The sequence below is a fragment of the Columba livia genome, chromosome 1, assembly GCF_036013475.1.
Source record: "Columba livia isolate bColLiv1 breed racing homer chromosome 1, bColLiv1.pat.W.v2, whole genome shotgun sequence".
NCBI lineage: Eukaryota > Metazoa > Chordata > Aves > Columbiformes > Columbidae > Columba > Columba livia.
The window spans coordinates 22,943,613-23,086,816 of NC_088602.1; the positions used below are offsets into that span (position 1 = coordinate 22,943,613).

General features: G+C 42.4%; 5 protein-coding genes and 2 non-coding genes across 11 annotated transcripts; 5 read left to right on the plus strand and 2 right to left on the minus strand.

Moving 5' to 3' along the window:
- Positions 1-1,106: 1,106 nt before the first annotated feature.
- USP12 (ubiquitin specific peptidase 12) lies at positions 1,107-39,907 on the minus strand. Its single transcript, XM_065050673.1, has 9 exons — positions 39,636-39,907; positions 26,949-27,029; positions 20,842-21,055; positions 17,345-17,571; positions 11,801-11,877; positions 11,505-11,588; positions 8,828-9,025; positions 5,808-5,886; positions 1,107-3,786 (listed from the first exon to the last, which is right to left on the minus strand). Exons 1-9 carry the CDS (start codon positions 39,681-39,683, stop codon positions 3,685-3,687), a joined length of 1,110 nt encoding a protein of 369 aa, XP_064906745.1. The 5' UTR covers positions 39,684-39,907; the 3' UTR covers positions 1,107-3,684.
- Positions 39,908-40,142: 235 nt separating this feature from the next.
- RPL21 (ribosomal protein L21) lies at positions 40,143-60,769 on the plus strand. 4 transcript variants are annotated; one of them, XM_065050691.1, is made up of 6 exons: positions 40,143-40,403; positions 56,758-56,836; positions 57,445-57,506; positions 58,571-58,683; positions 59,328-59,478; positions 60,633-60,769. In XM_065050691.1, exons 2-6 carry the CDS (start codon positions 56,770-56,772, stop codon positions 60,720-60,722), a joined length of 483 nt encoding a protein of 160 aa, XP_064906763.1. In that variant the 5' UTR covers positions 40,143-40,403; positions 56,758-56,769; the 3' UTR covers positions 60,723-60,769. The 4 variants fall into 4 exon arrangements, with proteins under 4 accessions (XP_064906763.1, XP_064906760.1, XP_064906778.1 ...); XM_065050688.1 differs by lacking the exon at positions 40,143-40,403 and adding an exon at positions 55,503-55,657; XM_065050706.1 differs by lacking the exon at positions 40,143-40,403 and adding an exon at positions 55,656-55,741.
- Positions 58,293-58,367, plus strand: LOC135578357 (small nucleolar RNA SNORD102). The gene has a single exon (XR_010469871.1). It is a non-coding gene; the product is annotated as a small nucleolar RNA SNORD102 (small nucleolar RNA).
- Positions 58,743-58,875, plus strand: LOC135578369 (small nucleolar RNA SNORA27). Its single transcript, XR_010469883.1, has one exon. It is a non-coding gene; the product is annotated as a small nucleolar RNA SNORA27 (small nucleolar RNA).
- A 7,207-nt stretch (positions 60,770-67,976) lies between the features above and the next one.
- Positions 67,977-70,206, plus strand: RASL11A (RAS like family 11 member A). The gene is made up of 4 exons (XM_005501432.3): positions 67,977-68,206; positions 68,366-68,422; positions 68,493-68,572; positions 68,773-70,206. The coding sequence occupies exons 1-4, from the start codon at positions 68,086-68,088 to the stop codon at positions 69,223-69,225; spliced, it is 711 nt and encodes a 236-aa protein (XP_005501489.1). The 5' UTR covers positions 67,977-68,085; the 3' UTR covers positions 69,226-70,206.
- A 60,065-nt stretch (positions 70,207-130,271) lies between these two features.
- On the plus strand, positions 130,272-135,937 carry GTF3A (general transcription factor IIIA). 2 transcript variants are annotated; one of them, XM_065050717.1, is made up of 9 exons: positions 130,272-130,488; positions 130,786-130,886; positions 131,424-131,520; positions 131,712-131,800; positions 132,727-132,800; positions 133,659-133,742; positions 134,155-134,384; positions 134,491-134,550; positions 134,801-135,937. In XM_065050717.1, the coding sequence occupies exons 1-9, from the start codon at positions 130,336-130,338 to the stop codon at positions 134,960-134,962; spliced, it is 1,050 nt and encodes a 349-aa protein (XP_064906789.1). In that variant the 5' UTR covers positions 130,272-130,335; the 3' UTR covers positions 134,963-135,937. The 2 variants fall into 2 exon arrangements, with proteins under 2 accessions (XP_064906789.1, XP_064906797.1); XM_065050725.1 differs by lacking the exon at positions 134,491-134,550 and having other exon boundaries at positions 130,294-130,488.
- MTIF3 (mitochondrial translational initiation factor 3) lies at positions 135,002-141,218 on the minus strand. Its single transcript, XM_065050735.1, has 4 exons — positions 141,065-141,218; positions 137,825-138,288; positions 136,445-136,590; positions 135,002-135,296 (listed from the first exon to the last, which is right to left on the minus strand). Exons 2-4 carry the CDS (start codon positions 138,285-138,287, stop codon positions 135,084-135,086), a joined length of 822 nt encoding a protein of 273 aa, XP_064906807.1. The 5' UTR covers position 138,288; positions 141,065-141,218; the 3' UTR covers positions 135,002-135,083.
- Between the last annotated feature and the right edge of the window lie 1,986 nt (positions 141,219-143,204).

Below are 143,204 nucleotides of genomic sequence, written 5' to 3' on the forward strand. Positions count from 1 at the left end.
ATACATGATCATCTTACACCTACAGCTGAGAGACTGGACCAAATAGCACAAGATAAAGTTCTTAAATTTTAATACGTGAATTATGAAAGCAACTAGAGGCCTCAGATACTTCAGGTTTTAAACTTTACAAACATCACCATAAAAAAAGTAACCAAGTAATACAGATGTTCATCTGTATGTGCTCCAAATAAAGCATATGCAACAGTGCTTGTGGAAACACCAGGATAGAGACATGGGAACAAGCCAGGACGTCCAGAAGGATGCACATCTGTGGATCTTGTGTTGTACATGCCCGTCCTATGTAAAGGTTGACAGGTGTGGCAGAAGATCTGAAATCAAATCCCCATGTGCTAACATCCAAATGCCATTTTAAGATGTGCATCTCATCTATGACTAACTTCTGAAAACACAACTAGATTTTAACACTCATACAAGTACCCGAACACTTAAAAGTCACCATTTCCAGGCAGCGAAAGGCTGTGGATATGGGTGTCATAACTACAAACATGGCAGGGTATGAGCTGCTTGTAAAACCATGAGCACATATATTTATTACAAATAGTAGCAAACACTCCAAGTGAAGAATGACTTGATGCCAGATCATACCTGGATATCATAACCAGCTCCATCTTTTTCTTCTGATGCTGGATTCCTGTTCTTTGGTCAGTCTCTCATATATTAGTACTGTAATCATTCATATTTTTCTTTTTTTTGTTTCCCCTCCCACAAGGTGGTAATCCAAGAAATCCTTTAGATAACTTGGGTGCATATTTTATAGCAAGGTACAGACTTTTTTTGAGGAAATGGAAGTCCAGGAAGAACAGCTTTTCAAAACACTTCCTTCTCCTTTACCTCAGAAACCAAAAACTTACTTAAAAACTAATTCCACAGAAGTACACCACTAAAACCATGGCTACCATCGAACTATTTTCATAACAACACACCTAGAAAGATATACAGTGCAGTGTAATTAAGCAAACTTGTCCCTCCACAGCTCAGAGCAGTTAGTTTAATACGGGAAATTCCAGATACTTTTAGGTTTGAAAACACAGAAAAGCACAAAAGGCAGCTGACTGACCATTTGGGCTCCACAAAGGATACAGTACTTAACTTTAGAGAACATACTTTATTTAATAGAAGTTTTTTGCTCCAATATACAAAATAGGGGACTGTGGTCCCAATTAACATTTACATAGTTACACAGCAAATAATTTCCACCATTTACAACAACTGACAACTCTCCCACACTCTCCACTGTATTACAGCCAAGAAAAATATCCTACAATGTTTTACATAGCAATCAATTATATTTTGTACTTCCCTGCTTCTTTTCTTTTTTTTTTTTTCTTTTTAAGTTGCAGTTTCTGATATCAATTTAATTAAGAACTTAAAATTATTTCAGCTGCACTAAAAGAAAAATGAAATATACAATTTGGAGTACTACCTCAAAAACCCGATACAAAATAAAAGTCAGTATCTTATAAAAATACATTGCAGGAGTAAAACCAGTGAAACAACAAAAATGTTTTAAATTTTGTTAGGGTATAAAAGATTTAGCAACTAGTCTCAGCTTTTAACTACACCAAGAAGAAAAAAAAATGACCAAACATTTTAAATTAGCAAAAAGTAACATGACAGTTCTTTTACAATACTGTACCTTTAGTATGCAAAGGACTTCATCCTTCTAACATGCACCATTATACAACTTATTCACCCATCAATCCTTTTCCCACTGAAAGATGAAAAAGGTTTTAAATTATTTGAATTCTTTAAGAAGAATCCAATAATATTTTGTGCACCTTCCACAATATTTAAGCTTTGCTTTACAATGCTGGTAGTTTAAACAGAACACATTATTTTATATAAAATAATCCTAGCCAAACCAAGTCTTTAGAAATTTTGCATTTTACAAAAGCAATTTGTTAGAGTATGACAGTTGCTAAATAGCCCGATTTATTTAATGACCCTGTTAAAGATTTGTTCAACTGAGTGAATAGGTGAAGTCATTTCCTGAGCTAAAAGATACAGGTAAGTAAATAGTCACTTATAGCAGCAGACAGGAGACATTCTTTTTAAAAGTTGTAACAGTATCAATAAAATAACCTCAGAAAACTACAAGAATGTAAAAATCGCTAGCTGAAGTGGGAGTGACAAGGACATCCAAGACCTGATTGCCATAATCTGGAATGCACATCCCATGACTTTCCAGAAATTACATTCAGCTACTGTCAGATAACATACTGGTAAATTGAAGAACGTCAAATCAATAGTTCACATTTATTACAGATCAGGTGTTTTGTCAAGATTTAATTCTTAAAGCTGTTTCATTAACCTAAAACAAGGTAAACGGCCTGGTTTTAGAAATTTTCACTCTACAGGACTTAAGTATGATTCATTTTAAACAGTGTAGTATCTTTAGTCTCATGAAGTTCCAAGCCTCTTTCTTCTTATTACTCAGACATAATTTATACTTGAGACCTCGAGTGGTTTCTGAGATAGTCACCCATGCTATTGGGAACAGAAGTGGATCTATGTTTAGAAGAGGGAATACTAGTCTTAAAATGGTTTACCTCAACACAAATCATTCTAATTTGCTTAGTGTGTGAACCATTAACAAATTATTAAAGACTTACAAGGACCAGTATACCGCCACTGCACCATCATCTTCTTATGATATGCATTCTTACAGTCTTCTATGTAATAGCTTGATCACTGCTTTTTTCATCCATTAATGGAAAGAGGATATTCTAATTTAATTAAAGTACCTCACTTAGATACCAGTTCCTCCAGAAGCAAATCTCTCTTTTGTGTTATTCATTTTTTACAGATACTGTAGGCATTGATTTTAGAATTTATATTGGCTCTTCTTTAACATTTAAACATAATCAGCTTTAATTCAAATTAATATATAAAATTTCCAATACTTGTTAGAATATAGGACAATACACAAGATCCTAAGTTACAATAATTTATAAATAAAAATAAAACTATTACAAACCAAATCTTTCCCCATACGGAGATTAAAAGCCATAATCTTGACTGATTGTTCCCGGTCATACATTATAAATAACATAAGCTTCTTCAGAGAAGCAAAACATATTTGCCTCCCTGACATCAGTTTATATCTTCAGTTAAACTACTACCATCAAGAAGGCAATTGTGTTGGGCCCAGATATATCTTCTTGCTTACATGTTAACCCTCCCAACCTCATTCTTTTAAACTTAAGCACAGGAAACTAAGTTCACAAAGAGTCCTTTACCTTTTATATATAAAGTCTGTATAAAATACAGATTTCTAATGCTCCTATTGCACTAATCTAGCAGTGCAGTTAGAACCTGATTCGAATTTTACTGAAGTCCATGAAAGGTTCTCCAGTGACCTTAATGGGCTTTAAATTAGGACCACAGAAATAGTATTACCTAAAGGAAAGCTCCTGCAAGAGTGGCTGGTATCTCTCTTTTGCTTATGAGATGCAGTGGAGATGCGTACTCAGCACATTACCTGAGCAAATAAAATGAAAACGACACAAAGGTTTTAAGAATCCCAAACTCTTTGTTTAGTTGTGTGTGCAAACTGTGCTACTGCCCCTGGAGCTCCCTGCTTTCCTTTTTTTCCAGTGCTTGCTCCATTCCAAGATAGAGAATATGCGAGACATAAAAATCTCTCTTCACTACAGTTCCCCCTCAATCCCGAGACTGATAGAAGAGGATGTAACCAGACTCAGAGTTCTTTGAGATGTCTGATGTCAACCCGTAGAATTCTTCAATAGCTTGTGCATCAATTTTCTGTATGTAAAAACCCAAAAATTTAAAGTAAGAATACCTTGCATGACACATATATAACATTAAGTTCCACTCTAAAAACTACTGCCAAACAAAAATAACTTTCACATAATTATATAAAGTAATAAAATCTAAATCTTAAACTTGTGATGTTCTGTTTTCCCCTCTGCCATCACCTGCACAGAGGATAGCAGCTATATATGTTTTATATATACACTTTTAAGTATTATGTGAGTGCAATCTGATGTACAACTTTCACACAGAAAAGTTTTAAAGACAAGGATATACTTCACATCAATCTGAAGAATGCAAGTACAAACTCTCTTTCTAACTCTAAGCGGTATAAGTCAATCAAATGCAGAGGAGAATAAGGAGAAGGCAAAGAATGAAGGCTAACTTTTTATATGTTTATCACACAGAATCTTTGCTTGTGATCCTGTTAGCTTAGAAAGCCTCCAAGATTTTTGGGAAAAGATGCAAAACTTGTGTTAGGAAGGTGAAGAGTATTGTTCCGTTTTCATTTTCATGATTTTTGGCTACAAAAGAAACTGAAAGTAAGCTCTCTCACCACATTTTAAAATAAAGGCAATTAGGCTACAAACAACAAAGGTGGAAAGATATTTCTTCCTTCACTTAGGCAGATTTAATTTAATCTTACTCCCATGACGCGGAATAAAAACTCTCTCAGGAAGGAGTGAGCCATGGGCCTAAATCTCAATTAGATGTTTCAGATTTAAGAACAAAAAGTTCCTTATTTTTTCTTTAGAAGGGTTAAGAGAACAAAAATACATTACTGCCAGGTGTTGCTGCTTTGGAATTGGAGAGATTGTCCCTGATGTTTGTGAAATGATGTGAGATCTGCTACAGCTCTCACTGTTTTCCCTGGAGGTAAGTGAACTTTTGACCCTACCAAGACATTTCAATTTACTGTGTATCTTGATAAGACACAGAAGAAAACCTTTCACTTTCCCATCAGCTCTGTATTTCCATGTTTGTCATTTCCTCTGTGAAAAACCGTCCATAATGTGGCTTGGAGAGAAGAACTCTTCAATACCCTTGACCTGTCCTGCCAATTAAAAACGTAAGTCCAATACCTATCTCACTCATTTTTCTTCTTTTTAATTACGCAGTTTTTGTGTATTGCAAGGAAAATATAAACTATTCATTTTATAGATGTAATTAATTCAAATAAAGTCAGGAAAAGGACTTGGACAGCACAATCATCTTCTGTTCATGCATAAGCACAAAGGAAAAAAAAAAGGAAGATGACAGAACAAGCAAAAAACCTGAGATGATACAATATACGGACACCAGCAGTTTCTGCTCTTTCTCTAAATAAAGAACAAAAGCTAACTGATGAGACAGATGACAAAGTCAAAACTGGTAAAGGGAATTCTGCTGTTCCAAGAAAAGAATTAGAAACCTTTTATTTTTATTTTTTTTTAATAATAAGAATTCCTGGAAGCATGACTAATACTAGCAAGAATACCACCAGGAGCAAAAGGCTCCTGTTTCAGGGATTAACTTTAAGGCGAAATCTCAAAAATCTGAAGTTTCTTCCTATTTTTATATTTGTTACACCTTTGTCTGAAACAATCCAGGATACTCGATAAAACAGACTACCAGACTTATCCATTCCATTAAATCATAAGCTCCTAGAAAATATGAACAAATGGCTCGCTCCAACAAATTGCCCTTGGAAAAGAATTGCAGTGAAACCAATATATCTATATTGTTATTTGCCATGTCTTCTGGTCATAGGAAAAGCTTATTAAACAAAGGTGAAAGGCAGTGGCCATAAACAAAGCAGCTTCTTTTAAGAAGTATAAAAACCAAAACACAATTCAAAGCATTGTACAGTCATATTAGTAAGGTGCAGCTCTGCACTCACAGTTATTTGCTCATTTAGACTGGAGTTGAACCCTCTTTTCATTAGCACACCAGTCTTTTTAATTTAAGTTATCGTATATGCAAGGGGAGTGCATGCGCTCTGAGAAAAAAGTCCAGGGTTACATAGAGCTTACCTCAACAATGTCATCATCAAAAAGCAACCAAAAATCATGACTCTTCACTATTGCAATATAATGTCCTCTGTTAGGGCCACTGTAAAATAAAATTAGAAAAGAACACAGACAATAACACACGTATGTACAAATGTATTCCATTAAATTGTTGTGTTTTGTTGTTTTTGTTTTGTTTTGTTTTTCCTTGCAGAAAAGCAATACTTAACAGTGATTAATATAGCTACCAGTACAATTTCTGTTTGGACATTTATTTTCTTTTTTACCCTCCACTTATCTTCAAAATGAGGTCTCACTTATCTATACATTTAATATTGTACGAAATATATACATATATATGGTTTCAAATGAGGAATAACTGGCACATGTATCAAAAATATAAGTGAAATTAAAAAAAAAAAAAGAAAAAAGAAAAAAAAAAGGGAGACAGAGAAGTGTAATCAAGAAAACATTCTGATGTCTGGAGGAACAGAACAGATCCCAAACTATTTCTGATCGATCTTCAGAAAGAAAAAGCTGTAGAGCTGATGTTCCTTTACAGTCTCAATGAGGAACCTCTTTATCTGGTCCACTGTAAATAAAAACTTAATTAAAATGACAATTTAGAAGACTGAAGAATCCTCACAGCAATGAGAAGGGCTTCCAAACATATTGAAACTGTTACAATGCACAGCTCTTCAGTTTATGGCAGACAAGAAATTTCTCCATAACTACAACAGAAAAAAAAAAATAACAGCACATCTTTAGAAGTGTCCTATTTCTAATCAGATTTCAAGTAAAGAAATAAAACACTTTCTGAAGCAGCTGAACCTTAAAACTGAAAGTGGACAATTAGTTAAAGAGATTCCGGAGCTGTCTGAACCAGCTAACAAGTTTCAAGCTAATAAGTTTCAAAGAATGTAGCTTGAATGACAGAGAAAGAAAAGGCCAGGATTGGACAAAATGGTTAGAAATGGACAAGTTCTGTTTTCCCTAAAATCCAGAAAAAAAGTGTCCCAGAAGACTATGGCACAAAGACTTATTTTCCAAAACTGTCCTGGCAACTTGAGGGATCTTATCTGTACTCTAATCCTAGGTCTATTTAGGGGGGAATAGGGGTGGAGGTGCCAGCAGCTGGCAACCAGAGGGCAGGTCTGCCATTTTGAGGGACTTTAAAAAATTGGAAGAATGGGCTGATAAGAACCTCATGAAGTTTAACAAGCATGAATGGGAAGTCTTGTGCCAGACTAACTCTATCCAACAGAACCAGCTGGCCCAGGGGGTCAACAAGATGAGCTGTTAGCCAGCAGTGGATCATTTTGGTGGCAGGGATGAGCACACGTGGGGCTGCACTGTAAGAGCAGGGCCAGCAGTGAAATTATAACCCCCATCACTCTGCATTCTGGGACCCAGAACTGGACACAACCTTTCCAGTATAAGGGAGACACTGATAAACTGGAGGAAGTCCAGTGGCAGAGGGCTACATCACCAGATGGAGGAAGAGAGGCTGAGGGAGCTGGCTTTATTCAGCCTGGAGAAGTATAAATGAGGAATCCAACTGCTGCCTTCCACTAACCAGAACAGAAGAGTTATACAGGAATCAGAGGCAAGCTCTTCTCAGAAAGGCATAGTGAAGAACAGTGTGGCCAGCAGGACTAGGGCAGTGATCATTCCACTGTACTCAGTGCTGGTGGGGCCGCACTTCAAATCCTGTGTTCGGTTTTGGGCCCTTCACTACAGGAAAGATATTGAGGTGCTAGAGAGAGTTCAGAGAAGGGCAACAAAGCTGGTGAGGGGCCTGGAGCACAAGTCTGATGAGGAGCAGCTGAGGGAACTGGGGCTGTTTAGCCTGGAGAAAAGGAGGCTGAGGGGAGACCTTATCGCTGTCTACAACTACCTGAACAGAGGTTGTAGCATGGAGGGTGTTGGTCTCTTCTCCCAAGTAAAAAGTGATATGACGAGAGGAAATGGCCTCAAATTGCATCAGGGAAGGTTCAGACTGGGTATGAAGAAAAATTTCTTCACAGAAAGGATTGTCGGGCATTGGAAGAGGCTGCCCAGGGAAGTGGTTGAATCACTATCCCTGCAGGTGTTTAGAAGATATATAGATGAGGTTCTTAGGGACATGGTTTAGTGCTAGATTTATGTTATGGCTGGACTCGATGTTAAGGGTCTCTTCCAAACAAAATGATTCTATGACAAGAGGCAGCAGTTGCAAACTGAAGCAAGGAAAATTCTGACTGGATATAGGAAAAAGAAAAAAAAATCACTGTGAGAACACTGATGGACTGGAACAAATTGCCCAAAAAGGCAATGAAATCAGCATTCCTAGGCATGAAACTCAGCCCAGCGCAACCTAATCTAACGTCAAAGTTAGCCCTGCTTTGAGCTTTTAACAGTTGACCTTGCAATGTAAATTATTCTGTGATTCCAGATGTTAAATAATAATTTTTCACTTCAGGGCTTTTATATACTCAATCAGCAGTTTGTAGAGCAGCCCTGATTTTAAGACATGAAACCATAAGAACATTTGCCTAATATAGCAAAATCAAATCCAAATCTAACAGTCATTTTTGAAAGCAAGGAAACAAAGTAATCAACAAAACTCATAATTTATGGATATATTTCAGAAAATGTTGCTCAAGCCTACAAAAAACCCCCCATCCTAAAGGAAATACTTTTTAAAGGAATCTGTTCTATAATGCTTTTCTTTCTTAGAAACTTTAATAAAATGATCTTTAAGTATTATTCTAGTTACATGATACTGTGTGTATCATGTTTGGTTTTTTAAACATAGTTAAGTTCATACAAAGATCTGTCATGTGAAATATAGTGTTATCACTTTCCACAAAGAACCATCATGGCATGAAAGTCCTATGTTTTGTCAGGATTGGTAGCACATCCCTGCAATGTTTTCTTTCCTAAGAAATTTTTCTTTTAAAAGGTCTTTAAATGCTATTAGAGTTATATGATATTGGGTGTTTTGTTTTTTTAAACATAGTTAAGCTTATACAAAAATCCCTTGTGTAAAATAGAGTTATTACCTTCCACAATGAACTACCACAGCAACAAGGTCATACATTCTATCAGGATTGGTGGCATCTCCTGAGGTGTTAAATAAACGAAGCTCTAAAGGAAAAACTACTCTATAAGAGAGTTTTGTGTATCGATGCAGCTGATCCATATATTTAAATCTCTTCAAATGGAGAGCTAGAATCATAGGCAGCTTTTTTACTTTCATCCTGAAAAAACAAATAAACCAAACAAAAACAAACCAACAGTGTATCCAATAGCCAGCCAAAACATTCAGTTAATATCAACAAACAAGAAACCTGTCAAGTCTCTAAAAATTTTTGCAAGTATTAAAAGCTAAAATAATCAGCCGTTTAACAAATATTGAACATGTTCTGTATTGCTAAACCAAAGGTGGATTTAAAATAAATAAAGGTGGATTTAAAATAATAAGCTATAATACATAATAATGATAATGGCCATGCTGAACCCACGGAATAATTTAGACACAATGAATGCATAGAACTTAATTGAATTTTTAAACGTGCCTCCCCATAGCTTTCCTGAGTTCCCAAAAGCAAAACCTAGAGCCCGTTTGGTATACAGTGAAGGTATTGCAACAAAATTGTTCCACAGATCCTGTTCTAGATGAATTTTTCAGTAAACTAGCCAAGTCAAACAAGCTTTTTAAAATAAGTTTTGTTACGATACATATATACATATTTATTACTCCAAGTTTTCCCATCAAGCCATTCATTCAACATGGCCAAAAGACACAAATAGCTCACTGTTACTCACCTTACCACATGCTACTCAAACAAGATGATGCTGTGCTTTAGCAAAATAATTTTGCACAAATGCTGCAGCAGTATTTTATGGCAATCAACACCAGCAAGTGATAATCTAGTTTTACTCAGGGCCCCTTTCCCTAGTTTGAGATACTGAGATCTCGCATCAGTGCCTATAAATCCTCATGAGCCGTCCACAGCTGGGCTGGCCACAAACACTGACCTTCCCTCTCCAGGCAATAAATTTGCCCATACTAAGAAAACAACCACACAGAGAGCTCTGCTGCTTGGCACAGCTAATTGCCTTAGATCAGCACCATGCTGAATTTTTCAAACTGCCTTCAGCCCAAACAGTAGCTCAACAGCCTCAACAATACAGCCCAGGTTTCAAACATGTCTATTAAGACCATATTGTCAGAATGTCAGGAAATACATTTGTACAAGACAACCTTATTTTCAAAAGGGAGGGAGATGGCGACAGAATACTTGAAGACTCACCTTCCTTCCCTTTTTCTCACTAAACTTAGACTAATAGTAACTTGTGGGAAACCCTGCTAGACTCAGATTTTCCCCATGGCCCGCAAGGGAACTAGGGGAAGTTGGGGAATGGCAGAAAGACGACAGAAGCAGCTATTTCTAGGGAGAGATACTTTTTTATTCTGTTACTGAGACACAGATATAATTTCTGCTCTATTTTTTTTTTTTTCCAAATGAAAGTCCCTCTTCTTATAATGCAATTCTGTTTGATAATAGAAACTCTTTCACTGGTGAAGAAATTCAGTACACCACCTTTGCTAGTTGAGTAGACACTATCATAGATAAGCTTCATGTTAGAGACAGAGGAAAATTATTACTGTAGTGAAACTGAACTTAAGCCCTGCATGAAAAGCAAACTATAGACAATAAAAGCTGTGCTTTGCCAATATGGTAGTGCCTACAGTACAGGTTTATGTCAACACAGCTTATGTTGGTCAGGGATCATATTACCTCCACCAAAGAAAATGAGCTAAGGCAACAGAAAACAACAGGACAGATGTGGCTTCACAACCCTCTAATACACACCAATTAGTAAGCTTAGGCAACGTTTGGAGGCAGACTTTGCAGATGAGATATGCCAAAAGCCATGTGCTAAATCTATGGTAAACCAAATAACCAGAATCAGTGGTATAACCTGTAGAGCATGTCAGTGTTCCCACCCCTTCAACACATCTGCAAGCAGCAAAATACTTTCTCAGATAATAAATACCACAAAGTACACAAAATCATAGCATTTGCAAAGCTGTAAACAAGACTTTAAGAATTATTAGGCAGACAAGAATTATTTTTAAACATAATGAATTTCAGGCTTCCACAGAGCTTTTGATGCTTTTCAGGAGCACTGTGAAGCAGAAGTTTAGCTTAACTAATGCACTTTTAAGAAACCAGAAACTTAGTTAACAACAAAAGTTACAAGCCTCATTCTGTCTGAATCAGAAAAAAAAAAAAAAAAAAAGTTATATCAAAGTGATTCTTACAGAAATTGGAAAAATTGTTTTATTGTCGAGACAAAACCAAGTCTAAAAAGTCACATGAAATCAATTACTTTTCATCATTACCCATAACTGTTGATTAGTCACTGACAGTTTGTTTTAACAGGTCTTTTTAACTTCTTTTTGGTCCTAAGACCATTCTTTTTCTTGTTCCTAAAATAAATAACAATCAAAGGACTCCCCCAAATGCTTTACATGGACTCTCATCCCTCATGGCAAGTAGGCTGATTGAATTTAAGCAAGAGGAATGCAACCAAGTTACTCTTAAGTGGAAGACGAGTGAGAAAAACTAAGGATAAGGAACCTTCTCCCCCTGTCTCATACACACACACACACACACAAAAGGAAATACAGGAGTATTTTCATGAAATGCATGTTTTCATCCAATGTACCTTTTATGTGCTTCTTGTTTACTGCGACACTCTTCACAGTAATATTTGTATTCACTGCACAGAGTTTCTGTATTGCTGAAACCCCTGAATAAAAAAAAAAAAAAAAAGAAATACTATAGATCATGGAATACTAGTTTCTTATCTGAGATATACATATAAACATGTACAATATAAACATAACTTTATAGTCTTTACCTAAGATAAAATTTACTAAGCTTGTGAGCTTTCAGTTTTACTTCCCGCTTTCTAGGTACAGATACAAGACAAATTATGAAAATTCAGATATTTGCATCTACCTTAAACAATGAGTGATTGAAGTATTTTGCTCCACGTCAACTGAAAGGTCTAAGAAGTCTTCATCTTTGCTGCTTATCTGCAGGAGAAAAGAACCAATAGATTATAGTTAAAACTAGTTATACTAATTCACCTGTTTTCAGTACCATTTTCTATTGACAAAATGCATCTTTTGCCTTATAACAGCCTTTTAAAAATTTTTACAAATGGCCTTTTTATTTCAGAGATTTGCTAGATCTCTGTTTCTGATTTTGTTCAGGAGAAGGAAGAGGGAAGTGCATTTGTGTCTGTGGAGGTATATAATACCAGTTGTCATTATGCTGATTACAGCTTAACAATATTAATGCCAAGTTCCTTCAACACCTCACTCTTTTCAAAAGAATACAATCACTGGGATTCTTCTATTTAGTCCTCCCACCTCTGTTCTTCCGCTAAGATTCCCTCCAACTGAAAGTTACGTATTTGCATATCATAGTGTCCCTAAAAAAGAGCACAACTATTTTGAATCCTCTTCCTAGCTAGATTAACACTCTTAAATGAACAGCAGATAGTTAATTTGTCAGTAAATGAGAGCTTGGGACTTTGTCTGACAGAAGCAAAATAGTGCATAGCCATTTCTTACAAAAATGCAAAAAAAGCAATTGAAGTAAAAAAGAAAATCCTAGAAGCACAGAATAAATTCCATCACAAATACTGAAAAATGGTGGTGGATGAAATCCAATAGCTGCCTTAAAAACCAACTATGTTATAAAAATGTTTAGGAAATGGCAATATGCAACCTTAACTTTTGTCTGCTAGTGTTTCCTCTCTGTATTTAGACATAATCAGAGCCACTGATGAGAATGTCCTCTGCCTTTTATGACTCCTAGGTACAAAAATAAATGCTTTTAGAAAAGATGACTAGCTGCAGTTTGTTGATGAAAGCAGGAAAAGTTAAAAAGCTATGGGAAAACTAATGTAAGTTGACCTTTAAAACATGAGATTTATGTTCCATTTTCAACCCAGAATGAAAATAAATTTGGAAAGTTGTTCTCTGATTATCAAGAGATAAGAAACACACAGTTCCTAGGGGCAGCATACATGAGGAATAAAAAGAAAAATACAGGTGGTGAAGACAACTATTTTTGAGAATACTATTTGGCAAATCCAAAAACTTAGGAAATTGAGTTAACAGCTTCTGATAATATCTGTGAGAGGACTGGGCAAAGATTCCTCCCACTCTTCTGTAGCTAATCTTGCCAAGAGTAAGTGTACATGTACAAAAAATATGTCACTGTGCCAGTACACATCACATCTATTACACCATTCAGATACTGAAGTGTAATGTTTATACTTTCAAAGGGATCACAGAACATATACAGAACACTTCCAAGCTGTTTTTAGAATGGAAAAAAAAAAGGCCACCTGCATCTTCAGTGTGCTGCACACTTCTTTTCTTCAGGGATGTACTATAGTTTAGGTGTATGCACAATTGTCCAAAATATCCCATTGCAAAACACTTGGAATTATCAAACTTGAGTTTGTAACATGATGAACTCTTTAGCCTGAGGATTAAGAATCATTCAGAAAAAAAAAACCAAACAGTTCTAGAAAATACTCTGCTGCACTCTTTAGCTAGGACAGCTGGAATTGAGTCATATGATCAGTGTTATTCGGACACAAAATTAGATAATTCTTCCTCTCTTGGTCTAATCAAAGAAAATTCCATGAAACAATAAAGATTTAATAGCCAGCTTTATCCCATGCAAAAGCTGTAAGGGCAGGGAGGAGATGGAGAAGAGGAAAGGGATGTGGTGTACTTGATTAAAAGCGATTGATACTGAAACCAGAAGTTCACAAAAGGAATTCTTTTATTCTTAAGTGATAACGCTGACAGTACTGCTTTAAAGAACCTCTCTCAGGTTAGCACTTAAGATCATGAGGAACCATTAAAGGCTTTATTGAAAGAATAGCTAAATGGATTTTTTTCCATCTATGTTGATAATTTAAAAATTGCTATTCTTAATTTTCAAGGTTTTTTTAGCATTTGAACAGTACCTTTTTCCAACATTAACTCATTTTTAATTAAAAAAAAAAAGTTTAGAAGTCAGCCTCCCCTCTAACCAGGACCCCCCTCTTCCATAGTGATGTTTAGTTGAAACAGAATGTCTAAGTTCCTTAGACTGAAGTCACCAAAGCAACGTATTTCAATCACCTATAGAATGAAAAAAAGATTAACATGGTCAGAAAACCCTGTCACATGCAGAATCAAGCACTGACGTGTTCAAGAAACCACCTGAGTTTTCCTAATAGAAGCACCTGAGCAATAGTGAAGAACTGGGGTGTACCTCAGTTCAAAAAGGACAGGGAACTGCTGGAGAGGGTCCAATGCAGGGCAATGAAGATGATTAAGGGAGTGGAACATCTTCCTTATGAGGAAAGGCTGAGGGAGCTGGGTCTCTTTAGCTTGGAGGAGACTGAGGGGTGACCTTATTAATGTTTACAAATATATAAAGGGTGAGTGTCACGAGGATGGAGCCAGGCTCTTCTGGGTGACAACCAATGATAGGACAAGGGGTAATGGGTACAAATTGGAACACAAGAGGTTCTGCTTAAATTTGAGAAGAAATTTCTTCTCAGTGAGGGTAACAGAGCACTGGAACAGGCTGCCCAGGGGGATTGTGGAGTCCTCTTCTCTGGAGACATTCAAAACCCGCCTGGATGCCTTCCTGTGTAACAATCACCTAGGTGTTCCTGCTCCAGCGGGAAGATTGGACTAGATGATCTTTCAAGGCCCCTTCCAATCCCTAACATTCTGTGATCCCATGATTCTGTGATTCCAGTATTCTGGCTAAAAGTGGATGGTATGTTGTTCTCACATCAAAGACACAATCTGCATGCAAACCAGCTTAGCTGTACTGATGACTAATGCCACACAGAACAGAAAACTTGGAAGGCTAACACTCATGGAATCTCTCTTTCTTTCACTTTGGAATTTTACTAGCAATATGAATCAGCTCACTGACAAAAGAACTTTTGCAACTGTACGTGCTAAGACAGAAATTATTTTTAAATGAAGCTGAAACAAATGGTATGATTTATCTTGGTTTAAAAAAAAAAAGAAAAGAAAAAAAATTAGGCCATAGTTAAGGCTTTTATAGTACCCCTGTAAGAAAGATCACTGAGCTTTTCCTGAGTTTTTTTTCTATGTAGAAGTACTGCCCATTTTTAGGTGTTTCAAATTTAACCTTAATTACATTATCTTCTGGTTTACTGTTCATAGAATCATAGAACTGTTATTCTTTCATTAAATTGTGAGAGAAATCTGTAAAACCACTTAATGTCTAGACCATTTTTATTAATTAGCCACAAAAAATATAATATTTACTTCATCATACTGCCTCTATCAAGGAAGGGGGAAACAAGAAATTACACTACAGGTATGCAAAGTCCGGTTTGTAACTTAGTTATTTTATAGTGTGGCTTGACCCATGACAGAAATCTTTGTTAAATAATCATATCTATGTTCCTTATGTTCCATTGTCCATACTTAAAATGAGGATAAATCTTTAGTCAGTTCATTTTTTATCTTAAGATGGGCTAATGAGACAGCATATCCTGGAAAGAAGCTTTTTTCAGGCAGGACAATTGAAATTAGAATAAAATCTTGCCATGCTGATTTTAAGAACTTTGAGTAGGTTTGGCCAGTTAGAAGAGAATAATCTTCACTTAAAGCAGGTATATTAGGCTTTATATTCAAGTATATATTAAATTCCAAATTTAAATAAAAAATATACTAAGGTTATTTTGTTATCATTAGTAAGCACTAATTCATCCTCTATTGCTGTGTCATCTTCGAGTTATATCCAAGCACTCCTGACATTTTAAGTTATATTTCTAAAAACAGAAAGACTCTATAAATGCCAACAGCTTCCAAAAACCACTAAATCAATGATGTAGGCTCACTAAATTTGAAAATAAGACACTATTCACAGTAATTCTACCTATTTAATGGGTCTAAATGTGTTTCTAAGTGCCTACTTTCAGGTGACTGTACTTTAACTACACACAAGCTTATATATTGAATAGATGGAAGCTGATAAAATAGCTTCCAGATTATTAGGGCCTGGTAAACAAAGGTTCTAATGTACCAAAAAAAGTGTAATAGAACACAGAATTTAAAATTTGACTGGCCAAGGAGACACAGTGGCAGACATGGCATATCCTGTTCAGCGACAGCCAACAGAAAAATAAACTGACCAATATTAGTAAAACTCTCAAAATTGTGAGAGGTCTGGTAACTAATAAAATATGCTGGGAAACAGCACATCGGCATTTAAAAACTTTTTTAAGGACTGTACCTAGGTCAAAATCCTGACAATGGTGAATCACTATGCCATAGTGAGGAAAGGTAATGATGTCAGTCATGTTAAGAGACTACGCTAAGCTCACATTTCAAGAAGAAAAAAAAAATCAGTTCCAGAACTAAAAGAGAAGCAATTGACAGGTGCCATGAAATAGTTATTAGGGAAGGGAAATCTACCAGAAAAGAAAATATGGTAGCTGTAAATGAGGACCTAAATTACTCAGCTCCACGATCTACCGAAGTCTGCAGTTACATTACATATGGCATTAGGAAGCTATTTTCTTTGACATAAAAGAAAGGTGGGTATTTCTAGAAGACAGAGAAAAATACATGTGAAATATACAGATTTAATGTGATTAATTCCTCCTTTCCAATGTCATGCTGAAATATGTGCATAACCTAATTAAGGAAAATAGGTATGAGGAGTCATACATAAAAATAGTCATTCAGCTTTTTACAATATCTAAAGCATAGACCATGACAGAATTACTGTAATTTTCAAAATATGCTGCTATTTCTCCTTCTCAAGCAGGTAAAATTCAATTACAAGTTTTTCTGAAGTATATGCTTTCTCTTATTGTAGACCTATTCTCAAAGAAAATTTTAGCATAGCTTACTCAAAGAGGGAGTTTATTTCTCAGCGTCTAATACTAGAAGAATTCCTGTGGACAGACATTTAGGAAAGGATTACTGTTCCTGCACATTGTTATGTTCTTTGAGAATCCCAGTTTACTGTCTCAGTGCCAAAAGCCAACCACAGTATCTAGATTTCAATGGCTTTAAATTTAAAAACTAGAAACCAGCGGAAACTGATTCAGAATACTTATTTATGGAATGCATGACATGAAGTTACTAAGACATTGAATTTGACAAGAACTCCACATCCCCAAGTAGCAGGCTTCTTTTCTCTAAGGAATACATACATTTAGAATTTCCTAACATAAATTTTGAAGCTGATCACACTGACAAAATTTCAGCTGGGCATTTTCCTAATAGTAATCAAAAGCCTTTTCCTACAATTCATGCATCAGTTGCTGAAATTTTCTCAGTAACAAATTTAAAATGCAAATCGCTATATAAAAGTAAGATTTCTAAAGAAAGAAAGTAATCTAGTATGTCAGTCTGTTGAGAAAAATTAATCATGAAACATGAATTTCTGAAACATGGAAGAATTCATCTTACAAAGTATATACACACTTACGGTTTCACATGTAAGACATCTAGTTTCATTAGTTAATGTTCCCTGAAAGATTTCATGAACCCAGGTTGGGTCTGGCGGGCTTTTATTTTCATTGTCAATGTTGCCATTAGGCAGGCGACCATTTTGTTTCTCTTGTTTTCTTTCCTCTTGCAAGATATCCGCAATTGTATTTAATAGATAGTTTAAGAACTCATGTGCATCCTGCTGCATGTAGTTATCAAAAAGTTCTACAAGATAAAACAACAGAAGATTTTTTAATTAATCAGTTAGTGCTATACAACAAAAAAGTTTTTAAAAGAAGTCAAATTTCAAGACCAGTCTTTATTTCACATCATGAATCACTCGTGACAATACAAGATCAACCCAAAATGCGTACTTCATCAATTAAACCAAAAACATAGCGGCTGGGAAGAGGGGAGGGCAAGTCAGCTTACATTCAAAGAAATCTCTCAGCTGATCAAAACTAACAGAAGCATGAACTATTCTGCAGGAAAACTAAGGCATGATTCAACTATCTGCATACAGGCGTACATATAGTACCACCCGAAATGTTACAGCTTATCCTGTCCAGTCTCCAGATGCCAGTCCACAATGATGTGGATCTCTGCCAGGGGCTATGCTAACTCTGCCAAGCTTAGGCCAATGTCTTGGATAACACAGGGCATCCCAAATGGCATCAGATGTTGATATTTTCCAGAAATGAACTGAGAATCTATGAAAGGAAATGTCTCATTGTCTCTATGTTCTGTTACAGGAAGAACATGAACAATAAATGGTCAAAGCATTGGTTTATTTACTTTCATCTTTAGGGTTTTAAGTCCACTGCTGCTCTGTCATAAGCACGTGTTATCAGACTAAAAACTTTATCAGATACTGATATTTTAAACAACTATTTTATTTCTCAAAGCTCTTCAAGTATGGCAGTATTTGTAGAAGCCACATCAAATTAGACTGGAGTTCTAGCCACAGCAAGAGTAAACAGGTTTCAAATTGGGACTTCAAGTAGATCTGTCTTTCAAGATCTGAAATATTGCTTCTGGAGATGGGTGTATGTGGTACCTTTTGGATAGATAATAACAGATTCACTGTGCTTTCCACTTCACATCCTCAGATTGTCAACATTTCTAAGCACAACAGTTTTAAGATTAATTCAGTAGAAGGGGAATAGTTTCACTGGCACATACTTGGGATGTACAGCAATGATACAGATTAAAGCATAAAGTTGAACTCTCTTTCTTGGAAGTCTGCTCTCTTGTCTATGTTCAAACTGGCACTAGCTGAAAACATTGTTTATTGGAGTCTCCTGGGATATCAACGTGAGAAATCCTCTGCTGCCACAAATCCTCACATTAGGAACAGGACTAAGAAAACCATAAAGGCATGGAATCACATTTAGTAATAACTACTACTTCTCTCACTGACCAGGAATTATTACAAGGAAGTTTACCTGCCAATTTAAAAAGCATTCTGTATCACTGGCTACTAAAAGAAAAGTCTTTTAATGTGCAATTACTTTAATTATAATTTGCAATTTGCTTGTAGCCCAAGAACATGCTAAGAGAGTGGCCTTCAGTGGAGGGATAGTTCCCAGGACTGGAAAGATTAATGAAAAATATACTTAGTGAAGCTGAAGTTTTGAAGTGCATACAGGGACCACATGGAAGCTTTACTGTCATTCACTTGATGACATCCAGGAGTAAACATCAAACAGAAGAAAAAATCCTCAGTTATTACCAAAGTAGGGAGAATTTGATGCTAACCTAGATCAGTTGGAGAGGTTAAGTAGTGCAATAGGTCAGGCAAGAGTATGACACAAGTTTATTTAAGGAACTACTACACTATTCTTGAAGAATAAGTTCAACTCTGAATCTAGCCAATTCTAGGATGGTTTTTTAATCAAGCAAGCCGAGGTAAAACAAGAGCTACAAGGCTCTTGAGGTAAAACACTTCAAAGATTCTTCACAGTGTTCCATCATGGATCTCTCAGGGCCGTGGGCCCAGTCAGTAAACTAGCATTAAGTATAACAGAATGAAAGTTACATACTGTTCATTTTATTATTAGAAGAAATTTAAGCAAACATAACAGTATACCTTCAGCTGACTCTTTTTTAAAGCTCAAAATTATATACCTCTACAGTAAGCACTTAATAGCATATATGATGTCCATGTAATTGCTGCCTGACAATTCAGCCATTTATTTGTAAAAAAGGTGAGAGTATCATCATTAAAAGAGACCTCAAAAGCCAACAAGAACTGAACTTTCACATCTGATTTCTCTAATGAAGATTTTCCAATTGCCTTCTCCTGTTTAGAATTTCAGTGTCACAACATAATTAAGGATTAAAAAGAACACTTTCTAAAAAGAACTTAATGGCTCTTGTGGTTTACTTTCTGCTTTCCATTTGAATCATTTTTGAACCACGTTTGTCCGAGTTAGTCAACGTTCATCGACGTAATGAACTATTTCTGTAAATGCATCCAACACACAAGCACACTTTCTCAAGTATACTTACTGAAGAATTGAATGACAGTTTTCTATTCTGCATACGCAGGAGATTGTACATCACCTGAGAGGTTTTTTTAACAATATTATTACAACTCATGGTGTGTATTTGCTAGAGGGGTCACTTCACATTAGAAATATCACTATAATATTTTAAAACATTTTCTTTCTTGTTTTTACTACAGAGATGGTCATAATAACATTTAAACACTTTTTAGTTGCATATACAGTCTTTGAGAGATTACAACAGTATGAACATGTCTGTTGCAGCAGTGTTAAATATGGTACCTCATACAATTTATTTAAATCTAGTGGTTATTTTTTAGAAAAAATTATATTTTTATAAAAGTGTATCCAGATTGAGCAGTAGTTTACAAGGTTCCATTTATGCTTGAACATTGAATGGTTTTCTAAAACATTTTGACCAGTTAGCTTGCAGATAAGAAACACAAAATGTTAAGAATCTCTTGAAATTTAGGACACCAATTGCACTAAAAAGTTAGCCAAAACTATTTAGTGATTTTAAAATTAATTAACCTTTTAAAAAGTAGGTCAAACTAAATTTTGCATAAATTCTAAATGAATGTAAAATGTATGGGTTTTTAAGCTGTATTCTTACAGGGAAGTCTTAATGTCCTTTCCACACACTCAGTTTGGTAGACGGATTCCTGCATTCAAAGAGCAATGTTTTTTTAAACAGAACAAAAGCTTTACAGTGAATTTGAATTATAAAAATACAATGCAGAGAGAGGCAAAACTAGCATGCAATTTCAAAAGCAGCCACTGACAATACACTCAGCTGTACAGGAAGAGAGAGACAACGATTCTCTTTCAAAACAGCTTTGGGGTTACACCTTTATTCTAGGGTCACTTAGTCATTATACTGCAGGACCAAGAACACTTTCCATGCATAACAAATATGGAGGTATTCAATCAAGTCAACTTCAGAATTAAATCATAATTGCTATGATTATTCCACAAGAAAAAAAGTTACCATTTTCTTTTCGTAATCTTGTTATAAATTTCTTGGGAGGTATTACTCCAACTTTTTTCTTTTGGGTGGCTATACTGTGGAAGAGATCGGCTAAGCATGTCAGGAGATTCTCTTTTTTTCGTGGTTGACTCTTGTACGCTAAGACTTTGTCTCGAAATGGTCGACAAAAATAAAGTGCCTGAAGAACTGAATTGCAGTAGCATGTATTTCCGAACTACAAAACAAGAGAGAGATTTATTAGCTTGCATTGTATTACTGTAGTGAGGCAAAATTAAATCCAAAGTATAAGAGAATGCATAAGCAGAGGTAAATTTTCTGCAAGTCACTTCTTCTTAACTTTCAGATAGTAAAGCATACTTCTGTTTCACAAAGGATCACCAAGCACCCTGTAAGTAAATGCAAGCAAAACCTAGGTAAATTTGAACAACACTAAGTGATTTTGTCTCACTTTGAAATATAATTTATTAGTGATATTTTGCATTTACTTGGGTCAAAATGTTCAAATACCACCAACTTCACAGCTCCCAAAATATGCCGAGGTAAAAATATCTATCAATCTAACGCAAGTCAGCCACGACAGTAAAGAACAGGCACAGCATGACCTTGTAGTGTGAAGAAATTAAGCTGTAAATTGAGAGCTTCTCAGACACTTCAGAAATTGGATACTCCAAATCTTACTAGTTGTGATCAAAGTCTGAAATAACAGCTTTAACCTGTTCCTACATTTTCAGGTCTCATTTTAGGGTGACATGATTGGCATTTATCAGTTTTCTTAAAAGATTACAACACGGCTTGTTTAGGATTCAAAGCTATGGCACAGGTGGGCGTTTAGAATAGAGACCGAAAGGAAAAAAATGCACAATTTGCACATGCATATTTTGAAGGAAGTGGGCCACTGACTTGGAATAGGGCAGCAGGAAAGCATCTATAACCCCTTGCACCAGGACGCTCCAGACATCCCTCTTCCCCAGACCCTTCTAGCCATTGGGCACTTGAGTCTTGCGATCATTGATGCTGTCTCCAGCTCACTCCAACACTGCAAACTTCCCCATCACCTCTAAGAAGGCACCAAGGGCTGTCAGTGAATAGAACCACTCTCATTTTACGCTGCCCACCCTCAGTGAAACCTATTATCTAACACTGAAAGTGTGAGAAAAATCTTTATAAGGCCCTCAGCAAGTAATCCAACCTTTCTGCTGCGGTCACTCAACCTGCAAATTGAAGTCCACACCTGCTACACACATTCTGTTAAATGTGAAAATAATGTTCATGTTTATGTTTTATATAACGACAGTAGCATATACAGGTAGCAAATTCTAAGAGTATGTCGTGATAGGGACAGTGTTATATAGCAAACAGAGTGCATTTATATTTTAAAAGCAGGTTCTTTCAACAGAGAAAAATGACTAAAAGCTTTTACATCTTAGGAATCACAGGGAAGTAACTGCTTTTTGCTCTCTCCCAATAAAGAAAATGACAAACAAAAACACCAACCAATTTAAACAGAAAACTGGAAAGAAAATTGTTTTCCCTTATTTTAAATTAATGAAATATGAAGAATTACTTTCTAAATACCCAAGACAAAGATACACTCAAAAAATGAGTAAGAAGTGTATTTTAAAAAAAATATATTAGTAAGTCTTAAGATCTCCATATTAAAAGGTGAGGAAATTAATGCCCATTATTTCTTTAAGTTGGGGAAAAATCTTTATACTAGTTTCCTTGTGGTCCAAATTTGCACTCACGTAAGTCAATGAACTTAACTGGGGCTTTTTTTCCTTAAAGGAAACAGATGAAATCACACAGTAGTTCATGACAAAACATTTAGTATTGTAAGCTAACTATTTATGAGTTTACAATTAAAAATACTCACAAAAAAGAAAACTACATTAAAAGGTTGAAAAAACATCATGAAATTAAATAGGAAAAGTGCTAAAATTTCTACAGCAAGTGTCAAAAGATGAAAAAGTAGCAAATTAGAAATTTCATAACATTCCAATTTAAAAAAAGAACAGTCTGATGATAAGTTAATTAGAATGGCAAACACACAGTGAGGGATGACCAAAACGTGAAACAGGGAACTCAGAACACTGAACAAAATTCAGATTAATTAAATATAAATGTATGTTAACCTACATGCCTGTGGGTAGGAAATAAAAGCAAGCAGATTAATTCATGAATGGTTTTCTTCAACCAAATTCAGAAAGACAGTAGGCAATAGAAGATCATTTGAAAACAACCTCCGGAAGAAAATTGAATTAGTTCACACTTGTTTTATATCTAAAGCATCAGTCTTCATCGCTTCAAATCTTAAAATCTTTTTAAAACAAAAGCTTCTCATCATTAAGAAATTATAATGGCACCTGTACTAAACAGTAAGGGGGAAAAGGTGGGGAGGTTTCTAGACTAAGCAAATATTTGTTACACAAATAAATGCTGGTTTTACCTCTACTATTATTGTTCCCATCTTTGACCCCTACACAAAAGCACACCTACCATTTAGAAAACACCCAAGACCTTGATCCAGTCTCTGCATCCTCCCACCTCACACTGGACACCTATTTTTCGCCTCCTAATTCTGCTTTTTCAGCACTCAGCTCTGCTGCTAACGTGCCAATGCCACCTTCCTTCTCCCCCGACTTTGCAGCTGGTGCTGCCTCAGAAGCACAAGACTTGTAAGAAAATGTGCAAGTACTGCACTGTATAATAAGAAGTTTGCAACCATAATCTGAATGTTTTGTAGTGACAGTGTAAACACTCCAACACCAATCTGAAATATGAAAAGGCACAGCACTGGAAGCCCATCAGGCTATTCAAAACAATAAGGATGTTTAGCTAGCTATAGAAATTAGCAGGCTTTATTCAAAATATAACTGTAGGAATATTAAACACTTGTGAAGTCTGCCTCAGAATAAAAATAGAAAATTCTAAGACAGATCATCATTGTAATTTATATCTTAAACTGCCAGGCTGTACTGTTGAAACTCCTCTCTCTCATTCATGGGAAGGTAATGAGACTATATGGAGTTATTTTAATCTATGTTTTCAACTGGTTTATTGCTTGCCACATTGTTTCTGTGAGGACCACCTTAAGATGTATGTATCTAGAAAAAACAAAAAACGAAAATTTATCTTTTTTTTTTCTTCAGTTCATATTGTTCTTCTCTTCTAAATTCTGAGAAATCAGATTACTTCCTTTCACAAAAATACTGCACTCTGTATGTTTCCCACACACATCTCCTGTTGGTTTTTTTTCCTTCCAAAATCAAAGTTACAACATTCAAACCTACATGGAAATAAAATAAAACTTCGGGAAAGTTGCAGTAAAACCACCACACACTCACTAAGGCCTATCACCTTGTAGTTTACTCTTGAGATGCAAGAAAAAACTGCAAAGAAACTCAGTTGTTGAACAACAAAGATTTACAAAAACAAACAAGAGATCTACAAGAACTTAGATCTGCTTAGAACACTGTCTTCGTGCAGCACTAGGGTTCCTCCCAGCTCTGATGCACTGGTGGCTGTGACAAATTTTAGTTGTTGCAATGAGCCACGCCAGTAAATAGGATTTATCCAAAACACACAGATCCATTGCAATAGACTGAAAAACCAAACTTCCTGCTCTAGAAGTCTGCTGAACTGCTGAAGAGCTATAAGAATAGCTCTTATGAGACTAAAAATGTTTGTTATTTCATACTCATTGGATAAAATAATCAATTTAATTTGTGAAGCACATAGATTTGAATAGCTTGCATCACTGCACTGTAGAGGGAAAGAAGAATGACAGGCAGGTTTGATGTTCCTGATTCTCCATGTACATGAGACATCCTACTAATAACATTTTCATCTTACTATGTATTTTAACTATTTCCTGCTGATTTAGTGAATGGTATTGTCCTTTCAAGCGTAAGCGGAATTTTCCATTTAGAGTTTTCATTGACAGAATCAAGCATCCCATCAGCCATCTGGTCTTCCATATGCTTCCCATAATTGTCCTTTCTTAATTCTTCTTTTACCTCTCAAATTGTTCATTCAGACATCCTCTGAATAATCCCTAGATTCCACCACAAAGCTGAAGAGAAGGTAAGATAGTGCTTCTCTCTTATCTTCTTTTACACCACCTCTGGAAAAATGCTACATTTACCATTGACGGATCTCTATTTTGGAATTACCATCTTTATCTAAAATCCTGCTCTGCCTTCAAGACATCTCAAATGGCTCATTATCACACAGCTAGAAGAGAACTATTGATTTTCTCATTATATCCATTTTTCCATTACTCTGGACAAAGTTAGGACAAACAAAATCGATAAACAAATTAGAAAACTTCAGTAGTAAATGCTGATGAACCTCAAAGAGCTTCACTTCTCGTAATTGCTATAAAACAATTAGAGAAATCGATGAAGGCAAAAACTGTGATTTCTATAATTCTCAATAGTACTTTTGATTTACTATCTAATATTTCTTTTAATTATCACTAGCTCTGCCATTCTTTCTGAATGGCCATTGGCCATAGTTTGCCAATGAAAAAGGTCACTACTTTTCTTTTTCCTCAGAGATTTTAATTCTGCAAGCTTATTATATGTTTATGGAATATATATGCTGTGTTACTAGACACAGTCTGTATAACAGATCTGTAAACCATCCAAACAACAATATGACTGAATTTCTTTAGCCTACCATGGTACCTGGAAAACATGGCATCGTTGTGCCATAGATGTAACGGAATCCCATTTTACTATTTGTTACAATTCAGATAATTATGGTCAATTAAACTTTACTGTCTGAAGCTAAAATAAGCAACATTCCTGTCCTATACACAAAGTAAAGAGCACTCTGAGATATCTTAGCTGCATGCCTCTTATTTATATGGTTGAGGGCAATGACATAAAGACAGATGTCCCCTCAAATTTCCTGCTCTCTTCAAACTACAGAAAGCCAGAATTTTATGTTTATTATATATTAGTAAGATTGCCCTTTATGGAAGCTTTTCTTAAGGGTACAAAATACGTAAAACTTCAAGATTAGGCACACAATACAATTTTATTGTTAACTTTTAAATCCTCTCTGGACTTAGACAAGAAATTAGGAAAACAGGTTATCTGTCAACAGAATAACAGATTTGAGAAAAGACAAGAACAGCTTTGATGGAAAGCTTAAGCTCTGCTACAGAAGTAACAAGTATTAACAGCTGAACTACTGTATGTCCTCTTTTCAAAGAAACAATGCGTCATTTTGAAGGTATTTCAACTTTCATGAGAAAGGAAAAAAAACACTGATCTAAGTCATGGCATTTGAGATCCATGTAAATCAGCTTATCACTAAGAGTGTTTACTGACTGCACAGTGTCTATTGGGATTGCAGACTCTTGAACCATGTTAGTGATAAGAACCTAAAGGTAGAAACATATGTTAGAGTAGGAGGACAGCTTTAGAAGTAATTAGTTTCACTAAGAAAAGCAAGAAGATAGCTCTTGTTAAATCAGGCTGGTTTCAATATGTACTCTGAAGCCTCAATAAAGAAAAGAATTTAATATTTCATTTCAGAATAATGCAATTTCTAGCAAGATATACTTTTCAAGGGTAATTCCAGAAACCAAAATTTAAATTATTCCTTAAAACTCACAAATGAATCAACCAATTCAGTATTTTTTTCCACCATTGCTTTCATCTTCAGGCTCAGGGTTTTTTTAAATCTTAATGCAAATAGCAGATGCGAACGCTTCATATCATCAGTCTTTCATAGATTTTTTTTTTTCTCTCACTGTATTCACTCACTTAGATCGATATATTATGAACTAGAAGCTACATACTTTATAAACAGGTTTTTTTAAAGATTTATACATTTTAATAGTAAGAAAGTGATTTTAAAAATACCCTACAATTAATAAAAGGAAATAAAGGACTAAATACACTGTCTACTTTCAGCAATTATTTCAGTAGCATATTTCAACAAGTACACTGAATATTGAAACACATTTCAACAGGTGTGTATATTCAATGACTATTATCTTTCAGTGTTTTAATTATGCACTCAGTCACAGCTCTGTAATTGAACAAAACCACTCATAGAATTTCAAAGCAATGAAGTTGTGGACTGAAACTTACATTAACCAAACCAAAATAGTGCTCATTGACTGGAAATTGTTCCGGACCAATCTCTTTCTCCAAAGCTGAGGCATTGGCGCCCTAGAAAATCAAAAGCAATAAAATATTACTGTTGCAACTACATACACAGTGAATGTAACTCGTTGAGAAAAAATTAAAAAAAAAAAAAAAAATTGGCAAGGATAACTGACTTGTCTCTAAAAACTCTAAAATGAGTAACTACAGCCATGGGTGGCAGCTCATACATGTCACAAGCATCTAAAACACAGTTGCAACTATGAAGTCTGGCCACAGCAAATACCTGGGGCAATGAGCTGTATTTCACAAATAAGAAATATTTTATACCATTCGCACTGAAATGCAGTAATGATTTTAACATTTGTATGTCAATCCTGATTCTTACATTTGCATACTGTCCAGTAACTCAGTCAAATATTTTTACCTCCCAACACTTGTTTGATTTACCTACAGGAAAAACAAAACCAAACCACACCTTGGTCACAACTACAGACCTTGCTAACACCAAACCAGTATCTTCAGGATCTCAATCAGTGAGACTTAAGGTTTACTAAACTCACTTACACTGAAGCCGTTTCTAGTTATCAGGGAGGAAAACAAAAATAAATGAAAGACTAAATATTGAAAACAGATTAAACCCTTCCTATCTGTACCCTGAAAGGGGGGAGAAAGTGGAGTTTGTGACCCAGCTCAACAATCATACATGGCAAATGAACCAAACTTGTTTAGGTAGTCTATTGCTTAATGCAAAGACAAGCTTGTAGGCAGGATAATATTAGCAATGAATGTGGAAAAATCAGTCCTTTGAGATCAATTCACACTCTCAGGTTGTTTAGATTGTCCATTAAATCATTTCACGCAGGTCTTAAAGCAGACAGCAAGTCTTCTGTGCCATAACTTCATATTTACATACTTATAATAAGGAACCTAACACTCTTCCACCACCAGAAAATTATTTCAACATAATCCATAATACCTTAGAGATACACATTTCCCAGTACATCATTTTCAAAAACATCTCAAAGTTCTATCATTTTCATGTATTATCATGCATACTATTTTGATGTACTGTATTTATTATTTTCAGAGTGATCTTCTTTAATAACAATTGCATTAATATAGTATTGCAAAGCAGGCGATACCAGATGAAATGATGTGCGCCGCTTAACAAGTGTAATTCTCATACTGTGTAGCACATTTCAGAAAAATTTTTTAAAATGCAGATTATTCATAGGAAGCAAAGAAACCAGTCTGTCTTTCTTACACTGATAATACAAAATGTTCAAAGTGCTTTGGTAAATACCTTCAATTTTGTAATATTAAAAGACAGCACAGTACAGCTAGTGTCGGCGTGCATTATAAATGCTGCAGCCTTTGTCCAACAAATCTGTTGAGTCTGATCCTCAAAAAGAAGTGAGAGAAGACAACTTTGGTTACTCTGTGGTTCCAGCCAATGACTGTTGACAGAACTGGTGAAATAGCCACTGAGTTTCAAAGGAAGAGAGGCTTTTTACTTAGATACAGAAAATCCGCTACTATGGAAAATTCAGAGAACAAAAAAACCTCAACTTGCTTTCTATTAGCTCTTACGCTGACTGCTTTTAGAGAAAAGCAAACATTATCTGTCCCTAAATCCCTTTTGCTGGATACAACACCACTGAGATATATATATATATATATATACACATATATGTATATACACATATATGTATATACACATATATGTATATACACATATATGTATACATCCACTATTAAACTAAAAACACAAGCATTAATATTCCAGTCTAAAGTCAGGCCTAACTGAACCTAAAATAGGACATAGTATACAGCAAAGAATCTTAAAAACAGATGTGACTCCTTCCCAACAACTTTTTTCCTTATGCAAAAGACGTAGCAAATAGCTCTGGACATTACAACAATAAAATTAAATCAAAATCACAAACTGCACTAAAAACAGCACACAAGATTTCACAGATTAATTACAGATATAGGGAAGTGGGATAGAAATAAAATTAGGACTGTATCAAAATGTATAAAATTAAAATGAAACTATTATGTGATATCTGTCATGCCATGATTGTGGCACTGCAGAACTTAGCGCAGTTACACAATCTAGCTTAGTAGTTCTGAAACTGGAAACACATGGTCAAAGGCCCATTAGGAGGTAACAACATTAATTAGAATAGAGCAAAAGATAGGACAACTCCACACTTGGGTACAGATCTGCTCCATTCACAACACAGCCCCAGCTGTTTATTCATCAGTCATATCCCCTGCAATTATCCAGTATGATAAAGCTTCTCCTTTACTGGGGATTTGACTGCAGGGCTTACTACTTTAGAAGCTGTTCTCACATAGTGATGATGGTGGTACAAAAAAGGGATATAAAGCCTCATTTAAGATAAAAGCAATCCACAAATTCTGAATGTTTAGTTTTGCAGCATTATTGAAATACATCCACAAATTCTGGCAAAGCGGACATTATTTACAAATAAATTAGGAAAAAAAAAAAAAGAGGAACCACGGAGGCCTTGTTAAAATCTCTACTTCTTTAAATAATAAATAAATCCAAGAGCAGGCTTTTAGGAAATTCCTTCTCTTTCCACAGCTAGGGTGGAGCAGCTGCTTTGTTCTATCTTTGGAAGGAAGAATATTATGGTATAAACTTTGATGTTTCTCTTTTGTACAGACCTGAATACTCTATTTAGTTTTCTAGCACAATAAATATCCTGACTTGGCAATAAAAAGACACGCTAAGATACCCCAACATTGTTATAGTTTTCTGATTATTCAAGGCTGTTTCACTTGAGGCGTAGAGTTTCACATGATTTCAAAGCATAGCATTGCCTATGTTTGAATGCTGTTGTTTATGACTGTTTTCTTACTACAAACCAGCATAAATGTTTTACACCAATATAAAACCCATCAAGCTACTTAGGCTTCCCTCTACAGTTCTCTTTTTGTTTGTCATAAAGGATGTTATTCCTCCTCCCAAAATATCATTTATACAGTGCACAATGTGTTGATTGCATGGAACGAAAACACAGTATGCAGCAGCGGCTTGAAAGAGTATGCTAAAATGTTGTGTTCACATCTGACCCATAAAAGCTCCTTTTAAAGCTAGCTATCCCTCACTACAAAATCCCATTCAACATTACAGTACACATTATCAGTCCCAGTTGACTCTACAATTATGCAAATACAGACACAAAGGGGAAGCACTGCGACACCACCAACTATTATGATATCTTCTGATCTTTCAGACCAGGAGCCTGCAGAGCTTTAAGGCAGAAGTGGAGTCTATCTCTTTTCATCAGCAGAGATGGACTTACTGGGCTTGGGAACTAGACTTCAGAGATTTCAGTCTGTGATCTATGCTGCAGAGTATAGAATTTTTTCCCTTGCCACTTAACTGGGATGTGGGAAGATTCCAAAACGAACCTCACTTTTTTGGGGCATTCTGCACGAAACATACAATAAGCGCCCAGTCCCCACACAGGAACTTGCCTTTGACATTGTGCAGAGGACAGAAAGGAACATCATCACCTTCAGTCAGCACACCCACCTTCAGTTTCCCTACCCTCCTGAGCAGCAGTACACAAGGTCATCATCCAGCAGGAACAGAGGTACAACAGAAATACCAAAAAAGCTAACATTGCAATAGTACCAGCAGTTAATAGTTTTTGCATCATATCAGTATAAAACTTATACACCAACAAGCATTGCCTTACATTACATGCCTTCCAGCACAGAGATAATTCGGCAGGCACATAGAAGACATACTTGTCATAGTTAAGGCAATGCAGCTTTGTAAAGTGGAAAGTTCAGCAACTAAGGTGTGTATACAAGAACACAATATGAAATCAAGATTTGCATAACATTTACTTGTTATTGAAAATGATCCTGGAAACAATGTTAAGATATCAATTCTTATAAAAGAGTGTTCTCACACATAATGAAAGTTAGGTGTAAAGCTGAACTACTACTATACACTTCATTCTGTGTTTAACTTCAAACTGATATGAGGTAAATCATGAGTAATCTTAGTTTCACCATGTTCAAATCAGTTTATTGTTTATCTCCTCCACCAAGTTAAAAAAAAAGGCCGTATTATTTGATTAATCAAAGATCCCCTTAGATGCTTAATGAAGGAATAAGAATACTTGTTTACCATGGAAGGCCTTCAAATAAGTTTTTCGACCTTTATTTTCAAAAGAGCTCAAGGTTTCTACAAATTAACACATTTAATATTAACCAAATTAGTGTTTTATTTCAGTTTAGTGGAATCAAAGCCCAGAAAACACAGTGCGAGAGGGAAATGTAGTAGCTTTTAATTAAGTACAGTTGAATTTTCCTGATTTTCAAGTTTACAAAAAACTCTGACATTGTACCTTTCAATGGAAAAGGGAAAAAATATAAAATGCAGACATATGAAAGGGGCTTTTGTTTGTTTGTTTAGTTTTTCATTTGCTAAAGCAATAATATCATTTGCTATTTCTACTTTTATTACTGCCTTTTCTCACTACCTCAGAGAACAGACTATTGTGGTGCTACATGTCAAACTAGTACTCCTGAGGCACATTAACAGCTAACATATGGATAAACTAATTAGAGCCAATATGTGAAGCAAATCAGTTGGTGCTTATGATCTGACATAGACACTTTGGGTTTCAGAGGTGTTTTGCCAGCTTAGTTCTAGGCTGTCTCTGAGACTGAACACCAAGGTGCAGCTAACATTACTTGATTTAGTTTCCTCCAATAGGAATCTAATTTGTGCACTCCAAGACGCAACCCAAAATATGGTCAATTGGGATGCCTGGGAGAATCACTTCAGAATTGCACATGCCTTACCTGAAGTAAAACACTAAGATAAATGCACTCAGCACTTGCCTAAAGAAATAAAGAAGAGCCACCCTCTATTAAAAATACTGTCTAAAAACATGTCAGCAAGCAGGAAAACAACTGAAGTGTTAGTGTCCTACCTTGTTGTTATCATCCAGTCTAATAGGAGGCATTTTCCTTACAAAGACTTGATTCATAACCAGCCTACCGTGCTTTGAAGATTACACTGGTGTTACTGGGGTGGGGTAAGAGGGTTTGATCTATCCTTTTCTAGAATAAATATCAGTTGATAACTTGGTGGGTCATCTTTTCAGTAGTTTGCTATAACAGGTTTATCCTCTAGTTTTAATGAGTTGCAAATTTCCCAAGTAAAACAAAAAATTTCACCTTTAAAATAAATTTCTTATCTCAAAACTCACATTTGTTGTCAAAATTCTGAAGATCAATTTCATCCTTCACACATGCACTATGCTACATCCTTTCCTACAATGTGATCCACCTCCCTCAAGAAGCAAGGAACAACAAAGATAAAGGTGACTCACATAACCAAACTATGTTGCATAGGAATATGTAAGCCATTTTTTTTTTAAATTAGCTTGGCTATAGGTAAGTTAACAACAATAAAAAACCCCCATGAAACAGAACTTTTATTGTTCCTAGAGACAGAAGGGCATTACAAGTAAAAAGGAAACTCAGTAACCAGGAATAGCAATGTTTTCCTGAACAAGAAAAAATCATTACAAGTGTAAAATTAATTTAACTGTTTATAAATTGCAAAAATAACTCTCAGTATAGAAGCACTCATTTACTAGTGCTTTCACCTTTTTTTGCCATGTATTAGAAGACTCTTCCTTGTCAGTGCTACCAGTGAAGGTATACAGCATTTCATAGTCTACACTAACTAATGCACTGTGACTGAAGGAATTTTCTGTTAAAGAAGAAATACATACTGCTACTCTTCCAGTTATGTTTTATCAGAATATGTGAATTCCTACATTTCCATGTATTTATATGAAGCAGGATTAAGAGCAAACAGAATAGCTACATTAAATTAGTTTGTATCTACTATTAGAACTGCCAGCCAAAATGCAACACATTCCTTTTGATACTGTGTCTAGCCCAGGAAGCAGAAGTGAATACACTGAGTGGGATTCAGTAATCCTTGTGCTCCATTTATTTGCAAAAAAAACATGACGTAGTAATGCACAACTTTATAATCTATGAAATATTTTGATTGTTTAAGTTAATATTTTAATATACTTAGAAATAGTGATATTTTCTAATTAGTTAAAGACATAGTCCTGTATATTCTAGTCATGTGCGAAGACAAAAGGATTTTTTTAATTGAGTCCAAAGTAAAACCATCTCTGCCTGGGCAAGGAAAATGATAGCAGAGCACAAAATTACCTCCTCTTCACAATTGGAATGTCTACCACACCCATCTTTTTGAGCCCCACTGAGCACACACAACGTATTTTCCTTCACAGTAACCAGATATAGTCATACTTCCTTCTGCTTTGAATACTGAAGTCAAAGATCAGTTACTCTCACACACAAAGCTAAGACTTTGAGAATTAGGGTTCTGGGCTTGGCTCTTTTATGGAATGGATCTTCAAAACATGAAAAGATGTTATGAAGCTTCTACAATTCTTCCCCAATTGCTGCCAGACTTAATCTAATCTACTACCCCCAATTCAGAATGAAATCATAGTGATAAAAATTAAAATACTGACAAGTTAAGTCGTATTTCTACTGTATAATTCCAGAAAATTCCTGAGGTAACACTGTTTATGGTATCAGGCGCCTTTGCTTCAGTTTCTTCCGATCAGATTGGATTTTCAATAGCATCCATGCAACATATCTTATAATGACACCTATTAAGTGGAGTCCCAAAAGATCAAAGCTATTACCTTCAAAGACTTTTAGTTAAAGTTGGAATTACTCTAGCAGACAAGATAGGAAGTTTGCAAGATGTATTTAACAGGGGACCTGATGGTGACCTTGGAAATCTTTCACTACATAAAAAGTACAGGCAGTTATAAGACTTACATTCATCTTCTAGAACAATTAGACTTATCTAATCACCCAAAATGCAGAAGGGGAGGGAAAAAAAAAAAAAAAGAGAGAACATATTTGCTCAACTATTTCTGTTGATAAACTGCACACTGTGGTATGTTTCACATGCTTTTTTAACCCACATAATTCCTGTTTCATAAAAACAAATATGTTGCTTTTGTAATTTCACATTTTAATGGAATTATAAAAAGAATTTGAGTTTATAAAAACTCGTAAAAATGTTTTTCAGTTTGGCCTACTTGTGTTAATACAGCATTCTGGTTTTACAATACAAAAAGATCTAGATTTTTTTTTTAAACTGAAAGATCAGATAGACTTTATTGAAATAAATAATTTCTTAGAAGCATTTCAGTTTAGCAAACTTCCCAAGGTAGGAAAACAAAAGTTATCCCAAATAGGGCTTTTATACACTTCTTTCCTTCAAGAAATTTGAAAGAGGAAAGTAGACAAAACAAATTAATGGACAGACATAATTTTACCACATTTTTACAGAATAATTCCTAGAAGTTTTAATGCAAATTAGTTGCTTCAGTAGTTTAAAAAGGAAATACAGACTATACAAATGACCAACCTAAATATTCAAGCTTTGTCTAGCAATAGAATCAGTTATTCTCACTGACACAGCTAAAAATTCTGTCAGCAAGACTAGAGTCCAAGTTTGTATTTCATTGTTTCTCTGTGCTTAGAACTTGCAAGATGAATATATGCATGCATACAGGTAAACAGAAAAAGGAACATTTATATATAAATGTAGGAGTAGTTACATTTATACAGTCCTACAATTACATTCGGCCCTTTGAGGGCAACCGCGAGACTGATGTGGCCCCCAGCAAAAATAAGTTTGACACCCCTGATTTATATAATTGAAATCACCCAACTAAGTCATATGTCAACTAAATAATTCTCTGTGCTGGCAGAAATATTGCTTTACAGCTACACAACTTCATGATTTTTTTCTTCGTGTCTCATATTTGATTTTTAAAATATTAATTTAGAGTCAAATTCACATTTTGATGCAAATTTTTAAACAAATTTGCACATTACACCTAGGTACCTACACCTACAAAAAAGAATATGACAAATAACATGGCTAGAGTCTTAGTGACATATTTATAATGAAATATTATCCTGATAAAAATGCTAACAGATGGGTGAACCTCCTTACTGTGGTTTAAGTTCTTACCCCAACTGCCTAGCAAATACTCCAAAATTCAATGTGCTTGCAACAGAATCACCACAAGAGAACATGTGCCTGAACACTCCAGACCACTGATCAAGGTGGATTCAGGTCACGATGCCAGAATGAAATGCGGTGGCTGAGACACAGCACATGTTCCTTCTTGCCAGCCCTGCTACATAAGCCAGTCAGACAGCTGCATCAAGCAACATCATAACACCGATATTTCCTCTGTGTTACTTTAGTCCTGTCCTCTGCTTTCTTCTCTATCACCTCCTCACTTTGAAGCTATGTTTTTCCACAACTTTTCTTCCCCTGCTGTAACTCTCAGTTCTCACTTCTTACAGCATGAGTCTTCTGTATCCTTTCCTGTGTAATCTGGTAACCTGATCATCAATTACCGTTTAAGTATTATAATTTGCACTTCAGAGGAGACTGTACTTGGAAGGAAGAGGAGTGAGTACATCATAGCCATCTCTGGCTGACTGCAAACTCTGGCAAACATCAATTTACATTAAGTGAAGATTTCACAATCAGGTTTGAAAATCCTATTGTAAACAAATAATTCCTTATGGAGTAATGAAGTCTATATATGTATATCTATCTCACAGTTAATTATAAAATTTTCCTGCAATTAAGTGTTTTTGTAAAGCCTCTCTTCTATGACATATGAGGCAGGAGTACCACAGCCTTCCCTCAGCTGGGTGCTCCCAGGGTCTGTTTCCTCTAAACTGCCTTTTTTTCCCTGACACGCTCATATCAATTTAAGTACTTCCAACACCTCTTCACCTTTGACAAATATAACTGAAATGGGCAAAAAGGTACTGGTGACAGTACGTTTAGACAGGAGACTGGCAGGAAAAGGACAATAGCAAGCCATTCAGTATGATCCCACAAGTTTTACTCCTTTCAAAAACAAGACAAAAGTCTGGATTGTTAAAATATGCACAAATTTCTCATCTCACAGAACACATCATACAATCCACATCCAGCTATGAACTATGTATTCGATGTCAGTGTTGGGGGCTGAATTGATCACTGAAGACATGAGTGACACTGGCCCTGTATATAAAATGTTAAATTGCCAGATATAGGAGGGTACATGTAGACAAATACCTGAAACATGAAAAGATTTTCATGTATAGTACTACAGCTTCTAGATTAGCATAGTTTTTAAATTGCATTAAACTTTTTCAGGTTGTGCTAACATAACCACTTTATAGAAGAAACACTGAAAAACAAGTACTACTACCATTACAACTTCCTTCTGTATCTCTGAGACTGACGCCTTTGTACCTTTTTTGTAGCTTTTAAGCTACAAAGAAAATTCTCTTTTCTTCAGCTACTGTAAGACTTGATACCCTTCAACTGCTGGCAAGTGTCTGCTGGATTCTAAAGAACAGAACTGAAAGTACTAGATTCAATCTCTGTTTCATGGTGAGCATAGCTTGGGGCACATCTTCATTCCAGTTAGCATGGCTTACTTTACCACTTCTCAGCCATGCATAAAAACTCCATATAATTCAGTCAGGTGAGACTTCAACTGCAGTTTAATGCATGGATGAGGGTAAAACACCAAGTTCCACTTTTACTGTGAAGACATTAAAAAAAAAAAAAACACAGACACACACAAACACACACAAAAAAAAAAAAAAACAACAACAAAACTACAAAAAACCCACACACACTTTTAACCTCATCCATTTTGCAACAAGAACAGTGGCTAAACCACTCTAGGGCAATGGTATTTTCCAGTGCTTTTCCACAATCTCCATCTATGTAATTAAGACTTACTACAGCACAAGGAACCACAGGAGTGGTGACTTAGAGCAAAGAAGTCCAAGGAAGCTCAAAGGGGATACGACACTAGGAGACAATACTACAGGATGAGCTCTGCCACCACTGGTATGAACACCAGAGTACAGATCAATGAACCAGTGAAGCACAGAAAAGAACCAACCCTTTGTAGACTGAACGTGCTCCTGTAAGATCATCTGAAAACGCACCATAGTTAAAAAAAACAAAAAATACTGGATATCAGTCTTCACTGTACCCACAAAACCTGCCAGTACTGTAAAACATAACATATTGCTTTCTAACATTCAGAGCTTGAACAAGAAGGATAAAACACATAAAACAGAATTGAGTCAGTAGAAGTGAAACTTGAATTTGGACATATAAAAGGAAGTAATGTAAAGCAGGACTGCGATGGAAGAGGTTCTTCAACATAGCTCCAGACTGTTCTGTTACAGATTATAAGTGTACATGCATGTCAGGTTTGTGTGGGGACAAGAAGTCTCTTGAAAAAAATTGCCTGTTACTGGTTTTGTACTAAGCAAACACATGAAGAGAAGTAACAGCCTGAGAGCTTTAGTAAAAAGCATGGGGAAAGGCAAGAAAAACTTCTAAGAATTTTTAGGAAGGTGTCTGGCAATTCATCAAACAGTGGGTTGACACAAAGAAGAACTGCCAGGAAAAAAAAATTATTCTTCAGCATTATATTCCTTTTTGGTTTTGCAAAATATATGCTTAAACATGAATATATGATTCTTGTTAAAATTAAAAAGATCTGCCTAACCACAACCACATAGTTCCAAACAACTCCACAGTAAATACCAAGCGCTTCTTCATAGTATCTTTACTGAAATATTTTAAAGCATCATCTATTGCATCTATCTATTAAGTACTGAAAAAACTTTTACATCAGGTGTCCTGTGCTAGCTGTCCCACCCTACAGCACATTTAAAGCTCATGAATCAGAAAAGCACAGGAAAAATCTTATGCCTGCAGTTTATCCATCTCAGTTCAGAGGATTATGATTGGAAAGATAATACCTAATTGCCATCAGAATGACACTTTAGCTAATTGTAAGAAGATTTTTAGTTGAAAAAAATGTTTTGGGGTTGACCTAAATGTTAGTGACATAATGTCATTTCTAATAATCATACTTAGAGTATACTCTTAAACTAGCTGATTGACCTGTCCAGAACTACAACTTCTATGCTGTTCAGAAACAGAAAAGTGAGGGCCTATACTGGACCTAAATCAAAAGGTCAGCACTTAATTTATGATGGCAGAAAAGCCAGTGGTCAGCTGTGGGTCTAAAAGACATTAGCTAGAATTGCAATAAAATGATGTTGTCCTAGCTCAACCACACTGACTCCTCAACAGTCTAACCTAAAATCTAACTACTTCAGAGAAGAATAACTCCTGTGGTAAATGGTATCTGACCTACAACATCTGGCTGTATGAAGATCTTGGTATACAGCTCATGAATTCAAGAAGCCAGACTCTCCAAGTCCAAACAACAAGATGTGGTCTCCCATTTCACCAAAAATATTACTCCAGCTGATCGACAACTATCTGAGCAATCTCACCCCATGGGCTTACAGTTATTCATTCAAAATTCTCATGAGCCACCTCTGAAATGTCTGTTTGATATGTCAAAGCCTCTTGGCAGCAAGACTTATGAAAACCATAAATCAGTTTTCAATAATATAAAATGTAAGCATTTCCCACTGTTTGACGTCACAAGGCATTATAATCCCAATTCATCAAGTTAACAAACTAGATGACAGAGTGCATTTTGTCCCTTAATCATCTCTTCCCTTCCCCTGTGGAAACAGGTTTGGGAACAAGAACTTTCATATGGCTATAGAATATATAGAAAAGAGCACAAATGCAGTATCTTCAGCTATGGACCATCAACACATCTCTTCCATGACAAGTAATAACTTCTACTGACTAAGGGATATTTCCTTCCTTAAATCCAGTATTCCTCCAACAGTGAATCTACTGAGCTCCTCACTGCTCTTTAAAAAACACCAAGAGAGCTTTATCACATATGTGTATCTGCTCATAGCTCTAATTTATCAAGACAGAGAGTAATGAAAAAGCAATCACTGGAAGCAGCCTGCTATCAGGACCCAGATCGATGCAAACAAGTGGAATCACACGCCAGTGTGTGGAGCACGCTGGGCCGAGCCGACCCGCGGAATGCTAATTAACTAACTAACTAACCCTTTTGCAGGTAACTAGGGGAGCACCCTTCTGCTGACAGGCAAGGCAGTTACAGCCCCATCACGCGAGTAAAGTGTTCGGAAAGCTGGGGACGATTACGAAGAGTTTCGGTAGAAGGGGAGCGTTTCTAGAAACCCTGCCCTAAAACCACACTTGCAATAAGCAACCCCGGACGGGACGCGATGTCCCGCAGCTCTCCTTCTCAGCTTTCGGCACGCTTTGGGGAAAAGCTGTGCTCAAACCCCACGCACATCCACCCCGCTCATAGCCAGGATACAGCTCGCCCCGAGCGCAAACCACCACCACCAGCGGCTGCATCACGGCTGAGTCTCCCAAAGCCGATTAACCCCGCTCGGCTCCCGAACCCCACCCACGGCAGCGCTCCCGAGCCCGGGACGCCGCCGCACCACCCACCGCCGGCCGCTGCGCAAACCCGGCCTCCCGCGCAGTCCGCCCCTCGCACGCCGTCCCACAGCCCCTTCCACCGCCCCGCGTCCCCACCCCCGGGGAGCCGGCAGCGCAGGGGAGGACCGCCCCGGCCCCTCACTCACCATGGTACAGATGGAGGCGATTTTGGAGACTGTCATTAGGATTTCCATCCGCCCAGCGCCATCTTCCGCCCAATCACAGCGCCGAGCCGAGCGGAGCCGGGCTGGGCCGGGCGGGAGTACGGGGAAGCGAATGCAGCCGAGGGGCGCAGCGCTCGCCGCCCCGCCAGCGCCCGCCGCGGAGCGCACGCAGCACCGGCAGCGCCAACGGCCCCAACGGCCGGGCGCGCGGCTCACAGCCGCCCCCACAAAACCTCAGTCCCCCTCGCCCCGCGCGCGGCCAGCACCGCGCGAGCTCGCACCGCCCCTCCCGGCCCGGCCCGGCCCGGCCCCGCCTCCCGCCGGGCCCTAGCGCCGCCGGGTCACCGGCCGGCTCCCCGCCCGCCCCTCAGCCTCGGCGCCGCCTCACGCCCCGCTCCCGCGCCCCGCCCACCGGCCAGCTCCGATCCGGACCCAGCCCCGCCCCCCCGGCTGGCGGGCGCCGCCGAACAGACATGCGCGGCGCGGAGGGGGCGGGGCGGTGGCCCGCGCAGGGCCGTTTGAAAAGGCGGGGGCGGTGCGTGCGGGGCCTGGTGTGAGGGCGGGTTGTGCTGCACCCAGCGCTTCGGCTTTATTGTTCTTTTTATTCTTTTTGGGGCCCTGGAGTTGAAATGTAACGGGCCGCCCGTGGGTGAGTGGTGACGGTGGAAGAGCTGGTGAGGTTGGCGGATTTTTCCTTACTGCAAGTGTCGAGCTGCTTCCACGGAAAGAGTTCCACTGCGGCCTGGAGAGGTGAGGGCGGTGAATAGGTGTAATTCATAAACAAACGATAAAAGCATATTAAAAAACATAACTAAGGAAACTTTTGCCTTCTGTTAACTTAGTCGCTCTAACGCCAGGCTAACTTCAAAGTCACGTAACGTCAGAATAGTGGTTGTTTTGTTGAAGCTATTCCCGTGGGGTCCCTCCCAAGAACAGGGTGACAGGGAGAGGCATGTGCCTATTAATTTCTCTCTTCTTTTTCCTGCTTCATCTCATTACCGGTTCTTTGGTTTCTGTGAGTGTGGGATTTGTATGCCCCAGTCTCAGACATCTTGGAAAATTAATCTGGTTTGTAGAGCAGTCATTTTTATCAACTACTTGAGGTGTCTAGTTGGGAATTAGATGAATCATCTAGATGTGCCTGTTTGTCCACAGTCTGTAACAGAAATCTGGATGACTTGTTCAAGGTGTTGATGTCCGCATAACAGAAGCGTAGAGTTAGCTAAGATATAGAATCATAAAGTTATTTAAGTTGGAAAAGACCTTTAAGATCATAGATTCCAACCATAAACCTAACACTGCCAAGTCCACCATTAAACCATGTCCCTAAGCACCACAGACACAAGCTTTTTGAACACCTCCAGGTGTGGTGACTCGGCCAGTTCCCTGGGCAGCTTGTTCCAGCACCTGGCGTGGAATGTCCCACCCAGTCTTTTTTTCATATATAGGAAATATCTAGGAGATCAAGATGCTTTATCATAAAGAATAACGTCTCTGCGTATAAGGCCTAGATCATAAATGCCTCCTTTCACTGTAAAAAAAGATATTTTAATAACTATACATCATGATGCTTTCTATGATCTTCAGAAATAAACATAACAGAAATAGTAAATTCTCCTTCAGCTGAAACATAAAGAATATGAATTCACAAAGTCTTCTAACTGAATTGTAGTGTAACCTGAAATATCCTCAAGCAATTCTTTTATATAATATCTGTGGTCAAGGAGTGTTTATTTCAAAAGTATAGTATTTGAGAAAATGAATGCCTCTTGGATGACTACATTCAGAAACTGTTGCTACAGAAACCATGGGGGAGGACAGCATCAGGAGAATGAGAAAGAATAGAAACAAAAGAAGTGGATTGGCCATTTATGCGCAAAAAAGCAAGAATGAGTATTTGGCTGGCTAGAAGTGTCAAACCTTCAGATATCCAGCAGTTCATCTACTGAAATACAAAGCAGCAAGATATATCTGTAATACGATTCATGACAGTGTTAATCAGAACATGCTACAAGAGATACCCCTGTACAATCCAGAGTGGACGAAGTCTTTAAAAAATGACATGAGGAAACTATGACAGCATGCTGCCTCCCTAAAGCAAAAACACAAAAAGCAATTGCACTGTTGCAGAGGCTTATAAGATTAGCTAGGAGATAATTAGGTTTGGAAACAATTATGTGGCACCAAGTGAAACCATACAGGCTGTAGAAAACTGCAGGAATCATGAAAAGCACTCAAACAGAAGGTCAGAGATTGCCTTGAAGTTTCTTCCTGCCCACAAACTAGAGAAAGAAGGCAAAATATTCTTAGTGTGAAGTGTTCTTTCTGTCTGTGATTCCAAGGGAAAATTTATATATTGTGCAATATTGGGCCACATTTTTAAAAGAGAGGGGAATGTAAGGCTATGCTGGCCGGCATCTGACAGGTGTGAGCTAATCATGGCTGGAGACTAAGCAGAGGAGCTGAGAAGATGCTAAATTAGTAGCACACAGAGAGACTGATATTTTTTAAATGCTATGTGAGGTGCTGTGTTATGAGCAAACTGAACTCTTGTTGCATAGAATGAAGGGAAATACAGAAACACCTTCTATACCATTGACCATTAAAATGAGATAAACTATGAGGAAACAAGTAAGACAACAGGAAATTATCACTTAATTGTCATCATTTAGCCCCTTGAGGATATTGGAACTACTAACAAATAAAAATGGTCTATGTATTTGACCAGTTAAGGAAAAAGGGTGGCTGGACCAGAATAGTGCATGTGTTTGTGTACTCTTGAGGAGACAGAGCTTTGAAAGCAGTTCCAGAGTCACCATAACACATGTAGATCAGAATGGTAACTAATGCTGTCTGAGAAAATTTGTCAGTCATCTCTTGTATCGCTGAGGAGAGGCAAGATCCACCTGACAAAATGTAACGAGCATCTTTGCCAACTGGCCAGGCCACCTGCTGAGGAGAACTTCAACTAGGAACAAGTCTCCTGGACAGACATCCTGAGTGTTGGGGGAATTTCAGCCTCCCTGACATCCACTACAAGCACACGTCAGAATGCCAACAGTCAAGGACATTTCTAAAAGGCATCAAGAAGAACTTCTTAATACTGGCTGGGTCAACCGGGGTGACTGGCAGCTGGATCTGCTCTCCACTAATAAGGAAGAACTGGGGGATGTGGTAGTCACTGGCTTGGTTATCCAAGCCAGGGCTGTAGTGATGGAGGAGTGGAGTTCATGATCCTGTGGGGGCTGAGGAAGGAGAGCAGCAGACTACAGACCCTGCCTGACTTTAGGGGAACAAATAATTTTTTTCTAGGAAACTGGTAGGTGGAATCCACTGAATGGCAGCTCCAAAGGGTAAAGTTGCTCAGGAAAGTTGGCAGGAAAGCACTAGGATCCTAATACTGAGAAAAACAAATAAATGTATGAGTATTTTCAGCAATGAGAAAGCAAAACTGATGTGCTGTGAAAAGAGCGGCTAAATGGGAAATTAAATTTAGGCTGAGGTTATCTTAAGACCTGTATTGTTTGGTAAATTCATCCCATTCAGATACAGTGTGGTTTAATACAGGCATAAGTAGAGTTACTTAAAAGCATAGTGAGCAGGTCATGTCTGCAGAGATGAGGGGCTGTGTTGTAGAGAACAGTGGCTGAAAAGAAATTAAGAGTTCACAGTGCCCAGGACAGCAAACATTAATTTCCATTCTAATGCTGTGGTTTAACTTAATAATGGAATCTTTGACTATATAACCAGGGATATGCAAGTAGGAAGAGACATTATTTTTCTTCTACATATGGCATTGCGAGAGTTTTGTGGTCATACTATGCTAGCCTCTGGTGTCCTTGGTGTCAAAAGAATGCTGAGAAATTATTTGAGGCTGAAGAAAATTCTTTGCACTTCAAGAGCACAATCTGTTTGGCTTATCAAAAAGAAAGCAGGAAGATAGCTACAGTGATCTGTAATCTTGCACAGTGGGAGGTGCAACAAGAAAAAATATCCATAAACTGAAATCAAACAAATTTGAGTTAGAAACTACACACACTTTTTAACAGTGGAAGATATTAATGGTTGGAATATGCTGCCAAGATAAATGGCACATTCAGTATCTCCTAAGGGCTTCAGTTAAAGAAGAGATGCTTTTCTCATAGAAGTACATTAGTTGAACAGATAGATTTAATTCCCTGCTCTAAAAGTCTCTCAGAGCATGTAGTTGTTGTTATTACATAGTATTTGAATTACCTAACACCTAGAAATGCAAGTCAGAGGCCAGAGCCCTTTGCTTCTTTAGTCACTATGTAAGAAAGTCCTGTTTTATCTTCTGAAGAACTTATACACCAAATGTACAGGGGCAAAAACAGACACAGTGGATCAAAAAGAAAATATAATGAGTGTGAACTGTTGCTTCTCGCTCTGTGCCTCTCCTTGTTTCATAATCTTGTGGTTTGGCAGGAGCCCAGCTTACTCTAGGGTGTGTGGGTAAGTTTGCTTTAGAAATTGAAGAGTAGGCATGGTACAGGTATGTTTGTGCCTGTATCATCTATGTGTGGCTACAGATGGTTCTGCTGAGTCTGGGACATGTCAGTTTTTTATTAATGTTGCTCGACAACAGAGTTGGTCCCATGAATCTATTTACCACTCTGCTAACCAGTCAAACCACCAACTGGTCGGACTGTTGCTGCAGTATCTGAATGCAGACATACCACATCTGTTGTTGGACTCATACACAGTATGGTTGTGAAATCACAGCATAACAGGACCATAGGGAAATTCAGGTTGGACAGGGCCTCTGAAGGTCTCTAGTCCAAGCTTTGGATTATAGCAGAGTCAGATCTGAGGTCAGAACATGTTACTTTTTGTGTATATATACACCACTTCACTTCTTTTGGAAACCCTTAAATTTGGATCCAGACATAATAGCAGGGGGGCTTATTCCTTGCAACAAAACCATCTGAATTCACCACCTGGATCGTTATTGACGTGTAGCGCAGTGAAGGTCACCCAGTATGCTCACAATAGATTAACCAACCCTGCTATGGAAATACACCTCACCTTATGGGCAACAGGTGTTGCAGGATTTCTGCTATGAGGTAATGGAGGGCAAGACATAAAATAATTTTTCCCTAACTTGTTATTTGATAATTCCAAGAAAACCTGGAGCTGAATCAAATTATGCAAACTGGAATCTTAACACATTATGTGAGTGAAATTGGATCTTTATTGGGAACAGAAGAGACGAACAGGAAATATATTTGGAAAGTTATATCAAACCATCTTGTATCGACTGACAGACAGTTTAGTATCTATATTAGTAAATTAATCTTTGTAAATTATGTTGATTATACATTTTCAGAAAATACAACTGTTTTCATAAGAGTTGTACATGCTGTCAGGGAGCCATGACAAGAGAGTGATGGTAGACTAGCTGGATATGGGGAGATCTGAGCAAGTGGTTAAACAAGTGATACATTTTATTCATAGTTTCAAAAGAATAAATTCAGTCTTAGTTAAAATAATATACAAGACATTAATATTAATGATTTATTGTCACAGAAAACTATACAAACTATAATTATGCAATAGATAAATATTTTATTCCTTAGCACTTTTTATCAGTAAATCTCAAAGCATTTTACAAAGAGTTGTGAGAAATAATTATTATTAGACCAAATTTCTAAACAGGATAAATTAGGTGAGAGGTCTCTGAATAAAATTTGCTCATTATGATTATTTCTTATACACTAATTTCAGAAGACCAAAGCTTTCCTCAGTAAGGATGTTTTTTGTTCATATGTGGTTGTGGGGTTGTTTTGCTGTTTTGTTTTGTTTTAAGCAGAGGGTAAAGTTTGTTTCTTGCAGAGTTGACAAATGGGGATATTTTGATACTTTCATCTTCACAGCTCAGCTGATACTGGGCATCTTGCCATAAATACATAGCTGGCAAACAATGAACCTGTTATTACACAAAGGATTATGAGCATCTGAAAAGTTAAAAGAGAAAATTAAAAAAATTACACTACTAAACTGAATACAAATTTCTGCCAACAACACTTAAAATATACATCAGTTAAGTGAGATGTCCAGTGAGTCTGTAAAATATAAGAATTTAGTCGTGTTGAAAAGAACAATAGATTTCCAAGCTGTTATTGCTGTTTGAATCTGCTCTTAAATGCAGGTGGAATTCTAACTGAAAATAAAGTTCTAGTTCTTAGAAAAAGAGTCTATTTATAAAATGGTAACTCTCTTGAAAGATGTCAGTGTATTCCACAAGAGAAATGATCTCGATATGAAAGGACATGAGCTAAACATGAAAACAATAACTGTGCTTTTTGACATTGTTCTGAACAGAATCTTGTGGAGAGATGGGACCACAAGGATGTTTAGAAATAAGGTTGTTTAATATTGTAATGAAATACATTCAATAATAGAAACTTGTATTAAAAAAAATAATAGATTTGATCCTTGACACAGGCACCAGAGAAACTGTTGTCTCGGTAACTCCAGTTTATCCTCAATATGAAAACCTCAAGAGTCACAAAACTCACTTGGAAAAGTGATTACTAGAGGTGAGAAGTACAGGACGCTTCTTCAGTCTCTATGTTCTCTACCCAAATACCAAGCAAATCTTCCCACTGCAGTCAGCAAGATAGTATTTTTGTGATCTTTGCAGCAGCTCTCCAAGAGCAAGATTAGCTGTCATGTAATAACAACAGTGACGCACAATATGACAACAGGCAGCCTCCAGGTGAAGAGTCTTTGTATCGTTACAGTTTCCCCCACTAATCAGTTCTCTACAGCGCCGAGATAAAAAGGAAGCTGAGGAGGAATATGTAAAACAGCATGCACATAGCTATGCAGCAGAAAAAAAATATCAGTAAGAGGTAGAAAAAATACTGGAAACAGCTTTGTGGAGATAATAAAATTGCTAAAGAGTATTTACTGTTAATAGCCTGTGTTTTTCATGGCACTAATGGGTGGTTAATTATTTTTGTTCTAATCGAAACATATGTCACAGTTAGCAATATTTTGGGCTTCCGCTGATCTAAAGCTATTGTTGAAGTGCATGTTGCAATCAGTTCTCAAACAATGCTCTCTTTGTCAGCAATACAGAAGTAGAATGATCTTGATTTCTTCTCTTGGAAGATTAGACCCTGGAAAACCCACAGTTCCCCTCTGTACTCACAGATGGTTGGTTAAATACTCCCATCTGGTTATATTTGTTTTTCTGTGGTTATACTTATTTTTTTCTAAAAACAACAACAACAAACCACACAAACAAAAAAACAACAAACAAAAACCCCAACCCTAAACAAACAACCACAGGTTATTACATGAACAGCAGAACTAATAAAGCTCAATTTCATGTGGATTTGTTCCCTGTGTCTTTATACAGCAGTAACCCAGGCATCACGTCTCTGTCCCATATGGCCTCATTTCCTCCTTCCATTTGCCCTGCAGTTTCATTTCCTCTTCCCCCCATGCAGCATCTCCTCTTGCCATTTGCCCTCTATTTGTTTTTCCCTGTTTTGCCCCTTCACCTGCACTGCCTCACTCCCTTGGATAAGCTGTGGCTGCCTCGGAGCAGCACATAGGCTAATTAGTTCACATTACTACTTTGCATATTCCATGAAGGACTCCACAGCATTTCACGAATATTAATGAATCGATCCTTAACAATAACCCTGCTTCCTAAATAGTCGCTATTATTCCTACTATACATACAGGAAAGCTGGTCTAGTTTATCCTCGGTTGGTCATAGCTTGGACAAGTTTATCCTTTGTTAATTCTCTGTTTCACTTCTCGACTGACCATCAATTTGTTCTTTTCTGGCTGTAGTATTTGTTCAGAGCAGCTGTTGTTGTCTCATTGACAGGGGTTGTCAGAGCATAGCCAGCTCTCATTATTTTATCGCAAGCCTTGTGATATTTGATAGTTCCCTTGCAACCACAGTTCCTTGGTTCAGGTGATGAAGATTACTTGAGAAATTCACCTTTTGCTTATTATAACAAGTTTCTGGTTCAATAAGCTAGAAAACTGAAAACTGAGATGGCAGGACTGAATATGTTCAAAACACGATGAAGATAAAAGCACACATACTTTAAAAAAACGCAATTATTTTAAAGCACCTATACCTTGTGATGACATGGGGTCTGTCTCAGGTTCATCATTTAAGATACTGGTATGGGTAAGACTGCAGAAGCTACAGACCATTTCCCATTTTGGAAAGAGGGTGCCCTGTGAAAAGCAAATCACTCAGTGAAGGTTGATGCTTTCTGACCACAAATTCAAACCCTGCTAAAGCACCTAGGAAAGAATATGTCATTGGAATTACAATCATATGTGAAGTGCTTTAATGCAGAGAACAGTGTGCTTCTTATTCCTGTAGCTTCCGTATTTGATTCTTATTAGAATTTCTTTCAAGAAGAGGTTATGAAGGGAGGATGGGATTTTATTTCAGCATCAGGAAGAAACAACTAGAGCAAGACAATAATGTTTATTGAAAGATATTACAATCTGCTCAGTACTTGAGTTTGCAATAACTCCAGTTACTTCATGCGTTATTAAAAAGAGCATTTTGTAGCACTATTAAAATGATAAACATTCTACTTTTTCTTCATTCATACAGAAAAACAAATTTAATTTGTCATAGTTAAAATATACATTTAAATTTGTGCTTACTGGAATTCAGCTAACATTATGTAGAAAACATTTCTTTACTTGAAATAAAACTAGTAGTATTTTATATAGCCCTTTCCTTCCAGCAAGGTTCTTTGCCATTTTGTAAGCAATTAAAAATGATGATGTTAATGGGTCTGATTAGAACAATAAATGAGAAATACAAATGGCTACCTCAGATACCAATATGCTAATACAATGCCATGGAGTATTTATAGAGTAGAGAATGATTCCACCCACGTTTTTACTTTATGCTGTTGCATCCGCCAGGCATGTTGCCTTTTTAAACTACAGCACCTGATGTTAAGAAGTTGCACTCGACTTAAAACAAAACAAAGCAGGTCCAATCAGGTTGCTCAGGGCCACACTGAGTTTTAAAGAGCTCCAAGGATGTAAATTCTACCATCTCTCTGAGCAACCTAGTTGAGTTTTTGACCACCTTTACATTAAAAAACATTTCATTATCTTGAGACATAAATCTCCCATGTTCTAAGGTCTGTCCATTGCCTCTTGTTCTTCTACTGTGCACCCCTGTGAGATGTCTCCATCTTCTCTGCACCCTCCCATGAGACAGCAGAAGAGAGGTACCAGATTTCTTTCTTCTCTGACCGCTGAGCAAACCCAGCTTTTTCAGCTTCTGTCCTTCTGTCTCTGTGTTTCAGCCCTGTGACCATCTTGGTGGCCTTCCACTGGACTTGCTCCATTACATCCATGTCTTTTGTGTCCTGGAGAGCCCAGAACAGGACACATACTCCAGAAGTGGTCTCACAAATGCCAAATGGAGAGGGAAAATCCCTTGCCCTGCTGGCTGACCTCTTGCTAATTCAGTCCTGGATGTGGCTGACTTTGCAGCAAGGGCATATTGCTGTTGTCCACCAGGACCCTCAGGTCCTTTTCAGCAAAGCCCCTTTCCTTACAGCCATCCCTCAGCCTGTCCTGTTGCATGGGGTTATTCCAACCGAAGTGCAGGACTTTGTGTTTGCCTGTCCCGAACTTCAAGGTTCCTGTCAGCCTATGTCTTCCACCTGTCTCAGTTCCTCTCAATAGCAGCCCTGCGCTCCAGTGATTCGATGGCTCCCAACAATCATCTGCAAACTCACCTGAGGATCAGCACCAAAATATTGTTTTGTAATATAGTTTCAGTGAGATTTCATCAGTTCAAACTCAGTGTACCATCACAATAAATTGTTCCTATATTTGTGATACTTTACACCAGGTATTACGTTTCAGCAGCCAAGCTTATTCAGATCTACTTAAAACTAAATCTCTTTGCCATACAAAGCTAGGCCTGTCTTGAAAAACCAATTGGCATAGGTTGAGCTTCTGTTAAAACTATACCTTCTAGTGAATAGGATAGTCACATGCTAGAAATCAGATAAGGAAAAGGTCAAGTAAGCCTGGCCCTTGCCAGTCTGCAGTTTTTCCTAGGGTGTACTTATTTTAGCCAATCTATTTTAAAGTGATTAAAGGTCAATTCTATCCCATTTATTCCTTATAGACAAAAATTCTTTGAAGATACTGCAAGTTTTGCCTGAGCAAAATCAGTAACACATAAGAACTGGCTTTGTGCCACTGAAATCACTGAGACACTTGCCGTTGCATGAGTGTTAGATTAAAAAAAAAAAAAAGTCTCCTAGTTCCTAGCTATCAGGTTAAGGACAAGCACTGAAACATTTACAGACACAGAAGAAAAAAAAATCAACCCCAGGAGCTTCATGTTTTGTGGACTGTAATAACAGGAAGTGTCTCAGAAATAATGGGTGCACGGTGAGTAAGCTGGGACTGCTGTGTACACATCTGATCCCTGATACTCAAGGGAGGTGTGGGAATGGGAGCAAATGCACAGAGCCTGCTGTGTGTCTGGAGGCTCCAAGAGCCCATGTTATTTAGCTTTGTAAAATGGATGCGTAAAGAGAGTATCATTCTTCTGTGTAAATAATTACAGAAAAAGAAAAAGGGCAAGCATTGTTGTTCTTCCAGCTAGAAGTACACGTAAGATCAGACATCAACAAATGAACAGAAAATAGCAGTATGTTCCTAATCATTAAGCCAGTTATTTCTTAAAGTGTAGTTAATAGTTCCCAAGAGGGCTAGTGAAGGGCTTAAGGGGGATTGTGAAAGATCAAGGGTTTTAAAATATATTATAATATTAATTCTACACTTATATTTAATACATTATCAAAAGAAAATTCCCACAAAAATACCCACATTATGTAGATTTACTACTGGCAGCAGCTCAGTTCCTCTGTGACAGAGGAGCAAAACGTATCTGTAATTACCAGCTGTGCCAGCCAACGAGTGGCTCATCACCTTTAGTCAAAACAATTAAATACACAGCGAAGCTGATGCTGATTATGTGAGGAGCTGCTTGTTCCTGGCTCGCTGGGTTGGACTCGAGAGAGGTTACACAGAGATGGGTGGCCTCAGTAACACAAGAAGTTTGAGAAAACACTGCTTTAATGAAAACAGTTTCCTGAGAAGCCACTCCGTTAGTAAGGAGGGGAAAGGACATTAATTCTTTTTGAAATGAAGTTTGTCAAATGGATTATGTTATTTGGCACCCGTGAGAAGCTGATCACAGTTACACAACAGGTTCCATGAAAGTCCCTGATGATTACTGTATGGTCACTAGTGCAACGTTCCCTCAAGTACATACACAAGTAGAATGCCATGGTATTCAAATAAGCAGTTGAATGACAGAACTTGTTCAGTATTTCAGATGTTGTGTGGCAGTCGAGATAATGATTGAAAAAAAGGCCATTTTTTTGGCCTCAGTATCAATCTACGTGCATCTACTAACATTTCAAATTAGCAATTAATGTATAAGTAACATTAGTGTAATGAAAACTTTCACCCACGTGTGATGTACTGGGCCCCATCACGATTCTGGTCTATGGTTTTTGCCCTGTTATTTCCCTCGAAGGCACACTGTCATTATTTTCTGCTCCTCTCTCCATGAAGCACCTCACTGCCCATGCAGCTTGGTCCAGCCACCTGTCCTGGCACTTGCGTGATTCTGCAGAGCCTGTTCAGAGAGTTTGTACTGTCATTTTTGGGAGGTAGCTGGTTGCTCAGACACAAGTCTTGCTGATTTTAACTGCCATGAAACTAGGCTCAGGCTTATGGTTACAGAATGGGTTTCATGGTTGATGGGTTGAACTGACTACCAGAAATAAAAAGGTCGTTTGAGCTAGAATCATCAGGAAGCTAAAGAGACCATGAAAGGGGACAGACACGGGACTCTGAGATGCCACGTAACATGATCCTTTTGGAAAGAGTGAACAATGGGCACAACAGGGTCAACTTATGAGGTGACAGATGACTTTGGTCAGTAACTTTTTGATCAAAAGCACAGGGTAGATGCTGCACTTCTATGGACGGGAGCCTGCCATGGGGTAACCAATTAGCTTCACAATCTTGATTTTCAATATGCACTTTTGGTTTTGCAGGATTATCAAAAGAGGAACTGCAGATTTAAATCCTCGTTATTCAACACCTATTCTCAGTGATTTCTGTTAAAATTTTGCTCCAGCCATGATCAGCTATCTCTTTTTTTTGTTTAATGAATGCATTATGTGAGATACGGGAGACTTGCACCCTACTGAAGGAGAATATTTTTCATTTTTCACCTCAAAGCCCTTTACAAACTCTCGTTAATTTAAATTCCTTCCACAGCTCTGCTGAATAACCTAACACAAATGGAATGTCACACTTGAGATCTCTGTGTGTATCACTTGGTCCTCTGAGCATGGGAGCGAGCCAGATCCCACTGTGCATTAAAATTTCAGTGGAGAACTCCTGACAGCCCCATGTACAGAGCCATCACAGCACATTTATTCTTTAGAGAGAGCTGTTGTCCAGACAGATGCTGCAGAGCAGCATCAGAAACAAAATGGGGCTCTACCAGAGAAGATGCCAGAATTGTAATTATGGGAGCTTGGGGACTGGAAATGTTTTTTTGCATGGTACTTTCCACTCCAAAAACAAAGTGATGTTGATCTAGTCCCCATGCCTTGGACTTCTAATAAGCCCTCCCTTTCAAGCTCCTTTCCCCAGCAAATTTGAATTGGCTCCCATTGAAGCTGCTTTCCCTCTCTTGCTCTACCTCCAAGCCAGGGAGAGTAGGAGAGAAATTCAGTCTGCTGCAGTGTAGTAAGGTTTCCAGAGTACATTAATGGGTGCTCCACTAGCCTTGGACCTTCACGAGGTTTTAGATCTTCATGTTAAACTGGGTGTTGCCGCTTGCGTCCAGCCCAATCTTGAGGATGTGGTGTTTCTGAAGCAGGACCAGATGTGGTATTTGCTGTGCAGCCCAGGAGAAACTGGAGTCTGCATCGTACAACTGCAGTTTGATGAAGGAAGAGCAGTTTAGGCTGGGCTTCTGAGGGGAGGACACAGGGCAGTAAGGGAAGCACCTGCAGGCTGGAATGAAGAGCTGCAGGTCTCCCCAACATCTGCTTGGCTGCTAGCTCATTTCCAGATCAGATCTCACCCCACAATTTGTGCACCTTTATCTGCTGGAGACAGACACTATTGAGAAATCCTTTTGTGAACAATGTACAAAGGCTCTGCCTTTGAAGTGCTCAGCAGGCCACAGATTTGGGAAACCATGTATCAAATGCTGATAGACAGGATGTACTTCTGGATCAGACCCAGACAGCATGGCCAGCGAATGATTCAATGGAGATAAACTGTGAAACATGGTTGTTTCTTTGAAATGTTGAGCTAAAGAAGGATCCTGAGAGTGTGCTAATCAAGGTAAATTTTATGAACAAAAACATTATTTAAATTTTGAATAAACCTCTCATGCAATTTATTCAGGAAAAAAAATGTAGCAACTCCTGAATGTCTTACTTGGCCCCAAATAAGACAGAGTTCAATTAAGTTCATGGTTACTGCTCCCTTATGAATTACACTTACATGCTCTATATGTGGACATGAGTTTCAACATGTGGAGTTTCTTCCCCATTCTTTCTTGCTTGATGTGGAGACAATCTGCCCTCTATGTAAATCACTAGCAAGACTAAGGAGTTCAGCTCACTGAAAATGCCTACCTTCCTTTATTCAATAATGCCTTTTAGGATTTGGCTTCCTGTATTTGCTTTATATCCTCCCTGAAATCTCTGTACCTGTTGCAAACGTGCTTCCTCACCTAAGAGCTGTTCAGGCTCGTAGCTATCTTCATGCTTGGAAACCAATGGTGAATGCATATTAAATGATACAGATTTTCTCTGCAGAGATATCAGGTGCTGTAAATTCTAGATTTTTCATGGTGCAGACCTCAAATACAGGCACACTTTTTCTGAACATAACACTTTACTCCAAGGGATTTAGCGTGGAGACATGGCCTCTGTCATAACATGCCCTGCCAGCTGGCTTTGCAAGCAGAACCTGATAGTGTATTTAATCCTACATATCCATTCTTGCAATCTATAAATATTAAACTAGCTTTAAAATGCTGATAGAATTGCTTAAGTTTTGCAAAACAACATTACAAGAACTATGAAGCTATTCAGAGGATCAAACATGTTTTTATCTGCCACTTTAAGTAATCATCCCTCCCCTAAATTAAATAAGTGCTTCTTTCATTCAAAACAAAAATTCCTGCAGTAGGGCAGCTTCCCGCTGAGACAAGTTTTGAATTGTCCCTGCGCGTTTAGCTCGGGGGAGGGAGGGAGGCCCTCCTTTGCCTTGCTCCTGCCTGCCATCAGCTTCCCATGACAATTCCTGGCTGCTCCAACATTGACGATGCACAAACACACTGAGTCAGGCCCCCAGCTCTGGGAGCTGCTCACCAGTCCACTTTGTTTTCAGGCACTACACAGCTGATGCAACCTGTGGCTGTTTAAAGGCTCTTTGGTCAGAATCTGTGCTTTATTTGTCTTTGTGGAAACATCTGCCATGCAAATTGGAGATGATAGCATTTAACATCTGAGCAAGTGCAGGATTTTGCACCTGGGACATGGCAGCCATGGCTGCACATAGAGACTGGGGGACAAGAGGCTGGAAAGCAGCTCTGCAGAGATGGATCTGGGGGTCGACAGCAAATTGAACATGAGCCAACAGTGTGTCTTGGCAGCCAAGAGAGCCACTTGAGTCCTGTGTGCATCCAGCACAGCATTGCCAGCCGGGCAGGGAGGTGATTGTCCCGCTCTGCTCTGCACTGGTGCGGCCTCACCTGGAGCACTGTGTGCAGGTCTGGGTGACACAGGATAAAAAGGATATTAAGCTACTGGGGAGTGTGCAGAAGAGGGCTGTCAAGTTGGTGAAGGGTTTGGAGAGAAAGCCGTATGAGGAGCAGCTAAAGTCACTTGGTTTGTTCAGCCTTGAGAATAGAAGACTGAGGGGAGACCTCATGGTGGTTACAGCTTCCTCACAAGGGGAGGAGAAAGGATAGGCACCAAACTCTTTTCTTTAGTGACCAGTGACAGAACCCGAGGGAATGGCAGGAAGATGTGCCACGGGAGGTTTTGGTTGGACATTAGGAAAAGGTTCTTCCCCCAGAGGGTACTGGAGCACTGGAACAGGCTCCCCAGGGAGGTGTCACAGCCCAAAGCCTGACAGTGTTCAAGAGGAGACTGGACAACACCCTCAGACACATGGTGTGAACTGTGGGGTTGTCATGTGCAGGGACAGGAGTTGGACTCTATGATCCCTGTGGGCCCCGTCCAACACAGGACATTCTATGAAAACAAAGGCCTCAGCACACAGTTCTACAAATAATTAAAAATTCCCCAAACCCGAGCAGCCTCTTTGCCCCTCTGTAGGTGTGATTCCCCCGTCTTGGTCTCCTGCCCGGGACTACCAGCATCTCCAGCTGTGACTGACACACAGCAGGGGAACACTCACATTACCGCCAATTTCAATTTCGCTGCACTTATTTAATGTCGTGAAACAACTTCTTGGCTGATTATATTTTTATTCACCAAACACAACTCCTTGTGGACAGCGAGCCAACCCCTGCGCACAGACCCGGCTCCTCGGCACCCCTGACAAGCAGCCGGCTCGTTCTCCCGCTTCCCCGTCACCCCCGCTGTCAGACCTCTCCTGGCCCCGCCTCACGGCACAGCCATGAAAACAAAACCCAGCATTTGTCCCTGCTTTAGCCAACGGGGCAGACTCCTGCGGGCGAGCCCCGTGGTTGTTTATCACGATCAGCGCACAAGCGCTTCCCCCGCACTAGTTGTTACATCACTCAGGCAGCTAGATAGGCGCCTCCCAGCACTTTCTGTCAGGCGCGGCGCGGGCAGCCCCGCCGAGGCCCCGCTGTTAAGGGCGGCCGCAGCGCCGCCTCTTTCCTTTCGTCCCCGGCCGCCATTTTGTAGGCACGCACGGTGAGGTTCGCCGGGCCCGCTCTCCGGCCTCGGGTGCCTCTGCGGCTCAGGGCGGCGGCGGGAAGGCGGGCGACCGCGCCGGCGGTGCGGCGGGTGGCCGCCTTCTCCGGCTGGGGGTGGCACGGCCTTGCTGGAGCCGTGGCTGAGGGAGCGAGGAGGCCGCGGCCTGCAGGGCGCGGTGCGGGGCGGCTGGCCGGGCCAGGCCGGGAAGCAGTTGAGGGCAGGAGGGGGGCGGCCGCCGGGGCAGCAGCGGGTGCAGATGCGGAGGAGTGGGGCTCGGCCGAGGCGGCGGCACGTGGCGGCGGGCCCGGTCGGCCTCTCGGCCGCCGCGGGATGTCGGGGCTGGGGGGCGGCCCTGCGCGGGCCGGGCGCTGGAGCTGCTCCCGTGGGGGCCGCCGGCTGCGGTGGCGCTCCGGGTTTGCTAACGTGCCTGATGGCTGCAGTCGTTGTCCGCCTGAGGCGTGTGTGTCTTGTAGCAGGTGTAATAGCGGGCCATAAATCTGGTAGTGGGGATCTTGCCTTTTGGGTGCCTTGTGAGGGGAGGCTGAGAGAACTGGGCTTACTTAGCCTGGAGCAGAGGTGTCTTTGGGGGGCACCTAGCAGCAGCCATTATCGAGAACGTGGATCCTGGTGCTTCATGAGGGCACATGGCAGAGTGTGAGGCAACTGGCTTAAGTCAAATTGAGATGCCTAGACTGGATATAAAGAAAAATATGTTCATCATGAGAACAAGCAGGCCGCCCAGGAGGGCTGTGCAGTAGTTTCTCTCCATCCTTGGAGGGTTTCAAGACCTGACTGGACAAACTTCTGAGCAACCTGATCTGGTCTCATAGTAGACCTTGATTGAATCAGGAGATGGAGCTAGGTGACTTACTAGCTTTCGTTCTAACCTGAGTTACCTATCCCGTGGTCCTCTGAATACTGTTTTCTATGACTGTCTAAACTAATAACATTCCTAGAATTGACCCAGGAATTTGGAAGTAGTGTCATTTTGAATAGGGTTAAAGATTTTTTGTTTTCTGAAATGCCTGAAAATGTTATCAGTCAATTTTTTGGTGAATGAACTAATAATTCTAAAATCTTTGCATTAATTTTTACAGTAATTAGCCAACATGACGAACACAAAGGGAAAGAGGAGGGGGACACGTTATATGTTCTCAAGGCCGTTTCGAAAGCATGGTAAGTATAGCTTATAGCAAGGACACTGCATTTGGTTACAGACCTATTGGATGTCAACAGCCCCTAAGTAGCATTTGTAAAACAATGGCTTGTATCAAAGGATATCTGGCAGCTTTGGATAAAAAGTGTGGAACAACCTGCAAGTGAACTCACAACTCTTACAGCTTATGTATCGGTATTCTACTTTCTTCACACTTGTAGCAATGCCAGTTTTTATCAGTGCTTGAAAATTAACTCAAAGGTGGAGAAAATAATGTCAAGTTACTTAAAATGTACAGTTTACCGCCCAACCATGAGCAGTGAGAACGGCTGTGTTCAGAATGAAGTAGTAAATAGTTGTAACGCATTCTCAACTTTTGCATTAGCAATGAGATTAAAGCTGTAATTTTTCCTTAGTTGGATTTTTTTTTAAATTGGGAGCGTGTGAAGAGGTAATTGCAATTGGGGAAAAAAAAAGGTAACTTGATTTATGAGTTTAATGTTTTTGAAATGGAATTTAAATTTAAGGTATTTTTAAGAAAACTTTATCAAATGCAAAATCTATGTATATTTTATGTGTGTGTGAAATTGTCAGCTTCATAAGTATCCAAATTTGTATCTCTCAACAGGAGTTGTTCCTCTGGCCACCTATATGCGCATCTACAAGAAGGGCGATATAGTTGATATCAAGGTACTTTCTGAAGTTTTACATAATTAAAAGCTGAAGCAGCGTAATGCTTTTCAGTGTCCAGTTTCTTGAGGTAGTCTTTTGTTACCTGGGCCAGGTGTCAACACAAGTACCCGCTGCTCACTCTTGAAGCAATAGTGGAATGACAACGCTACTGAACCAATAGTAACACTTCAGTGTCACTGCTGTTTCATATGGGTTTTTTAATATATGTATGTACACATCTAAATAATTAGCTGTGCTCTGTTAATCTGTATTGAGATGAAAAGAGTGAAAGATTCTGTATTTAAATACTTAGGTTGCTGTATAATGTCTACCAGCACTACTTTCATAGCAACTCCAGCTGTCATTTTAGTAGATGTTTTGCTTTGCCTGATTTGCACCTGCTATTCAGAAGAGCCATAGTTTATGTTGCTGTAGCTGATAGTCTGTGTCTCTAGATCACTGTAGGTTTACACTTAAGTATGTACAGAGTTGGTGATGGCAAAACCATGTTAAAACTAGAAACCAATAAATAAATGTGAGGGTACGTCATATATATTAATACAGGAGAAAAAGTGAAGCAGCATTTCCCATCACTTGGCTTATTCTAGAACTTGTCCTTTAAAATCAGCTGTATTTTCAAAATTAAGTTGTAGTGAATCTGGAAGCTTCATTTAATCCTTTAGTTGCATTTGAAATGCAGAGTTTTCGTAACAGTCACGCAGAAGATGGCTTCTAATTTGCTTGCTTGTTATTTGACTCTTTCTGAACTGCACTGTTCAGAATTAACGCTTTTTGACACACTGGGGCTTGATGATGATTGTCTCCTGTGATTGCTTGCTGAAAGCAAAGTGATCAGTCATTTCACCGACACTGAAAGCAACCAGAATGGTCATAGCAGAATTTGGTAGTCTTCAGATAAAAAATGCATGGTTATAAATTCTAATGAATGAATATTTTAAAATCAGTCTCAAGAAATTTGAAATACGTACTTTAAAGAACTTCTGAAAAGTCCTTGATGTTGCACTTTTTTTATTTTCTCTGAGGTAAACTTTATACTTGATTCTTGTTTTACCTCTTAACAGGGTATGGGTACTGTTCAAAAAGGTATGCCCCACAAGTGTTACCATGGCAAGACTGGAAGGGTCTATAATGTTACTCAGCACGCCGTGGGCATTATTGTTAACAAGCAGGTTAAGTAAGTAATGAAATTCTGTGTATTGAAACTTCATATTTGGGAAAGTTGATCTGTAATTGCACCCTCCTTTCACTTTGCCAGTTAGACAGTTATTGTCTTGATTGGTCGTTCAAGGTGGGTAAAGTGAATATCCTTTTTATAACCCAAGCAAATGATGCTCATTTGACTTGGATCCTGTCAGAGGAAACAGTTTTTATTTTTATGAGCAGCACTTATATTACCTAATGGGGATTTTCAGCTGAATTTTCATGTTGATACTGAAGCCCTTTTAAAATAATAATTTGTAGCTGTATCCAGCTGTTTTCAGCTGGGTTTTTGTACAGTTTAGTTGGAAAAGGATGATTTGGGGTTTTTTTCCAGGAACTAGAATGGAGTGCAGTGGTAATCTTTGTATGCTACAAGGTTAAAATTATATGTTCTGCACAGTCTTAATCCTAAACTGTCATTATATTGTTATATATTAATATAAGTTATGTAAGTTTTATCTGATCTGCATCTGCAGCAATGTATATTGAGTTATTGCCCTATAAAGGCATATTATCTGCAACTAAGCTTATGGAGTTACTCCTGTAAAGGCCACAAAGCTTGCTTTGAACTAACCTTTTTTCAAGTGCAGCAGATTAAAAACTGATTTCCTTTCTTAGGGGCAAGATTCTTGCCAAGAGAATTAATGTGCGTATTGAGCATATTAAACATTCCAAGAGCAGAGACAGCTTTCTGCAGCGTGTGAAGGAGAATGAAAGGAAGAAAAAGGAAGCAAAAGAAAAAGGCATTTGGGTTCAACTGAAACGTCAGGTATTATTTTTATTGTAGTTGACATGTTGGTTCATTTCACCAAAACAACCAGCTAGAACCAAACTAGTTTAGTAAAATATTTTCTTCCAAAACAAGTGTTAATGCTGTAAACTGACCTCCTTCTGTCTCTCTGTTTGAAAAACGAAAAAATAAACCCACACTTAAACTGCTTTACAGCATTATGAAAAGTCCAGGTATCAGGAGTTTGAGTTGGAGGTGTCTGATGCCACCACCCACACTTGTGTTCGCAATCCTTCTCCAGGCGGTTACTTTCTTTTAAGAATAGAATCATAGAATTGTTTGGGTTGGAAGGGACCTTCAAAGGTCATCTAGTCCAGCCCCCTGCAATGAGCAGGGACATCTTCAACTAGATCAGGTTGCTCAGAGCCCTGTCCAGCCTGGCCTTGAATGTCTGCGGGGATGTGGCATCTACCACCTCTCTGGGCAACCTGGGCCAGTGTTTCACCACCCTTATTGTAAAAAGAATTCTTCCTGATGTCTGGCCTGAATCCTCCCCACTTCAGTTTAAAACCATTACCACTTGTCCTGTCACAACAGGCCCTGCTAAAAAAGTAGACTGACAGCGTGCAGTGTGTCTGCTTTCAAACTATGATGTGTTTGGTGCCTGAACAGAAATGCCCTGTTCCTGGATGGAAATTGTATCCTTGGCTGTGAAAAGGAGACAGATGCTGCTGCTGCTTCTGCTGGTCTGCAGCAGAAGCTGTGGCTGACTTTTAGGATCAGTATTGTCTTTGGTTTAGTTGAATTCAGGTGCAAGAGTTTCTGTTGTAACCATTTAAGAAAAGAATGAATAATTAGACTTCAGAGAGGAGATAATGGCTGTTGTTTCTGGAACCCCCAGGGTACATTTCTGGTATGTTTCTGGTACCCCCCAGGGTACTTCATGTTAATTTGGATTAGTAAATTGCAGAGGGTAAAGCATAGGTTTTCTCAGTGAGAAGGTGAGAGTCAAGCACACTCTCTAGCAGATCATTCTCTTTCTGCTCTTCTTTGAATCAAATTTTGAAGACACTAGGAATGATAAAATTGCTGTAATGTGTATATAATAATGTGTTAAATGGTTGTCAAAATGAATTCTGCATAAAGTTTCTTTTGAGTTTTGGTGCTATGAGGTTTTTTTCTTCTGTTTACAGCCTGCTCCACCAAGAGAAGCACACTTTGTGAGAACTAATGGAAAGGATCCAGAGCTGCTGGAGCCAATTCCCTACGAATTCATGGCATAATGCACGTTTAAAAAAATAAATTAAAGATCTGGTTTTGGACAAGTGTATGTGATCGTGGCTGAGTCCTTTAGGTTTTTTTGGAACAGATACTTCAGAAAACATATTGAAGTTTGTTCATTTAACTTGACTTACATGGTGCTTGGTCACTTAAATCATTTGCAGCTTTTGCTGATCAGTTTAGTCATACACCATAAATCCTGGGACACTGAAGTTTGCTCATGCTTAGTGGTGATCATCCTTCTTTTATTACTTAGTGAGGTAATATCAGAGGACATGGAATATTTTGCCAACAAACTAAGAGCATATAGCAGGAATTGTACAGTGTCACTTAAATATGTAATTGTTTGTAGGAAAAGACATGATGGGTTTCAGATTTCATTGATACAAGCTTTTGGGTAAGGGGCCTCAGATTAATACCAAAGAAAAAATTGTGGAAGCAGTTTTTAAAAGCAGCCTCTTGAGAAATGGTTGCAGGCAGAATTTGGTGTTTCACCATTGTAATCTACAAAAGTGGGATTTTTAGAATGTCCATAGGCCAATAAGCATTCTTAGGAAATAACAGTTTAGAAACAAGTCTGTAATTCCAAAACTGCCAGCCTTCGTTATTTGATTTTTATCATTTGAATTGTCTGGCATAGCTGAACACTTGTATTTATATGTATTGCATGTCTGTTGAATCTAAACATCTACCTGCATGCAGTTATGGATGTTGTAATGCATTCCTCTCATCCCAGTGACTTTATTGATTATTTGCAAAAACCTAGTCCTCGCTGCCCAGTGTTTCTTAAATGGAAGAACATGTTTATCAACTGCTTATTAACCAATGCTATTTTTATGGCCTTTGTTTGAGACTATGAAGCTTGCTGAAGAAACTGCTGAAGGTGACCTGCTTGGTTAGCTTGGAACATGCATAAATGTAAGCTTAACTGTTACAGATATGGATAAATAACCTATCTTTTTAAGTGTGATGTAACTACCTCAATTAAGTGGTGGCAAACTATTGTGTACATGTAGAGGGAGTAAAATATTAGAGAATGTGGTGACCTACAAGCATTTTGTAGGTATTGACTGGTGAGAATAATTGAATAGTCAGTTGTAGGACAGCTAGTGGGCTTGGGAGTAAGAAATGGAGAGAGAACAAGGTTTACTTTTTCCCTTAAATCGTAAATGTCAAACAGAAGTGTCAAACCGTGAACAGATTGCTTATAAATTAATGGATTAAGGGCTGTTTCAGTTTACCTAACATTTTATTGTGGGTGCTCCCATTCTCATGGCATGCAGTTATTAGATGTTAAATACCAGGCCTGGCCTGGTATTTAAGGGTGACAGGCATTAGGCACTGGAGGTTCAAAGTCCCTGTGAGCAGGCACTGGATTTGATGTTTCTCCAAGCTCCCATATCGAAAGATGGAGTAGGCAATATAGTTGGAATGACTGGAAATGCTTTGAGGGAGTTGGAGTAAAGCTTACCCATCAACAGACTGATATGTGACACCAGTACTGTATTTTGAGACTGTATCTGTTGGACTTAGAGTGTACCACCATCTCCTGAAGCAAGGTTCATGAATAATCTTTCTTGGCTTTTGCTGTTGTAGCTTATGTGCATAGCTTTTATGATTCAGTGGAGCTTTCTCGGAGTGGCTAGATCTGTATACTAAGCCTTAGACCTTTGTTAGCTGCTTTGGCTTGTGAATTTCCACAGCAATTTAAAATTGGTATTTGACTCACAAGATAGGCCTAGTTTTCCATGAGGCTTTGCGTCTGAGGGAGTTGAAGAGACTTTATTTGGTATTATGTTTAGTGAAGATATTTTAAATTTTCTTCCTACGCATGCTTGTGCAAGTTATTTTGGTTCTGTGTTTTTGTACTTAATATGTGAAGATTGAAATGAATTGACTGTAGCATCATGATGAAATGGTTAATGGTAAATGTAAGTGGTGGGTAGTTAGAAACTTCTGAATTTATTTTCAGCATTTTTGAATAATAAAGCCAGATAGCATGCAGTGGTCTCACTTAAGAGCTGTGCTTCTGGAGGTGCTGTGCGTTGCAACAGTTTTCAATTTATGTAGTCTCAGTGTTTTTAAGGTCACTATGCCAACAGTAGATCCTCATAAATGCATATTTGGAAGCTCTGTGTGGGCTGTGAGGAGAAGGAGAGAATGCTTTCCTTGGTCAGGATTCCCAGAAATGACTGAAAATGAAACTGGGTTTGTATGGGAAGATAATAGCCTTTTTCTGGGGGGGGGGGGGTTAATGTTTGAAAATGGAACAGACTAACTAATGCTTAACCTGTCTTCAGCATGTAGACACTACGTGTTAGTTGCTCTCAGTGCAGTGGTGGTTTTGCTGATAATCTCGGGTTTTCAGAAGCACAGCTCAGATATTTAGAGATCTCCATACCTACTGTTGAAGTTTGCTTCCTATGTTTGCTTTGAAGTTTGCTTCCAGCTGCTGTTTTTGCAGGGTCTTGACAAAAGAGGGAGATGTGTGAATTGAGAAAAGTTGTTGAAGGAATACCTGGCAAGACATCATGTCATGAAAGTAGTGTCTAAATTGAAAGGCATGCTTCTTGAAAGAAGAAAATAGCTTTAGGTGTTTGCAGAAGATTTGGGAGGGCAGGGGAGTGCTTTCAGGGCAGTTAAGCCTCTCTGCCCCCGGGTGAGAAGTGTGCTTCCTCCTAGCGTCTGTTTCAAGTTCCTCTCCCCTGCGACTCGATCTGGAAGGGGTATAAGCTGTATAACCCATAAGCTGTAACCAGTTCTCTGCAGTGCTGTTCTGAGCTTGTGCCTAGCAAGGAAAACCTTGCAGCGAGTGTGCCAGCTACAGGCTTGGTGTTTCCTTGTTCTTCATACCATCACAGGGTTGAATTTTGTTCATTCCATGATGCTTTGAATTGTGGAGAACTGTTGTGAAATCTGCAAATAGGTTTCCCATATTAGACACACCTTGAGCTAGCAGAATTTGGTAATCCCTAGTTTAAAAGCCAGTTCCACAGAGTTCAGTGTTACATGTTACCTATCTTCCAGTCCCTTTCTAGTACGGAGACTTCATTATGCCAGAGCTGGTGGACAGGCTGTCCCTCTACACCATGAGGAGACCGAAGTGCTTATGGTTTAGCACAAGACCTTACACTTCCATGTGGTGCTTTGTTCCAGAGCCTAATTAGGAGGTGGGGACTGAGCTGACTCCTTACCAGGTTTTATGGCCTTCAACCTTTGTAGCTGGTTTCCTGCCAATGGCCCTGCCAAAATCTGTCATTTGTTAGAGAAGTAGTAAGGAAGCCTTCTGAGCTGTCAGCTTTGTCTTTTCCAGCATCTCGGTGACACTGAGGTCTGAGATTTCCTGGGGGCTGTGTAGGCAGTGCTGGTGCTAATGCTCTGTGTGGCCAGAAAGGGTCAGTGGAGGGGCTAGGGGGGTGGCACCGTGCCTGTGCAAAGGGACTGCAGGCCGAGGACTGCGGAAGGGAGCAGGTGAACTGTGCGTGTCTGAGTGGGGCAAGGGAGGTGCCAGACACCTCCAGCCCCACTCCTAGGGGAGAGATGAACAAGCAGCTGCCACGAGGATGTACAAACAATTCATGCTTTTGTAATCTTCCCATTGTATGTATCGGAGGAAAGAGTTCACTCCCTTGTCGTTCTCAGTGCAATCCTGGACTCAGCATGTTCACAGCCTTCATGGTCAAATGGACAAGTGGTATCCCAGGCACAAATGCTGTGCTGCAGTGTCTTGGCTGGCTCAGAGGATACCAAGAGCTGTGTGTACACCTTCCAGAGCAAGTGATCCTGCCTATCCCTGGACAGGCTTCCCCTGTCCTTGCAGAGACCACAAAGTGCAATGGGTTCCTAAAGTTCAGGGTATGTAGTGAAAAGGCGTGGTTAGACTGGGCTTATCATTGGGTTGCACCTCATGACTCAGGGGTATGGGTGGTGTCTTCTACAGCGCAAGGGGCACCCTGTAACTGCAGACGGCCAGAGCCTTGTATGAAAGCACGGTACCAGGTGTCCCTGCAATACTGAGGATGGTGGTATGGAAGACATAGAAGATGAGCTTTTCATGTCCGTGCATCTACCTCAGTGGATATACTACCAAGGTCTATGTAAGAATCAGGTTCTAGCTGCTGGGATTTACATAGTCGTAACCACCCTTGCTCAAGCATTGGGTAGGGACATCACTCCCATCAGCAGCACTTACACAGCTCAGGAGCCCACAAGGATACAAAGCTCTGTTTGAGGTTGCTGATTTCATTTTCCACTATTTGGAGCAAGAGGCTTTGGGTGATGGCCCCCGGGGCCCTCAATTACCTTTCTTGTTCATGCCCACTCCAAACTTTAGCCATTGATCAGCAGGACCTGGGAACTGAAAGGAACAGATGCAGTTTTGAACATCGACTTGTGCTTCTGAAAGTTGATGCAAGAGTGGTGAAGCCATGCCAACTCACAGCAAAGGTTCTCATGAGCGCTTCTCCACATGGAAAAGCTTTATGTCTACTGCTCGTTATCTCACATAGTCCTGCCAATCTCAAGCCCAGAACTTCTATCTGATTCCCCGACAAGAAGACTCCCAGGAAAACACTTTACATTTTGTTTCTTAGAGGAGAAAGCAGCTCTCAATGCACTCAGGATGCCTGCCACAGACACAGGAGTAAGATGCCTACTCCCTCCCCCAAAAGCTGCCAACTTGCTGTTGGATGGTACCAGAGCTTGGAATACGGAGGTGGGTCAGGCAGCACCATGGTGTCCTTGAGACTCCAGGTGAGTGGGACTGAGTGATGCTGTGTGAAAGAGTAGATTGTAGGGATGGTGGCATGGGCCATCTGCATGGGATGGGTGAAAGTACAGCCTTGTCCTTCCCAAATAGGACCTCCAGCTGTGAAAGGAATGGCTCCTTGGAGCAGCTGTAAGGCCCATACAACCTAGGGATAGCTAGGGATAGCTCCACAGAATAGGAACAGCTTGTCTGAGCCCCCAAAAGTGAGCAACCTGAGCCCCAACTGTTTCAACCTACTGAACTGTTCCTGTTGCACCAGAGTGGGTGTTGATGGGGAGACAACCTATAATTCCAAGAAATTAATTCCTTCACAGGGTTTCCTGCCTGGTTTTGCACAGTCATCTCCGTGTTCAACCATCACAATTTGTCCTTTGGGGGTGCTCTCAGCAGCAAGTGAGGCAGTATGAGCTCTACAGTTGCCCAAGAAGGGGGAGCTCCTCAAGTTTTGGGAACAGTGGTTGTTTAATACTACTGCTTTCACAGCTCAGCACCTGCCAGTCATCTGTCTGGAATGGACTCATTTCAGTAGCATTCCTCCAAGGGCATGATGAATGTACTCTGATAGCTCTTTTGTAAAGAAACGTATAAAAATAGCCTGTGTTGGCACTGTGAGCAAGGCCAAAGACAAGTGGTGGTGCATGACAATAGAAGCAGATGACAATAGCATGAACCTCTGGAAACCAAAAGCTTTTAGTAATACAAGAGAAGTCTTGTTTACTAAAAGAAAAGGGCTCACTGGCATGATGGGAAGTGAAGTAGAAATTTTAGAGGCAATCAGTTTTTTAGGTTAAAAATGCCCTTGATACTACTGTAGGGGTCCTTAGGCACTCAAATAACACAAATAATCAACAGCACTTCTTCCATCATGCTTTTCTTCAGGCACAACTTTAACTGATGTTAATTAGTGTGGTGTTAACTACTGTGAAGTGTATGTAATCCTTCAGCAAAGAGCAGTGTGGAATCATTATCAGGTAGAAAACTTCTGGACTTTCTGGGGCGTCAGGGGAGAATCTTTAAATGGGGCAGAACATTGCTAGGGGGGGGGGGAGCAGCTGGTCCTCTGGCCACTGCAGGGTGCAGAATTTGAACTCTCTATCCATGGGAGTGAAGTTCCTCTTCATCCTTGCCTCCACAATGCCAAGGGTTGACTTTCTTCAGGAACACTTTGGCTTTGGTAGACCAGACCTGGCAAGATAATTCCAGTACCCATGTTTTAAGTTTTCATGTCACTTGAGCAACTGGGGCTGATGATGTCCGAAGAAGTGCATAGCATGCTGGGCTGCTGGACTCATGCATGGATGTAAGGCAAAAATGTAAGAGGGAAGGACAAGAGGAAAGAAAATGGCCTGTTGTCATTGCATGTGTCTTCTGAGAGCTGTATTGAAGGGGAGAGGGAAGGTAACTGACAGCAGCAGCAATGCACAGCCCCACCGCTGCAAAGGTTCAGCTCAGCTGTCCATGTGCAGGTGTCCAGGGCCACCTGGGCTGTCCTTGGGCATCAACCCCACAGCCAAGTCCCAGCAGCTCCCACAGTGTCTTTGTCCCTCCATGGTACCAGGCTGTGTGGCCACAGACCCATCCTGCTACTTTCAAACACGTATGTGCTGGTCTCCTCCACATCATTTCCTGATGTGTTATTTCCATGATAAAAATGAAGCAGCCGCTGAATGGATTATGTATCTTGTAAACACATGCCTGCGAAGCAGTGCACTGCAGAAGTGGTTTTGCAGGAGCCAGGGCAAGGGTTTGCAGAGACTGAAGCATTCACATGGCTGTTTGCAGGTTTGAGGCTTATTTAGCAGCAGCATGTGGTGAAGCACCTTTCTTCTCTGAACCTTTCTTCTGATTTGAAAACCCACAGGGCCCAATTCAGACCTCAAGGCCCTATGGACCACTTTCATTTCAGGGCTGGCTGTTGCTGCATCCACAAACTGGGATTTCAACATTGACTGTAGAGGGGTGTGTCCAGATGTTGGAAACAAAATAGTCTGAGGAAAAACTATAAATAATTTCTGTTCATTCATGATTTGAGTCCCTCGCTGCAGGGAGGGTGCATAAAACAAGTGCCCATTGCAGCAGCTGGGGCTGGTATGGGATGTGGAGGCGCACCCTCCTAAACACAGTGAGACTTGTGCTGCCGTCTGTCTGCCTCGGGCGAGGGTGACACATGGCAGGGTGCTGCGGTGCCGGCCCCAAACCGGGGAGGTTGCAGGGCCGGCCCGGGCTGTTCCCCACCCTCTGGTGCCTGCGCCCACGGCGGTCACCCCACGCCCTGGGAACGGGGAAGATGGCGGGGAGGAAGGGGCAGGGTGGGCAGCGGGGGGACACAACTGGGGGGCAAGTGGGGCAGCCGGGGCAATTGGAGCAAGAGCTGCGGGGGGAACCGCTGGGCGGTACAACCGGGTGGGCGCCCGGGCTGGGGCGGTACAGTGGGGGCGGTGCAGCCAACAGGGCGGTGCTGCCGGCAGAGCCGTTAAAAGCCGCCGGCGGCCGCCTGCGCTGAGCGCTGCCGGCTGAACTGAGCCCGAACTGAGCCGAGCCCAGCCCAGGCCAGCCCAGCCCGAACAGAGCCCTCCAGCCGCCGGGCCGCCCCTCCCATGCGCCTGCCGAGCATGTCCCAGCACTTCCTGCTGGCGCCCATCGCCGAGTGCACCCTGGGTCCCCCCGGTACCCAGGTCCGCCTGGCCGTGCTGGGCGCCCGCGGCGTCGGCAAGAGCGGTGAGTGTGGCGGGGGCGTGGGGCTGTCCGTCTCCCCTTCCCCTGTCTGTCCCCCACTTCTGCCGTCTGTTTGTCCGTTCCCTTCTTCCCCTGTCCGTCCCATCTTCCCCTGTCCGTCCGTCCGTTCGTAGCGCCTAACGCGGCCGTTCTGTGTTTCAGCGATGATCGTGCGGTTCCTGACGAAGCGGTTCATTGGGGACTATGAGCCCAACACAGGTGAGGCAAGGGGCGGTGGGGCGCGGCAGGGACCCCCGCGGCAGGTGCCTGACAGCTCTCTGCTCCCTAGGCAACCTCTACTCCAGGCTGGTCCATCTGGAGGGAGACCACGTTGCTGTGCAGATCCAAGACACGCCAGGGTGTATCCAGGTATGGAGATGCTTCAAATCAATCGGTTCTTCTCTGTCACATAAGGGCTCAGCTTTTGAGCCCAAGTTTCCTACAAGGCCAGATTTAAGGCTCCTAAGACTGAGCTGAAGCTTCCCTTTGGACCTGCTAGGTGCTATCTCTGAGACAGGTTTTCTAGTTTTACAACCCAATGCCAAATTGTGCTCTCTGTTCTACCACAGGTGCAGGAAGACTGTATGCAGATGCTGGACTCCCTGTCCAGGTCTGTGAAGTGGGCAGAGGGCTTCCTCCTGGTCTACTCCATCACAGACTACAGCAGCTACCAGTCAGTCCGACCTCTCTACCAGCACATACGCAAGGTCCACCCAGATGCCAGGACTCCCATCATTATCGTGGGGAACAAAGCAGACCTCCTTCATGCCAGGCAAGTCCAGGCAAAAGAGGGACTACAGCTAGCAAATGAACTGGGCAGCCTGTTCTTGGAAATATCCACAAGTGATGACTCCCAAGGCGTCTGTGATGTTTTCCAGTATCTTTGCAAGGAGGTCAGCAAGCTACAGCAGGCCAGCAGCACAGACAGGAGGTGGTCGTCCATCATCCCTCGGCCCAAATCTCCCAACATGCAAGATCTAAAGAGACGTTTCAAACAGGCTTTATCTTCCAAAGTCAAGTAATACCTCCCCCCGCCCCATGAGATCCTGTGTGACTCAATAGACTTTATTTTTGTAAACTAGTTAATAAAAATCTTTATTTTTGTACTTATGCCAGCAGTATGGAAGTAAGTATGTTAAAGCTTACCATTTCCTTGCCATTCTCTCTTGTTTGACTGGTTGGGTTATTTTTACACACACAAAAATGCTGCATAGCAACTAAATAGAAGTACTTGGAGAAGGGGGGTTTTGCCAGGAGGTTTTGATTCTGTTTCTGTTTTGGGCTGGGATTTTATGTTTTACTCTGCCTAGATGACTTTTTTGGGCCTCAGTTTCCTTTTTGTAAAATGGGAATGATGATGATGTAACACCTGCCCTTATAAAATGCTTAGAAAGCCTTTGATGGAAAGCTTTATATGGAGAGGAAAAAAAAGTTTTATTAAACATAAAAATATAATTGTCTGTAAGCATTCTGATAAGCACTCTTTTCCCTCTCTCCTGCTGTTTTGTTTGCACCTGTAATTGCCTGGATGATGAGAAGCTGTTAGGAATGAGTTTGATTTCTGATGTGCTTTAGAAATCTATCTATCCTGCAGAATTAATCTTTTGAGCCCAAAGCATTTAACAGGATGGTTGAGTTTCTCCTACAGTTTACCATGGGACAAAGTGCTGAGCAATCAGCCGCAGAGGAGTGTGTGGGATGGCTGTTGCTTTCCCTGGAGATGTCTGATAGGAAAGACAGTTGCATAGGTTCCCATAACAGAAAGTAGCTACATTTAAAAGGAATCACAACTTTATCTTCCCCAGGGCAATTTCCTAGCTGTTGGAAATAGGTCAGACTTTTTACTCTTATTTCACATAAGCTCTGTGCCATACTAGAAGGGTTTTGATTAACTATTTGCTGGATGTCTGAGCATGGAATGTGGGGTTTACATTTCAAATACGCCTCTGAAGTATGTGCGTGGTATTGTTAAAAAATAAACTCTGTTCCTTGATGAGTAGAAAGTGCGGAAGTGGAGTAATCTGTACAATGAGAAACTTGCTGTCCCTGCTCACACACTATTCCAGTGAGTTTTGTATTGTTTTGTTTGTTGTTTTTTTTTGTTTGTTTGGCTGGTTGGTTGGGTTTTTTTTGTTTTGTTTTGGTTTTTTTTTGGGGGGGGTGTTTCTTGGGTTTTTGTTTGATTGGTTTTTTGTTTGGTTTGGGGTTTTTTTTTGTGGTGTGTGTGCATTCATTTTTTAATTAATATTTTATTTTCAAAGGTTAAGTCCAAAGGCCCTTCTTGCCTTCGTTAGGAAAGCCAGGTAACTACTGCATAGGCCCCTAGCAGTTAGTGGCCAGTACCTGTTGCGTCTAACCCCTGGGACTTGAAGCTTTCTGGGACCCTTCCACCCTTGATCTGCAGATGAAAGTCTTTTGTGATGGTAGTAATTGAGGGGTGACTGAGCAAGTTAAGGATGATGCTCTTTGAGGAAGCACCAGAGGCCCCCAGCAGCACTGGGCGGGGTGGGGGGATGCCAGCAGCTCTGTTCCTCATCCAGGGCCATGTGTACAACCCAAGCCCAGCCACATTCCCTGTGTCTCTCCTCTTTAAAGGCTCTTTGTTGCCTTACCAAAAGGAGTGTGAGAGCTGAAGGGAGGCAGCTGCAGACCTGCAGGACCAGACTGAAACTGGACCTGCAAACTGGGTCCAGAACTCTGGAGCTAATTAATGGAAGTGCAAAAGCACAGTGACCGTCTGGAGAACTCAAAGTACTGTTTAAAACATTTTTAAAATATTTCATCATGGTGAGAGTCGCTCTGCCAGGCTCAGGACTCTGGGCTGGGGCTTGAGGGGAGCAGGGGGATGGGGTTAATGAAAACAAGCATATCCCTGGCAGACTCAAACTCACCACACAGGCATTCATGGGGAAATTTGAAGGGGAGTTTTAAAAATCACAAGTAATATTTATGCAGCATTTTGCCATCCTGATATCAGAGATAACAAATTGTTTCCAAGAGAAATTACCACTATGACGCAGTTTGGGTTGTTATTTAAGCTGCAGCTTTTGTCTTTGGAAATGACAAAGCTTTATTTCCTACTCACACATCTAGTAGAGTTTCACCGAACATGTTGCTAGAGGTATCCAGCTCGTACACGGGCACAAAATACACCAAAAGGGCAAGTAACAGGTACTGGACCTGTCCGCATCTCACCATAGTTCTCAAAGGCCAGGTGAGGAAGAGCGTTAGGCATGGACCTCTGGTGGTGCCTCTAGTGAAGAAGAAGCTTGGGGCCCCACTGTGGTGCAGGGAAAGAGTTTGGGCAGGAGCAGTGGGCACACAAGGGGGATTGATGGGAAGGAGGATAAATACACTTATTTGCCCTGTCTTTCTCCTGTGGAGGGAACCTAAAGTGATGCCCCACATTACATAGGCACCCACACTCAGGTGGAGGTACGAACCCTCCCATCCCCTCTCTGTGCTTCCCATGCCGTGGGGCTGGCTCAGCTGTGTGCCAGGAGCTGGATGAGGCCCCTCAGGGATGTAATGGGGAGTCTCACTGGCTAAAGCACACCAGCGGAAGGGTTGCTCTGACCTGCCTTCAGTCTAAAGCAGCAGCTGAGCTGGGGTGTTCTGGATAATGCTTTCAAGTACAGGTACATAAATTAGGCATTTAAGCCGTTTATCAGAGTTTATCTGGCTGGCACAGATTTACATTCACCCAGAATTTTTCAGCCCCTGTGACCCTGAAGCTGACAGGCAAAGCACAGGAGGAGCACACTGGCTCCCGGCTCGTTTTGCTCTGGCATTTTCTTCAGTCCCAGGTGAGCGGACAAAGAGGAGCACACAGGGGTAGGGAGGGAAAAGCATTTCTCAAGTGCTAGCAGAGGAGCTCTGAAGCCTTGTTTCTCCTGGGCTACAGCCACTTGCACTCTCCTTACTGTATATTTATTTGCCATCCCCAGTCTCTAAGGCCTTCACCTGGAGGCTGGGGCTGTTTCAGGAGGTTAAGTGGGGCATGGCCTGGCCTTTCTCCTTGATCAGAGGAAAATATGCATCTGCCTCCTTCCTCCCACCACCTTTGCTATGAAACAAAATCACAGCAATTTCCCCTGACAAGATGGATGAGTGGGTTTTCAGAAGGGACGTGTGTGGCATCACACACTATTGTAGCTCCTACTACACCAGCATTTCCCCCCAGTTGGGCTATTTTGTCTACTTATCTCCAAGCACTGAAATCATCCCGTAATGCTTTAAGACTTCATGAATTTTAAAATAGCTACTGCCATCAACCTGTTCCGTGTGCTTCAGGTGAGGAGCCATGGATCCCTAGACAGAGACACAGATATTTTCTTCAAATGGCTTTGCGGATGTTCCCCTCACTTTCTGCTCTGCTCCAGCAGCCTGGACCAAGTTGTTTACTCTTTGCCTCTTGGCAGGGACACAAGCAATGGTTGGTGCTGTGGACCCATGCTGTATTTCTGTGGTTTGTTCATATCAAGGTCAGTGGACAAGGTGGACTGTGGATAAGAAGGACTGCATTCACACTATGGGCCAGAACTGGGATCCATCTTCTTCAGACAGGGTCAAGGCTTTGACAGATGGATGAATGACTAGAACTAAATCTGCATCTCATGCCTGGGTCTCCTATAAAACTGTTTTCATCCTGGGGGACTTCAACAGCTTTTTGTGAAGCTGCTCTTTATGTAGGAAGGACTGAATAAGTTCAGAATGAAGTCCTTTAGGGAAAGCTGACATTGTGCAGCAATTGTTGCACTTGGCACATGACTGTTGGCAGTTCACACCATTAAGACAGCATGATCTCTTCAGTTGCTCCTAAACCTGGGATCTGAAACCATTTGTCCTTCCTGGGAGCAATACCTCCAGGGGTGATGCTGTTGTAGCACCACCGTATTGAGGTACCATGCAATACTCCAAAGAGCTGCCATCCCAAAGTATCTTCAGAGTGACATCCCTGAAAAGCTTATTATGAGTTAGAACATGGCTCACAAAACAGCAACTCAGCTTGGATTTTGGGTAATTAGTGACAATTCAGACTTCCAGAAAACCCCATTCATTCTCAGAGTTCTTCCACTGCTCTCCTCTTTCCACATATCTAAAAAGAAGGAGAAAGCAATGCCTTTTTACTGAAAATGATTTTGAGACAACTGGCTTATGAAGTTTTGTTATTACATTTGTTGTTTGATGCTCATGACTGAAAGAAGTATAAGTACATATTGTGACTTGTTACACCAGTGTGTGTTGCAGAGTGTATCCGGTTATAAACTATCTTCCCACAGTACCAAAAGAAAAATTAGGATATAGAAGTTGAGCACTGGATTATGATACTTGATTTACAACTGAAAAACTATGCAGCAAAGTTTACATAATGATTATAGAGCTTCATAGATGTTACAGCTGCCATTAAAAAAAATGCTCTTGGTTATTTGCTATCCATGTTTTCCTTTCTTGATTGAACATAACCATCCATAGGAGGAATCCTCACCCAGAGGCCCTCATGGTGTGAGCTGCTGTGTACAGGTGACTGGTTTAGCCCCATGCCTGGTCCTCTGGGCTTTGCTGGATAAGTGCTTGGGCAAAGGCATCTGCCCATGTTCCTTGGGCTTGCAGGGCCACAGTTCAGGGAACTGTATTTTACTCTTGGTCTGTGCACAATATTGCCATTAAAGTGTATCTGTCCAGGAAATTGTGCAATGTTATGTAACAGTCAACCTGCACTACTGGGAAGTGGTAATTAATTCTTAAAGCTGGAATATTTCTCTTCTAAGGTATTATGCTCTTTCCTCATTATTTAAAACATCCTCTTCTCAGGTTTCAAACAGTCCTTGTAAACATTTCATAGTAATTTCTCCCCACTGGGATAGGAAGCCAATATCAGCAAATGTTGTTTTTGGGCACAGCTCTGAGAAGAGGGGACTAAACTATCCCCTGACTGAGTCAGTGAGGTGAATTACAGACTTCAGCCCTGCAGCTGATATTTCCTTCCCCTCCTGCAAATAAACCCCAGTTCAGGCAAAACGATGTGCCTGTCATCTGGGGCTCTCAGCCAGGAGCCTGTAAGAACATGGTTTGATCTGAACCACACTCAGCAAGCAGACTCTCCACTGTTCTTTGGATAATAAGAAGTCTGAAAGTCTCTTTAACCCCAGGAGACAGAACTGTCAGAAGCCCGGGGGGGGTGCAGAGGTCATAGAGAAACCACAGTGACAGCAGGGTGGCATTGGCAGCCCCTTAGGATCTGAAGCAGCTAAGGAGATGTCGCCTACCTGAAACACAACAGCAGGCGATAAATGTGGATGCAACTAGGCTGATTTGGGTGAAAATAGGGGGGTTGCACTCAGCTGTTGGGAAGGAAAAGGTTTGGCTGTCAACCCACCATGCCCAGCACCAGCAATGGGGGCAGATACCTCTCTGGCCCACACGAGTCAGCCCTGGGTCCTGCCCAGTAGCTCGGAGGACTCCCCTCACCTGAAATGAGACGTTTTAGCAGCTTCTGAGCAAAGCATCTTCTACAGCCCATGAAGAGAAGGAGGTACATGAGAATATTTTGCTCCTGCACAGGGAGCAACCACCCCGGGTGAAACCCACATTTTGGGCAGCCACCCCCTGGTCTGTGCACCCCAGCAATGAGGACACAAGTCCACAGTCCAGATTTACAGTATTTTGACATTCTTCACCATCGATATTGGGAAAAATTTCTTCATGGAAAGGGTTGTCAAGCACTGGAACAGGCTGCCCAGGGAAGTGATTGAGTCACCATCCCTGGAGGTGTTTGAAAGATGTATAGATGAAGTTCTTAGGGGCATGATTTGCTGCCAGAGTTAGGTCAATGGTTAGACTCAGTGATCCTGAGGGTCTCTTCCAACCAAAATAATTCTATGATTCCATGATCTTTGGAGCAGCCATATTTCCTCCACCTCTCTCTGAACTGAGTTGGGGAAAAGCTGGCCCGTGCTTTAGACATGAAGTAACCGCTCCATCAGCACAGGCAGGAATGACAACCGAGGGGTTTATGCCAGAACTATGATTTTTTTTTTTTTACCCTTTCTCTCACCTCTTTATGTCTCAGACAACATATGGAGGCTAAAAAACAAATAAAAGAGCTCTGATTGGGTTTATTGCTTTCTTCAAGGTGCCCAGGATCCCATTCAAGTGGCGATGTCCCTGCAGATTAAGGGTGCTTAAAACGCAGCATTGGTAAAGAGGGAATTTTTCCATCTGTCCAAGTGCTGCTCACATATGTCCTGTTAAAAGACATCCTAATGGACCGTTTTGTGGCTGTTGCACAACAAGGCTTCTGCTGTTATTTAGAACATGTGGATAAGCTACAGTACCTGCTCTGTGTTAGGGGCTCCCCATTCTTTGAGCCCCCAAGGGTGGAAAGATGCTGTATCATTTTAAGGAGGACCTCAAGGATGCACTAGTGCATCTGGAGTGGGCACAAGCAGATGCATTTCTGAAAGTGAGTTTCACTCCATTTTCCTACAAACATGTATCAGCAAGTGCAGAAGTGATTTACTATTAAAAAGGTATATAAAATGTCAGACCTGGATGTTTATGCAGTTTTCTGGCACGTAGCAAATGAATGCAAATGGAGCATGACTTCTGAGGTCCTTTTAGTATTTAAACAGGAAGATTTAAACAGTCTGAGTCTCACGTGCCTATCTCATGCCAGTGATCTTGCCGTAGAAGAGTGTAGCAAGAAGCGTATCAAGGGCTATTGATAGGAGGCAGAGGTCTGTGCTAATTTGGGCTCATACCTTGAAGATAAAATATGCATCTGATTGTTGAGGTGTCTGCTAATTTTAGCACTGGTTTTGAATAATGGAATAGCATTATTAGTCTGATGTAAAACTGTCCATATTTCTTATGCAAAATCGCCACCTCAGTAGTGAAACAGCTCATTTTGATTTTGCCTAGATACTAAAGAGCAGCGGACAATAAATATGCATGTAATTAGGCTAATTGAGTGAACAAAGATGAATTGCCAAATATAGCTAAAGTTCCAAGAACACATGGATCACATGCAATGAATTGTTTCCCTGGGCTTTTGATTGATCCGGGAATTTCTGAGCAACCTTGCTTAGAAGATATTACAGTTCATTTGCCTTTGTTAATGAGATGTTCAGATATGAATCTGATAAAGTATAACCAAGATCTGAAGCAGAACTGAGTTCTTTTAATCTGGGGAATGAGCTGCCTTGCTGCCTGCGCTGGCCTCTTGCACAGTAAGGGGAAACCACAGGAGGAAACCGGCACTTTCATGGGTCCATGTCTCTCCATGTGGACACAGCAGAGGAGAGGTAAGGACAGGCAAGGAGAGGTCACCTATGCTCCCCACCGCACTGCACAGACACACGCCTCCAAGTTGTACAAATGAAACTGGTAATTACAAAAGTTAGTTACATAGAGGTGACATGGTGGCCTCCACCTTTCACTACTTGTGCCCTCCCTGGTCTTCAGTGTCCTGCTAGTAGGGAGCCAAACTGGGGGATGACTCGCAACTGTGTGGGAGGCTTCCCCTGGAAATCGACCTTCAGTTTCCCCAGTTGTGCCTCTGCTGCTGGCTGGAAAAGGGCTGGTGACTAATTCCCACTTCCAAGGCCCTGTGGACTGGTCTGTACCCACTCTGCTTAAAAGCAATTGCTGCTAGATTAGCCAGGTCTACATGAAATAGCTTTCAGTCCTGGGTCTTGTCTGGGCCCTCTGAGATCCTCGGGTCTCTATATGACAATTTTTCCTCTTTTTTTTTTTCTCTCTTGCAGTTCTAAATATCCAAAATGACACGACAGCTGTGTTTGAGCCCATGAGAGCGGCATTTTTAAAACGCAAAACTGGTTTTGCATTGCATGCCATGAGGTGTGGCACCAGGCTTGTGGAAGCGTTCTAGGGTGCAATGCCTGATAGAGCCCTGTTAAAAGCTGTGTGGGAGGAACATAGCACCACCCTGTCCCTGCTGTCTTTTGGGGACAGATTGTGGGCATGAGCTGTTCCCAGAGCAGTGCCTGGGCACTGGCTCAGAGGGAGATGGCTGGGGCCACCCAAAGTAAAGCAAGGCTGGAGTGTGTGGTCAGAGCTCCACCACAGACGTCCACTCCATGATCCTCCTTCAGGCTCCTGAAGAGACAAATCTGTTCACTCCAGTGAACAGAATTTTTCTGTATAGCTCATCACTAATGCGGACAGTTTGGCTCCATTGCCTTTGTCACTCCCCTTCATGTAGGTGCAGGCTGTTTTGAGACCTCTTCTAAGCCACCTCTTTGTCAGACTACCCAAACCACGTCCCTCAGCATCTCCTGCAGATCATGCACTCTAAGCCACTGACTGTCTTGGCAGCACTCCAGTGGACTTCGTCTAGTTTCTCAATGACCTCTTGAGAAGGGTGTCTCAACATGGGACAACATTTCTGGGGCACCCTCATCAACACTTTGTAGAAAGGCAACAATAACAACCCTCTGACTGCTAGTCACATTGCTCCTAATGCATCTCCAGTATATGGTTTGCCAGATTCACATTAAATACTCACTGTAGTCCCATAGTAAAGCCCAGGTCCTTTCTTGCATGGTTGTTTTGTAGATGGTAGGATGGGTTTGCACTGCTTCTGTTGAACTCAGAGGGGTTTCTATTGACCTGAGTTTCTCAAGGTCCCTCTGGACTGGCGCTCTACCAGCTCTGCCAAATGGAAATGAATGTCATTGCTTCTAGTGTATTACCATCTGTAAATGTGCTGAAAGTGCCCTCTGTGTCATCAGCCTGGTGACTGATGAAAATATTGAACCACATCGGCTCTCGTGTCATTCCCTGGGGTCCTCTGTTCATTACTGGCTGCCAGATGGACCATCATGGCATTGATTACTATTCTTTGACCTAATGGTCCAGCTAATTTTCAGTCCATCTAATAGTTTGTTCATCCAACTCATGTTTGCTCAGGTTTTGCTGGAGAATGCGGAAGGAGACTTCCTAGTTATCAGAGCTATTCCTGATCACTATGAATTTCTGATGACAGACAGCAGCCATGAAGTCACTTCAGTACCCTCAGGTGAATCCCATCTGCTCACATGGATCTGAATACTTGCAGCTTCTCTCAGCAGAGCTTCATTTATTGCTCCTGCCATTGATTGTCCCCTCCTTCCAAATCATGCTGGACCTGTAAGGTGTGAGAATAGGCTCTGCCAATGAAAACCTACGCAAAAAAATCATTGAATACTTTGGTCTTTTGCTTATCATCTGTCAGTGGGTTGTCTCCCCCGTTTATTAGTGGACTCACAATTTCTCCAAATTTCCTTTTGCTGTTAATGTATATGTAACATTCTTGCATGTTTGTCTTTGTCCCTTGCCAGTCTAAGCTCCAGCTGGGCTTTCTTCTTTCTGATTTCATCCCAGAGCAAATGAACAATGCTTGCGTGCTTCTTTGTGTTGCTTGCCCATGTTTCTAATTGTTGTTATCTCTTATTTTGCATGTCAGTTAATTGAGAAGGTACTTGCTTAGACAAACTTCTGGTCTTTCTGCACAAGGGGGTGGGTTGCTCCTGAGCTGTTGTCTTCATACCCCTGGGCCACAGTTACTCTTCTCTGACCTTCTATGTCTTCAGCTGGGCTTAGGGGAGCAGGTCACAATCAATCCTCCTTGGGATCCCACCTCCAGACTGCAGTTTCCCATCTGTTTGCACTTGGGGTCCACAGCACCAGCTCAGATCTCATCTTATTTCTGAGAACCACAAGCTTAGTGCTGAGGTGACATCCTGCCCTCAGGCATTTCCACAGCTCAGGTCCCTCTCAACAGGGCTTCCCTCCTCTCCTCCACATCAGCTGTGGAGAAAACTAGAAGTAATGGATTTAAGCTGCAGCATGGGGATTTAGGCCAGAAATTTGGAAATAATTTCTAAGAATCTGGACAGTTATCTCTGGAAAAGGAGCACAGCAATCCCAGAAAACCTCACGCTTATGAATGTTTAAGAACAGTCTAGAGATGTATGTAAAAAAGAAGAAAGAAGGGACAGTAGGGTTAGGTGTTCCTGCTCTGGGGCTGGAAAATCTGGGAAAATTCCTGAGTCGTCCTCAGCCCCAGCTTTTTGCAATCTCTTCAGTGTACCACCTGCTTTGTTCAGCTGTGAGCCTCTGCCTATTTCAGCTCCTTTCTCCACACAGCCAGGTCCTCAAGGGTCTGTCCTGACCCTCATATTTTCCAGGCTAGGGAAATTAATTTCATTCCTTTAGTATCAGGAGCTCCATCTCTTCGTGACTTGAAATATGATGGAGCCGCATGAGTAGGTGTCTGTAAGAACATGAGCTCCTTGGAAAAATAGCCTGTTATCCTCCCCTGGGACCTGAAGGCTGCCCACTGACCCCTCAGCCATTCCAAATCCTCCAGTGAAGCTCATGCTGCTGTGTGAAAGGGACTGGCAAAATAAGACAAAACAAGCCTCTTCCAGGCACTGCTGCCCCTTCCCAGTTCTGTGATTATTGCAGGAGGGGACGGATCTGGGACCCTCCCTCTGGCTGCTGGAGCAGCTCCCATCTAGGGGGGAACCCATGCCCTCAGGCATGACCACCAGCTGTGGCTTGGACACTGCCAAGGGGCATTTTTAGATGATTTGATTTAGAGAATCTCTTAGCAAATAGCAGCAGAAATCTGGTATAATTGTAATAATTTCCACTCTCCACAGCAACTCATTTTTGGTATCTCCATGTCAAAATGCAACAGAGCTGTGGTCTGTAGTCCTGTGGTCAGGGCACTTTCTCCATCTCCAGGAGGGAGGTGAGGTTGAACCACCTCACCAATCATTATCAAATGTGGGATGTGGGGCTCTGTACTCACTGGAGGGGAAAGCCCTGGGGCTCAGGGTGCAGCTCCACTCCCCAGGGGAGGGTCCCAGGGCTGCCACCTGTGCGAGGGCAGGAGCTGCCCCCACCCACTTCTTCCCCAAAAGATTCAGCAGAGTCTGGGCTGAAGTGCTTCACTTCAGCCCGTGCATCTCCTGGAAAAACAGTGGGTTCTAATCCCATTTACTCTTCTTACGCCCTCCTGCAGGTCAGATTTACCCCACAGGAGCCATGTAGATGCTCACTGTCATCCCAAGTCACAACTCAGTGTTTGCCCCAGTTAGATAAAGCCAGATGTGACAAGAGCAAAACCAACCCCAGACCTCCACATTTCCTAAATGAAATCAGTCTGTTCCTTGGCGAGCTTGTGCAACCTGCAGTTTCAAAGTGGTTTATAAAAATATTAACCCATAGATGTTCACTGTTTTGTCTCAGTTCCCAGTGAACACTAAGGGTTTGCTGCAAAACCATTTGATCTAGTTTTGGGATGGTATGTTGCATGCTGCAAAAGGTGAGGGAAAAGAAGATGATGTTTCTTTTGTGGGGTATCACACATATAACAGCTTGCACTCAAGCAAGGAAATTATGGACCCTACAACACAGCTGCTGTGACAGTTTACAGCATTGAACCAGCATTTAAAATGGGAAACCTCAGCAGGCCTCCTGCAGTTTGTCAACACCATTTTTTGTCCTAGGGACACTTCAGAGCAGCAAACTCCTTAATGAAAGATTTCTCAAAGGGAATGCAAACTTGGAAGGTTTACATTTCTTTTATTTCTTATATTTACTTTCTGGTCCTGACCATAATCTCTGTATAATCTATCTACAAGCAGATGAACTGACAGAAGATTTTATTACTGACAAACACTGTCAAAGTTTCTTCCTGAATAATAAAGATAGATTTGTGTAGCCATTGCTGCTGCTTCTCTCAAGAAAATGCAGCTTTCCTCAACAGAAAACCTTCACAAAGGCAAGGGTAACTTATTTTCCCATTAATTTTTCTAAGTTCTTTCTAGTGTTATGTATTTTTGCATTCAGAGTACAAGTCCCATGGTGTGACTTTGATACTTGTAGGTCCCTTCCAACTGAAATATTCTATTCTATTCTACTCCTATTCTATTCTATTCTATTCTATTCTATTCTATTCTATTCTATTCTATTCTATTCTATTCTATTCTATTCTATTCTATTCTATTCTATTCTATTCTATTCTATTCTTTCTTCTCAGACTTCTTTTACCTAAAAATCCTCAGCTTCTGGAGCTGAATCTCTGCTGCCATTCAAGGCAAATTGCTAGCCTTTGCATGTGAAAAGTGATGGTCTATGATCTAACGCGACCCAAAGGGTCAGAAAATGGGAAGATATCCTGAGCTTCAAAGATTATTTTTCAAATTGTGTCATTTTTAAGTGGAGACCGAAGGCGGCAGGAGAAAGGATGGCTTCTGGTGATTTTCTCCGTTCTCCGGCTTTTCTGTACTTTAAGAAAATGGCCATGCAATCCATAGGAGCGAGCTGGGGAAAGAGGTGCCAGCAGAAGTCATCAGCTCATAGAAACCTGGGAGCTGAGGCTCTTGGGAGGACTCTCCTGGCACCTCCAGACAAGAGCTGGCTATGCTTTGGGAAAGGAATTGCTGGTTACTGTACATCATCTGCTCATTTTCCTGTTGCCCTTTTCTTCTTCCAGGATTACTGAGTTCCTTGATTCATTCCTTATGCTTGGAGAAAATGTTGCTCATGGGGGACTCGGACAGCTTTGTTTAATCTTTCTGGGGCCGTGCTCGGAGGCTTGAGCAAGTCATTACCAGCAACAGCTCTAATTTGAACCACGTCTTTGTTGCTATTGATCAACACTGGGCAGAGAGTCACGCTCAGCTGTGAGAGCCAGAGCAGGCGGCTGAGGAAGGAAACCTGTGGGGAACAGAAACCTTATGGGCACCAGCCTGAGCAGGGGGTCACTGCCTGGGTGAGGCTGCATGGAGAAGGACGGGAGCTACTGACACCACCTTAGCACTGAATCAGAAAAATAAGAAGGTGTGATGTGGGCATTAGTCCTGTCTCCTAAAATGCACCCACTAAGCATCGCAGGGATCAATGACATGGGAACAACTATAGGAGGCTCTTACCCCAGGGCTAGTAGGGTCTGTCCCTACCACAAATCTATAATGCTCAGAAAAGTATTTCTGAGTGTTTTTTGCCTCTGTGCATAGGCAAACACTGAGCCCAGGAATCACAAGGCACCTGAGCCAGATATATCACTGCAGGATGGAGTATCCCTGGCTGCGTGGTGGCCCAATGTGAGGATTCTGCTGGCAGTCCCCATCCTCACAGACACCAGCATGTGGCAGCTGAGGCTGAGCACAAAAGAGGGAGCACAGGAGAGAGTTGCAGGGTCTTTTGGAAAGTAAAGGCTGTGGTTTTTTTCCTGTTTTGCAGCATATATTAAATAAATATTCTCATCTTGCTAGCATTATCTCAGCAATGCATAGCTATAGTGTTTTTGTGTGTGTAATACCATTGTGTTAAATATCTGTTGAGTTCTACGTGTGCACAACATTTTCTGCTGGGCTCCTCATCAAGCAGAAAGACTGTCTCCAAGTCTGCTGAGGACAACCTCCTGGTCCTCTGTGGTGTGGTGCAGGATGGTGCCCTCACTGTTGTCCTTGTCCCCCTCCCTGCTCCCTTCACTGGGGTGCTGGCTCCCCTCCCTGTCCTATTTGTGCCAGGAGATCAAGCAGCACCCCTTCAGCCTGGGCAGGGTTAGGTGCCCTGTCCTTTTGTCATTCCTCAGTGTGAGCTGTTGGGGTGGTAGTGTTTTCTGTGTAGGTTGGTGTGTTTTTTTTTTCCCAGAGAAGGCGATGAATGAAGCAGCTGATGGTTCAGCAGGTAATTTGGTTTGTATCTGTTGCAGTGGTCTAAATGGGTGACAGATGATCTAGCCAGGCAGGAAGGAGGTGCTGTCATACCCTGCTAACACATCTCCTGGGGTTTTTTCTTCAGAAGCCCCAGTTACACTAAGCAATCTCAAATACCACGTTTCCAAATCCTGTGTGCCTGATCTGCCCTTCAGAGCCACCTCTGATATGCAGCTCCTGCCTGTTTTTGCCAGGCCTGGGCTGTGGGGCCCAGACTTGCCTCTTTCTGTCAGTAAGACATGGTAACCCTCATGCCTGGGCTGCTTCAGTTTGCCTTCCAGAAATGCCCCACAGATTACTTTGAAGACACCAGTCAAGTTGCAGCTGGCTTGTGGCTTTTAAGAAAAGTTCTAGGAGATTTCTGCATCATGGCTGCTGATGCTTGGCTGAGCCAGAAAAGCTGGGAGAGTGAGATACACTGGGAAATGCAGCCGTGGGCTATTTCACCATCGCTTCCCTGCAAACACCACATATCCTCCAACCTAGTTTCCAAGCTCATCTGCCCACCACAAATACCCTGCAAGGACATCACGTTCGATGAGTGGCATTGGGAGAAACCTTTCCAGTTCCTGAGCTCCCCTCTGCTGTCCTCTGCTGACTAAGCTGCTGCCGGGAGCAAGTGGTGATGATAGCACCAGTGACCGCAGATGTAGCAGAGAGTGTGTGTGTCAGTTCCCGGCACTCTCCACCCCGCACACTGTGTCCTTACACAACCATTGGGGAAGATGCTTGACAGAAACATTTTCCACTCAAAGCAATGAAACGGAGTCTTGATGACATCATTTACCAAGCAGCTGCAGATAAACAGACTGTTGGTTTTGTTTTGTTTTTTTTCAAGATTGACGCTACACATTGTTTTCCTCCTACCAGACCCAAGCGTACCCCACGCCTACACCGCGCTCATGGCCAGGAAAGCTGAGAGTGCTTGAGGCACAGAGGGTGTGATCAGTGCTGAAATGGTTCTGCTGTGCATCCTGCCTGGTTGGCAATGTCAGTAACAGCACAGCTGGTATGTATGCCGATACACCCACGGGCTGCAGGAGAATTTGGCTTCTTTCCTTCCTCCTTGTAAGAAGTGCAAACAACTGGTCAAACTGGACAGTCAAACCTGCTTTGGCCTCCTTCTGTTTGCAAAGCACAGCCTTCCAAAGCTCCACACGACCCACAGGAAGGATAATTAGGTGAGAGGAACAGGTCAAGGGGCCCCAGGAAGGTACTTGTCATAGCTTTTACCTTCTACTTTTTGGAACTTTGATGCTCCTAAGTCAGTGATTTGCTTACTCAACATCCAGGCAACTTCAGTATTTGAGCTGCTAAAATCAGAGCCAAGCACTTTCCAGAATGCTAGTGAATTGCTTTGGTCACCCCAGATTGCTCAGGTTCCCCACCTGCTTTGCTGAAGAGCCATCGCATGAGCTGTGGTGCCAAACCTATCTGGGTGCAATGCCTTTAATCCCCTGCTACGCTTTGCAGAGAGCTGTTCTGATGGTGCTGCATCATTCCTGAAAATTGTTCTCTGTAATAAGAGCACAACTGTATCTTCAAACATAAAATCTTACCACTTCTCAAGGCTGCTTGAGAAGTAAGGCATCATTTTACTGGCTGTGATTTCTGACCTTTAGAAAAGCACAGAAGGTCATACTGGAGGCAATAACCACAGTGAAGACCTAAGTGCCAAAGTGAAGGTTTTATTACAAATGTATTCCTAAATCTTCTGTAAAGATTTACCTTTGTATAAACATAGACAAATTTCAGTTTGCACTTAATGTTCTTTCTCATTTTTTATTATTTTCAGTTACTCCCACATACAGTTCAATAGCTACGCCGTGTCTTCTTGTGGTCACTGGCGGGTTGCATCATGAGCACCGGTGTTGTGATCACAGCCATGTGTAAAAGTGAACTGAAAAGTCAAGGTTTGACACAAAGAGAATGTCAGAGTGTCAGAGGATGGATACATAGGTTGGCTCTTTTTTTTCTTCTTTGTGAAAACTGCCTTTATTTTTCAGGAACAGTGAAGTGGTAATGGTTCTTTTAGGAGAACACAAGTGAAAACAATTTCACTGATTATGGTTAAGAATGAGATCCAAGAAAAAGCTTTCTGAGTTGGATGCTCTTTGTGGCAACCTGAGGGGGAGAGGGATTACATATGCCACGCCAAGATGACAGAAAATGCTTTAAATGTTTAGCTTGGCTTTTTCTGAGAACAACTAAATCTTCATTGATTTTTCTGGAGGTCAAAGCTGAACATACATAACTGGAAAGAATAACCTCAGGGACAGCAGAAAAAAGAAATGCATGTCACTTTACATTGATTTAGCCATTATGGACAAATGGCATATAGCAAGAAGAACCATTACACACAGTTGTTTCCAAAGGTGGCCTTGATATTTACAAGTACTTGCACACAATTACAGCTTTAAGTACAGTAGCAAGTGGTAGAGCTCTGCCCTTCCTTCTTTATCTTTTAAGCCATAAAACTACACACAGCATTTCTTAGTCATCCAAAGGATGCCACAGAGGTGGGCAAAGTATCATTATGTTCCTTTTCATAGGGGAGGTACTAAAAGGATGGAGAGGAAAAAAAAAACCCTAATCCCATATAAAGAAGAAGGACGAAGGTTTTTCCACACAGAAGAGTTGCTCCTTGCGGTCTTACTGGCTGCTGGCATCTGAACTTTCCAAAATCCTCCAACTCCCAATTCCTGTGGAACACACTCAAGGTACTGCCTAAAGCACCAAAGAAGAAGTCAAGGTTCAAATTGGCATTTGTAATTTCCAGCCTCACATTTTGGGCAGTGGAGCATGACCAAACCAGCCAGCTGCTGAAAATGTATTCTGAAAGAGGGAAATGTTATATGAAGACTACTTAAGATCCATCCAGTGATTTTAGAGAAAGAGTTGCCACCAACAGATTCACATGTCATTTTTCGTTCCCCATAGAGAAAGAATGGATGTGAACAGCCTGTGCCAAGTGTAGCCTTGTAGAGTGACTTGTGCTTGAGTGAAAGTACCAGTGGGGCTCAGGTTCTGCCTGGCATGTGAAAGAAAGGGGTGGAAGTCCCAGATGACTGCTTGTCCTATCTCCTGACTGACCTCTCTGTAGACTCTGAGAAGGAAGGGCTGGCTGAACAGACAGACAGACAGACGGACGGACAGACAGACAGACGGACAGACAGACAGACAGACAGACAATCTGTTTGATGTGTTAGTTGCCTGACCTCTACTGTTTCCTGTCTTGCCTTGTGTCCTTACTAGCAAGACTTTAGAAGGGAGCAGCAGAAATGAGATAGAGCTGCCAGCCACATGTCAGAAAATGGGGAGGGATAAGACAATGCCAAATCATGGACACATTGATCACAATTTTCTTTGAGGTTGAAAGAGATACTATCAAATACATGGTATGAATACAATAACGCCTGGATCTAATCTCCAGGACTTTCTGTCTTTTAGGCAAGTCCCACCAAATTCTATTTGATTCAATAAAATAAAAAATTGCTGTCCATGGCAGTATCTCATACATCCACTGTTTTACTACTTCCATGGGTATTTCCCTGTAATACACTTGCAATGCATGGTTGCTTCCCAGTCTTTTCCAGACACTCTCTCTCTGTAAGCAAGGTGGAAGAACAGCACCTTTGCTAAAATGGTATTTGCTTCATTCTAGGGACATTTGCAGGGTGACTGTCAGGACCCTGCATGTCACCTCACCATTGCTCAAGGACAGTATTCAAGTTCAGGCCCTTGCCCATGGTCCCTGCCCGAGCTCTGCCCACCTGTGTCTGGCTGTGTTCCCTGCTGAGCCCTTGCTCTTGCTGCTCCCTGGCAGTGGATGTGCCCACTCAGGACACAAAAACAAGAAGAGGCCAGGATCTTTTGACCTGTTTGCTGAGGTGAAGTATATGTGAATCCATGCAACAAAGAGTTGTCCTACTCTTCGTCTCCATAGCAGTCCCCTTCAATTAACCCCATTGGATCCCGTGACATTTTAGTTTATGTAATTGCCTGGAGATATAGCTGTAGGGCTGCACGCTGCCGAGCTGCTGCTCCTCTGCTGCAGTCATGGAATCCTATTTTTGTTGGACCGCTGTGCAATAAAAGCTTCATTCACTCTGTAGAGCTGTTGTTCGTTTCCAAGTGGCTCTTATGCTTCCTCTCCCTTATTGCACTACTGCAAGATCTTTATTATGGAGAGCTAAAATAGAACTAATTCAATGTTTACTAACAACTCCAGCATTTGCAAGGCAGCTGCACGCTTAAATAAAATAAAGAATTCCCATCATTATGGGCCTGGCTTGGCCCTCTCTGGAGCCAGTAGGACTTTGTTTTGATATGAATTAAGCCTCAGATGCTGAAGCTGATATCAATAAGTACAAAAAGAACAAGCCCATCTTTCAGAAGTGTTGTATAGGATAGAGAGGTGCACAGTTGCTTCAGAGCTGAGTATTGAGCACTCTGGTCAGTGGGGCTGATCTTGATGTCCCCAGCCATGGGCTGCCCTCCCAGACATGATGCTGTTAATTAGCATGTTTTGCCTGCTGGAAACCAGTCTTTGCTGTAGAAGAGCCACAATGTGGTTCATGAGCAAGCAATTGTACCTGTTTTACGAAACTGTAGTTAATTTGTTTTTGTAATTCAGCTGAAAGGAATATTGGGCAGGCAATTATAAAGCTAGAGGAATTGCCTGGTCTAATTTTGCAACCCTAAGTGCATGGCATAACTGTAACCAACGGTTTTGAGGTTCGTTTCCCCCTCTTTATAGTGTCACCAGCTGTAATGTTTCTATGCCAAGCTATAAATCCCTGTTGTTTTGAATGGCTCACCACTGCTTTGGGCAGTGATGTTCTGAGTTTCCAGGCTCACTTCCCAGGCCCTTGAATGTCCATAAATGCCTTTGTGGATATATAGTGGATCTGCTGCTTTCCTGACACTGGAGAGCAATTGTGCCAGTGTTGGTATATTAAGTGGTCTGACAGGAGACTCTGGCATCTTGTTTGAAATTGTTTTGAATAATCTAGTAAAGCTGACCAAGTTTGGAGAAGAATATCTAGATTTCTATGAAGTTTTCAATTACTTCATCAGACTTAAATTTACTTTACAGATTGCAAAGCAAGCCTGTCTATGATTTGACCGATTTCATCTGGTTCACGACCAGCATGTGATTTTGGAGAGGCTTCAAATTTTTAACGAATGGTCTGTGTTTGATAGCTTCTTATCCTGGGCTGCATCCTCCAGACACTGTTACTAGATCTGCAGCAATTTGCACACAGCATCTAAGGAAATGACCCAGTGACTCTTGGACAAGGAATCTGGCAAGGTTTGGCTCTCAGTTTCCCTAGTGCATCTCTGCCCACATGATATTTTTGCTGTAACTAAGTGTAATTCACAATAAACATCTGCTCAAGTGTAAAACAATCACCTACCTCATAAAATGTCTCCAGCTAAATTGCCCATGTTTGTGTGGGAGTGTTTTCTTTTCCGCTAGTAAGGAGTCCTTATAAGGAGTAATAACAATGAAGAATCTGTTAAACAAAAATGTTTATCGAAGGTTTACTATTTCACAGATTTTACTGTAGAATCATTTACGCAAAGCTGTGAGTCACAAGCTGAAGTTCAGTGTCTGAATTTGCTAGCAGAGTGAATGAATTTTGTGCATGACAAAGAAATAAGTAATCTGCATGCATTACAGTCAACTCATAATTGCTTTAATATCACATGGCAAATGATTATAATTAGGACAGCAGCTGTTAAAATCAAGAACAAAAGAAGGCCAGAACCTGAAGATATTTACTGCTACCTTTCTCCTCCTTGAAGGTTTATGAAAGATGTCCTACCTCCTGAATGGAAAGCACAACAAAAATCATCAATGCCCCATTCCAACTGCTGCGATGTCAGTAAGTTTGGCAGAAATGTCTGTGAAGTGCAACATCTACTTGTGGTACATGTCACAGGGACCTAGGCATAAAGACCCAAAATAGACAGGTCTAGACAGCAATAACTTCATTGTCCTGCCTGGATGGTTGAACCTACTTGGCAAATTGAAACGACCTCTGTCTGCGTTCGGGGTGTGCAATATTTATTAATACAGACTTTCCTCCAAGGTGTTCTCGCTCTAGTAGCAGGAAGGAGAGTTGTCTGCGTGTAAAGGGAACATCTTCATGGGTGAAAGATGCCTTAGGAAAGTACATGTCACCCTTGAAAGAGATGACTATCCATCAGCCCCACAGACTGGAGGAGGACTGAGACTACAGCTAAGTTACTAGAAAAAACAGAACAGGATGAAATCTTGAAAAGAGATGCTTTTGTGATAGACACTACAACAACCAAACCCTCCCATCCTGACAGTGCAGACAGTGATTGATTACTAGCCAATGGGTTAACGCAGTGGTGATATAAGAATGAGCTCACCCTATACAAGTCATCAGCTGTGATCTTTCACCATGGCCCTCATTTCATTGGTGGTGCAGAGACACAGTCCCTTCCTGCAAGGTGGTCAGTGCCCCAGGACACAGTGGGAGACAGAAGATCTCTTGGTAAGGTGTGGAACTGAGGGAGACATTGGCACAACCTTGAACACATGCAAGGTGGTGTTGCAACACATCTGCACCTGAAATATCGGCCAGGGTCTTGAAGCCATCAGAGCAAAGACAAGGTTTTAAGGGGGACTTCATTGCAGGCTATGTCTGTTGCCTCTGAGTATTCGTGTTTTATACATGCACGCTGGACATGGTGAAAGGCAGACCCCATGTGAATGGTGGGCTGTGGGGCAGTGCAGCCACACGGCTGCCAGTGGTGAGCTCCTCCAGCCCCATGAGAGTGAAAAATGTCCTGAAGATAGCTCTGTGCAGGAGAAGGATGCTGACTCCAAACTGCGTGGGCATAACTGAATCAAAGATGTGAACTCACCCAGTTTACGGCAGCTGGTACAGATCATTATTTAACTGAATCAGAGCAGAGCAAATACTTCCTACCCATAAATCCAGATAAACCTGATTAATTCCTGGGAGATTTTATTAACACAGAATTGCAGAATCACAGAATGGCTCGAGTTGGAAGGGATGTCTGGAGATCACCTAGTCCAACCCACCTGCTCAAACAGGTTCACCTACAGCAGATCACACAGGAATGCATCCAGTCGGGTTTTGAATATCTTCAGAGAAGGAGACTCCACAACCTCTCTGGGCAGCCTGTTCCAGTGCTCTGTCACCCTTGAAGTAAATCAGTTTCTCCTCATATTCAAATGGAACTTCCTGTGTTTCAGTTTGTGCCCATTGCCCCTTACCCTGTTGATTGGCACCACTGAAAAGAGTTTGTCCCTATCCTCTTGACACCCACCCTTCAGATATTTATAAGCATTGATAAGATCCCCTCTCAGGCTTCTTTTCACCAGGCTGAACAGACCTGGCTCCCTCAGTCTCTCCTCATAAGAAAGATGTTCCAGACCCCCGATCATCTCTGTAGCTCTCCACAAGACTCCCTCCAGTAGTTCCTTGTCTTTCTTGAATGGGGAGCCCATAACTGGATGTAGTACTCCAGATGCAGCCTCACCAGGGCAGAGTGTATTGGGAGGATAACCTCCCTCAACCTGCTGGCCACACTCTTTGTGATGCACCCCAGGATACCGTTGGCCTTCTTGGCCACAAGGGCACATTGCTGGCTCACAAACAACCTGTTCTCTGCCAGGTCCTTCTCTGCAATGCCGCTTTCCATCAAGTCAACCCCCAACATGTACTGGTGCCTGGGGTTATTCCTACAAAGGCAAGACCCTACACTTGCCTTTGTTGAACTTCATTAGATTCCTCCCCGCCCAACTCTCCAGCCTATCTAGGTCTTGCTGGATGGCAGCACAGCCTTCTGGTGTATTTGCAGCTATGCCCAGTTTTGTATCATCAGCAAACTTGCTGAGGGCACACTCTGTTCCTTCATCCAGGTCATTGATGAACAAGTTGAAAGGGACTGGACCCAGTACTGACCCCTGGAGAATGCCACTAACCACAGACCTCCAACCAGACTCTGCACCGCTGATCACAAACCTCTGAGCTCTGCCACCCAGACAGTTCTCAGTCCATCTCACTGTGCATTCATCCAGCCCACACTTCCTGAGCTTACCTATGAGGATTTTGTGAGAGTCAGTGTCAAAAACCTTGCTGAAGTCAAGGTAGGCAACATCCACTGTTATGAAGAGATTATATTTACTCTTTATTTGAGGATTTGTTTGAGGGTCATTTTGGCATTCAGCTGTTATGTTGAGACTGCTTCCTCACCTGCCTAGCTACACCCAACACCATGTGCACTTCGTCATGGGTATGTGCCACAGAGGTGTCAATTTGGCAATGTCAGTCCAGAGAGTGAGGCCACGGGCTAAACTCTGCCTGAGAAGGGGAACATTGCCCAGCCCGTGCTGGTCCATGCAACAGCAGAACACCCATTATTCTGCATCTGAGAGATGCCAAGATTCTGGCTTCCCAGCTCTGGTTCTGTTCTTAACTTCAGCCTCCATCACAAATACATGGCCAAGAGAGGGCTAATGATTTCTGTTCACAGATGAGACAGAAGTCATATCAGCAGGCAGTTGCTGCTGCCAGGAAAACACAAGTCTTCTAGCTGGGAGGCTGCTAAGTCCCTCAAACGGGGAAGTTTTCTCTCTTCTAATGAGCCCTGGAGGACACAGCAACCCCTCTTACCTGCTAGCCTGTGCTTCACATGAAAATTGCTTTAGGGGCCCCTCTAATGTGTGCTAAAATGGGATTAACCTGTGGAAGGACCCTTGCTTCTCTTTCTGAGGCTCTGACCAGGAGCACTTTCTCCATAAGACATGTTCTGGATCACACCATCTTTTTGCTCTCAGCAAGCCAAGGAAGGCAATGCTCCTGACAGATTTACCCCTTCCTTCTGCCATGCCCTCTGTAGTGAGGGAACAGGAATGGCTAATTTGTGCCTGCACAAGGCAGACCTTCTTTTTTTCCTATAATTAATAATACTCCCCAGATGTTTTGGTGGAGAATTTAACAACCTTCCTCAATAGCTCTCCTGGTTTTGGCTGGGATAGAGTTAATTTTCATCCTAGTAGCTGGTATAGTGCTGTGTTTTGGATTTAGGATGAGAATAATACTGATAACACGCTCATGTTTCAGTTACTGCTGAGCGGTGCTTACACAGTGTCAAGGCCTTTTCTGCTCCTCACACCACCCCATCAGCAAGTGGACTGGGGGTGCACAAGAAGCTGGGAGGGGACACAGCTGGGACAGCTGATCCTGACTGACCGAAAGGATATTCCACACCATATGGTGTCATGCTCAGTATATAAGCTAGAGGGAAAGCTGACTGGTAGGCTGCTTCTGGGGGGCAGGCTCAGCATCGGTTGGTGAGTGGTGAGAAATTGCATTGTGCATCAGTTGCTTTGTATATTCTTTTATCATTATTATTGTTACTATTATTGTTATTACTATTATTATTATCCCATCCTTTTCTATCCCTTCCTATCTCAATCCACGAGTTTTACCATTTTTCTTGATTCTCTCCCCCATTTCAGTGGGGTGGGGAGTGAGCAAATGGCTGTGTGGTGTTTAGCTGCCCGCTGGGTTAAACTACAACAATAGCACAAGGAGCTCTAGGGCCTGCAGGCATCATATTTAATACTAATGATCAAGCACATTCCCAGGTCCAGATTTAGTATCCCTGTCAGCCACATAAGAACTAGGGAAAAGAAACTTCAGTAGGATCGGTACATTTTCATTGATAACAAATCCAGACAACACAGCATCCAGACTGACGCTCTTCCAAGAAGAGTGTACAAGTTACTGCAGCTGTTCCCAGGATGTGAAGTGTTTGGAGTGATGCCCAGAGGTCATATATATATATATATATATATATATATATATATATATTTTTTTTTTTTTTTCACCTGTTAAGTATAAAACAATCTGGTTCTCAGCTTAGCCTTTGCACACACATCATGCTCTGTAAAACTTTCAAGGACACATCTGGAAGGGTCCTACACAAAGGCCAGAAAGTGAGTAACTCCTCTGGGACAACTCACGAGCTGAGTGGTAGGCACAGCTGTGAGCAGCTGGACACCAACTCCCCTTTCTGCTATGAAAATGATCTGTGGGCTCTGAAGGTACTTTAAAATAATGTGTCCTAAAGAGTCACTGTCTGGTCATTTTTTGTTGCTGCGATCACATGGTTATCATTTAAGACCAGAAAGGGTGGTTGGGAAGGCTTTTTCCATCATGGTCTTATCGAAGTCTTACGCGTGTTTCTCAAGCTTCCCTTGCAAGCCAGGCTTGATGCGCTGCATTACATTATAGCTCTGGTTTTAGTTTCTTCTCTTTTGCCCAGGTCTAGAATGAGATTAGTCTCCAACAAAGTACAGTAGTTCTGTGAGAGGGAAATAGTAGCCTTGGGCAGCTTTAATCCCAAAGTCTCAAGTTTCTATGGGCTCTGTTCATGTACTGGAAAGATCAATAATCAGCAAAACAGACACAGGCATTGAGTTTTATCATGCAATCTATCAGAGGGGCTAAAGGCTTGTGAAATCTATCCAATCTATCCTAGAAAAGAACAGTAATAGGAACTATAAATGAATGGAATGGGCTATCTTCATTCCACAAGACAGCAGCTTAGCAAAGGTTTAAAGGGGCTTCTTATGACATCAACTGCATCCTTCAATTCAGTTCAGTGTGACTCCAGCAAAATGGGAGAGGGTATGCCATTATTCAGAGAGACATAAAAGCTGTGAAGGTCTGAGGAACACAGAAGGAAGGAGGCAGCAATAAATGCTATGGAACACTCTTCAGGAGCCCTCTTCAGTAGCTGAACCTTGAAGACTGAATCTGACTTCATTCCCTGACTTCCCCTCAAGTGGGGAGAAGACAGCTATGAAAATGATAGCCAAAAAGAAGCCGGAGTGGAAAAGGTCTAACACTGTCCATAGGACCACTGGATGTCAGAGTGCAGTTGGGCTTTTATTGCCAGAGAGGGCGTGAGATAGCAAACATCATGGAGACATTTGACACAGATCACATCTCATGGAAAAGTTATCCCACTGAAGTTCCTAGTGCCTCTTCATACTTAGCATGTAGAAGAAGCTTCCACAAATGTATCAATTATTAACCATCTAGTGAGAGAGACACTCAAAAGCAATTTCTTGTCCAGAGTATCTTCAGTTGTGGAGGAAGACGTGAGTCCAGTTTTTTTATTCAATTGGCACATTATTAGAAAAAGCACACTGCGGAAATATCTGCATTGATTCATGAGGCATCATCCACTCTTAGTGTGAGTTATACAGACTTACAGTCAACTTCTCTACCTCCCATCAGCAAGCTTTCCAGTCTCACATACCAACACAGTTCATGTACAGGGTAGATTTATTTAATTTCTCTCAGCTAGCAGCTACCCAGCTTCATTTGTTTTAGTCTTAAGTTTTCCTCGGGTGGTAAAGGCACAGATTTCTACACTACTGAAGAATGTTTAAGCAATTTCCAGGAAATAGATGCATATCTGGACATGCTCTAGTGTTAACTAAATGGTCCTCAATAAATAGGCAGCAGATGTTTTAAGACAGAAAACTCCAGCATTTCACAAACAGTTCAAGTTCTGTTTATTTTAAAAATGTACTTAATAAGTCCATTGTGAGCATAATCATAAATAAAGTAAACTGGATGCATTTGCAATGACACTTTTATCTGGAACTCTTCCGGATTTTGTTTTCTTTGGAGTTCAGCAAGAGCTGAAGACCCAAAAGGTGACCTTCATAATCCATTAATCATCACAAAACACTTATTTGGGAGAAAGAAATATGAAAGGTATGTGCAGTGCTAAAACAGGGTGTCTTGCTTCACAGGAGATTTGAGAGTCTGGGCTCCAAGCCAGAGGACGATTTTTCTTAAAGAAATGGTCCATCCAGCCCCCGTGTGCATGGTGGGTCCATCCACCCTGGTGTGCATGGTTGTTCCGCCTCTGCCCTGTCTGCTTCTCCCAGCCTGACACCTCCTACTCACTCTGCAAGGGTCAGGGCTCACCTCTCTCAGCAACTCAATTGAAATGGATGGGATAGTGGCTTGGCTTGTCACTCCAGGTGTGGCTTAGCTCTAATGCTGTCACCTCCACCAGAGACTGTCCTTGCCCTGCTCTTCATCAGCCAGTTTCCAGCACAGCTTCTCTCCTCCTGGGCCTCCTTTTGGTCTTTGGCTACACCTATGCAAGTAAGTAGAAAGGGAAGAGACAAAGGCTTTGACCACTGGCTTGCAGATGTCCTGGTGAGATACTTAGCAGTACACTGCCTGGCATGGTTTCAGGCCCTCGCAGCTACCCTTCTGTGCAGCAAACGCCTGGGCATAGTTCAGCTCCCAATAGACCAAATCTACATATAGACCCAATAGACTGTATGGATCCTCAGCTGTAGGTAAAGGCAGGTTAGACAAGTGAATGCAAGCTGTGCTGTGCCACTTTCCCTCAAAGGCTGGAGAAGATGTCATGGACATGTTCACTTCACAGGTACAGTTGCAGTTGATGGAGTCCATGCTTCTGCACTGCCCTCAGACTTGGTTGCTCTTAAGACAGAGATGATCTGTTCTGGTACAGAAGAGTCAAAAGGAGCCATCAGGTATCCCAGAAGAAAACTTTGGCCTCTTGGGCTCAATAACACAAGACTTCTGAGATCTCAACTCATGATAAAATAAGACCGACAGATGGAAGAGCCCAGATCTACCATCACATTGGAGGTGAGGCTGCCCTTGTGCTGCGTATGAATGTTTCAAGGATTCCCAGTAAACTCCTACACTAGTGCTGCCAGTGCAAGCCTGGCTCTCCTCACTATGAGTAGAGCTATGGGTACTCTGGTTTGGTGAGTCCGTGTGTCACCTGCAGCCAGGATGGGATGGCAGCTCCACTGCCACACACCATTTTTTGCCATAGGACTGCTGGGTGTCCTTCACTCTTTCCCCACACATCTTCCTGTTCTCTGATCCGTGCTAGTGGTTGCTTCACTATCTGACTAGTGCAGATGATGCCTGTGGTGACTGTTGCAACTGCTCACATGGTCTCCTGGAGTTCAAACATACTGATATTGTTTTTCCATCACACCACAGCTGTCACATCAGCAAACATCTGTCTGCCTTACCAGTGCTGCACAACCAGATGTGAAAAGCCTCAGGATCTTTGTTGTAGGCCATGTTTCATCAGAAAACATCGCCCAAGCTACAGATCTGTAGAACTAACAGTACAGTCCTCAGTCCATACTTGGACATCTAAATGAAGCAGATCAGTCTTTAAAGGCACTCAGCAACGCAGATCTCCCTGGTTTTGTCAGTTGTTCACTTACAAGGAATGAGAATGTGACTACTGCAGTACAGCTCTTCATAACTCATCAGTTATCTGGGGTAACTCCTTGTTTCCTTAAGCAAGTCTCCTTTTAGCCTAGCTTGCTACAGAAATGAAGCTCTTGTGATACCATAATTTAGGCAGAAGAGCATGCGTGCAGGTGTTCCTACTTATTATTACACTATCAAACTGCAACTAACATGAGCCAATGTGTCTCAGATCTCAGTTTTTATGAGGTCCACAAAAATAAATGGCTAAGTATAGGAGAAAAAGGGACCCTGTGAATATGGGTAAAGCAGGAGTGAAGGACCCATGTCTTGGCAGATACCAGGAAAGCTCTATGGGAGGGGTATGTTAGGGCTACCTCAGCCACTGGAAAAAGTCTTGGAGTTGGCACAAAATAACCCAGTGACCCAGCAGAACCCCCCCAGGAAAGCAGTTCTACACTGCTTGCTGGCCACTTCACCTATGTTCCCACCATAAGTCATGTTTTCTGAGAGTAAACCCATCACCAGAGCTATCTTCATCCCCAAGTGCTCTTTTTAAGATGGACAGCAGGTAATAAGAATATGACTTGGCTTGGAGGAACACAAGCTCATTCTGGGAAGTTACCTGAGGCCCAAATGTTTGTAGGGAGGAGAAGCACGGACACGAGAGAACGTCTGAAGACACTGAAGTTATGGGGTGCAGCAAATCACACTAATATTTTCAAGAAAACACACTCTGATCTCCATTCACACATGTGCATTATGTCACAGAAAAATGGGTGAAAAGTCCTTTTTTTTTTTTTTAAATGGGCTTGATGCAGGATAGACAGAGACCTCTGGTCCCACTCCAGCACAGCAGCTGAGCAAGATTTTATTTTAAGGGCATGTGTAACCCCCGTAAAGCAAGTAGGATTAGTCATGTGCTTAAAGTTAAGCACAGCTTGAAAATCACGTCTCTGGCTGTGGGCCAGGGTGCTCACCACGCAGGTCATCCTTGCTGCCTTCCCAGCTTGTGGGAGTGTACACTGGGCCCAGAGACCACCGTCTTGGTGGGATAACAGAGTCCAGAGTAAAGCCACAATATCAGAAGACCAGAGTGATCAATTTATAAGGGAAAATCATAAAGCTAAATAGGGTTTGTCTAAAATATAACAGTGTGTGGGCAGGCATGAAAATAGTCTGTAAATATCTGAAGAGAGTAAACCCTGTTGATAGATAAAAATTGCTTAGGCAAACACAGTAGCAGCATAATTAGGGCAAATGAGAGAAAATTAAGAAAAGGAAAATCCAAATTAAACACTAGGAACATAATATTGATGAGAGTTTACACTGTGAAACTGCTGTCTAAAGTTTTGCTAATTTCTGCAGCTCTGCTTCTCATAAAGTCATCAGCCTGGCAATGAACAAATTAATTTTAATGCTGCAGATTTTTCATTAGGTTTTAGTTTTAATTGAAATGTCCTTGCATGGTTCAATGTACTCCTGTTACATATCAGACCACTCAATGCCACCTCTACAAGAAGGGAGATAATGAACCAAATTATGCTCTGGATGATACCAGTATCAATCTTCTTCACTTTCACTGATTTTGGGCAAGTGGTGTTGGAGCAATGGAGACCAGATGCTGTTCCAGGCTGCTCAAGTTTAGGTGATGTAACACATTTTGGATGTCTACTATTTTTTTTCTTTTTTTTTTTTTTTTAATCTTCCAGTGTCAAAGATACCTTCACATAATTATTTCTGTCATCTAAAAATAGTTGACATTTACAAAATTATTCGCACAGCTCTTTTGCATGGTGAAGCAAACTATACACTGAAATTTTAATATGACCAGTCTGCCTAAATCTTGTGTATCATCAAAGGAAAAGCAAAGGCTGGTCCTGATGCCAGAGTCTGCAGTGAAGGTGGGCCTGCCATTACCTGTGGCTTTGTGTTTCAGATAGCTAATGGCTTTGCTTTCACAGAGGATGTGTTGCTGGTTTGATCAGCCTCTGGGTCCAGGTCCATGGGACAATTTGGTTCTAGTGAGAGAACTCCAAATGCTTGTGTTGCATCCCAGCTTTAGGCAGAGCATATCCTGCTTCTGCTCCCATCCTTGTCTTTTAATTCTGCTTTTGCTTCTGCACAGAAGAAGCCTGTGACCCCACATAAACACCATCCAGGGCTCAGACCTGTGGGCACACAGGGTCAGTTGAGCAAGTTCTGCAGTGGCTGCAGAGGAATGGTCTCACTGGCACCATCAGCTCCTGTTTGCCCACAAACCCTTCATGGACCTCTTGGGGATGTTGCACCACAGATGCGTGAGAGGGGCTGCCGCAAAGACACAGTGCCCATTCAAGGCACAGACCATGCTGTCCCTACCTGTGAGCTGCTGTGCGAGGGTGAGGAGATAGCCCAGCCCAGTTTCTGTGTGTGGTCCCTCCCAGCACCCCCAGCCTGCTACATGGGCAGAGGGGCAGTGGGTGCAGAGCAGCCAGGTTACCCCAGAACTCTGCAGAGGCTCTTCCTCCCACAACGGGACTTGAAAAGTTAAAAGCACGAAGTGTGTTTTACAGCTTGATTCATTGCTGCGAATGACTTTCTCTGCTATTTGCCTCCTTGGGTTTGGTAGAAGCTGCCATGAGAGGCAGGTTTGAGGCTTTGTTTTTCTTCCATGGTAATCCTTCTCCTGACAGAAGTGCCTCCCGTCTATATAAGCAGCTGGTGGCTGTACAAATAATTCAGGGGAGCTCAGTTTCTGAGGAAGCATTGCATGTGCCCCTCACCGTAACACTCCATAAACACTGGTGTCCCTGTGAGATCGGACGGCAGTTATCACTGTGTTTCATGATAAACACAGATGGTGTTTATGTTTAAATATGCCAAATGTGGTAATGAGAGTAAACTTTGAAAGGATTTATTTTTATGTTGTTTCCATTCTGGCCTCCGATAATTAAGGCTGCTGTGACCTGCCTTTTGGAGGAGGAAAATATATTTATGCAGTGCCATTCAGGTTTCTAAAATAACTCAGGGAGGTTTTGTTTGGTTTTTGCTGAAGGACACTAAGCTCCTGTTTCCCAGGAGGTTTTATTGTCCTGTACTGAATACTGTAGACCAGGGTTTACAGAGATAATCCGGCTTTTGGTTTATGCACATCTTAACTGCTTCTAAAGCATCCTTTGTAAAATCATTATTCTTTTTTCCTCCAGAAAAATTAGGTTAATGTAATACTTGGAAAAGTTTTACTATATTCTATGTAGGCTCTTTGTCCATGCTTATGCAGTAGTGTTGACCACCAGTGAGAAGTGTGTTCAGCCATGTATCATCTGTCTTCTGGAGAAAGTCCCTTCTCTCATCTCTTCTGGCAGTGTGTTGGGAAGCTCTGTTTCAGATAAACACTGTCACATGCAAGTACACACATGAGTGTTTATGCTAGAGGCAAGATCTAAGAATCAAGTCCTACACTATGTGAAGAAGGTGGCAGTATTTCCCAGAGCTCCCTCCACAGCTACAAGCACCCCTGTTCTCCTTGTCCTTATGGAAAGGAGCTCCTTCTCCTGCAGTGACGAGCTGGGGTTGCTTCACACGCACATTGCTGCTTCTCTGCAACATAAGTGCAAACCCTCTCCTAGAATATCGTGTTGAAAACCTGCACTAAATCCATGTGAGGCTGCTCTGAAAGGGCAATCTGACTGCCCGTGCTGGAGCAGAGAGCACCCCTATCTGTCTTCTGCTCTCAGGCCAATGCATGGGAAATCTTTCAGAGCCAACACAACCTTGTGCCACTAGCATTGGCACTGGATGCTTGCACTGAAAGAAACGGGCTGTGACATTTCAGTGGGGTCAGCGTGGAAAAGATGCTAATGTGGCATATCAAGCAAGCTATGACAGACAGCTCCAGTGATGCTTTTTCTCCAAGGGCCCAGCACCAAACATGCTGGTTGTGGGTCCTCAGGACTTAAATTCTAATCCTTGTTATCCCACTGTTTTATTGCACTAAAGGTCACAGACTCCCAGGCACCTCTTCTATTAGCAAATATAACCTGTAGCAGAGTCTCTTACACTGAGTTCTTAAATAGCTGAGCCTAAATGTCACTGTTCTGGGAGGAGACTACATGCACCAAGACTGCATGCTCTACTGGTACAGAGTTACTGCAGGGACAGCAAACTAAACAGAATACAAGAAAAAAGTATAATTTCTTTATATAATTTAAAAATTTTGAAATAATCTTGAGGTGATTACATAATGCAAATAGCTTTCTAACCATTTGAACTTCCAAGAATACTGGCTTATTTAAGGAAAGCTTACTTACTTACCTCACTGCCTATTTTGTGTCTTTGAGACAAAAGTAATATTTAAAATCTTTATTCTCCCTTTCCATGGCTTGCAGATGCAGGGTGGAAGATGCTAGGGTGTTGTTTTTTCTTCTGCAATTGTCACCATTTTAATTGTGGCCAACAAAGCCTGTGTGTAATGGTACTTTCGGTAGACTATAAGACACCAGCTATGTTAGAGACAGCAGTATCTGTTTTCTTCTCTACTTCAGCTTGGCATCTATAGCTGTATTTATAGACTTGCACAAGAGGCCTAATTTCCTGCACTGCCAAGTATCTTCAGCTTTGAAAACAAGCACGGATTAGGAGGCTGAACACTGGAAGGAGGAAATATTGACTTCCATGTCTACTTCAGCGTCACAGTTGGCAAGACACCCCACTGCAAATTACACAGCAGGAACCGCTGATCACACCTTTTTATTTTTCAATGCTATACATGTTTATAGGATGCTACTGGCCTATGGAGGCTGTTTCCTGTAAAAGCTGACCCAACTGTGGACATTAACTGACTTATTCTTCTAGTTAGTTACTGTTGAAATGATGACTGGATCACCTGAAAGAAGGTGGTAGTTATGGAGGTGTGACATGAATTGGGTGAGTAACATATGATGAAAGCTTGGATATAGGTTAACTTTTGCATGTGTGGAAACCAATGCAAAAGCCCTGGCCAGCTGTTTACTCACAGGGGAAAGCTTAAAATCAAGACCAAGTAAGTTGCTAGAGTAGTAGCTAAACACTCAAGAAACTTAGGCTTTCAGTCCTGATTGTCCAGACCCCTCTCTGACCTTTAGCAATCCACCTTGTACTGAATTTGTATCACCAAACTTTAGGTATTTAGGTTCCCTCTGTAATCAATGGAGAGAGAAAGGCACTTCAGTTATAAGTCACCTGATTCAGCTCTGAAACAGGTTGCCCAGAGAGGTGGCAGATGTCCCACCCCTGGAGACATTCAAGGCCAGGCTGGATGGGGCCCTGAGCAACCTGATCTAGTTGAAGATGTCCCTGCTCATTACAGGGGGGTTGGACTAGATGAGCTTTGAATGTCCCTTCCTACCCAAACTATTCTCTGATTCTATTAATACATCTTGGTGGCCTCTGCTGAGCTCACACTGGTTGGTTGATGTCTTTCCTGTGCTGGGGAACCCAAAACCAGATGCAGTATTAGTATTAGTATTAGTATTAGTATTAGTATTAGTATTAGTATTAGTATTAGTATTAGTATCAGTATCAGTATTAGTATTAGTATCAGTATTAGTATTAGTATTCCCTTGACCCATTGCAACGCTCCTGTTATTTCAGCCCATATGAGGAAAGGCTGAGGAATGGTCCATGTGCCTCATCCTTTTGCCCAGTTTGTACAAGGTGGTTGTTTTTCAAGAAGCCCATCACAATAATGCAGAAATTAGAATAACTGATTTCTTAACAAAAAAACTGGAATTTGGTTTGATTTTGCAGTGACTAAGTAACAAAAACAGTCACAGCCAAGCATTAATCCAAAAGAAATGAGGCATGAATGGTTAAGACATAGAGATCACTAGATTTTCCACATCAGTTGATTTTAAACAGTTGTAGAACTATGGAAAACAACAGAAGTCTGCGTCTTTTTTTAAAAAAAAAAAAAAAAACAAACAAAATTTTTGAGGGAATGCCAGCTGCCCTACAGCATCCTGAGTTGGATCCTAAAATAGGCCATTGAAGTGCGGCGCAGAAACATGAAAAATATTTTAAGAACAGTTGGAAGAGATTGGAACTGAAGTCCTCTACGAGAAGGAGAGGTCGGTCTCGGGACCCACATTTAACTAGCCCTCCTAACCTGAAATCAGCCCTATTTCCCCGGCTCCATCCCGCCCTCCTTTCCCCTGGCTGCTGGCACCATCTTGTGGCATCCGAAGTAAGATTATTTATTGAGAAACAGCGGGGCTGGCAGCTGGCTTGGCCGAGCAGGGGCTGCCAGCCCCACCAGCACCCAACCCATTTCTTCCTCTGCAGTACTGGAAAACGCTTCAAGGGAATGGAGAAATCAAACCCACACATTTCTATTTCCGGAGCTCAGGGAATGATTATTAGGAACCATCAATCAAAGCAACTTGCTCTAATCTCTTTCTTATCCAAAACAGTCATGTCACACTTACATCCATGTTCCTGGCAATATTACAGCTGGACAGATTTCCAAGATTTTCACATAACTGGTATTTTACAAAATACCACTGACATTTATACAGCTGTAAATTCCAAAGGATTTTAAAAGCAATAATTATGAGGCACCATTAAATTATCTCTGGGCTGGAAGATGCCAGCTGGGGATAGGTGAGCAGAACGTATAATGAGAAAAGTGACAATTTTGCCAAAGGATACCGGAGCTAAGTCATGCTGGGAGGAAAAAATAAAATAAAACAACAAAATGTACAGGACCTTAAAATGCCGGAGCCTTCCTTATAGGATCTTATCCAAAAGAACACCACAAAATAAGCTGCATTAAATTTCATCCAGTCTAGCATTTGAGATAAAGTCACTAAAAACTCTTCTTCCACATGGTTGACAATCTGAACAAATAATTTTCTGCATTTTTTCCATTCTTATATCTCCAGAAGGAGTTTATTTTAGAATCCAAAGATTAAGCACAACATATGACATGTAAAATATACTGTGCTTCCTTATAGTGTTAACCAACTGTTAACTACAAGGGAGCAGTGATTAATAGATGAACTAGCACTCTGTTTTGGAGCATAGGGAAGCTTTCTTGGAGATCAGATAGAAGTAATCTGGAGAGATTTAGATTAGAAAAAAATGTAAAAGGAGTAATAAAGGCAGTTTAACTGGGCTTAGCAGCGGCAACTGAGACCTATAAGCCTGCAGAAGATATAATCAAGAAGTACTGAGCTAAGGATACTCAGTAGTAGTATGGAGAAACTATGGGCTTAGTTGGTTGACCTCGCCAGCATGCAAAACCTCAGAAGAAATTATGAAGTGGTGAACAATGAAAGCCAAGGATGTGAACATTAAACAAGAAATAAAAAAAGAACATGGGACTACAAAAGACAAGTTGCACCAGATTAACCTGCCATCTTTTTTGGTAGGGGAAAAGCAGTATTTGATCTCTGTGGGTATGCAAAAAATGTCTCACCCAATGCCCTAAGAGAAATTATTAGGCAGCTTGTAGAAAATGGGATCCAGCATAGCACATATGTAAGGCCAGGCCTTGGGGCAGCAGTACATAACCTGCAGTATTCTTCAAGGGCTGGTCTTGGACAGAACCCTAGGATGGTATCTGGAGAAGTTCCATCAGTACACGGGAGGATTGAGGTGTTGTAGGGGAAGACCTGGTGGCCTTGGAGACTGGAACAGCAGCAGTGAAATGGGGCTCAACTGTATCAAATACAAAGTCACGCTCTTGAGAAGGATTGCTAAGAAATTTAGAGTAATTGATGAGCGTCCACCTTTTTGGAATGGTCAACAGTGAAAAAGAGGTGGTATTGCAGAGTCTGTCTACACCCATGTTGAGGCTGACCTTGAAGCTGCCTTCCCCCAGCCCAAACCAGCTCTCTCACCCTCAGATCACTTTTTAGTCCATATCACAGCTGGCCACATTATTCTTGTTGGTCCTCCAGTAAGACTCCTCCTGTCCCACTCTTGTGCTTTAGGAGCTGGCTGTGGGTGTGGAGAGATAACATAGGAAAAGAGGATGAGCTGGATTAACATGTACGGCATTGCAGATATTGCAGTGACGGTGAGTGCTACTATGCTGTGTGAAAGCCAAAGTACTGCTTCTGCAGTCTCTACAGCACCCTCACCTTGCCTAAACACTCACAAATTATATACCAGGTGCCAAAATAATAAAAGGCTTAAAAATCACAATATTTGAAAGAACAGCTGTTCTTTACTTTCTATTAATCTTTGAATTTAAACCTTTAAATACTTATTTACAACTTTTTCTCTTTGCAGCTGCACAGGTAAAAATTTTCAAGTAAGCAAAGCAAGCTTCAGTCTGATGCAATAACCAAGACACGAAGCAATATTGCTCCAGCTACAGCCTCCTGGTGCCTATGGCCAGGCACTTGGTGAGTTGTATCCAGCCAGGGCAATTTGTTGAGGATGGATCCAAGTGTTATTACCTGAAGCTTAACTATAATATTGCATCACACCAACAGCCATCAGCTTGAAACCACTTTTTTAAAAAAGATCTGGGAATTTGCTTTTTGCAAATATTTGTTCGATTAAGTATTATTCTGTTTTTTGTATGCAGTTAGGCATTAGCTTTCTGTTAATATTACCTTCTGCTGTACAAAAGGTAAAAAGCATTAGAGAAATGCCCATTAGTTTGCAATTTAAAATAAATCCTGGGACCAGTGGCAGCATTTTTCTGTAAAGGAAACTTCATTGGGTTTAGTTTTGCTTTGAACTGGTAGTAACTTTTCAGTGAAAGAAACAGATACTAAATCCAATCTTAATTACAGGGAAATAAATCTCAGGGGAATAAAGTGTAGTGGAATAAATTACAGGGGAATAACCTCCATTCATGTTCAATAATTTCCCATAGCTTTGCACAGCTCCACTTGAAAAACAAATCTTAGCCTTTTGTCAAGACCTAGACAAGGGCCCTGACGTGGGGCACTTCATGCAGCTATAAAAATAATATATTGGCTTTTACCCTGGGACAGGTAAACGAGCAGTTACAACAGCACACCATCTCAAGTATCACTTTGTTGGAAGGGTTTTATTCAGAGTCGTAAATGCATAAAATGACACTGAAGACACGGTCGGTAGATGTCACCCGTGCACCAGGCACCAAGGGTGTGAACCTCGGCTCATAACTGCCCCAAACACGCTCTTTGGCTGCAGGCAAAGGCCCAGGCCTGGCGGGAGGCTGGAGAGGAAGGCTCACTGCAAAACCAGCCCATGGGGGCTGTGGGTACGTTCAAGGGTGGCCATTTGTGGTGGCCCTGGCTGCCCCTGTGCATCCTCTGCCTGGGTGCCTGGGTAAGCTGAAGGCGTCCTGAGTGGGGAAACCTCCTGTGACCCGTGTTGGACATGGGGAGAGCACCCAAACTTCTGCCTCCACTGCTGGCACCTGTGTGAGGTGTGAGCCCAAGAGGGAGGTGGTGCTGCTGTCAGCTGTGCTGGGCACAGGAGATCAGCCCCAAAAAGGGTGCTGGCACCCTGGGGGAGCTGGTCTCCACCATCACTGGGGGTGTCCCTTGCTCTGCTTATCATGAGGTCATTTGGGCTCAGCCCAGGGTTTTGCTGCTGCTCTGGTCTGGCAGAAGGCAACTGCTTTGGCTGAATACCTCCTGCCTCACATCAGCATCTGGAACTGGGGCGGAACTTGGCTGTCTAACCAACCCTCACCTTTTACCAACTCATAGTGATTCCCAAGCAAAGCATTGGGAACTTCCAACCTAAAGAAATAGAAACAACATCAGTTGGATATACCAGTGGCTTTGGCTGTCGCTTTGGGTTTCACATGCTGAGCAGGCGCCGGGGAGCTGGAGCTCTCCACAGACTCTGTGGAGCTCTGTGCTCTGGCATGCAAAATAATGGGGTTTTTGAGCCATCTCTGTGGTTTGCAGGAATTTAGGCATTGAAATATAGGACAGAAAAATCTGAATTTAAGCAAGAAAATCAGCTAAGCAGTGTGAGATGTGATCATCCCTGATTATATCAAATGGATTAAAGAACACCACTGGTGTTTCTAGGGTTTTTTGCCTGTCAACAAAATGGAAAGAAGATTTTCTACAATGCTGACTTTAGCTAAATAACCCCCCTAGGACGCCTAATCACACATGTTGAGGGTAGCAGCCACAGTTACATGTTGTCTTCAACAGGTTGCTAAATATATTTTTTTTCTAGATAGAATAACAGGGTTCGGGAAAAAATGAAGTATTGGTTTTCTAACCTGTACAGCAGACCTAGACCTCATTTCCCAAATCAGAAGCTTTGGAAGGGGACAAGTTCACTTTGTTTTCCTGACTGGAACAAGAAACGGTCAACAGCAATCAAATTAATCTGATGGAGCAGATTCAGTCCTGCGTCTCCTCACATGGGCACAGGACCTCCTGACTGGTGGGGCTTTCTTGGGCACCACTGGATAATGATTTCAAAGCAGCTTATCCTTCTGCTCTGGCATTGCCCAGCTCAGTTTGGTGCCACAGGGCTTTCCTGGGGACTTTCCGGGAAGAGGAGGAGAATGATCTGCTGTTACCGTTCCGCTTTATGTATGGACAAAGTGGGTAGAAACCATCTTCCCTGAATACGGGTGGGAAAAAGAGGAGCGGGCCATTTCTATATACAGAAACCCAGCAAATATCCAGTCAGAGCTGCTGACTTGCAGCCTCTCCTGAGCCACATCCTTGCTTGCTGGGCAGCAACCCCAGGCAGTGCTGCTGTGATGCTGACCCAGCTGTGGGTAATCTCAGTCCTCAGGTCTGCTCTGCTTGATGCATTCCTATTGCTGCCTGGTCTGACCACATAAAAGGCCATTTAATTGCTCTTTGCTTCAATGAAAGTTGCTTGGCCTGGCCTTCAACCAGCTCTCTGTCTGTAAATCAGAAACCTGCTGTAATGAATAAAATCTTTTTTCTTTTCAAGGGTAACACAAATATTACTACAATTCACATGTGCTGCACAGATTATCTTGTGCTACAAGAAAGGAAGGCCCAGGCACCACCCCACACCTGCGCTGTGTGCCTGTGGGGACAGCGTTGTGCCGTGGCTGGCACTGAGATAAACCTTTTATTAGACCAATTAGTGTTGCCACAGGTATGATGTGGTGCACAAGGCCATGCTGGGGCTCACAGGGCACCCCATGAAGGCTTCTGGTGATTCGGGCCTGAGGTCACTTCCACGAGGTGGGGCTCTGTCTCCAAATTTTGCAGCTCTTTCTGCTCTTCTGAAGGCATCTCCAGCTTTTCCCCTTGGGGTGCTGAGGGAGGTGGCAGTGGTCCTGGAGATGAGATGGCAGAGATACATGATGCAATTTTGACAGAACAGTGATTTCAGATGCTCAGCATTGGGATGCCCAGCGTCAGCCTCCTGCAAGGTGCTGACTCCTTGCAAGTGCTCAGCACCCTCTGCTGCGGCAGCACAGCTCTAATCAGTACCCAAAGTACAAACGGCTTTTTGCAAATTAAAGTACTGAGCTGGTGCTCGGATCAGGCCTGTGAAGGCCAAATCCTGCCATGTACTAAGCACCTTTCCACCCTGGGTACTGAGGATGTTTGGTCAAGGCAAGATGCTTCTCACAACAGTGTTTTCTTAGCAGGAATTATTTGCTTCAGGCAGCAGTCTCATAGAACGGGCATTTTCCCAATTTCTCTGCACTTGATACAAATATTGTTAACATCCCAGTAAACGTGTTTTCTTTTCAGCTACACTGCTTGTAACAGTATTTGCCTGAATTAGAGTGAGTTTGCTCTGCAAACTGCATTTACCTTTCCCAAATACAAAGCAGCTGTTCCCTGTGTGTTCTCGCAAGGTCCTTGTTTGCACAGACCCTTGTCAGCAAATACACCCCCCAGAACAAGCCATTCATTTCGACTTTCCAGCACCGATAGGGGAGTTGTGAGCCCCACAAGACACCTTCATCCTTGTCTTTTCATTTCATTAGTAGGCACCTGCCTTCGAGACGGCGCCAACAAGGCTTTGCTTATGTCATCAATCATGACGCTAGGGTTGACTGAGTCTTGCAGAAGTGTGAAAGAAAGAAGCAGAGGTTATTAATTCTTCCTTTGGTGAAAGCTCTTCGATCACTTGGTACTGACACTCACTACAAATCCCCACCAGCACAAACATGAAGGTTGCCAGCTTCCAAGTTGGTACTCAACAGAAAACATCTCCTCGTGCCTCCCTGCATGGATGACAGCATTCACTGACTCAGGTGGGATCATGGCCTGTGGAAAACACCAAAGCAGCGGTGCCTGCTGTGACAGTGGAGGCAGAGGCATGGGGACACCCTGGTTCCCAGCAAGCAGGTCTGAGGGCAGAGCAAGGGCTGGCTGCAAGCCTTGCAATGACAGAGGTTTCCAGGCTTGAACACCAACCTGCAGGAGTCAAAACATTCTGCAAAATGCACTCATTTCAATGACTGGGCACATATCCATCAGATGTGACTGGGAGATGCTGTCAGCTTGTCCTGCCCGCAGTGAGGTAGCCTAGACTCCCGGTCTCTGCTGAGTCAAGGCTCTCCACAACATGCTGGGGACTTGGTGGCTTCCAGGTCTTGTGGACATCTGTTGTAGAGCTGTAAGATGGAGCCCAGGCTCTGGGGGAGTCAGAGCTCTGGTCTCCAGAAGAAAGCACCTTGAGCATGGATCCTTCAAGTGGAGCTGTTGGTGTCACCATGGGAGGTATGGAAATGCTGACATTGGGTGGGTGCTGGGATCATCATTGCTCCCACACTTCTTGCTGTGTATACAGGAGCCTACACTCCTGGCTCAAAAACTGGCTCTCCAGTCTCACCCGTGTTTGCCAGGACTTCAGCCTGAGATTCAACCTTTGAGGAACTTATAGATCACTTGGATCCAATGGCAAGAGAAGGAATGAGTCACCAAAGGGTGGCACTGGCTCTGGACAAGCATTGTCTTCTTCATACAGCTCCTGAAGATAAAAGAATTTCATGAATATATGTGTGTGTGGAAGAAGATAAAGAAAAGTGAAGAGGGCAAAGGCAACTACCAGGAGCTTCTCACCTCCATCTTTCACCATCTGAGATACATGCTGGGCCCCTAAAGAAGGCCTTCTCCTCCCTTCAACCCCAGGTTCAAGAGCTGCTGTTCTAGCCACCTGTACAAAGAGCTACACCAAGCTTGCCAACAAGCAAAGTGTCCAACCACTGGTTTTATCCATTTCTCAATCCATCTCTCTATTGTGCCACAGATTATTTCAGTTTTGAGGTAGACAAAGATGGGATACCAATCAGGGCTTCATGTCATCTACTGTGGGCATCATGTTAAACTGAAACTCAGAGCATCTGTTGGAACCTCTTTCTTACAAGCTGGCAGAACAGGTGTCTCTCAGAGGTGTTAATCAGAGCACTGATCACCATCCATTACAAGAAATTAAGGTTTCTTCACACTTATTAAAGATGCCATTACATCTTTGTCCCTACACTGATTGCAGGGAGTCTTGCAGCTCTGGAGTAGGTGGTCTGGCTCACCCACCATTCTCACGTATTCACACACAATCGTAAGCGGCAAATGTAAAGGACCTACCTACCCAAAGTGTCAGAGAGAATCTGGTGTAGAGTCAGTGACCCCACTTTCACCTCTGAAGTCCCCACTCCATGTCTTAATCTGAAGACTGTCATTCCTCACAAATCGTTGTGTCTGATGACTGAGAGAGGTGAATGAAACCGCCTGAGCGAGGAGGTAAGACACTGACTGACACAAGACTAACACAGTCCCATTGCACAGTTTCACTAAAGCACAGTTTCACTGGGGACTGAGGGCTCCAGGTGCCTGAAGTGTGTGTGCTGGGACTGGCCTAGTGAGCAGCACAACACATTATTTGAAGGCCCTATCACAGTTTGCTGCTCATGAAGGGCCCTGGTTTGACAGTACTGACGTGAGACTTATTCCTCATTCAGTGAGATCAAGTGAAGCTACTGGCTGTATCCAGCCGAGCCCAGCTGGCCACAGCTGGGTATCTGGCTCTCATCTTCCTAGTCCTGAGGAGGTCCACACTTACTGCTGCTGCTTCTCTCAGGGGTGGGTAAATCTACAAACATACATATCTGTGCTCTTCTGATTCCAGTCAGAGCTCCCAGATGCACAGGCTGGCTCACAATGTTTCTTTGAAATGTACTTTAAAACTTAAATCTTCATCAAAATGAGGTTGTCGCCTAAAATAAGAATGCAGTTTATTACATCATCCATGGTGTCATGCCTGTTGCAACTAATTCAGCTGAGCCCATGTTCCTCAGAGAGCAAAAGCAGATGCCCTGGCACATGAGTCCTCAGGGGAGATCTTCAAGGGCAGGTCCAGCTTTCAGGCAGATGTGGGAGGTCTGTCATCTCGTAGAGTCAATATCCAGTGAATCTTACCAGAACATGTTATTTTCCTTGCTCTGAGTTTCCTGTCACAGGAGATCTCTGCCTTTTAGCTGGAGAGGGCTGGCTGTAGCTGCCTTTAAACTTCAGAGGGAATGAAGGCAAGACATAGTTCTCTTACTGGAAAGTGCCTGCAGCAACCCCACCCTGTGAACCGCCTTGATACTATCTGCAGTCACTTAAGCAGACTTTGTGTGAGTAAAGAATGTAATATATCAACCACACACTAAAAGACACAGCAGTAATGCTATTTTACTTCATCTCCAATGGCTTGAGCTATTGTTCCTGGCTTAGCCTAGTCAGGGGACACATCCCCATCTCCTTGATAGCAGTCAGGAGCAAAGCTGTTACATTAGTGTTTCATGCCCTCAGATAACTCCACAGTCATGTCCAGGTCCAAGAGCATTAATCCAGATTGTTTTTAAATGGCCAAGGTTATCTCAGAGACCTCCTCTGACCATGACCCATTGAGAGATGAGGATGTATTGTTTATTACAAACCTGGATGCTGGCAGTTCTAAGGTAAGAGCTGTGGTCTGTGATGCTGTGTCAAGTCTGGCTGAGCTCAAGAGTATGAATGCTGAGGGCAGAATGATAAAGGCTTTTTTCTGCACTAATCATCCCACGCCAGGAAGAAATGATGTCGACTTTGTCCCTATTAAATGGAGTGGCTGAGTTATGTAGGTTGGATGGAGCTGGAGCTGGAATTCAGAGCCATTTCTCACTGGACACTCGCAGTTCAAAGTAACTGGTCTCAATAGAGAGGGATATTTTTTGCTATCTGATGAAAGCCGAGTAACTTTAATCCAGTTCCCTTTGGGCAAGTGTCTACCACCACAGCTAACATCTGCAGGTGACCCAGCTGGCTCTCAGTGATGGTTGATTACATGTAGAGGCTTGCAGCTTTTAGCTCAAACTTACCTGGGACCCCCTCAGGGCTGGAGAATTTTAGCAAGGACTTACTCTGGTTCACATACCTAAATCTGTCAAGAAAGGATGTTTTAGAAGCAGCACAGTGAGATTGCATAAAGGTCATGTGGCAACTCCTGCTCTACTGAAAGGTTATCTCAGCTGGAAAGCTCTGACTTGGTGAATTTCCAGTTGATATACTTCTGTGTAATAGACACAACAGTCCACTATTTTCTTATATTCGACACATGTTGGTGCCTTTCAAGGAAATTTGAGTTTGTCATTAAGAGAGATCACTATCTGTCTTTATTATCACTACCTTCTGACTATGCAGCCCCGTGAAGCTGATAGAGCACCGGAGAGATACTATAACCAAATGACCATGCCAGGGAAACAGAGCCAACATAATTTAAGGCTATATCAGCTGAATCGAGCAATCTATGAAAGAGGCACAAAAACTGCTTACCATGTTATTGCTTCTTATCAGACTGGGATTTGCTTTGATGCAACAACACAGCTCATCACAATAGTCAATGGTGAAGAAAGCTGGGGGAACATGTAGACAGTCACATTAGCTTAGAAATGTGTTAAAATGAGCCAATGAAACCAGAAAAGGAGAATGAAGAACCAGGAAAGTGCAATGTGTAACATGAACTGTTTGCATAGTCTTTAGGAGAATTATATTTACTGAGTAATATTGGTTATCTAACACACATGGGCAGAGCACATCTCTTATTATGTGTCTGAACAGCAGCCGGTTAAACGACACATAAATATCATTGATGATAATTTGATATTAAAAACCACAAGCATAAAAGCAAAGGACGATAAGGTCTTCACGCAAGAAATCCTTCACAATAGTAAATGGCCAAGTTTTAAGCTTGTTTTCCACAAGGATGTAGACAGTGTTCAAAATATATGGAAACTGTACAAAATTGATGTTCACTTACAGCATAACTGAAAAAAATTTAAAACATGTACCACAAGCTTTCAGTTGAAAAAGGAATAGGACCCAGCTTTATAAAGGAATCTTTCTCACTCATTTTTTTTTTTAAATAAAGACTTTTGAAAAATAAATATTGATGCTTTTCTAATAAAGGAAAGTTTGGCAGTTCTGGATTGTGAATGTTAACACAGAAAAATTTCAGCCCAGTAAAGAACTTTGATGACTACAGAAATGCCAGATAACTTTTATCAGATAAGTGTAAAGACAGGAAATATCAGGAATATTACTATTTTTCATTGTTTCCTTGCTTTTGTACAAGTAAAGTCATTTAAAGATAATGGCTATCAAAGGATGTTTCAGAAACATCACAAGAGCAACACGTAAACTCATCCATTGATCTGTAGCAGTGAACAAATGTGGCTACATTTTTATTATGTAGCCTTCTGAAAGTGGGAAAAGCTTTCCTGGGTTTTTAGTAGGTGAAGAACTGCAGTTGATGTGCCTAGATTTGTTCCAGATTTTGTGCTTGGGTGATCCTCTGAAGACAGTCTAGGAAGACACTTCATAAGAGTAGGATCTAGGAGATGGAACTCCAGGCCATTTGTGTACGGTTGCTATCAAGCAGATCTAGATGTGCTGTTTACAGCTGGGAAGAGCCTGCTTTCTCTCTTGTATATGAGAGCTTAAGAAATGTAGGCACTGGGTATTGCCATCTGGACAGTGACTAATCAGTGCTGAGAGGCATTGGGAAAACAGACCAGTGCTCCCATATTGATGGCATTGATTTACCTCCAGGGAGATCCATTAGACACTCTGGAATAAAACACAGTGCCTCCCTGTACCATCTAAAAATCCAGCTCAGATTATACACTAGGTGTTTATCAGTGTCTGTGTACCTGTTCCCAGGCACATGGCAATCTGTCTGTCCTCCAGCCCCATATGCCCTGCATAGCAGGGGAGTGACACATCTGGTGACACAAGCAGAGCTGCTTCAACCAGGCCATGAGCTTGCAAGCAGGGCTGAGGAGGCCACATTGCAGGGGTCAGCCACTGACACATGTCGTTACTTCCCTCCCTGCCTGGATGTCCTACACTTATGTTTGAAATTAGGCTCTTAACTCTAGATACTTCAGAAATGGGACCTTCTGGCATGGTTTAAGTGTCTTTCACAGAGCATCAAACAGCTCCTCTGGGAAGTGAAGGCACATGGCAGCCCAAGGAGCTGGGTCCATGATAAGCTTTGCCTCTGAAATGTGATGGCTTTGTCCCTGGTCACTGTGTCAGATGCTTGTTCCATTGAGGGATCATAAAAGAAATGTCACTTGCCCAAGACACTTGAGGGTATGAAAGCTAACATGTCTTTTATGCAATTTGCTTTCAGACAACTAATAAACATTGGTAAATATCAGCTCAAAAAGAGCAATGAACCAAACATCATGAATTAAACTTTAGATTTTCTAATACTGTAAGACTGTGGGAAGATCACAGTCTAAACCATTCACCAGCTAAAGTGCCACAGACAATTAGGGAAGTGCCATATTATTTAGTGTGGAACAGTCTCTTGAAATGTATTGATTCCCTCCTTTTTCTTCCTCTCAAATACAATTTTGTAGCAACTCCAAAAGCAGCTCTTCATGCATCATGCAAAGAAGAAAATAACCACAGCCTGCCCAATTCACTGCAGTATTGCTTTTGCTGAGTAACACCAGCATCACTCTGGGGTAACGCAGCAAGTGAATTGAATCCACAGGGATAATACAGATCCACCGCATTTGAAGACTTCAGGGGTGAGTTATGTGAACTCTGGTTTCTCGTGCTTGCTGAGGCTCCCAGCTGAACAGAATACAGCCAACAGGTTTGTGCTTTGCCCTGTTCCTCCTGCGCACGCACTGCCTGGCTGCAAGCTGAGGCTCTGGAGAAATCCTGGTCCTGTCCCACAGCCCTGGAAGTTAGTTCCCCAAAGTTTCCTGGGTTGCAGCAATAGAGTGAAGCCTTTATATTGCAAGGCAATTGATCTCATGGGCCTGGAGGTTAAAGACCTTCACTGTACCCTGTCCTCTCCCACTGATTTCTCTGTGTTGGGATACAGCACAGCATCACTGCTCTTTCGGGGTGTTCAGCCCATCAGCCCCTTTGGCCCAGCCAAACTGCCTGAGCTCTCACCCGTCTTGGCCATAAGAGCTCTAAACACAAAGCTCTTTCTTGGAATTCAGCAACTGAGATGACTTAGCAGTAAGTTCAGCAGACTCCTACAACATCAGACTTTTGGAGACTGGAGCAGAGCCCAGGAGAGCTCTTACTGAATCCAGCACACTGCAGGCCACCTTCTCTAGTCATAGAGCAGACCAGGCAGACACATCATTACCCCAGGAAAGGTTACAGCAGCAGAGGGGTAAATACTGTTACCTCAAAGATGCACTCAGCCCTCCTCAATTCGTTTTCCTTTTAGCCCCAAACCTTGCAGAGCCATTGAAGTCAAAAAGGCCAGCAGTGTTTCAGAAAGGAATGGGGCACTTGGAGTATATAGATCTGTCCAGTAAGGCAAGATAAAATGGAGACTTGTTGAAGCTGGCCCATGTGGCAGCTGCTTTCTCCTTACAATAAATGGTAGATGCAGTTAAGCTTCTGTTTAAAAGTAAGAGAGCTGAAGAATAGGAGCAAAGTCTGAAAACACAGAAACTGAGAAGCTTCTCAGGAACCAAGCTGTGTAAACAGAGGATTTTTATTTGCTCTGATTGCAAATACAAGGAAGAAATTGCTATTTTGATGGAGGTGTCTATACAGATACAACCAGAAACACCAAATAAGCAGAAATCCCAGAAGTGCTAGAAAAGCATAAACTGGGGAGAGAAGTGTTGATTGCAGGCTGGAGAAAGTGGCTGACATAGGGAACACCAATACAGGTCCTGTTCCCTCAGGCAACCCAGTGCCTGTGTTGGTCATTTGTTTTCTCTCTCTCTTTTTATTTTTTTATTATTTTTTTTTAATTAGTATTTTATTTAATTGTATTGCAGAATTGCCTGTCTCTTCCCTGTCCTTGTGACTGCATGAGCATCAGCTGCTCGGGCCAGAAGTGGCAGCCTGTTTCAGGCTGCATTTGACATGCTCACAAGCAAAATCTTCTAAGTGATGTACGCTCAGGGACATCACTTTATTAGACACCATAAAGCTTTGGAGCTGATGTACTTTAGTTTGGTATGTTGATCAAATAATACCCAACTACATATATACCCATTCACGTTGATCTGGATGGGACCCCATATCAGCCAAACCATCACCCTGACTGCTCCCCACTCCCCCCAGTAACAGCACTCCTGTACGTTTCATTATCAGGGCTCCAGAAATACTCAAAAGCTGGAGGTTGCCGTGGGTACATCAAGTCAACTTGGCCCCACCAAGCCAGTTTTTAGGCTGCTCTGGCCTTTTCTAGGGAGAAGTCACAACCGCCTTTCTCAGACTTTACCACCCAGGGCAACACCTTAGAAAACTGGTTTCCGCTGATATAGATCACTACAGAAAATATAGTCATTACTGTACATAAAAAGAGATATATATAAACATACATAAACCACATAGCACCAGGGTGAATGAAAGACTCCTATACATCCAACCTCTTTAGATGAATTTAATTCTTTTCAGAAGAGAAAGTCAGTCAGGTGAGCTTGCACGGAGCAACCAGCAAGCAAACACCCCTGAGTCACCCCAGCAGACTTGCTATAGCCAGCAGCTTCACCCCCAGCCCTGCCAGCCGACCTATGGCAGCTGCATGCTGAGTGTCTGTGCCGAGTCAGACCTGGAGAGTAAACATCATAGCTGTCCACAGCTGCTGGGAATAGAGCCCTTGCTTAATGACGCTCGAAGCTACTGTCACCTAGAGTGGCTGAGACATGACATTTGGCTGTTGGTTCGCTTTTGTTTTCTGGTACTTAGTGTTTGCCAATCAGTTTATACTGTTCTGGCAGGTTCAGCTGTTTGTAACTGGACTGAGTCTGTTGTCCACAATCTGTGGTGTGCACTGTGGGTCCTTCCCCCTCCCATGCTCGCCACTGCCTCCTCTGAGCACAGCACAGTTGGAGTTATGATCCCACAGACCTTGGGGAAGGGTAGGTTAAGGAGTCATGCCAGAAACTGGGCATCACCATGTTCAGCACAATGATGCCTGAGGGTTAAATGTTCTCCTTCCTTTGCAGAGGGGAGCCAGGCACCACCATTTCACCCTTCTGGTTGAGTTTAGGCCACTCTGCGTAAGAAAAAATGACATTTCAGGAGGCCACTCAGGGCACCTGCGTATGAGCCTGACATTGTAGCCCAATTGAAGTCATTTCCCTGAAGAAGTGGAGGGTTTCTAGTATGATTTGTGTGGTTCCCTAATCCTCTGAACATGGTCTGAGAACTGGGGAACAAGGAACAGAGACTGGGCTGACAAGTAGTTACTTTAATATAATATTTGTGTATCTTATCTACAGTTAAAAAAATGAGAGGATAAAGCATGTCCCCAGGAAGAGGTCATTTATTCTGAGTAGTCCTTGCAAAGCTGGAGGCAGCCCTGACAGGGGTCTTGACAAACACTGAGAAGACTCCTTGTCTGCTCTTAGACACTCATGCACTTGTGCAAATCCATGGGACTGAAGATGAAACTGAGAGGCTTTGGGCTGTACCACACAGGTCAGGCTGGGTGGTCTCCATCATTTGTCTGGCCTGCAAACTCTGTCAGCGTGTCTAAGGAGAAAGGTGGAATTAGGGATTGTCCAATTTATTGCACAAAAGCAGCGATGACAATAATTGTAAAAACACCTCAGTTTGCAGTTAGTGAGTGATGCTCAGAGCCGCTCAGCACCACTCCTTACGCAAACCCATCTCAGGAGCCAGTTAATGTCAAACCAACCTTCAGCCGGGCTACGTGACGGCAGAGAGACAGCAAAGGGCCTTGTGCCTCGGGTTTCTTCATGATGTCTCTCCTTGTATCCGCCGGATCAATTTTATCTGAACTGTTTGCTGCCCCTGGGCAGCAGTGAGGAGGCAGGAATGTTAAAGATAACTCTGTAAACAGAGAAGGCATGGAGGGGTCAGAGCGCAGGGGAAGGATCAATATGTTGGCTTAGCCAAGGATATGAACAAATTGTAACTGAGGGCCACACAGACACCCTCAAGAGAAAAAGCAAAGTGTTTTCTGCCTCTAAAAGAAACCACAGATGAATTTTTTGCCTGTACAAGACAAAGGTCCAGAATCCTGGGAAAATCAGGAAATAATAATAATAGTAATAATATTAATAGCAGTACTACTTCTATAACTAGTAATAATGGTAATAATAATAATAATAGTAATACAGACTGCACACCTACAGAAGAGGTAAGCGAGGCTACACTTGGGCTGCCTGCTGCCTTTGAAGTTGAAATTAAGCATGCGTGTGGGGACGCGCACCCGGAATGTCCCCTGCAGCCTGCAATGGGCTTGCACGGATATCGATGCTGACTTTCTGCAATACCCAAGTTCCTCATTCCCTCATCTGCTTTCTTCTCATAAGAGGCATCATCAGTGAGAAAACAGGGTCTCCTTTCAGCTGCTTCTGCATTTTCATCCTCCTCCTTCCAGACCCTGCTTTGCCCTGTTCCCCAGTCTGTAGCCCCCTTCCCTTTATGCCCTTAGATGCCTTTCCTTCCCCTCCCAGCTCCCAGATCCCTGTCCCAGGTGGGTCCCAGGCTCTCCCCCAACAGCCACTGTAACTAAATGGTCAAGACCAGCATCATTTGAGGTGGGAGAGCCTGCAGGGGCCAGGGAAGTTACCCCTGATGCCACCTGGTTTCAGGTGCAGGGTTGTTGCTGCAGGGAGAAAAGGGAGCAGTAAGAGAAGCAGAGCAGCAGGTCTGGAAGTTCCTGGTCTCATCAATCAAACAAAACATCCATTGCTTTGGAGAGCAAGACATGAATTTCAGGTTCTCCTCTTGGTTAGCCTGCTCTCAAGCAGCTCTGCTCTCCCGTGCTCAGGCACGTTGGGTCTACCCGGGCTACTCTTCATCACAAGGGACTCCGCCTTGCACAGGGTCTGCTCTCCAGGGTGATGTCCTCAGCCCAGTGGCCTTTCCCAAATGTCGTTGCAAGCTTTCCTAGACTTTTTACTTCACAGCCTCTACTGCAGCCAATCTCCCCGCTCCCCAGGGACTCCCCTCCTGCCCAGCGCTGCCACCCCTCCCAGAAAGCCCCAGCCCTGATGGCAAGGTGAGCACAAGTGCCTGGAGACACTGACAATGGCCACTTCCCAGCTCATTTAGCCACCACCAATCCATGCTGAAATCATTCGTTTAATGGCAGGAGGATTTGGGGTTTGCATTTTGTATTTAAGAGCCTGATGAAACAACAAGTCAACAAGTGGCCGATCCTCTCCCCATCTGGTTAGAACAGGCACTTATTTAATCTGTTAAAACTTGTGAGTCTTCCTCTGTTGGAAATGTATCACATGCAGGGGATTGAAAACAGTCCTTCTGCTTTTAAAGTCATATGGGGGCAAGTAAACCTCTGCTTCAGGAAGGATTCGAGGTTGCCTGTGCAGAAACCAGGAGAACATTAATGGCAAAGAGACATAAGAAAAACCAGCCCTCAGTAAACACAAGTGAGATGTGGGGATGTTTGCTTCCACGACAGCAGCGGCTGCGCTGCTCAGAGAGCATCCAGGTGATTCCAGCCCTGGGAAAATGGGGACGTTATAAGCTTCTGTGTAAAAGTAGCGTCTATCTTTGCTTCCCTTTTAACAAGATTAGTCTTGCTTTTCTCTCCCTCTTTCTTTTGCTGTCTGCCGGCCACCTCCGTGCTCTCCCACTAATGTGATTAGCGGTGCATGGGGACCATACTGGCAGCAACTGTCACAAAGATCTCTGCTTACTTGAGTGCACCTCTTTCCTCAATGAAACATCTTGTGTTTATGGTCACAGGGGGTATTGTTAACTCCTGGATTCAAATAGAAAGGGATATTTACGACCCTCCCATAAAAGCTGATTCAGGGAGACATTTAGGAAAGAAAGGGACAGAAGACAGATGTGTTTCCTACCACAGATGCTGAGGAGGTTCAATTGTTCTGCATATGTAATGACTTTTTATGGTTCCTTACAAATGCTTTCCACACTACTAGAAAGGTGCTGAAGTCAAATACGCATAGTTGCTTACAGAAGACAATTTAGTGACCATACGGGATGCTACAACTTTATATCTTGTTAAATATGTCAGGGATGGACTTTGCTATATGTACAACGTGAAGGGAGATCTCTGCCTGCATTCAGTCATGGCTGCCTCTCTGCCAGCCCCGCTGCAGCTCTGTCTTCATTTAACATTTCCTGAGGCTTTCAGAGCATGTTTACTGTCATTCCCATATGGTTAACACTTAAAGCACCTATGGATTTTTTTCCAAGCAAAGCACATTATCAGTGAGAGCTAAATTGCCTGCAGTTTGCGTCTCCGCAAAAGGGCAGAAAAAGACATTTATGTCTTCCTAATTGTGCAAACAAATAAGTACTTGTAGGTGACAGGACCGGAAAGGTTGCTGGATTATAGGTCTGAAGAGAACAGATGATCAGTGACGAAAGCATAATTACAGGCGAGAGAAGGAAGACGGCATATTGCTGTGTTATCCTAACAGCAGCCAGAGGATACTTGGCTACATGATGCTTCTGCCTGGGGCTGGCTGGTTTCACTCTCTGATGTGAGCTCCAGCAGTGTGACAAGAGGTTTAAGGTGAGTAGACAGAAGGAAACGTATCTCAGGTGGTGAAATGAGCTTGTGACTATTTACAGCACTGGAAGATCTGGCTGAAGCCACAGACTGTGGTCCCTCCACGCTCCTGTGACAGAAGTGAAGCCACTTCCCAAGAGTTCTTATGCCAAAAATGTTCTGCAAGAAGCGGCTGTGCACAAAGATGCCTGCAGAGAAATGCAGCTCGTCCCAGCTGCACCCATCATCCTCCCACTGTCATCCAAGGGATCAAAACTAACACTGACAGAGGACAAAGTCCTGCTGTCTTGACACACACAGAAGAAATGTGAAAGATGGGTAACACGAGGTCACCAAGGAGCTTGTGTACCTTCCTTTGTGCTCAAACACAAATACTTCCAGCTGGCCTGTGGTTTTGCAGTACAACAGAGCTAAGGAGGGTTTCTTTTACCAAGTGATCTATGAACTTAAAACCCAGGCAGGGCAGGCTCAGGTTGGGAGTGGATGGATAATTTTCAAATGTCCAGACTGAGCCAAGTTTGTTATAATGAAGATCTGAACTGCCATCACTTGGGCAGTGCCATCAGGGTGGCTGTATCTGCCAGGCTGTCTTCCTGCAGGGTGCAGTTCTGCATGGAAACAGCACAAAAAGGGTTGTGATGGGGTTCCATGTGCAGACAAGAGACTTCTAATGATTTTGTATCAATGGTCGCATTTTTGTCTAGCTATCAGGAATACCAGCATCATTTGGGCATTCTCGTGTTATGAGTGGCCATTCATTACCCTATCATCTCCTTTCCACAAAGAAAATAAAATGTTCCCAGATGGGGAAGTTTTCCTTCTCTGGTAAATAATTAATAATGAAACTACAAGCTGCTGCTCATACAACAAATGGTACTTTCTTTGCCTGTGAATGAGCAAGGTAAAAATCTCATGGGATAGACAGCATGTCTGAAAAAGCTGAACCTCACTTGCTAGAAAAACCTGGGCTAAGATGACAGGGGAAAAGCCAAGTTTAGTAAAGGCTGGAGTAAAAGAAATGTTACAACTCACAGAAATCCCTGCTCAGGGTAAGCCAGGCTTAGCCACAGCAACCTCCTCTCTCAGGAGAGCTCAGGTGTGCTTCATCCAGATTTCTTCTGACATGGAGAGTGGGTAACCCTGCTGGCCTGGGATCTACCTAACCATCCCCAGCAGTGTGGGCAAGAGCAGAGGTTTGCAGCCCACCTACAATGCCAAGCTGAAGTGAGACACTGGTGAAGCCTGGAAGAAGGAGAAGGCGCAGCGAGCGTCAGACCCCTCCTGCCAGCGACTCAGCGCTGCTGCTAATGTACGCTTAGTTAATGTTCAACCACCTTGGGAGAAAATAAGCTCTGATGCGTGTTTCTGGTTTCTGAGGGTCTTGCATTATTTCCAGGACCATAGGGCATTGTCTTATCCTCCAAAATGCTGCATTTTCATTACCAACCACTCTAATTGCATGCTTTGCAGGCCAGATTCTGCCATTAAGTCCAGTACCAATCTCACTGACTTTTTAGGAATGAATCCCTTTCTTTGAGAATGTATTTATATATTTCCTTCCTTTTGATGTGAGCAGAAATGTTAGATTTTAAAGTATGGAAAAACTGATATGGAAAAACCCCTGGCTATCAGCCCAGGAAACCAAACATTAGTGACAACAGTGGCAGCAGCTTCTCACGCATCTGCAGATTGTAACTTTTGCAATGGTCCCAAGGAGAGGAGCACACAGGGCTGCACTGGGCGGAGAAAAGCAAGCTGGTCCAGAGCATGTTAGCTCAAGCACTGGGCACCATGAGACCATGGTGTTTCTTTGTGTTTGTCCACAGTCCCAGCCTCACACTGGTGGAGCCCTTCCCACCACTCACTCAAAGTCACTGGTGGCTTGCACAGGCAATGGGGATGTGCCTCAACAATGCTGGCTGTAAAAGCAAGCTAGCAGTTGTTACCTAGCCCAGCTTATCCTTGTTTTAATACATGTAGGTTTTCAAATTTAATCTCTCTGCTGTCCAAGCCATTTGTTTCACCACGTCTGAGCCCACGATGCTGTCCTGCATGCCGGGGGGCACAGCCCTGCCATAAAAAGGGACTGCTGCGAGCAGTGAGGAAATGAAGCCAGGAATGCTGTGAGTTCTTGGCCATAAAAAACATGCTGCAGGCTGTGTCTTGCTGGGCAATGTTAGTTCCCAAAGTTGTTTTCCCTAGTTGTTGTCATAAAACTTCAGTGAAACCACCTACAAGCTTCAGAAGTTGCAGGGGGGAGGGGTATACATTGAGAGTCCATTGTTAGAGCCTAGTGAGCCTCTTCTGCTTAAATTGCTCGTACTGGTACGGCTTTGCTGGGCATGGTGGGATGATCAGCAAGTCAGACCCCAGGTGTCAATTAATCCTAATTTTCTTCCTTGAAAACAGATGAGACTGCTAAGAGATTTTTTGAATAAAGGAGTTTGCACTGGGCTCCAAACCTTTCTCTTTCGTCTCGAATTTGGGACCGGGCATCTATTCAGTGGGGCTGTTTGAAGTGTGAGGTAGAGCTGCAAGCTGCTGGCCAGCCAACGAACCAAAATACAGAAAACAAATAAATGAACTCGGCTGACAGGCAATTTTACAAGGACGATTGCAAACAGTCACAACGCATCTCTGTGCACACGAACAGCAACATGGTGCTTTCAGCATACGGCAAATACGTAAATGTGCCTCTAAATGAATGCTTAATGATTCAACTGACCTCCCCGAATATTATTAGCTACTTGATGCAATCTTTCCTTCTGCCTGCAAACCATCCCCAGGCTGATTGCAGCTCCCCACACTCACATCCCTGTGCAGATGCCATCCCTCCCTGCCACTCCTGGGCAGGGTACAGCTCGAATGGTGTTTGACACTCGATGTTGGAGCTGTGGAGAGCATTGTTCCATTCTGATGGGCACCCAAGTGGTACAGAGATGTGTGTTTTTGGATGGCACACACAAAGACAGTAGGCAGGACTGAGGGACAACATGGCCAAAAGGAGAGATGCAAGAGAGAAAGGATGTGGTCCAGATGTGCTAATTGTAATTAAAAGCTATAAAGAGAGTTAGTTCTCTAGATGAGGAAAGAAGACCTCTCCTAAGAGCCTGAGTTGAATGACTCAGCCCTGCACTCCCCCAAATCTGTTACAGCAGAGAAGAGCAGCATCATCTGAGGCAGACGGTGTATTTAAGAAGGCTAGCATAACACCCATCAGAGGGATGGCAGCTGCTCCCTGTGAGGCAGAGCAACAGCTTTCAGGAGGCAGGGAAGATGGAGCAGAGAGGAGAGAGACAGAGAGTGCAATGACTACATCTGGTTGATTATTTATCATCCAAGTTGGTTGTAGTCATGGACTTATTAATAGATACGAGATAGAATTGTGGAAAACATTTGGTTTTGTCTGCTTGATGCAGAGTTGAGGAAGGGCTTCACTTTTTTCTCTTTACTATGCTGGAGAAATGGAAACTTTTCAAATTAAACAGCTGTTTTGCTTGGAGTCCTTTGCAGGAAGCACAGTGTATATCTGTCCAGATTCCAGCACTTGGAGGGTCTAGTGGACTATTTCTTCACAGAGAGCTTTCTGTTTAAATGCATTCAGAATTAGGCCTCTAAACTAAGGGTTAATCCTGGCCATGTATCACAGCCAGCACTGTGAGCCAGCTACAGGCTTTGGGCCCGATTCTAAAGTGATGAAAGCGACTTGAGTGAAGTAACTTTTCGCTTCCAGATTCATACTCGATTAACTGTAACTGGAGTAACACCTTCAGATGAAAGGGTAAGGGAGGGTTGTGCACCATTAAGGCACTTGCACTGTATCTATAACAGCCCAGTAAAAGGCTGGAAACCTACTATGCCAAGTGCTGGACGAGCATGTAGCACAGCCTCTTACCCCAGGTTTTACTATGCAGATTTATGAATAGGCACAAAATGGGGGTGATTTTTTTCACCCACAAATGGCCAAAAGGAGGTCAGAGGATCTGGAAAGCAAAATGCATAACAAAATGAACACAGCTAAGTGTGGTAGAGATCAACCATAATCAGGTAACAGTTGCAGGGAAATCTTATTTTAAATTATAAACCTACACAAAAGCATTTTGTTCCTTTGACGACTGTATTGTCTTTGTTCTCCTTCCATGCTCTTCACTCTGGCAGTTACATCACATCCACTCATTTTACCTTGGCTTAATTAGGAATGTGCAAAACAACCAGGATGCTAGTGCTGAGTTCCTGGCTAGGACTGCTGGTATGAACAAATCATTAGTAGAAGATGTCCAAAGAACTATGCCATCTGATAGAAAGGGAACCTTTCTGTGGGAACAACTAAAGGAAAATTTTGGCCTTTATTTTCAAAAGAAAAACAGAAGTCAGAGGCTAATTCAAACACGTAGGCTGACCCTAAACAGATTGTTTTGCTTTGGAGTGTTTTGTAGTGCAGTGTTTGGTTTGTTTCCATTCTGAGTAAAACCAAACTTTGCAGATGGAACTTCTTCACAAAACTGCAGTTCAAGTCCTTTCCCCAGGCAGCTCAGCTTGGTATGGTTGTCTGTCTCTGCTTGCTCTGAACCAGGGTGACACTGGCAGCAAACAGCCTGCTTGCTGCAGGCCTGAGGTGGTGGTCCCAGCCCCGTATCTTCAGCCAGCCTCATGCCACATTCCTGTAGATATCTCCACCTTTGTGCTATGAAAGCACTGCTCCCATGAGCTACTGTGCAGCCCACAACCATTTCAGGTGTGTTGAAGTTGTTTCTGCTCTTGGCACAAGGTGACAACCCTGTCTTTTGGCCATGGGAAAACCTCATGGGGTAAGGAGACCCAGGTGTGAGGGTTCTGTGGTTGGTACACAACCATTTTGCCCTGAAGGTCCATCCCTAAGCAGTGTGGATGCAACCTAAGGCACCCAAATGGTCTGTGTCTCCACTTTGCTTGCAGCACAGGTAGGGATAGAGCTGGCTTTGGTCTCTCTCTACCCTGGGGCAAATGGGTCTCACCTCTGGGCCTCCAGTAGGACAATCCCTTCCTTTCCAGAAGTGCTAGGAGACCTGGATGATGCTTGGGGAGGCTAACATGAAAGCTATGGAGGCTACCTTATCTCCCACTTTAATAACTTAGAAGTGTATGGAAATTACCCAAGGAAAAAAACCTGCCAAGTAACCTCATTATTGCTTTCTTTGGGGAGTTTACTGTAAAATGGCAGGCTTTGGTTCTTAATTTGCTGGGAAGTGCAGTAATGTAATTAGCAGACTGATAATGAGCTGAGTCATGTGAATTCTGCAGAGGAGAGGCTGAATGTGCAAGACAAAGAGAGAAGGAAAAGGGAAAAGAAAAAAAATCATTCCTTTGCCAGGAAATGAAATTTTTCAATATGTTACTGATATAAAATTATGGAAGAGTTTATTGTTGGTCAGAGGGAATGCAGTGCACAAATACTTCCTTACTTAAAAAGGGCACAATTTCTAGAATCCTTTAATTATTTTTTAAAAATAAAATTCATGCATATTTTGAAACAAAGCATTGTGATTTTTTTAATAAGAAGCATCTCCCCTATCCTGAATTTTTCCTTGTATGGCTAAAGCAGTTCAGAAACAGCTTGGGGAAACCATCTTCCAAACAAACATGAGAGCACCATCTGCCCACCACGTGGCTGGGGTCCACCTCTGCCTGTACCTGGCCCCCTGTGTGGCCCATGAGGCACCACCAGCCCTTCACAAACCCAAACCTGGTCAACCACCCAAGCAGCCTTTTTGCTTGGCACTGCCACTCCTGATCCCAAAAGCTTTGCTTAGGACCATGTGAAGCTCTGGCGATGTCACTCTCATAAGCCTCAGCCATGCGCAGCCCTGAGAGAGGAGCTGCTTTGTGCCTTTCCGGCCCACCTGTCCTGGTGGCCAACACAGGCTTTGGGGGACTTGTGAAGGTATTTCACGGCATGAAATGAAGAATGCGTTTCTCTTGTCACTAGATGGCTCTATCTGCTTTCACTAAACGCTTATGGGTTTCTTTTTCTGGCCTCAAATGAGCAGCAGCGCTGCTGCTGTGTGCTTGCAGGGACACCAGCCACAGCTGGGAAGGTGAATCTCCTGGAGTTGGAAAAATGTACCTGGGTTGTGATGATGGTTTTCATTATGTTCTTGCTAACTTCTCTGAGTAAAATGAATAGAGTTGTGAGAAACTGCATGGTTTGAGATTTGTATGAAACAGATCCCTGGAGAGTTCTGGGTTTTCCTCATCTCAGACTCCTCCAACAGCCATTGCACTCCAGCCTCTGCGCAGTTCTGAATCAAAAAGGGTTCAAATTTGGGTGGCTGATGCACATTTAACTCAGGTGCAGGCTGGTGGAGATCCAGGAACTGCCTCTTCTTTGCGCTTCTTCAGGTGGGATGCAAAGAGGGGCTGGTTACCAGCCCACCCCTGAGATGACTCATATTGGTGGGATGATGCTTTCCAGGCTCCTTGTACACCACCAGCCATCCCTGGGGTCACCTGGCCCCTGCCCAAGGGACATGGCTGTCATCCTGTCCCATGCTCTCCCCATGGGACCTGCTTCTGTGCTGTGTCTTCTTGGGGGCTACAGCTTCAAGACACAAGTTTACCTTTGGAAGATGCTCTTCTTCAAGCACAGGGAGCTCACTGCCACAGCCTGTGCGAGGCAGCCCGTGGGAAGTTCTGGGGTGATGGGGGAACAGGGGGAACAGGGGCTTTGCAGGGAAGTCATGCCATTATTTGGCCCATGCTGGCAGGGGGGACACTCTCCTGGGATTTTGGAGCAGGCAGACAGTCCTGCATGCTGGAGCAGAGTCTGCAGCTCTGTGAGTGTTGGTGTTAAAAGGTGATGCTGGTATATGAGCAATCACAGGGGGAGTGCAGGGGAGGCAGATGGGAGGGCAAACCCTGGCTGTGCTGCAGGCAGAGGGCATGTGTTGAAGCCCTGTGGATGTCTGCAGCCTCAAACCCTTACACTGAAACGCATATTTTCAGGTTTTGGATGTCTCTGAGTAACTAAAAAGTTACTGTGGGTCTGACTCTGGACAAGAAATTATACCAGACTGTTGCTTTCCCCAGAAAAGAAACAGTATGTTGAAAAAGAATACAATATAGTCAGGGGCTCCACTGGCTGTATTGGCTTATGGCTGAGTATTTTATCAGCTGCCAGAACTCTCAAGCGTATTTGAGAGACATTCAAAGCAAAATTCCTGCCTGGAAAAAGTTACTATCTGAGGATATAATCCAAAGCCATGAACGACTGGGAGCATCTCTCTACTGATTTCAAAAGGATTTGAATCAGGCCCTGGAGAAGTAGTCCAGCATCTCTTACTCACACCTGTAGCCTCTGTGCTCTGAGGACACAACCCTTGTAATAACAACTGCTCACAGGGGTATTTTCAGGATCACAGCTTTCGGCTGCACAAATAATACAAGACACTAGTGACCATGGTGGAAAAGCAAGCAAATCTACTTATTTACATTATTAACAGGCACTTGAGGCAAGTGTTGCTGTCTAACACGTTTCTGACAGATTAATAATTCTGTCTGATGAAACAGCAATTATTATAGTAATGTTATGGTTCACTACAATAACCATCCCTTCGAGCCACCACTGACAGGAGAGGACAGGTGAAATTGCGTTTCTCCTTCTTCCAGGTGAAGAGACTACGTGCCACAGAAGTTCCCTGCAGGGCCTTGCCAGGAGAGGAAGGACTCCTACAGCTCCTGTGTGGCAGCTTCTGTTGCAACCCGCCTTCACAGGGTGCCTTGTTTTTATGGTCACAGGTAGCTGCAGGCATAATTTTGCACCTGCAGTTTTGGTCAGATAACTGCTGTCCTTACTGACCCATGTAATGCGATGCCTTGAGAGGCCGGTGCTGAGAGCACAAATAGTTGCGACTGATTAGAAAAGGCACCATTTGCAGAGCAGACATAATGGTGGGTGTTCTGCCCCATCTGAAAACTGGCTGTGTCGTGTGTCAGGGAGGACTGATAACCCCAACAACATCCCTTGGGCAGGCAGCTCCTTCTCAGAGTTGTGCCAGGAGACAGAGGAGTAACTTTGCTCACTTCAGAGGACGATGGTGGTGAAATGCAGGATTTGGGCCATTTTGTTTTAACCTGGTCTTGTCTGATCCTGTCTAAGGACTGGGTGAGCTGAATGCTTGAAGAGGTAAATCCTTCAGGGTGAACACAGCAAGACAGGGGCAGGACTAGGGCAGGGAGGAGGTGTTTTCCAGAAGAGGGCTGCTCAACACCCCACAGTCCATGTAGGGGCTGTGCCCAAGCCCTCCTTTCCCTCATCCAACTCAGAGAGAGCTTGTGGGGAGCCAGCTCACACAGTTGGGTTTTTCCCTTCTTTTCATACCAGCCATGGGAGACAGGTAGAGACAAAGGACCCAGGCAGTGATATCAACTGACTGTGTAAGGAACACCTGGGACTTGGTTCTAATTTGGCTTGTGTGACATGCAGGAGATTTTATTCAAAACAGGCAGGTCAAGATAGCTGATGGGAGGGTTGATGGGGAGCGGAGGGTTCTGGGCGCTGCTCTGCACAGCTCTGCTGTGCAACTTCCCCATCGCTTCCAGCCCATCCCTCTCGCAGACAGGAGAGATAATCAGGTAAGGTAGGCATCCGCTATGTCTTCTCTTGGGGGACTAGTCTATTGAGAGATTAATTAAAATCCACTATGCTCAAGACAGAAAAACATCACCTGAGAAGAAAAGGCTCTCAATGGAAAACAAGTCTTTGATAGCTTTTTGTGCTTCTTGAATACAGGGAAAGCCAGTCAATAAAGTTCCTTGTGGCCTAAAAGCAGAAACATCTGTTGGAAGCGGCTTGCGAGGCTGAATATAGCAGCAGGAAAGCCCAACTGATTAACTCCACCCTCTTCCTAACATGTTTCTGTGGTTCCCAGAAATCCCTAGAAAGGGCTCCTGAGGACACTGGCACCATTACAAGCCAGCTATAATTCTGTAAACAGAGAGATCAAGGAAACATTATCCTAACTGCAGTTCACCTCTGGCATCCAGTTTGCATAATTCACACATGCTTTATCTGCTCTGCCTTAGCTGTGGGACAAGCTTCTGATTTAGGAAAAGATGAAGAGCCTATGCTCTGATAAAGGAAATAATAAAGCTGGTGTTGAGAGGAGGAAGAGGGCTGGGGGGTTGGGGTCCATATGACCTTGCACTTGGGCTGGAGCTGGGGGAAACAGCAGAGGAGATCAGAGCAGCAATACACTAGACGCAGGAAGCACTTGCAGTTGGCTGGGGTGATTCTTCTCCATGTGAACAACCACCAGGGCCCTTCTCCCAGCCCCTGCTCTTCTCATCCACAATCATCCTAACAAGGAAAGCAGCCAGCGCTCTGGGGCTGGCCCTTGATTGCTTTTCACATTCTGATCTTCTTTCATTTCTGTTTATACCAATCCCACTGGATGAAAATCCTTAAGAGGAAGAGTCTTTTCTATCCTCTCCTCTGCATTGACATTTTTCAAGACGCAGCTGAACGGAGAGTAGGCAATCTCATCTAGGCTCCCTTTTCCATGAAAGGTTGGATCAGACGATCTTTCGAGGTCCCTTACAACCTGAGCTGGTCTGTGTCCTGGGACTTCAAGTCTGGTGTCAAGTGACAACTTTGTCTCTGACGTACAGAACAGCATGAGACAGACCGCCTTCTTGGTGGGAACCAGGCAGGACCACTTGCCAAAAAACCCCAACATGTCGTTTTAAGGACTGTGTTAGGGAAATATGCATCTCCCATCATGTAGTATGCCTTTTTCCCCCTCAGTGGCACATTTCTGCCGGGGTGACAGGGTGACATCCTGCACCTCACAGACACCTCAGCCAGGGCTGCAAACGGCCAGGCAACGGAGGCGGCACCACGGACCGGGACAGAGCTCTCCGGTGGGGAGGAGGCGGCCCAGCGCACCCGTCACGGCCCCTCAGCGGGCCAGGCAGGATCACGACCGCCGTGCCACGCTGGGCAACCGCAGCCGCGGCCTCGCCAACTGGCGGGCACACGGGACGGTGACATCTCCCCCCGTCCCACTGCCCCGCCAACCCCGCCACACCGCGCATGCGCCGATCCCACCCCAGCGGCGGCGGCGGGACGGGAGGCGGGAGGGGACATTTCCCGCTCGCAGGCGGTCACGTGTCCTCCCGCATGGCCGGGGAGCGGGCGGCCGGCAGCGCGCAGGAGGGCTCTGGCGGGAACGCGCTTCCCACCAACCGCTTCATCTGCTCCTTCCCCGACTGCGACGCCACGTTCAACAAGGCCTGGCGGCTGGACGTGCACCTCTGCCGGCACACGGGCCAGGTGAGCCGGGTTGGCCGCTGCTGGGCCGCGGGAGCAGCGGCGCGGGGTTCCCGCTCGGGCCCCGCCGTGAGGTTTTGTGGGACTGAGGTGCGGGGCGCCGTGCCGGGGTGGCGGCCTGAGCCGGCCCCTCGCGGGGCTGGGGCAGCCCGCTGCTCATCTTGGGGTACCCAGAACGCGGAGGCGCTGGCTGGGCCGTGTCTGAAGTCCCGGCGCCGGGGGTCCTGCCGCGGGCGGCCCCTGGGATCAGCCGAGCTCCCCAGGGCGGGTCTGGTCTGTGAGCATCCCTCTCTCTGTCAGAGGCCCTATGTCTGCGGTTACGATGGCTGCGGTAAGAGTTTCATCAGAGAGTTCCACCGGGCCCGACACCTTCTCACGCACACTGGGGAGAAGCCGGTCAAGTAAGGCCAAATTTTTTACTTCTTGAAATGGGTTATGCTTGTCCTTATGGAACTGAAGGGCAGTTAGCACTTGGGGGTGAGGGGGGTACAGAGCATGCATGCCTAGCTTTGCCACCCTGAGTACCCCTAACGGTGTGCACAGGGTGAGATGTGGAACCTCCTCAGCCTAAAACCTCCTGTCTGGCTGTGATCCGCAGCAGATGAGTAAAGGAATGCACAGATCTCTCCCTAGAATATAGAATTAAAAGGCAGAAGGGCAGTTATCTCCTATTACTAAGCCCTTAGTGGCTGCATGTCACGGATTAGAAGCTAGGAATTCCTACATGCTTTGTTAAAATTCTCTTCCAATGTTTTTTCCAGTGGCTTTTGATTGTAATTTACCCTCTGGCTTTTCATGTCTGTAATGCAAATTTTTATATTTGGGTTGTGAGTTCTGATTACTCTTTGTGTATTCCTCTTGCCCAATGATTTGTGTATCTGCCTAGGAAACAAACAACTGCTTGAGAGTTATAATAAGAAAACGCAGTTCATTTGCAGGTGCACAGCTGATGGATGCAATCAGAGATTTGTAACACAGGCAAACTTAAAGAAGCACATTAAGCGCAAGCATGAAAATCGGCAAAAGCAATATGTGGTGAGTAATTACCTTTGGTACTGTAAAGTGGAGACTAAACAAGCTCTTTTTTGCATATCTAATTAAATACTTCAACTTGTTATTATGCCATATTTGTTTGAGTTCAAATATTGTGATTGGGATTTCAGCAAACACATGTGGACTGGGGTGTCAGTATTTGGCCTCTAATGAAAACTTAATTTCCTAAATAGTGCGACTTTGAAGGCTGTAACAAGTCTTTCAGGAAACATCAACAACTAAAAGTTCATCTGTGTCACCACACCAATGAACCTCCTTTCAAGTAGGTGGATAATTTTAATAATGAACTATAACAATTCCATTTAAACACTGCAGGTGAAAACAGATGCCTTTCTCAACCTTTTTGTTGATGTGGCATTTTAAAAAAACTGCATTAATTTGTGGTCATGGCTGCAAGTACATTTCTTGTGCTAGTCCTTTGCTCAGTAGTCTGTTTTGACCAACAGCCTTGGTGTTCTGTAACTTCAGCATTCCAGACGTCTTATGATTTGTTACAGATTCACATGAAAAATAATCAACAAAAAAAACAGTTTTAAGTATACACAGTCTGAAATACAAGCATAAGAGCTTGCACAGCAATGAAAAATGCAGCTGTGTTTTCAAGTAAAAAGCAAACACTGAGTAGTAGTTTAAAAAGGTGAGAGGCTTGGACGCCAATCTGAGCAGCTGTGCATTGCAGCTCCATTATTTACGTGACACACCAGTATAGATTTGATGAAAGCAAAGTTTAGTCTTGTATTTCTTACAGGTGAAACACACTTAACAGGAGTGTTCCCCTTAACTGAAGTGCACTAGTGTGGCTGGGTGACAGACACAAAAATGCTGTCAGTGCTCTGCTGCTGCTCTGACAGGTAGATCTGTGCAAGCCACTTAAACCCTCCACTGTCTCTCTCTCTTTTATGATCCAAGAGCCTACTGAGTAGGGATGTTGTGAGGTTTGATTTGTTACCTCAAGCTTAACTTGCTGTATGCGCATAAATGATACTATAGTTTTAACTCTTGAGGGGATCAGAGTCCTCTATTAGCAACGTATTACGGAATTCACTTTTACAAGAGGGGGAGAAAGAACACATCTCTAGGCAAGGGGAAACTTGGATTATTTTGTCCACTTTAATTGTTCTTGACTTAAAGAGCAAAAAAATATGTGGATGCAGTGAAAGAAATTAAACCACTGTACTTTATACCTAGATGTAGTAATGAAGGATGTGGAAAGTACTTTGCTACTCCAAGTCGACTAAAGCGGCACGAGAAGATACATGAAGGTAACACAGTTTTTTGTCTTGCTTCAGGTACATTTTAGCAAAGGAGAAAGGACTTCTCACGGTACAGACAGTATGCAGGGGTGTATGACATGAAAGTATTCTGGGCTTGGTGATCCAGACAGACAAAACCAGAAGACCCCTTTTGAACAGCCAAATGGGATACAATTGCAAGGGGTTGCAGTGGCCAGTTACAATGTACTTGCAGCAGTCTGACAAGCGCTCAGGATTCCTTCAGCCATTTCTTCTCCTTATGTGCTTCCTTGTCAATAATCCATCTTCTGGGAATGGGCTAATGGTTAAGGCTTAGACCTCCAGAGGTTAGGATCAGTTGCCAGTTCTGCCACAAATTTCCTATGGAGCCTTGGCAAAACCATGTAGGCTTGCATTTTTAAAGTTATTAATGTACCTATGTGAAGGGTACTTAAGTGGAATTGCCAGGAGGTGATAATGTATGTTTGATCTAATCCTGCTACACTCCTGTCCATTTTTTCAGTACTGTTGACAGCTAACCTGCTTTCCAGTGCTAGAAAAACGCACACACACACACACACAAAAGAACAAATAAGGGCCTAGGAAGAGTATCTAAAAAGCTGCTATTTGTATTCTCTTCCTTTCTGAAGACAGGTATGTGTTTTTTGTTGTTTAGCCTCTCCAGTCATGAGCTTTAAGTAGTTTTGACTTTCTGTGGTTTGTTTAAAAACCGTTCTGTCTACTTTATAGAAAGGCAGAGTCTCTTTAGACTCTGGAATATTACTGTATGGTCACGATCTTATTTTTTTAATATGCTATACAAATATTCATACAGGAATATATTATTACAGTTATTTTGTGATTGTAAACATCTGTTGTGTCTAATAGGCTATGCATGCAAGAAGGAAAACTGCTCATATACTGCAAAAACTTGGACAGAGCTTCTGAAACATAATAAAGAAAGTCATACAGGTAAAGTCCAAATGCTTTAGTAAACAGAACTTAACTTTTGATACAAATAGGAAGCAAACTGCTAATCTGAAGAAGAGTCCTTGCTGAATTCATTTCATCATCTTGTCATTGTGTCTAGACAAACTTTTTTAGTAACACTTTATTGGTAAAATGGTTGTTATTATGGTTAGACCTTAAACTGATGAAAATGCTTCTCACTATACTAAATTTGCTTTGTGATCCAGTTAACAAGAAATTGTACAATGTAGGATTTAATATCTGGGTAATTCATACTAGATTATTCTCTTCAAGTCTCTGAGTTCCTTGCATTTCATGTGGATTTTAGCATTGTTCTAGAGGACTACTAGGGTTTGATTCTAAGCTCCTGTCAGGAGCTATTAATTTATACTCTGCCTGTCTGTTTCTCACTCAGAGCCGATAGTTTGCAGTACGTGTTACAAAACTTTTAAACGGAAAGATTACCTCAAGCAGCATCAAAAAACACACGCTGTAGAGAGGGAAGTCTATGGATGCCCGAGAGAAGGATGTGGGAGAACTTACACAACTGTATTTAACCTTCAAAGCCATATCCTCTCTTTTCACGAGGAGAAAAAAACATTCTCTTGTGATTATCCAGGCTGTGGAAGAGTGTTTGCAATGAAGGTATGCTTTTTTTTGTTTTGTTATTTTTAAACTGTCCTAATATGATCACATAATCTGAAACGATAAACCTAACTTTATTTTTCCCCCCTGCTCTTTGTAACTGTAGCAGAGCCTAGCAAGGCACACAGTTGTACATGACCCTGAAAAAAGGAAGCTGAACTTGAAAGTAAGTTATGCGCTTGAAATCTCAACCATAGCCCATCACTTCAGAGGAGGGTAAACATTACATGTTTTAGAATGTGACTTCAAGCAGGAAAACAGGCCAGCTATCTACACTTAATTTCCAAAGCTCCTTTAGATAATGCATTTCTGGCCTATTCATTAATTTCTTCTCCACCCTCCTCCCTGCCCGCCCCGCCCCGAGTCTTTGCTCCATAGATATGTTAAGGTGCTAATTCTAGACTTATTTCTGCCAGGCAAAGCGTTCTCGTCCTAAGAGGAGCTTAGCCTCTCGTCTGAGCGGCTACATTCCTCCTAAAACACAGCCAGGAAAGGATGCGGTTGTGACAGAAACCAAGACAATGGATAAGCCCATGGAAAATGAAATACCAACTGTTGAAATCCTGACTCTGCAGTAAAGGCTCACTGAGACAACATTCTTCATGGAATGACCAGTGCAAAGTTCAACAATAACTTTATTTTTGTAGGATTTTTTTTAAATTCGTATTTTTTTACACCTCTTTGTAAAGTCACTGATGGTCACTGATGAAATTCACTTGACTTCAGATCTTCATTTTCATCTTTTTTTGCTTCACTGTTTTTCTGTTCTGCAATCTTCTGGTATGCTTTCAACTCTTTGTCAGACATGTGTCTCAAAATACAGGTACTCGCCCCTTCTCTAGCAACTCTTGGCTTAGAAAGATAAGTGGCTTTCTCAGCCACAGTCTCCAAAATCTGGTCAAAAATCATGAACTAAAAAGAAGGAGAAAAACAGGACTAAATGCACAAACACAGATAGAAAAATATTTCAGGGTGTTCTGTAATGACACTGTCTCCTGCTTGTGGTTTAGCTATGTTAGGGAACAGACTGCCATAGCTTATTGAATTATTTGGTATACTGCTTCTTATAGAACTTTTTTAGAAACTGCTTATATAGAATTTCCTTAGCATAAGTAAGTTTGCTTAGCATAACTTTTGTAAGCTGTGAACCTCTGTACTTTCTGCTTCCTTAAGTAAAACAAGCCACATAGTCTTCAAGCTAGACAGGGGAGCTGCATCCCTGGAGATAAGGAACAGAATGGCATCTAACAGAAGAACATTTTTGCTGTTACCAAGAACCTATTTTCTCCAGCTGTGGGTGCAAAATAGCAACTGAACGTCAGAACTTTGACTGACATCCCACCTGATGAAAATGAAGAGATTCAATGAAGAAGAGGGAGAAACCAGACTCTAATTTTGCAGCTGGCCCAGAGTGACATGCAGGGAGTGGGAGTTTGTATTGTGGGGGTGTAATTGTGTGTGGATTTTTTCTGCTGAGGGTCCCTCTTCAGGAGGTGCCCAGCTGGAGCCGCTCCCCCCTGTACCTTGCAAATAAATTATTTATTTTAGAATAAGTTTTAGAATCCATGTCTGAGTCTCTGCTGTGGGAAACCTAGGGAAAAGGAACTTCTCTCACTAGCTGAAATGAGCTATTTGCTGCTCTGGGTTTGAGCAGCTCAGCTTGTCTTTTCCTAAGCATTAGTTCTTCATTCATAAGCAGGTTTAGAAAAGTCATGAGAGGTATTCATAGGAGGTATATATAAAAGTCACGAGAGGTATAGATAGGAAAAATTCACCAGCCCAGTTAAGAGGGTGTTGCTGCAAAGGAGTAGAAACTTCTCAGACTCTGCTGTTAAAGCCAGCGTTATAACGGCATTCTTAGGAAAACACGGTATGTGAGTTCTCCCTGTGGGACTGCTCTTCTGGGACTGCAGTGTTTGAACAAACATTACTTTCATGGGACATAGACTTGACCAGTACATGATACACTAAAAAATCCTGGCAGTACTGAACAGGGGAAGTTAATCCAAGTACACCCGTTTCATGAAATTGATTGGTCCAATTTTCAGGAGTCCACTTACCATGTCTGTAGTGCTATCCTTTGCTTGCCGGATGGTAACTTTCACATGGTATTTCTTTTCAATCCACTGTGCTATCTGTTTAGTCTTGGTTTCCAAGTCATTCTTGGCAATTGCTGAAGAAAAGGATAACTCCTTCTGAACCGTCTCTGTTTAAAACAGAAGTAAAGCTGTGTTGGTTTAGCACCTGACAAACCTGTACCAGCTGCTCTCTTTCAGCAGACTATGGTGCTTTGCGTAACTGCCTCCCCAAGTGCTGCTTTCCCATACATAACATCCCAATCTCATTGTCTCGACGTGCACCACCCTCACTTGAGTAGGTGGCTACTTCATATCTCACACTCACTGCCCTAACTGGGAGACCAAGTGCATGTGTGAGGCACACAGTGAAGTCTCTTCAGGGTCAGAAGGCTTAGTATTTTTTGTTTTAATTACAGTTTTGTTCATACCACCCATAATGCAGGTCTAAGAAAGATAAACTGTTAAGCATGGGAATTAAAGACATGGTGTGCAAATTCCTGTGTTCAGCACATAGTATAGCTGAATGTGAAAGCTTTGAAGTTAGATGGGTTTTTGTCTCAAGCCCATTTTCTTGAATGGTAAAGTGCAATACTCAACTGGGCATATGATGCATTGTAATATATTTGAACAATTTATGGTCTCTTCCTCCTCAAAGATTCTCTAGTTACCATCTGAATATATTTTTTGTAGTTTCTTGAACGGAAAAACGCACTACCACAATAGTGCTCTCTTCTAAAATTAGAACTCTAACCAAACCACAGGTGTCTGCGTTAGCCTGAGAAATAGAAAAGAGGATACAAGGTCAGATAACTTTTCCAAAACTCAAACCTTTTGCTAAACTCAGTTTGTTAAACTGCTGGAGCAGGCTGACTTAAGAAAAAACACTGAAAAGTGTTCCAATATTGAAAAAGTTGCTCTCTTACTCTGTACAAAAAGGACTCCAGATGTTGTCTTCCTAGCAGCAAGATGGGAATGAGTACTGGTGACAAAAATACACTGATGTTTCTAGTACTCTGTAAAATCTGCCAGTCACTTTATGCCTTAGCACAAGTACAGAAATTCTGTGAGTCTCACAGAACCAGGGTCCAGTTATATTCACTTAAATAAAAAAAGGGTTTTTTTTAAAAGCGAGCAGATACCAAAATAGTAAATCCTGATAAGGCAATAGAAGGCTTCTCCGTGGAAATGAAGCCTAATCCAAAATTGTATTTTCACCACTGCAAATCCTCAATAGTGTGGACTGCAGTGACATTGCTTTGGATTTACACACAAATACAAGTAAGAGGATTTCATCTGCTGAAACCACTTTTAATGCAGCATTTTTCAAAGTGCTCAGTGTTGTAGTGTCAACAATGTACATACCTGCTCTTGGACTTGCTTTTTTCTTCTCTGCACGTTTAAGCTGTTCTTCATGAATCTGCTGCCCAGTCATTAGTCTGTATACAGGAGGTTCTGCATTCGCACGAAGGAGAACTAGTTTCAGGTCATGCTGATCCATAAGTTTGAGTGCCTCTGCTCGGTGCATATTTCCTAAGCTCTCTCCATCCTGGTTGATTAAGTGCAAAATCCGATCAGGAATTCTTCGCCCAACACTTCCAAATGCTGCTTTCCTTTTCGGTTCTGTGTGAGATTTTTCAGCTGTACAAAATGGTTGAGCAAGTCCAAACACAGTTGACTTTCTAGGGTCAGGTACCAGCACACAGAATGGGGAAAAGACCCTCTTTTGTGGTGTTTGTGTCAGAAGAGTACCAAAGAATCTTTTTGCATGTCTATTCTCATGTCTGGTTGCTTGACATAAAAGTTTCATCACACAAGAGGTTGTCATTCTGAGGAAGCAGAGAAGAAGAAAAACCAAGTTAACCCCATCAGTCAGATTCTTGTAGTTATATTACAAAGACTTGATGCCAGTTCAGAAAACTCTAGTCCTCTTTCAAAAAGATGTGTGGTGTTACTATACAGAATAAGCAATCAACAGTGACAGTCCAGTAACAGAAGGCTATAACTCAGAGAGAAAATCTAACAAACAAAATTTATTAGGAGTTTATTTTATCTTCAGTATTTTAAAGTTTGAGCCCGAACCCCTTTAAGGAATCTAAAATATCCAGTTCATTTCTCCTCACAAGACCATCTACTCCTACACAACCTTTTTATGTGTAGAGTTTAGCCAATGGTTACAAGGGAGAAGTTGTTGCCAAATAAATTGTTATTTTCTTGAAGTATCTAACTCTAGGACTTCCTTCCCAATCCTGATACTCCTCACTGGAAAGTGTTTAATTTAAGCCATATTAATCCAGAACTGCTCTAATCCCGTAGTGAACGAAGTGGCCACTTGTGCTATATTCCAACAGCAGCCATGCCAGCATATACAGCCTGACTCTTCTATGTTTTGTAAGGTTTTGGAATTTCAAAGCCTTGACCACACAGAGTAAGACTGCCATGCATAATCTTCACCTTGGCATTAAAACATGACAAAATAACCATTACTATACTTGAAAATATGGTTTATCCCAGGGCTGAAAACTCTTCCATAGCTAGGCATGCGACTTGCTTCTCATAGCACTGACCCCAAATTGTGTATTTTTCTCAGTTTTCCAAATGTCATTTTGTGGAAGTATTCCAGCTATTTACTTGGTTTTACATGGATTATTCACTGTTATTTCAGTAACCTTAAAAAAAAAAGTGTTTTTACTGTCATTTAAGCTCAAATCGCATAGATTCAGCCACGCCTCAAAGTGAAAACAGTGCCTTAATTTTAAACCTATTTTATCAGACATTTAAAGTTTTTCATAAACATTAAATTTAAGGTGGCACATTCCTATTTATTGTAGGCTGATTTCTTCCAGTTATCAAAACTATTTAGATTTCTTATATACGGAAAGCATACACCTAAGGAGCATTAACTGTTTGGACAGTGCAATTTGCTGTAGACATTTTACCAGAATCATCTAACAAAAAGGCTGATAATTATATTTTTTTTTTCTTCTTGAATGATGAAAAAAGCGAAAAATAAAGACACAGATAAGATTTGCCTGCAATACATGCACTGGAAAACAAGCAACACGTTCATATGCAAATTAAAATTTAAATAAATTGTTACAGACGTCTATCTTGGCACTACTCATGAAGTTATACTTTCAAAACAAGCCTCAAAATACACAAGCACTTGAAATTTGAAGACTAGTGAGAGTGATCTTTGTGGCGTTTCTTCCATTATAAATTTTTCCTCATTTCTCTCTGCTTCTTGGAATCCCCCTGGTAATTTTGCCGCACTTGACCATTATTTGCATTTTGTTAAAAACTCCAGAAATTGGCCATTTTTTAACAGCTGCAAAATCTTTAGAAGTAAAGAACAACCTGTGGAGTATTTGTAGTTTCGGTATTCCACATTTAAAAGGCATCAAGTCCAGGAAAAGTCAAGGATGACACAAGAAACCAAAACCAGGTTGTACCAGAAGAGCAGGCAGGAATGTCACTTCTTTTGCCTAGGAAGGAATGTGACTCCCCTTGATAAATATATATATATGCATACATATATATGTGTATGACATTGTGTGAATATTTATCCATGGGCATGGAGAAGGTGCAGACAATCTGAAAGGCCCCTGCCAAGTCCAAACCAGAACTGTGGCCCCAGGGAAACACGGGTTTTCCTTGGCTGTGGTGACGGCCCTACAACACACTCACTGCCAGCACCGGAGTATCTCTGCGCATCATCAGCACAGCCACACAAAAACCAGTAAGTCCTTATTTTTAAAATGGTTTCATAAACCAGCTGCAGACTGCGCACTGCAGACTTACAGACTGTAACCTTGGTAACGCTTTGGTGCATTATAAAATACTATAACTATCTTGCATTCAGAGGGAGCTAGCTTGTCTTTGTCAGTTACTGACTTCTAAGTAACAGTATCACAGCAATGAAATAACAGTTTATTTTAAATAAGTCACAGTCTTGCTCAGCTTAACACGTTTTTGCCTTTATTCTCCTTCCTTCTTTGTTGCTATTAAATCTACTCAATTTTGCCTTGAGAGGAAATCAATAAAACTTTTTGTGGAGTGATTTTTCTTCATGTAACACAGCACGTATTTTGCTGTGTGCATCTCTGTCAGTGCGTTATCAAACCCGGGTGACTTTGCCGGGAGTCCCGAGGAGCTGTAGGGCACAGCGCCGGGCACCGCGGGAGCCGCAGGACACGCCGCTGTCCCCGCACCCGCGGGACGTGTTTTGCTGCACGCGTGAGCGCTGCAGCGCCTACAGCTCCGCGCAGCTGCCACGGGAGATGTCTTCCACCTTGCGGGAGCTGCTGGCGTGTGTCGTCCTACGCTGTCCCATGTAAACACAGGCTGGAAAGACGCTATTTTCATTTCACGCATGGGTTTGCGCGCTGGTATGTGTCCTGCTGTGTTTGCGTTCCCGGGTGTGCACGGCGGGGACATTACCCTTTTGTGTGCGTGTGGTGCCACCGGCTGTGACCCTGTGCCCGGGCCGGGGGATGTGTCAGTGCAGGCAGGCCCTGGGGCGGCGGTTTTGGCCCCGCTGCCCGGACCCCGCGGGGCCTCCCGCCCCGGCCCGCATCGCCTTCCCCCGCGCCGGGCGGCTCTTACCTGCCGGCCGAGCCGCCAGCCCGCCGCAGCAGCCGAGACACCGGCCAGACCACCGGGAGGGTGGAGCCTGGCCCGGCTCTTCCCCTTCTTCCTCCTCCTCTTCCTCTTCCTCCTCCCGCTCCCCCACCCACCTGCGGGGCTGCGCGCGCACAGACGTGCGTGTGCCCGTGTGCGCCGGGCGCGCTCCCGCGCCTCGCCCTTGCCCGCGGCTGCGCGCTCGTGTGCAGCGCTGCGCGGGTGCGCGCGTGTGTCTGTGCTCAGCTGCTGCACCGGTGATGGACGCACGGGTGCGGCGGGGGGTGCATGTGTCTGAGCCTGTGCTCTGTATGTGTGTACACCGGGTGTACACCTTGTCTGTATACCTGTCTGTCCGCACACTGTTCCCGTGAGCGTCTGTGTGTTGTGCACACCTCGGGTATATACAGGTGTGGTTTCTGTTTGCAGGGGCGGTTTTTCATGGCTGTTTTTGTGTAGAGTTTCCATGCTCTGGTTTGTGCATCCCTCCTGCTGTGTATCACATGTTTCCACGCTGATATATGTGTACGTTGTGCCTGCCTGATTCTGCCCGCGCAGTTGCTTGGTTGTGCTATTTTCCCCGGTGTGCCACCACTGACTTGTGCCTTTTTGCTGATTGTGAGTCTTTGTTGCACTGGGGGAGCCAGTTGCATGGTGGCATAAGGGCTGCTGCTGGGAGATGGTTCTAACCGGGTCCTCCCAGGCTGGTGCTTTGTGGCTGAGATGTGCGTGCCAAGTGGTTTGCGTGTGCGCTGTGTGTCGAGGCTGCGTACCCAGGTTGTACCTGGCTGTGCACTGCAATGCACCCCCGTCTCACGCCACCCGCGTGACCGCGTGCCAGCCCGTGTGCCTGCAGGTTCCACAGTGTGGGCTTCGTCGCACGCTGGCCCTGCCAGGCGCCGTGGCCCGTGTGGTGCTGTGCGTAGTGTCAGCCCTGCAGCTCGCTGTGTGTGTGCACAAGGTGTGTCACGCAGTGCAGGCATGTCTGCAGGGGTCAGCAGTGTGTGCGCTTGTGGCGTTGTGTGAGTCAGTCTGGAAGCTTGTGGATGTTTGGGTTGTGACGCTCTCTGGTGATCTGTTCTGCCCAAAGTGTGCAGGCTGCTGCTTCCAATTTGGAGACAGAAAACCTTGCCTTTGAAAGAGAAACTGAAATTCATGTGCAAACCCTAGGTCCTTGGCTGTGAGTAACACCCTAAATAAAACACTAAACAGCGTGAGACTTTGCAGTTCTCCTGTTCTGGTGGGATGTGTGGAACTGCGTGTGCTGAGAACAGCTTTGCAGGAGCCGAGGTGTTTGTGTTTATTGAAAAATGCTATTCAGTCGGGTGGGCTGGAGCTGAGAACAACACTCTGGCCAGAAGTGTGCTTGTTTAGAATCTGGTGCAAAATTAAGCCATAGGAGGCGGCTGGGAGGGAGGCCTTGTTCACTGTCCTACTTTTTAGCTCATTTGCTTTGGGCTACAACTAAGTGACCCCTCTTTCCCGTTTCTTGCCCAGGAAAAAGAAATGCCATTAAAATCTCAGCTTCCTTTTTTATTTTTTGTTTGTTTGTTTGAAAGCTTTCTAAACTATGGTCTTAGAATGGTTTAATTCCACTGCTGGTTGTTTTGGTGTAGTTGTTTTGGTACACACATGCAAAAAAGTCTGTCATTGCTGTGTGCTTTTCATCTCTGCAGAAGACATCATATGGTAATTGCGTGCAAAACTAGGAAGCTTTACTAAATCATTTCACAATCTTGAATTCACACATAGCACCTTATTCTCATTAAAACTGTTGTAATGAATACGGGAAAATGCCATTAGCAGAATGAGCCAAGTAGATGGTGAGCTGCATTAACAGCCTGGCTGACAACTGTAGCTTCCCCTATTCTATGCGAATGGCGTCTGTTTTTTCCATCCCACCCTTTTGTTTGTTTCTTGATTTCACTCAGGCGTGATGCCTTTGCAATCGTAAGCTCTTTGGGAACAGGGATTGCCATGTATTCCATTAGTAGAGTGCCTAAGAAAACCAGATCTCAGTTTGATGCTCTTGAAGCATGAATTATTGAGATTCTGCAGTATCCAGTTGTGGAGAGTGAAATATTCCACAATAAGAAAAGGCGATACAAAGATGTTTTTTACTGTT

What these genes read in the sequence shown, in the direction of transcription:
- MTIF3 (XM_065050735.1), bottom strand. Translation starts at nt 138,287, where the DNA reads ATGACAACCTCTTGTGTGATGAAACTTTTATGTCAAGCAACCAGACAT. An exon ending in AAAAGCAAGTCCAAGAGCAG is followed by an intron (nt 136,591 to 137,824) that starts GTATGTACATTG and finishes TGTTTTAAACAG; the next exon opens with AGACGGTTCAGAAGGAGTTA. An exon ending in AGGATAGCACTACAGACATG is followed by an intron (nt 135,297 to 136,444) that starts GTAAGTGGACTC and finishes CCTTCTTTTTAG; the next exon opens with TTCATGATTTTTGACCAGAT.
- USP12 (XM_065050673.1), bottom strand. Translation starts at nt 39,683, where the DNA reads ATGGAAATCCTAATGACAGTCTCCAAAATCGCCTCCATCTGTACCATG. An exon ending in TCGCCTCCATCTGTACCATG is followed by an intron (nt 27,030 to 39,635) that starts GTGAGTGAGGGG and finishes TTGATTTTCTAG; the next exon opens with GGCGCCAATGCCTCAGCTTT. An exon ending in ACTATTTTGGTTTGGTTAAT is followed by an intron (nt 21,056 to 26,948) that starts GTAAGTTTCAGT and finishes CTTGTTTTGTAG; the next exon opens with TTCGGAAATACATGCTACTG.
- GTF3A (XM_065050717.1), top strand. Translation starts at nt 130,336, where the DNA reads ATGGCCGGGGAGCGGGCGGCCGGCAGCGCGCAGGAGGGCTCTGGCGGG. An exon ending in ACTGGGGAGAAGCCGGTCAA is followed by an intron (nt 130,887 to 131,423) that starts GTAAGGCCAAAT and finishes GTTCATTTGCAG; the next exon opens with GTGCACAGCTGATGGATGCA. An exon ending in GAAGAGTGTTTGCAATGAAG is followed by an intron (nt 134,385 to 134,490) that starts GTATGCTTTTTT and finishes TTGTAACTGTAG; the next exon opens with CAGAGCCTAGCAAGGCACAC.
- RPL21 (XM_065050691.1), top strand. Translation starts at nt 56,770, where the DNA reads ATGACGAACACAAAGGGAAAGAGGAGGGGGACACGTTATATGTTCTCA. An exon ending in GCGATATAGTTGATATCAAG is followed by an intron (nt 57,507 to 58,570) that starts GTACTTTCTGAA and finishes ACCTCTTAACAG; the next exon opens with GGTATGGGTACTGTTCAAAA. An exon ending in ATTGTTAACAAGCAGGTTAA is followed by an intron (nt 58,684 to 59,327) that starts GTAAGTAATGAA and finishes TTCCTTTCTTAG; the next exon opens with GGGCAAGATTCTTGCCAAGA.
- RASL11A (XM_005501432.3), top strand. Translation starts at nt 68,086, where the DNA reads ATGCGCCTGCCGAGCATGTCCCAGCACTTCCTGCTGGCGCCCATCGCC. An exon ending in CCGCGGCGTCGGCAAGAGCG is followed by an intron (nt 68,207 to 68,365) that starts GTGAGTGTGGCG and finishes TCTGTGTTTCAG; the next exon opens with CGATGATCGTGCGGTTCCTG. An exon ending in ACACGCCAGGGTGTATCCAG is followed by an intron (nt 68,573 to 68,772) that starts GTATGGAGATGC and finishes GTTCTACCACAG; the next exon opens with GTGCAGGAAGACTGTATGCA.